Consider the following 144,179-nt stretch of genomic DNA (forward strand, 5'->3'; position numbering starts at 1 on the left):
CCATGCATCTGTCTCATCTTCATTGAGGATTTTTTACCCCCCGGTGTGCGTTAGTGACAAAGACACAACCGGGGGACGTCTGTTTAATATTTGATGCTGTTGCCGCCATTACCGTAAAGAGCTCCTCGTCTACAGCTTGATTTAATCCAGTTTGGTGATACATCAGTCACATCTAGTGATTTTTGATCAACTCCTTGTTGAAAGATGCAGATGCATTTCAGAGTGCCGTGAACTGACTGTCTGTCCAGTGCGCCTGTCACTGCAGGTGCATTCAGGGACCGTAGTAAATGTGCAATACAGCCCTTTCAGGGCATTTTACTGTGAGTCAAGAGAATCAAAATACAGTCATAGAGGCCACATCAAGAATGTTTTCTAAAAACAACTGTAATTTTGCATATTTACTTGCCCTTGAGATGTTATTTGGGGGGGGGCAAAAAAAAATTGCAACTTTCACTGAATTTTTTGCAAAAATCTGTCCCAAAATTAGGCATTTTGGGCCGCAGCAATCAACAATCCGACTCCTCTCCTCATCCATGCTGTCTTTATCAGCCTCTGCAAACTTCCGACCCGATGACTTAAAGCCTGGCTCTGACACGGAGTGTTTTATTCTGAAAATGAACCGCATGTTTTCATTTTGTTTTGGTGCCTGACTTCCTGTCCCGCTCCATCTCCTCTGTTGAGATTGATGCGTCATGCTCTGGCATCCAAAAAAAATAGAAGTCTTGTGCCTCTGATCTCCGACCTGCTGGATCAGAGTGGATCCAGTGGAAGTTAACACATTAATCAAATAGAAACCTATCAGATCTGGTGCCATGATAGATCGCAGATGGATTGGACACAGATCTGGTGGACTTTGGTCATAAGTTTCACCAAACAGTAAAGTCCCGCTCTGGACTTTGTTGCCTGAGATTTTTTTTGCCCCTTTCCTAACTCTCCAGGTCAGATTCAGGGTCCAAAACCTAAGGTCATATTTTATAATGAGTCATTTTAAAATTAAGAAACACCATTTAACTCATTATGATGACTTTTTAGCATGGCAACAGTGGAGGAGGCGTCCCAAGTTCTGGGTTCTTGAGGAGAAGGCCTTATAGAGATAGCAGTTGACATGAAGACTGAATCATGTAAAGCTACTAATAAAGTTATCAGGAAGACAGCATAAAGCCTGAAAATGAGCGGGATTCCTCCTCTTTATGTCACGACTTGGGAAAACAAAAGGACAAGCGCTTCGCTGATGTGGGCCTGTCACAGGTATGAAGTACTCTCAGCATCGTCTGCAGCTCATGTAGCAAAGAATCCCAGCCAAGCGATCGTGGGTTATAGCAAAATTGCTCAACATTGTATTTTAATGAAGTTACCTTTGCATAGTCACATCAGAGGATAGTTTGTGCACAATCCATACAGAGAAGGGAATGCATCCTCTGCAGCCGTGCAGCTCACTTTCAACTGCCTGCATATCTTTTATTAATGCAGTATCAGTCTCCAGGATCTGAAACAGTCAATAGAAGATGTACCTAGCCGTGCATCCTCTTGAAGCAAAATCTCTAATATATAAAATTGATTTCCTCGTTTTTTTCTGAATCAATACTATTTACCCTTGCAATTAACTGGATACATGCTGTGTAATTGAGGGGCTGGTGCTCTGTTTGGTTAAAGGAGTGGCCTCTTTCATGCATCACTTAAGAGATGCATCCTCTTAATTGATTTCATCACCAGTCCCAGAATGACTCACGCTGACTTCAGTTTGTAGCAGCATCATGACGCAAACAGCAACCTGTCCCCTGCTAGCAGCACAGACAGGATGTACCATGTATCTACTACAACAGGCAGCAGAGCCAAACACACCGTTGCCGTGATAATTCAGGATAAATGTGTCCGCTCCTTTTGCAAAATCTCCCAAACCAACCGGATGTCCACAGCGACTTTTGATCCCCCCGACATCAGAGCGATGCCTTCAGCTGTGGTTTACACCGATATGTTTCTGGAGGATTAACTCAAACACAGATGAAAAGCCTCTTTTCCTTTATGTATCTGTGCTGTTTACAGATTGTGCTGACTTTAAGAATTTGAGGGGTCAGTTGCCCAAGCACATCTACGGTGCCAATCTGCAATTCAGCTGCGTCACAAAGCTGCCGGCACTGTCCGCAATCGAAACATCAGATAAGGTGCATTGGAAGCTTCTGTAATCCTAAGTGCTTTTCTGTTGTTATTTCCTCGCCTTGGTATTAGACGCCATGTTGACAATACAAAGCCTTGTCACAGAGTTATTGATGACTCATTCCCCTGTTTGGTTTAATTCTGTTTCCAGGCTTTGACCTTCATATATCTGCCTCAGCTGTTTCCTCGCCTTGATTAAACACACGGAAGGTCGAAGCTTTTAAGCATTTTGACCACGTACATTTCTCCCCCCCCCGTCAAAGACATTAACCCTAAACTGCACCGCTGCTGTCGCTGCTGAAACATGGCTAATGTCATTGGGAGGAATGTGGCGAATGCCCTCTCACAGAGGGGACTAATCAATTTATGAAATGATTGATGAAACACTTCCTATCTGGAGAATCACACGTAGGACACGGCACATGCAGCTTCACACGCATGTGCGAAGTGTGACAAATGATCACAAGACGAGTACATGGAGCAAATAAAGCATTGGTATATACCATGGACTGTGTAAATAATGGACGTAGTATCCTGGATGTCACCCAGATGTTTCTGAATCGCTGTTTTGAAGCAATCGTCGGCGGGGGCCATATTGGAAATGTTGAACTCAACCAAGAATAGTGTGACGTAAAGAGGCGGGGTTTGAGCCTCCTAGCCAACACGTGTTCCCGCCTGTCAGGTAGGGTTGCCACCTTGGGCTCAGCCACTATTACCAGTTCAGACCATAGGCTTTATAAAATATGGACATAGAATCCGTGACGTTACCCATCTGTTTCTGAAGCGCTGTTTTGAAGCAATCGTTGGCTGGAGCCATATTGGAAATGTTGAACTCAACCAAGCATAGTGTGACGTAAAGAGGCGGGGTTTGAGCCTCCTAGGCAACATGTGTTCCCGCTTGTCAGGTAGGGTTGCCACCTTGGGCTCAGCCACTATTACCAGTTCACACCTTAGACTTTATAAAATATAGACGTAGGATCTGTGACGTCGCCCATCTGTTTTAGATGAGCTGTTTTGAGGCCAGGCGGCGGTGGCAGCCATATTGCTTCTGTTGAGCCAGTGTGATGTAAAGAGGCGGAGTTTGAGCCTCCTAGCCAACAGCTGCAGTGTTCCCGCAGTCAGCTGTGGATTCTCAATAAACTGCAGCTTTTAACACTTCCACATTGGACTCATATTTTTAGACCACAGGTTGCCGCTTGAGTGTGACAGATGATCACAAGACGAGTACATGGAGCAAATAAAGCATCGGCATATACCAAAGACTGTATAAATAATGGACGTAGTATCCAGGATGTCACCCAGATGTTTCTGAAGCGCTGTTTTGAAGCAATCGTTGGCTGGAGCCATATTGGAAATGTTGAACTCAACCAAGCATAGTGTGACGTAAAGAGGCGGGGTTTGAGCCTCCTAGGCAACATGTGTTCCCGCTTGTCAGGTAGGGTTGCCACCTTGGGCTCAGCCACTATTACCAGTTCAGACCATAGGCTTTATAAAATATGGACATAGGATCCGTGACGTCACCCATCTGTTTTAGAAGAGCTGTTTGAGGCCAGGCGGCAGTGGCAGCCATATTGCTTCTGTCGAGCCAGTGTGACGTAAAGAGGCGGGCTTTGAGCCTCCTAGCCAACAGCTACAGTGTTCCCACAGGCAGCTGTGGATTCTCAATAAACTGCAGCTTTTAACACTTCCACATTGGACTCATATTTTTAGAAGCGCTGTTTTGAAGCAATCGTCGGCGGGGGCCATATTGGAAATGTTGAACTCAACTAGGCAGAGTGTGACGTAAAGAGGCGGGGTTTGAGCATCCTAGCCACATGTGTTCCCGCCTGACAGGTAAGGTTACCACCTTGGATTTGTGGAAAGAAAAAAGGGACACTCAACCAATTGTTTGGGGCTGGAAGGCTCGGCCAATATTACCAGATCAGACCTTAGACTGTATAAAATATGGACATAGGATCCGTGACCTCACCCATCTGTTTTAGAAGAGCTGTTTGAGGCCAGTCGGCAGTGGCAGCCATATTGCTCCTGTCAAGCCAGTGTGATGTAAAGAGGCAGAGTTTTAGCCTCCTAGCCAACAGCTGCAGTGTTCCCACAAAACTGTTACGTTAGAAAGTATGTGCCGATCAAGAAATTAGCTATCCAGACTAGACTCGTCTTTTGTACCAGGCTGTAAACATGTTTATTTCTGCTGTAAAGATGAGCTTTTTTCCATTCATGTGTATGTGACTTCTGGTTCTTCCAGAGCCAGCCTCAAGTGGATCCTCAATGAACTGCAGTTTTTAACACTTCCACATTGGACTCATATTTTTATACCACAGGTTGCCGCTTGTTTCGGTCTGACCAAATGAACATACAATTCAGTCAAAGGACACTGGTATGCTCTGCCTCTGCGATCTTGTCTTCTTCTGGTGAACCTCTTTTGGTCATAAAAGTTGCAATGGCTGCCTGTTTTTGATTGGTTGACACCACAGCTTGATGCTTTTTTGTTTTTGCGTGGATTGCATTGTCCCTTCATATTTTATGGAGATTTTTGCCGGACACAAAACGCATGTGGCGGAGAAATTGTCTCCCTGGGTCGGCCCTACCCGTTCAAACTCAGACAGGGTCGCCCAGTCAGGATTGTAACAAGTATATGTTTCTTTTGGTGCTGGTGGCTTGCATGTATTTGCTCCATCTCCTTCCTCGTCAGTCGTCTCTCTTCCCATTTCAAATGGAGAAGCTAAAAGTTGGTGAAAAGAAGACCACAGCACGGACCAGGTTGGTCAATACAGCTTGCTGCAGTGTTGCTAACTCCTCAGTGAGGAAAGTAACTATTGGCTGTCCTGAAAGTTGCTAAAAGCTGCTAAATGAAGTCATCGCCTAATTTGCATAATCTGGATTGTAATTGACGCTGTCAGAGAGACGTGTAACGTCGAGGAAGAGACAAGGTTAAAAAACACCCTTAAACACACCACTGACACTGCCAACACCATCACCTTAGAAAAAAAATCCACCCCCCGTGCCGATATAGAAATTAGCGACATAGACCCAAGCAGTTTTTTGAACCAGGCTGTGAACATGTTTATTAATGCTGCAAAGATCGTCTTTTTTGAATGGATGTGTATGTGGTTTCTGGTATCTCTGCAGCCAGCATCAAGTGGACGCCTGATGAATTGCAGTTTGTACAATATCTTCATATTTTAAGATCGGAGGTTGCCGCTTGGTTTATACTCCAAAAAATGGCATTACAATGGCCTCATGTAACTCTGCAGGCATTGTCAGACCATTCCTAATGCAGAGCTCCATGTGGTCTGCGTAAAATGTTGAGTTCCACACAGGAAGCAGAACAGGGAGTGAGCCGCAGCAGCACACAGCCACACTGAGCCCCGTGCAGTATCCAAATCTCTTGATAAGTTTATACACTACAATCAAGCTGTAGGCCATGACGCCTGGCAGGGATTACCAAGGGATTACAATATATTCACCCCACTGGGATTCCATCACATGGTGGATCAGATCTCTGTGACAGGGGACCAGTGTGCAGCTCTCCCTCAGGGCCACTAACATAACTGTGACAGATTTGACAAAGAGCCTAAGTCCGTCTGACAGCTCAACACAAACCAGTCTCTGGCTACACTGCGAATGTTAAAATGACGCTACAGGGTTTGACATCGTGCGAGCTCCACTGCAACTTTTCTCCTCCATTACCTTCTGCGGGGCAGAAAGCAGAGCAATTAGAGGTTTTTGGAAGAAATTAAGAGAGTCTGGCGGAGAGGCGCTGGTTGCTGTCCAGTCCATTAGTGATGCAATGCAGCACAAAGAGCTTTGATTTTCTTCAAAGGCTCACTCTAGGATTTGAATGCCTTTGTAAATACAGACTTTGCTGTTTGCATAATTGAAATGTCAAAAACCAGAGAAGAACAATTTCCCAAACAGCTTACGAATCATAATAATGAGACTATGCATGTCAATTAATCGTAGCCAAAAACCATGCATGCAGAACTTTGGCAGATTATGTCTGAATGCTTTAGGCTGCTGGAAGAAAAAAAATTAAGCAACAGCATCAAAAGTAATGTCACGAGAGGAAAATGATAAATCCTCTTGTTCTCCATTTGTTGCATTAAACACTGGACACCATCTGTTGGTTTGGACTGCATAATACAACAGCAGCAGGGTGGCAGCTGCCACCCTAAGACGCAACAGCCTGGCCACAGCCTCATGTTGCACGCTGACACACTCTAAAAATACGACTCTGGCCTCAGTTAATGGGCTCTTACGCTGTCTTAGTTATGGCAGGCAGACCAGCACACTGAGCAGAGATGAAGCTAAAACGTCATTAATCAAAATAAGCCGTCTCTAAACAAAAGGCGGTCTGGTTGCCCGCCCAGCTGGGAGATCTGAGTGTTTACACAACATGTTATCAAAAGACAGAAACCGCTCCTGTATCTAATGTATCGATACCTTCTTCTGACCCCTCCCTTTGCTATCCCCCCCCACCTCTCCCAGGCAGTAGGTGACTGAGATGGGCGTTCGTCTAGGCCGCTTGAGCGACTCCCCGTGGTGGCCGCCGCCGCTGCTGCTACTGCTACTGCTGCTGCTGTTCAGCACCCTCCCCGGCTGTTCGGGAAGGCCGTTTGGGAATCCGATGCCCTCTGTGAACGTGGCGGTGGTGTTCAGCGGCTCGGCCTACCAGACGGAGATTAAAGGGAGGTTAAGCCGGGAGAACTTCATGGACCTTCCCCTGGAGGTGAACCCCATCACAGTGCTGGTCAACAACACCAACCCGCGCGCACTGCTCACCCGGATCTGCGACACACTCTCCACAAACCGCGTCCATGGCGTGGTGTTTGAGGACAACGTCGGCTCGGAGGCAGTGGCACAGATCTTGGACTTCATCTCCACACAGACAGCTGTGCCCATCGTGGGCATCAGTGGAGGATCTGCTGTCGTCCTGCCGTACAAGGTCAGTGTGGGGACAGGGCCAGGAATGGGGGGCGGGGACAATTAAGAGCCGGTTGGGATTTAGCCCTGTCCACTGATTGTTGAGCTTTCACTTGATATTCAAATTTCATGCTGTTCAAACCAAAACACGCTTTGAAATTGACTTTTGATATTTTAAATTTGGACCTTATATGTTACATATTTTTAGATCTAAAAGCTAGAATTTGCAGAACACTTTGAAAATGCTCCATTACACTGTGTCACACTGAAGCCTCAGAACAGGCTGGAGCAGCTGTGATGTAATCCTTTAGGGCTGATGCACCAGATCAGTGTCCACTATAAATGTGTTGGGTTTTTTTCTCCTGATAGGCTCACATTGTTATTCTGAAAGTCCTACAATATAACAGAAATTAGACCTAACATTGTTGAAACCAGAAACAGCTCTTACATTGCACTTCAAATCCAGCAGATCTGAGATTTGGTACACCAATGAATGGGTCAGATCATATCATGTATGTCAGTACTGGCATCTAGTTAGCATATGTCCTGTAGGTAAGGCTTTTTTTTTTAATATTGGTGCATGTTATCACATGACTAGAGTTTCTAGATTACGTGTATGTACTTTGGAGGGGAAAAATTGGCATCAACCTGAAGGGAAAGAATGCAAGACAGAGTGAGCAGCGGTGTCAATTGACTTAAAGATAAAGTAAAGACAGACAGAAGACAAAGCTGTGAAGCTGAAAAATAAGGAGTTATTTCCTGATTTTTTTTCATGGAGGTTAAGCTCTAAAGAACTCATTAATGCATGCACACCCTTAGCAGGCAAGAAGAAGTGCGACTCCAACAAATCCACACTGTCCTGAACGTTTGTGCAGTGTGTCTCTGCTCTGCCCTCTGTCACAGCTTTCACCACTAAAAGCAGGGGCTGGAGAGAGGAGGAGATGAAATACACGGCCAATGTGTTGGGGGCCCGAAAGTGCTGTAAATGCAGGAAATACAATCCCGCCGAGCGGACCAATCACAGGGCTTGCGGTCTGCGTCGATTCAACTCGTAGTTACATTTTGGAGGAGGTGCATGTCGGCTACGTGTGTAGGCCTCTGCGTAGGTACAGACCCTACCTGGACCTCCGGCATAGGCTAGGCCGTTGATTCGACGCAGAATTATAAATCAGCCTTAAAGGCCCGCCTCTTTACCCCACATTAGCACAACAGCAGTTTGGTTGAGTTCAACATTTCCAATATAATAATAATAATTATTATAATAAATTTTTTTTATATAGCACCTTTTAAAAACATGTTTACAAAGTGCTTTACAGAGTGCAAGACATAGCGAGTGAAAACACTCAAGCACATGACAAAGGTAAGGAGAGCTGAAATGAGTTAAGTAAAAACAATAAGGGGCGCTGGTGGCCTAACGGTCTAAGCGCCCCACATACAGAGGCCATAGTCCTCGTCCCAGAGGTCGCCGGTTCGACTCCCGGCCGCGACCATTTACTGCAAGTGTTCCTCCACTCTGTACTCCCCACATTTCCTGTCTCTCTTCAGCTGTCCTGTCAAATAAAGGCCAAAAGCCCCAAAATATAACTTAAAAAAAATAAATTAAAAAGTCAGTGATGAGTTAAGAAATAAAAGCACATTTTAAAAAAGAGTGTTTTTAAAAGAGATTTAAAAGAGGACAAGGATGTGGCTCGCCTGATCACCTCTGGCAGGTCATTCCAGAGTGACAGGGCCCTGACCGCAAAGACCCGGTCACCTCTGGTTTTTAACTTCGCCCTTTGGAGTTCCATGAGGGACCTGCCAGAGGATCTCAGGCAGCAGTTGAGGACAAACATTTTAAGGCATTCACTTAGGTACTCAGGGGCCAGTCCATTTATTGCTTTAAAAGTGAGTGTTAAAATCTTAAAATCAATTCTAAAGCCCACAGGCAACCAGTGAAGAGAGGCTAAAATTGGTGTGATATGTTCCCTTTTTCTTGGTGTGTGTGAGGAGTCTGGCAGCAGTGTTTGGGACTAACTGGGGTTTTGAGAGTTTGTGTTTGCTAAAGCAGGTGTAGAGTGAGTTACAATAATCTAATCAGGAAGTGATGAATGCATGGATGACAATTTCTAGGTTATGGTGTGAAAGGAAGGGCCCGATCTGAGAGATTTTGCGTAGCTGATGAAAATAAGACTGTTACAATGTTACAATGTTACAATGTCATTTAGCAGACGCTTTTATCCAAAGCGACGTACATACAAGAAGAAGAACACAAGCAAAGATCTAGACAAGAGGAAACAAGATCAGTACGAGTAACAAAGTGCTTCAAGTCCATTTGGGTGCAGGTACTGCCAAGCAGTGTAAAGGCAATGCACAAAAGTAAATTTTTTTATTCCTTTTCTAAAATAAGAAACATCTACAATGAAGCAACCAAACCATTTAAGACTTTCCATTATCATCATCAACAATTAACATCCCCACAATAATGACCAAAGTACCAAGTGCTGGGTCACTCAAGAGCTGAACACAGATTCCCAGAGTAGAGCAGGACAGTGTGAGTCAATCGTGGCTGGAAGACATGATCTGCCACTGGAGACAACAGTGGAGAACAGTCTAGCTAAGTGCATAGTGCTTCCTAAAGAGCTGGGTCTTTAGCTGTCTTTTGAAAGTAGAGAGGGACTCTGCAGATCGAATGGAGTTGACTAATTCATTCCACCATTTAGGGACAACAGAAGAGAAGAGTCCAGCTAGTGATTTTAAGGCCTCATGTGCTGGAAGCACTAGGCGCTTTTCAGAGGCTGAGCTTAGCGGGTGAGAAGGGCAGTAGACCTGGATGAGGGGTTCCAGGTAAACTGGAGCGGTTTTGGTGACTGCTTTGTAAGTCATGATTAGAGTTTTGTATCTGATGCAAGCTGCAACTGGAAGCCAGTGTAACGAAATGAGCAGGGGAGAGACATGAGCTGTCTTAGGCTGGTTGAAGACCAGACGTGCTGCTGCTGCGTTCTGGATCATTTGCAGAGGTTTAACTGTGCATGCAGGGAGGCCTGCCAGTAGAGAGTTGCAGTAGTCAATGCGTGACATTACAAGAGCTTGAACCAGGAGCTGTGTCGCGTGTTCTGTCAGGTAGGGTCTAATCCTCTTGATGTTATAGAGGGAAAAACAGCAGGACCGAGCAATCGAGGCAACATGAACCTTGAAGGTTAGCTGGTCATCGATCATGACACCCAGATTTCGGGCAGACTTGGTGGGCATGAGGTTTTGAGATCCAAACTGGATATTGATCTGTGGGTGCATAGTGGGACTGGCTGGAATGATAATAAGCTCAGTCTTGGACAGGTTGAGCTGTAGGTGACATTCCCTCATCCATTTAGAAATGTCAGCAAGGCAGGATGAGCTCCGAGCTGAGACAGTTGTGTCGTCATGTGGAAACGACTGAACTGAGGTTTTGATATGTTGGTTGAAGTTAAGGTCTTTATCAAAGGTGATGCCAAGATTCTTGCAGTAGGGGGTGACAGGGGAACCAAGCTGAAGTGAGGAGAGAATCTGTGATGAGTGTGGACCTATGAGCGTGATTTTGGATTTGTCTGTGTTGAGTTGGAGGAAATTGTGCGACAGCCACACTTTAACTTCATTCAGACAGGAGTGGAGTGAGGACAGAATATGGCCCCTGCCAATGATTGGCTTCCAAACAGCACTTCAGAAACAGATGAATGACATCACAGACACTACGTCCATTAATTATACACTGTATGGGTTTTACCTTAAAAAAGGTATTATCAGAAAGGGTCTACAGATGTTGTTCGAGACTTAAAAGTACAACCCAAGCCTGACAGAGACAAAGCAAGAATTATTGCACTAACCCATTAACTCCTTTCTTGTGTATAATGAATACTGAGAAAGAACATCTCAAGCATTCAGGTCGCATCGCGCTTCATCATAAAACCGAGCATGGTGAGTCAGAGGCAGAGCTCAGAGAGATGCACTTTGGGTAAATAATGCCTCTTCAAAGCCTGAGGAGCCTGATTAAATCTTCAGATCATTTTATCGATATCATTCACAGTCAGCGTCTCGCAGTAGCTAAACAGAAAGCTGCAAGTAATACACACAATAAATGACAGTATGAATACTGATTATCTGCCTCTAAAGCAGCAGCAGCAGCAGAGATGCCACCAGTACCAGCAGGAGAGAACCTATCAGTTGTAAATCTCATGTAATTCTCCTAATGTCATAGGCTGAATGACAGGCTATGCACCGAGAAGGGCAGGCCAAGAGCTTTTTTATCTTCCCTGCCTGTCATTCTGGTTTCCAAGGCTGTCAATTCAGAGTTTCAGGAGTCACAGGCAGGATCTAAAGCAGGCAAAAAAAAAAGATCAGTCTTGGAGCATTAGCAAAAACTTGCAGAGTATTGTGTCATACAAACAGAGACACTAATAAATCAGACATCAGTGAAAAGAGAAGGTCCCGCAGTTTCTATTCAGATTTCAATCAGGACAGCCCTCGCAGAACAGCTACCATCAGGGAATCCATAAAAGAGCCAGCAGTGTTATCAAAGGCTGAAGTTTTTCACACTTATGCCCTCTGGCAGGAGGTACAGCAGTGTGAAAACAGAGCCATGAGGCGGAGGGACAGCTTGTTTCTTTAGGCCGTCAGACAAATTAAAACATCTAACTCACTTGTTGGGGAAGGTGAAGTTAATGTATCTGTTTTATGTCCAGTTTGGCCTTTTCATCTACAGTACAACACTTAAGAGGGATTTAGAAACTTACCATGCTGGACGTTACATCTTTACTTCAGTTAGCGGCCTCATAAGTGAGGTGGAGCAAAAATGAAACCTGGCATTGAAGGGGAATTCATGCATGGAGTGGAAGTATTTCTGATTTGCAGTTAGGCACTTGAGTTAACAGTTAAGTTCATTTTTATTACTGCTACACATGCTAATGAACAATTAGATCTGAGCTTCATTTTTTTGTTAGTAGTGTACTAATATTGTCTGGGACTGAGTTTACCTTCAAAAGCTTTACATTTGTCTTAATATTGATAGTAATAATAATACATTTTATTTATGAAGTGCTTTTCTGAATACTCAAAGACCCTGCACAGAGGATAAAAACATCATATAAAACAACAGATTAATAAAAACATGAAGGAAAAACATGAAATACATTTAAAAGCACTCATACATTAAAAGCAATTCTAAATATGTGGGTTTTAGTGAGTGTTTTGAAAGCGTTCCAGAGAGTGGGGGCGGCAACAGAGAAAGCTCTATCCCCCCAGGTTTGGTGCTTTGGTGTCAGGTGGTAAGAAGAGGAGGTGGGCATTGGAGGATTGGAGGTTACGGGAGGGGGTGTGGTGGTGGTGGTGGAGCAGGTCGGTGAGGTAGGAGGGGGCCTGGTTATGGAGGAGGATTTTAAAATGTATTCGCTGCTTGATAGGGAGCTAGTGGAGGTTTTGGAAGACAGGGGTGATGTGGTCAAGGGAGCGGGTGTGGGTGAGCAGGCGGGCGGCAGAGTTCTGGACATATTTTAGTTTGTTGAGTTGTTTGGAAGGAAGGCCGTAGAGGATGGTATTGCAGTAAAACTGTTTAAAGTGTGACTCAGAGGTAAACATTGAGACTCATCTAGGTTGATTAAGAGTTTGTATTAATGCTGAGCAGACACAAGGAACCAAAGGTGTAATGTTCATATTAACTATCATCTTTCTCAATTCAATTCAATTCAATTCAATTTGCTTAATTGGCATGAGCACAGACATGTTATTGCCAAAGCACCTAAAATTCATACACATACATTACATATATATTCATCACATATTATATATATTAAATATTATATATATTACATATTTTATACGCATTAATGAACGATGGTGTCACCCATACAGCATATCTCAATGTCCTCACTATGCGCATAAAACCTTCACCCAAAATCAACTATTATGGGATGGTGCGTCCCTCGGGCTTTGACAGGCAGACACATATTCATTCTCTTCATCTCCCTCTATCCCTCTCTCCAACTCGGTCTCAGCAGATGTGTGTCTAACACCAGTCTGGTCCTGCTGGAGGTTTCTGCCTGTTAAAGGAAGTTTGTCCTTGCCACTGTAACTTGCTAAATGCTGCAAAGTGCTCTGCTCATGGTGGATTAAGATGAGATCAGACTGAGTCTTGTCTAATAGAACATAGAGTCTAGACCTGCTCTGTTTGTAAAAGAGTCTTAAAGGTGACATATCATGCTTTTTTCATCAATATATATTGGTCTAAGAGGTCCCCAAAACATGTCTTTAAAGTTTATGCTCAAAAAAACACTTTGAAATCAGATTTTGGTCTGCCTGAAAAGCCCTCTTCTTCAGTCCTCCTCAGAACACTCTGTTTTCCCTCTGACCACGCCCCCTCAGGAAGTGGATGTGCCTCCGCTCTCCAGCACGTTGATCTAATGTTTACATGTTGGCTGAATATACACGGCTGCTCAGAGATCGCGTTACTTCAACCCTCTGAATCTGATCCAGAATCTGATCCTGACGGAGAGGCGCCTGTAGCAGGACCTTTCTGAACCATTGATCACAGATTTAGTGTTTCTTGTTGTTTCATTTATCAGTATGTAGACGTGTGTTTTGGTACACAGCTACGAACATGTAGCTATGTGGCTATGCTAACTAGCGCTAGCACTTTTCCATGATAAACAAAAATCATCCACTAGATCTTCAAATCTGCAGACGTGGGGAGTAAAACCGACCTCTGCCAGAAAGGCAGCGGGACCTTTTCTGAAGGATTGGTCACAGATTCTGTGTTTCTTGTTGTTTTATTTGTCAGTATGTAGACGTGTGTCTTGGTACACTGCTACAGCTACGACATGTAGCTTTGTAGCTATGCTAACTAGCGCTAGCACTTATCCATGAAAAATAAAAATCATCCACTAGATCTTCAAATCTGCAGACGTGGGGAGTAAAACCGACCTTTGTGTTTATTAAGACAGCCTACAACTAGCATGCCTCCCTCCTAAGCTCCTTGTTAGCACACATGTGTGCAGGGAATGAAAAACGGGGGAGGGATTCAGTATTATTTTGTACAGTCTATGGGCTGAACAAGCTCCGAGCTCTGACTCCGTGACAGACCGGATATTGTGGTTACGTAACAAAAACACGGAAGTCTGAAACGGCTCGTTTCACACACATTTACAGAAAGGTGTAGAAATCAGAACAGGGGCAGAATGGATTTTTTTTCATTCTCGGGGGGTTTGTAGACATGCCAGGGACACATATTTCAGGTAGAGAACCATTAAAAAGTCAATTTTGCATGATATGTCACCTTTAAGACAACATTTGTTGTGATTTGGCGCTATACAAATAAAGATTGATTGATGATTTATTGAACATCAACATCCAAAATGACTGAAAACGCCCTTGTTTGGCACAGCCCAGGAGATAAATTGCTCAGTCATTAAAGCACAACCTTTCATAATCGGTGATGTCGACTCAGTATGCAGAACACCTGGAAACAAATGGTGCAAACAAATCTTAGACGGATAGCTTAGTCTGTTTTTTTAGATGTTCAATCAATCAGTTCGAGCAGATTTAGCAGCAAAGTGAGTGATAATCACAAGTCTTAGAGACAAAATGAAATGAATCTAATCAATAATTCTAGCGTTTGCAGATTGATATGTTGGGAGCAGTCGAATAATCACACAGACCCACATGTGCTATAATTTGAGGATCAATTATATCAGCATAATGAGATGGAATAGAAAGATGGACTGACAGGATCAGTGACATAACTCATTTATCTTTGAAAAACAACATGAATAGAAATGAACGAATGTTGCGATGGGTACAAAATTTTAAGAAAGTCTTCAAGTAAGTTTGTAAAGGTCAAACATTAAACGTGGAGGCCTTGTTCTCACTGATGTAGTGAAATCAGGCTTAAAGTGCCAACCACTCAGTGCTGATACATTTTGTTTTGTAAGAGCAATGACACGGTGTTACCTCTCAGGTGAGGTAAACGGCTCAGGGGATATTTGTGACACATAAAAACCATCAAACTGCTTTTAGAGTTGAACCCGCAGGATTTAGGAGCAATGATCCATCTATAAGGGCATCACCATTCACTACAAAAGGCTCAGCCACAGAGGCCCACTGTAATCCTTTTAGGATGGCTTTTTATTGGTGACATTTTAGCGATTACTGCATAAGACGACAGCTCGGCATCAAAAACAACGTCACATGCTGAAAAATACAGACTGCCTTTCAACTGATGATGTTCAAGAATGAAGGGGAAAGGAGACTTTTCACATTGAAATGTATGTATCACACTGTACAGGTGTCTCTTTGATGGACCAGGAATCTGCTTTCTCCAGTCGTGTCATTTACTTTGTTAATATGATAAACTTTGTATTACATTTGGAGATTTTTTTTTTAGTTTACAACCAGTTTGAAATGATATCTAATTCTGGATATGCAAAAGTCAAAGTGAAGAAGCCTTCATTTGAAAGAAACAAGATAGTATCGTCAGCAAAGAGAGGCACGGCTGCAGCAGATAAAAAGAGGCAGAAGGGGTCCAAGAAGAGACCCCTGTGGGACACCAGAAAACACTCAATCAGATGACATAAATGCCTCCCATACACATACATATTTTTGAAAAAGACTTAAAAAACACCATTTGACACCCTCTTGGATCTAAGATCAATGCGTCAGCAAGTCAAAGAGTTTTTAGTCGACTAAAGATCTCACAAAGCTAGATTCAGCAGAAATGTACAGTTAGCTCATAGGCTGACAAACAACAGTGATGTTAGCCCGGGAATAAGCAATTTCTGTCCGAATGGGAGGAAATGCCAGAGAGGAATTATTGCTCTCCACACACCTCTACCAGTTTCTCTTCCTTTAGCATAGACCAAGAGAACAGCATGAACTTATGCCTCCTCGTCATATTTGATTTGCAAGTTTGCAGCAAAGTGAAACAAAAGTTTGAAATTATATCTAATTCTGGACATGCAAAAGTCAAAGTGAAGAACATTTCATTTGAAATAAACAAGATAGTATCATCAGCAAAGAGAAGCATGGCTGTAGCAGATAGGAAGCAGAAGGGGTCCAAGAAGAGACCCCTGTGGGACACCAGAAAACACTCCGATCACATCAGATGTAATCAGAAGACATAAATGCCTTCCATACACATACATATTTAAAAATAAGACTTTATAAACACTTTTAAAAGACCTCTGGACCTCCTCTAGAATCTGAAGACAATGTGTCAGCAAGTCACAAGGTTTTTAGTCGACTAAAGATTTTGCAAAGCTAGATTTACGTGATTTAAGCTAGCTGTCCACAGCAGAAACGTACAGGGATTTTAGCCCAGGAGCACGGCAATTTCGGTCCAAACCAAGCAGCAACTTCCGGCCATGAATTGAAGCCAATGCAGAAGTGTTTAAAAATGCAGTTTCTCAAGTATCCAGTTGAGGCATATACACACCAATACAAAAAAACTGAACTTTACAGCTGAAATAAACATGTTTACAGCCTGGTACAAAAAATAAGTCTGACTAGGTCATTACTTGATTGGCACACACTGGGGTGAAGATATTAAGATTACAAGTTTTCCATTATGAGAGGTACAGATGACTTGATTGATAGACAGGAACACTGTAGCTGTTGGCGTTGAGGCTCAAAACCCGCCTCTTTACCTCACAGTCGCTTGATAGAAGTTAGCTTGAGTACAGCATTTCCAATATGGCTCCCGCTGATGATCGGCTTCAAAATAGCGCTTCAGAAACAGATGGGTGACGTCACCATTGCTGCATCCTTTTATGACACAGTCTATGGTCCAAACGTACGGATACGCCTAAGAGGAATTCTTACTATCTATCCAACTCCACCAGTTTCTCTTCCTTTAGCATAGACCAAGAGAACAGCATGAACTTATGCCTCCCTGTTGTGTTTGATTTGCTAGTTTGCAGGAAAGTGAAACAAAAGTTTGAAATTATATCTAATTCTGGACATGCAAAAGTCAAAGTGAAGAAGATTCCATTTGAAATAAACAAGATAGTATCATCAGCAAAGAGAAGCATGGCTGTAGCAGATAGGAAGCAGAAGGGGTCCAAGAAGAGACCCCTGTGGGACACCAGAAAACACTCCGATCACATCAGATGTAATCAGAAGACATAAATGCCTTCCATACACATACATATTTAAAAATAAGACTTTATAAACACTTTTAAAAGACCTCTGGACCTCCTCTTGAATCTAAAGACAATGTGTCAGCAAGTCACAGAGTTTTTAGTCGACTAAAGATTTTGCAAAGCTAGATTTATGTGATTTAAGCTAGCTGTCAACAGCAGAAACGTACAGGGATTTTAGCCCAGGACCACAGCAATTTCTGTCCAAACCAAGCAGCAACTTCCGGCCATGAATTGAAGCCAATGCAGAAGTGTTTAAAAATGCAGTTTCTCAAGTATCCGCTTGAGGCATATACACACCAATACAAAAAAACTGATCTTTACAGCTGAAATAAACATGTTTACAGCCTGGTACAAAAAATAAGTTAAGTCTGACTAGGTCATTACTTGATTGGCACACAATCCATTCCATTATGAGAAGTACAGATGACTTGATTGATAGACAGGAACACTGTAGCTGTTGCTGTGGAGGCTCAAAGCCTGCCTCTTTACCTCACACTCGCTTGATAGAAGTTAGCTTGAGTTCAGCATTTCCAATATGGCTCCCGCTGATGATCGGTTTCAAAATAGCGCTTCAGAAACAGATGGGTGACGTCACCATTGCTGCATCCTTTTATGACACAGTCTATGGTCCAAACGTACGGATACGCCTAAGAGGAATTCTTACTATCTATACAACTCCACCAGTTTCTCTTCCTTTACCTCTGACCAAGGGAACAGCATGATCTTTGCCTCCCTGTCATGTTTGTTTTGCTAGTTCGCAGCAAGGCGACACAAAATTGCACCTATTGGTTGTTGACACTGTCCATATCATTAAGACAAGACTAAAGACCTGCCATGATTTCAAATATGTTTGAGTTTATTGAAACGCTAAGATGATAAAAAGACGTCCTTAAAACAGTCTGAATGGAGTGTTGTGACTGGGACCACAGGGGCACGCCTCGACTTCAGCAAAACCGTCATGACTTTATTGCAACTTTGAAATGTTGTCTGTGACTTTGCTTTATGCTGACCTTTCACCAAATTTGACATTTCAAGTGATGATCAGGATTCTACAAATGGTTTCTCACAATTCTTAGAATAACTTATCAGAATAATGACCAAAACTCAGAGGGAACGATGAAATAGTTTTAGGTTTAAAACATTTTTAACAACATACGTGTAATTTAATTTATGTATGTTAGATTTTGACTATGTTCAAGGGGAGCTGCTTTATAATTTTAAGCAGTTTAAGCCTTGTATAAGATTCTGGGACACTAGTTAGACTTTGATAATTTCCTAAGTTAATGTGATTTGTAGCCAGCTCGCCTGTCAGCCTCTCCCATTCCAGAAAACATGCTGGGTGACATTACCATCAGCACGGCTTCTCGGAGGTAATAAAAGAGATGTCATTCAGGCGTTAACGCTTCCCGCTGCTCAATTATGCTCCGACTATTCGAACGTGAGGACAGTAACAGCAACTCAATCACCGTAAATTTCCCAATAAACACATGTTATAAGAAATGAGCGTAATTACAAAGGCTGACAGCCTTTAAAATGAATGAGTGCTTTCATCAGTAATTAGCCAGTGAAGGAAGTTAAGAGCGTTTATATATGCTGAGCAGTGAACACATTAAAGGTGTCTTATAGGACGATGAGAGCATGAATAATTCATATGACAGTCACAGCTGGAAACGACTGAGCTTAAACCACACACTGAGGTAAAGGGACACCTCACCCCGCTGCCTCTCTCCATAATTAGACTCTTTTATAAGGCTAATAACAATTTCTGTATGATGGCTCCCATGCAATCAATGCTCACGGTGTGGTTTTGCATGTTTTGGGTCACTGACTTGTGGCTATTTTGGATCTAGATTGATGCTAACAGCCAAATTCCGATCCTTAATCGATGTGTTAACTTCCACTGGATCCACTCCGTTGAGTTCCGGCTCCGTCTCTGATTGAGTAGGTTGGAGCCCTCCAGATCCCATACACAAGACTTCTATTTTTGCCTGATGCCAGAGTACGATGCATCAGAGAGAGCAGATGGAGCGAGACAGGAAGTCAGGCACCAAAACAAAATGAAAACATTGGGTTAATTTTCAGAATAAAACACTCTGTGTTATCACCAGATCGTATTTCACTTAACTACAACAACAAACCGTCATGATGAGCGGAGCCAGGCCTGGAGTCAACAGGTCAGAGGTTTTCAAAGGACAAGAAACACAACATGGATGAGGAGAGGAGGAGGAGGAGAATCCTTGATTCAGTGATTACTGTGGGAAAACTTTGGTCACATGACTCCAGCTGTCCGGCGGTGCTGCTTTGTGATAGGTTCTGAAAACGCAGCTGGTGGGTACACACGGTAGAAGTCTGATGTCAGATTTCCCAGCTGGTCACTAAAAATTGTTATCATGAAGTAGAGTACGGCATAATGTTTACAACCTTAATCCAGAGAACAAAAATCACACTGTTGAGAAGGATGGTCTAAATCTGGCTTTCTTCAGCAGCCCCACTTAAGACAATAGCGTGCATAGAATCAGCTTTAGACTAATCCCAAAGCCAAATCCTTATCTAGACTTTAATGTAATGTGAGTCTTATCTTGTTTGGAAGATCTTTGCTGAAATACATATTGATAAGAATTAACTTTAATAGATACAAATCTGAAGTTTCCGGGCCCCCAATGCTGTTAAAAATATCTGTGAAATGATCAAAGAAAAGAAAATACTTATAGCAGTTATTCATGCAGTATCAATCCAGCATGCTCAACCAAACATGCAAAAATTACATTTTAATTGTGACTGTGAAAACTGATAAGATGTCATTCTGTTAGAATAACAACAGTCACCAACTATGGATGCTCTTCTTTGTTCTTTGTGAATACTCCTGAACTGTTAATGTATTAAACATCAAATGACAGTTCTTCACCTGACACTCAAAGATGATCTTAGTCCAACCCTCTTTAAGTCGTCTCCTTAATAAAAAGGAACACCTCCCATCGGTTGATTTATGGGACGCTGTCAGACATAATCAACAAGGCGGTTGGAGCTCATTCATTTTTCATTCATATCACTGAAAGCCGAGTTTGATCTTTCTGAAAGCGACAGCTCTGAAAAAGGTGATAAACCAACTCCTGTCCCCATGACATTTCAGAGTGTTGATCGAGAGCAGCATCGAGGTACCATTATCCTCTTTATTCTTTAAAACCAGAAGCTAAAGTTCAGACGGTGATGAACTAATGTTAAGATAAAGACAGAGGAGTGTTAAACAAACCTCTCAGAATACTGAACTTTGTGTATTAATGCATGTACGGACTCGTTCGAGCTAGCAGCCATACGTCAACTTCAAGTGGAAAAGAAATCAAAGCTCTGCACATCACCACTGTGAGCAGATCAATCCGTCCTCATGGACGTGTTTAACGTGCAAGCAGTGGGGAAATCAATAGCAGCAATTACAGCTGACACAAATGACTGAGATGTTTGCAAAGCACCAAGAAGGTGAGCCTGTACCTGCTTTAAAAGCTAAAAAATGGTTCCTTCTTTGCAAAGACAGAGAGAGACAAAGTCTGTAATTTACCACAGCTTTCAAGAAAGATCCTTTATACCTGGAACAAAGACTCACAAGTGTTTTACAACCTGCTTTCTTTGCACTTAATGTGGAGTGCCAACTTTGCACACCACTGGCTTACAGATTCCATTTCCAGACAACCAGTTTAAACCTTGCACTTGTCATTTGCTACCTTCTACATTCAATGTCTGTTCAACTGCTCTCCTTATTGGGTCAGTTGGGTAAATGGTAAATGGACTTGTACTTATATAGCGCTTTTCAAGTGTTGTGTCTCAACAGCCCATGATGTGCAGATGCAGAATGAACCTCGTGGCACTGGCCAGCTTGGATAGTAATTAGATGTATTACAATCAAACAGCATCAGCATCAGTAACAAGCATTGCGACCGCTTAGAGGACGACTGGGCCATATGAAGTGGCCTCGCTTCTGTCTCCAAAGTCCGTCTTATAAAGGGTGTAGGTGTCGTCACAACACACACATATATGGACATCTCAATACCAGCACAACAATGTTATTTTGGACTCCAACTCAGAAGACTTTAAAATGACAACAGTCAAGTGGCCATTGGTGAAAGATGCCAACTGTCACAGTCAACCATATTTTTTGTCTAGGTCAAAAGGTGATCTTCTTTTAGGCTCTCCCTAGAGACTCCTGGGCCATTCTACAAATTCTTGAACCCTCCTATGGTTATTTTAAGCCACACAGATACTTAATCTGATGTGGTTAAATATCAGATACTTCACTAGTCTGTCTGACCACTCAAATTGCTTTTACATACTACATGTCACATTCACCCATTCACTCACTGATGGTAGAGGTTGCTATAGTAAGGGGCCATCACTTAGCTAATCTCATTCATACACATTCACACACCGCTGAGCATCAGGGAGCAATTTGGGGTTCAGTGTCTTGCTCAAGGACACTTCAGCATGTGGCTGCCGGAGCTGGGATCGAACCGCCAACCTTCCGATTGATAGACAACCCACTCCACCCACTGAGCCACAGCCACCCCCAGTTGAGGTCTGTTGTACAAGACTTGTCATGTTGCCACGTATCAACAAGTTGGTCCTGACGTTTCTGACATCCATTGAACTTTACTCTTCTTGTTTACAACTATCTCCATGTAATGCTTCCCTCTTCGGTCCGCTAGCCTCCAGACAATGTTTGTGTCTCACATGACCGTCCACAGAGTGCAATCTTGGCTGTCCTCTGGGTTCCTTACCATGTCCAACATTTCCAGTTTCAAATCATTGCTGCCGCGATCTTCTCCCAAGCTGATCAGGGGAAGTAAAACTCACACCTCACACACAACTCACACTACAGGAAAATATGACCTTTGTCAGGAGGAGGGAATTGGACCCAAAATCAGCCTTGTAGTGTGTACCCTGCCTACGACGACTGAACACTGACGACTGACGACTGAACACACTCTGGAAAGGCTGGATAGAGTGTCTTTCCTTTACTACAATCTTGGTGCCCATCAATTTGTGACCATAACCAAGCCCTGAGGAGATCCAGCTTCTTATACTGGGCTTTTACTGTAGCCAAAGGTTAGAGAAAAAGGACTTAAGGACCCGATCACTCTTGAGAAGCATGAGTGATCGGGTGATGGAGACATTTAAGGAGAACACGCATAGAGGAAACTGAAGTACAATTGGAAACCAGACCACCCCCAGATCCAAACTCTGGTCCTGCATACATAAAGCTGATCATTAAAGGCAGGAGATGCTCAAACTTTTAGTCTGCAGTACTTCTCTTGTAACTTAGTTGAAAAAAACGTTTGACTTTGAACAAAAAAAAAAGACATCCAGTGATGTCCTTCAAAAAGTATTTTCACACTCAAGAGGGTTGTTTCAGTTCCTAAATCCCTCAACAGATGTAAAGTATCATAAATGTTCCCTCATTATGCATTGAGCTTAATATCCTGACCTAAAACTGAAGGCATCTCTTGGAGTGTTCATTGTGCAAGCGCGACAGATCACATCCTCTGAGGTAGAGAGCTGTAAGTGAGCTAGAATCTGAGTCTGACACGAGCAGACCCTGATTGTCTGAGCAGGAACATGAGCCCGGGGCTTTCTCTCTGAACTGGAGCGGCTCCTTTTTTTCTCCTGTTTGCTTTCACAAACCTCAACTCACTTGTCTCCACCTGCTGCTCCTGCTGCATTTTAAAAGCACTGGCACAGTAACAGTGTAACCTGTCTAGACTCAAACAAGGGGGGGGGGGGAAGTGCAGACACACATAGCAGCTCAAGGGGAGAAAGACAAGACAGTGAACATGTTTATATGCCGTGTAGCTGAGCAGGTTGAAGGAGCAACCACGGATTTAACAAAACTAGCTGATTTTAACTGTCACAACCTCCGTCTGAGAAACACTTGTCTCTTTTGATATAGTCATAAAAATATCCTACAATGCCTCCAACCACGGAAGTTGTTGAACCAGTGGCAGGCAACACATCTTCCTGCCACACAAGAATGTAACTAACAATGTAAGATTACATTTTTATTAAAGGGTTCATTATAGAAAAAGTCACTTTACTTTACAACAGAATCAGGGTGAAGTCTGTTTGTTGTCTGACCCATCTACCGCCCTTACCACTAGGGGTGCAACGATACCCAAAATCCACGGTTCGGTTCGGTTCGATACAGAAAAAGAGAAATTTCCAACATTTGTTTCAGCTCAAAAGCAGTTTTTGAATTAATTTAAATGTATCAGGGGCAGCTATACCTGACACATGTTCTGCTGTGCATGGGGGGGTTGCGTGTGTGTGTGTGTGTGTGTGTGTGTGTGTGTCTGTCTGTCTGTCTGCGTGCGCATCTGCCGTGCGCGATAGAGAGCAGAGGAGAATTGTGAACGCGCGACCATGTAGAGACAGAAATGACATCCCGTCATGTAAATAAGTTAAATAACATAAGGATATTTAGTCTGTTACATAAAAGAACAAGGTATAGACCTGATCTATGAGAGAGGGAACCTTAAATCACTTCTGCTTTGACTTCCAGGGGGGGGCGGGACCCGGCGGGTGCTGAAGTCTACAGAGCATGCAGTATAAGACCACAAGTAATGCATAAACGCACTTTAAAAACACATCACCCAGTCTAGCACCACTACAGGACCGCGGAACAACTCTGTTCTGCAACCAAAGCGGATCACTGGTGCTTCCCTGTCGTGCGGGCGCGCGCTCACACACACATACGTGAACATATGAACCCAGCAGACCGTCGTGTGGTGAAATATATATTTCCATATGAAGCAGTTAAAACAAACGTGACCAGCTTGGACTGAATGAATGAGGGAGGAGCGCGCAGTTCAGCGGACCTGCGCTCGACAATGCAGCCCGGAGGAGTCGAGCGCAGATCCGCTGAGCTTTCAGCACAAAGCGCCTCGTCAGAAGTTGATCAAATAAATATAAAATTGCGTATCGTTCGGCGTACCGAACCGTGACCACTGTATCGAACGGTTCGATACAGATACACGTATTGTTGCACCTCTACTTACCACCGTTCCATACTGCCTTTCCAGCTCTTTATACTACCTGACCTTGTCACCAAGCGGCAACCTCCAGCCACAAAACTTGAAGCCAATACGGAAGTGTTAAAAGCTGCAGTTCCTCAAGTGTCCACTTGAGGCTGGCATCAGAAGTACCGGAAACCACATACACACCAATTCAAAAAAGACGATCTTTACAGCCGAAATAAACATGTCCCTATCAAGTGCAATTAGCAAACTGCAAGCTGCATTTAACACAGTACAAATGAATCTTTGTAAACTAAAGGCTGATTTATACTTATGCGTCTCCCCTACGCAACAGGGGCTGACGCGGACATGAGCCCCACATACTTGTGCGTCGGTGTGTCCGTGTCGCGCAGCAATTCTCCGCCGAAACGCTTGAGGGCAGTGCGGTCTCTCTGATAGCCGGCCGCCTGCTTCCGGTCCCGCTACGATCTCTGTTTACTTTTCCACAGAGTTTCAGAGCGTGTTATGTTAATCTACAGCTGATGCATGTTGCTGTTTATCATACAGACATGATTACATGAAGAATAGAGAGGAGGAGATGAAATACACGGCCGATGTCCGGGATCCCGGAAGTGTTGTAAATGGGGAAAGACAAAGCCGCCTAGCGGACCAATCACAGAGCTTGCGGTCCGCGTCGTTTCTACGGGGAGTTACATTTTGGAGGAGGTGCACGTCAGCTACGTGCGTAGGCCACGGCGTAGGTACGGGAGCTACGCGGACCCCCGGCGTAGGGTACGCCGTTGATTAAACGCAGAAGTATAAATCAGCTTTAAGGCTGGTTTTAAATGCCGACAAGACTAAGTTGATGTATTTTTCCAAGTCCAAGGGGACGGTGAAAAATGACTAAGATTTTCACCTCCACAAATGAGGAAATCGAATGTGTCCCAACATTTAAATACTTAGGTTTTCTCTTAGATGAAAATCTTTCTTTTAATCGTCATATTGAGAGTCTTACCAAAAAACTGAGGGTGAAGTTGGGTTTCTTTTATAGAAACAGACGCTGTTTTTCTTTTGCTGCTTGTAAAAAGCTTATTCTAGCAACCTTTGTGTCTGTAATAGACTATGGTGATGTTCTTTATATGCATGCTTCCTCAACCTCTCTGAAAATGTTGGACTCGGTGTACCATGCTGCATGGCGGTTTGTTTCTGGTTCAGGTTTACGCACACATGACTGTATCTTGTATGAAAAGGTAAGCTTGTCATCCTTATACAAAACAGAAGAATGGAGCATTAGTATGTCTTTCTTTATAAGGCCGTACTAAAGGAGCTGCCGTCTTATTTATGCTCTTTATTGACTCCTAAAGTTGTCAGTGGCTGTAATCTTCGGTCCCATGGAGAATTTATTTTTATCATTCCTCGGACTCGCTCTGTCTTTGGTAAAAGTGCTTTTAATGTCTTGCTCTCTCTTCTTGGTTTGAGCTTCAGGGTCGCCTGAAACTGGATTGTTTAATTCGATTGGAGGATTTTAAAACTAGGAGAAAGGATCATCTGATCAGCTTGTGCACATGTTTTAGAGCTTAACACTGCTAATTTATAAATCAGTGTAATAGTTACTTGTCACTGTATATTTTGTCCTGTTCTATTTTGTGAAACTTTTTATGCAGCAGTCTTGGCCGGGACTCCCTTGTAATAGAGACTTTGTATCTCAATGGGACTATTCCTGGTAAAGTAGAGGTTAAACAAAAAAAAAAAGTTTATAGCCTGGTTCAAAAAATGAGTTTAGTCTGAGTAGCTAATTTCACTTTTGGCACACACTGCACAGGGGGTGGTTTTTTTTAGAACTGGTTACAATGGAAGATATTAAACTTACAAGTTTTGCCTAAATAAGGGCATGGCTGACTTGATTGACAGGTGGGAACACTGTAGCTGTTGGCGAGGAGGCTCAAAGCCCGCCTATTTACCTCACACTAGCTTGACAGAAGTTAGCTTGAGTTTAGCATTTCCAATAAAGGAGCACTTCAGGAACAGACGGGTGACATCATTGGATACTACATCTATTTATTATACAGTCTATGGATGTCACTTTATAAAAAAAGGGGGCAAGTAAATTATGTTTGGGGAAACCTCCACAGGATGAAAACAGTGACAAACCTGTGGTACAATGTGCCCTGCTTATGAAAAGACATGGAGGCTAACTTAGCTAGCTTAACTAGGGTAATCCCTATGTTCCCACATTTCTAGGATATTTTCAAAATTAGGTATTGTGTTCCTACATTTCCCTTCAATTTAAGCCCTATCCTCCCACAAGATTTTTTGGAAGCACTTTATAGAAAATTAATGAATGAATGAGTCATTCTATTACTATCACAAGAAGAAATAAAATCGGTTGATCGAAAAGGGTTTCGGCTGAAGCAGAGCTTATAGATGCCGAAAAGTGGGAACATAAGCACGCTCCCGCTTAAAGGTGACATATCATGCAAAATGGACTTTTTAATGGTTCTCTACCTGAAATATGTGTCCCTAGCATGTCTACAAACCCCCCGAGAATGAAAAAAATCCATTCTGCCCCTGTTTTGATTTCTTCACCTTTCTGTAAATGTGTGCTGAAACAAGCCGTTTCAGACTTCCGTGTTCAGATATCCGGTCTGTCACGGAGTCAGAGCTCGGAGCTTGTTCAGCCCATAGACTGTATAAAATAATACTGAATCCCCTCCTCCGTTTTTCATTACCTGCACAAATGTGTGCTAACAAGGAGCTTAGGAGAGAGGCATGCTAGTTGTAGACAGTCTTAATAAACACAAAGGTCAGTTTTACTCCCCACGTCTGCAGATTTGAAGATCTAGTGGATGATTTTTATCTGTCATGGAAAAGTGCTAGCGCTAGTTAGCATAGCTACATAGCTACATGTCGTAGCTGTAGCTGTGTACCAAGACACACGTCTACATACTGACAAATAAAACAACAAGAAACACAGAATCTGTGACCAATCCTTCAGAAAAGGTCCAGCTGCCTCTCTCGCAGAGGTCGGTTTTACACCCCACGTCTGCAGATTTGAAGATCTAGTGGATGATTTTTATTTGTCATGGATAAGTGCTAGCGCTAATTAGCATAGCCACATAGCTACATGTTCATAGCTGTAGCTGTAGCTGTGTACCAAGACACACGTCGACATACTGACAAATGAAACAACAAGAAACACTAAATCTGTGACCAATCCTTCATAAAAGGTCCTGCTGCAGGCGCCTCTCCGTCAGGATCAGATTCTGAATCAGATTCAGAGGGTTGAAGTAACGCGATCTCTGAGCAGCCGTGTATATTCAGCCAACATGTAAACATTGGATCAACGTGCTGGAGAGCCGAGGCACATCCACTTCCTGAGGGGGCGTGGTCAGAGAGAAAACAGAGTGTTCTGAGGAGGACTGAAGAAGAGGGTTTTTCAGGCATGCCAAAATCAGATTTCAAAGTGTTTTTTTGAGCATAAACTTTAAAGACATGTTTTGGGGACCTCTTAGACCAATATATATTGATGAAAAAAGTGTGATATGTCACCTTTAACTATGCTAGAGGGACCGAGCAGCAAAGTTTTGTATCCCCCGGCAGTAGCTCAGTCCATAGGGACGTGGCTTGAGAACGTCGCCGGGTCTAGTCCCAGTATGGACGAAGTTTGGCAAGTGGACTGGTGGCTGGAGAGGTGCTGGTTCACTTGCCTGGGCACTGCCGAGGTGCCATTGAGCAAGGCACCAAACCCCAAACTGCTCGGGGTGCGCTGGTTGGTGGCAGTATCCTCACTCTGACATCTCTCCCTAAGCATGTTCACTGCATGTGTGTTTGTGCATGATTGTATGTATACCAAAAAACTGTGCATGTAGCATGACCGAAAAAACAACACGAGTGAAAAAATTTCATTTAAAAAAAAGAAACAAGACTTGTTTCACTTAGTGAAGTTGTCAGTGTGGGGACACTTCACCTGTATGCAAAAAGTTGCAGCTAAAGGGTCAAAGACATCAAACTTGATGCAGCATCTGCAGGATCACTCAGCACTACACGCGAGGCAAGTTATGTAATAAAACCTTCAGTTGTAAAGGGATTATATATATAAACATGTCAGATACAATCAATGATGTAGCGAGGAACATTGGGCTTTTATTGCAAAATAAAGAAATGTAACATAGCAGGAAAGGAGCCTGAAGTCAGGAATACAAGGACACATGTTTGCAATAAGAGGTAGTTTAAATGTGATGCTTTCAACATTTTCTGCAGCACTCAAACCATGAGCCATGTCCTAAAGGTATCTTTTTTTCTTACATACCATGTTATCATGGTTTAGCATGATTCAATCTTTAGCTTTTAATTCATCCTTGTAAAATGTATCTGATTATTTTTCATTTTTATTCATGTTTTTAAGATTTTTCTACATTTTCTTTGGTCAAAAGTACAGTAGAAAACACTCACAACCATGAGTATCTGCATACTGCTCCAGTCTTACTCCACACCATCCATACAGTACAACCTTTTTTATCATGGTGGAAAACATCCAGAGAGCTATGTGTCCATTCCTGGTTGCCGTGCAGGATCTGTGTGACGTCAGCAGCACAGGAAGGTAGTGCCAGGGCAATTCCTGCTGCGTGGTGGAGGCAGACATATGTCGCAGCAAAGAGCCGTGGCCAGAAGTCACTCTCAGGCTGCAGTTCAGTCATGTGACCGAGGGCACCGTACACTACTCTGTGCTCTGTATCTCTACAGCTAATTTCCCCTCCAGTGTCACGACAAACTGACTGCAAAAACATGATGTTACTGTGGCTCCATTCCTGACTTCATCTCTTGTTCCCGTCACAATTTGGATGTTTCCCAAATCTATCAATAGTCCCACGCCTGAGTCATTGAGATAACCTTCAGGTGTGCACTGAGGCTGTTTGGTGAAGATGGCTGTTTGTGTGTTGGTCCTGTGAGTTAAGAACGAGTGTCGGTTTCAGTGTCATAGCCGCGGCGCTGATGTAAACAGCTGTGCTGTGGAGATAATCACTGCTTTACCCTCTCATCTAAATCAGACCAGTTTCAAAGCATCTCCAATCTAATCTTCTGCTTGAAAGTCAGTCAGTCAACTCCAAAAAGCAAAGGTTCGACTGCTGACGACACTCCTGAGAAACATAAAGTGTTAAAAGGGGAAACTTGACTGTCCAGGCCAATGCAGAGTCTGTGTATCTTTGTTTGTAAAGCAGCGTGGGTTCTGTATATTTCACCCTTGTGAATGTAATCTCAGCCTTGAGAAGCTAAGCTTTCACTCAATGGCTGTAATCTTCTTTGGGACTGTAGACTATTTCTATGAGCTTATGTGGACAACACTGTGCAACCACAGCTTACTGCCTGATAGAGTCATGGTCCCATTTTTCAAACGCCGCAGGTTATATTCTAACATGTATTATTCATAGTATTGGGCAATATGATCATATTTTTTATTGTCAGCTGAGGGAGATTTGTCATCCAGGGGAGATTTCTCCAATCTCTTTAATATCCCGGGATGTTTTGCAGCTACATCATTTGAATTTAGAGGATTTCTCTGTTTCTCTTTATCACTGTGGAGGAATACCTTGATTTAGTTATTTCACTGAATGTCCAAAAATAAACCTTTTGAGGGGATTATTTTATTTTTAAAGTTACTTTGGGTGAATTTCTCAACACTTGACTCTTAAATTACTTGGTGACCCAATGGATGAAACCAAGCTGCTTGAATTTTAGCATTAAGGATGGCATAACTTAAAATGGATTGCGTGCAAATCAAGCATAAGAACACTAGCAATGAGCTATGAACTTTGCACATTTTGGATTCTATAATTTATCTGAACCCTCCTGTTATGTTTGTTTCTCAGGAACTGCAATAACGTTCCTGGGTCAACTTGACCCAGAGCATATTTAATGATCTAAAAGTGTCAGAACCCAAAAAATCCCAATAAACATGTTTTTAATCTCATTTTCAACTCCATTACTAACCATTGAAATCAATATTTAGTGCAATGGTGTTCTTTAACTCTCACAGATCATGGTTCAATGAGGATAAATCACTTGATGGGGTGATATATGTCACACAGTTGCAAAGAAACAATTAGTATTTGACACTTCTGACCCCTTTTAGCTTCCACTTTGACTGCCTGGTCAAGTTATAATAATAATATAACAATAATGATAATAACAATAATGATAAGAAGAAGAAGAAGAAGAAGAAGAAGAAGAAGAAGAATTAAAGCTGCAAGCGGCGATGAACGGGCCCTCGCACACCCGCAGCCGCTGCCTACGTGAGCCGCCGCCACATGTAAACCGTTGTCTGATATTTGCCACCACATGATGCGAAAGCAAGATCTGAGAGTATATACTGGCTTAGGTGGTGCAAATGTTCCAAGTTTTTGGCAGATTGCCAAGAAAACCTCCAGACTTGACAGAGTGCCACGGCCACAATTTTAGTCTGAACAGAATTCCTTTAACAATAATTTAATCGTCAATATGTCTGCTATAGAATGTGCCTTGTTTGAACTGAATTGGAGAAAAACCCTAGGAGGAGCTCTCAAAAGTATGCACCCTTATTTTGGCGTCATTCTTTACATTCAAAGCTGTATGTGCGTTTGATGCACCACCTCAACGCCTGCCACGCCCACAATTTTTGTCTGAAAAAAAAAAAGTTCTGATAATTTTTTCTCGTCAAGGTGTCTTCTATAGGTTGCCCTTGGTTTGGACTGAATCGGAGAAAAGCCTTCGGAGAAGATAGCGAAAGTATGCACCCTTATTTGGACGCCATTTTTCATGTTCAAAGCTAGGTGACGCTCTTCCTGTTGAGTTTGGGATATGGGTGCAAGAGGCTTTTTTGTGCGTCCTGATGCCATGAATATGCGTATTGATTTTCAAGCATGTAGCTCAAAATAACTCGTATGGGGAGGGGTTTTTGAAAACTGTAGGGGGCGCTAGTGAGCACATTTTTTTGACTTTTTTTGCGACACCCATAAAATGTCGCAATTTTCCCCAGGACTGATGAATGTGTTGGATGAGGTGAGATAACATGCATTTTAAAGTCACAAAAATCAATTTTCCAACGGTTTTTTTTATGCCCCGCCCCAAAGTCTGACACACCCACAATTTTCGTCTGAACGGAATGCCTTGAAGTTGTTTTAATCGTCAATGGGTTTACTATAGAATGTGCCTAGTTTGGACTGAATCGGAGAAAAGCTCTAGGAGAAATTAGCAAAAGTATGCACCCTTTGCTTGGACCCATTTTGGCCCCATTTTTCATGTTCAAAGCTAGGTGGCGCTCTTCCTGTTGAGTTTCGAAAAAAGGGTGCAAGAGGCTTTTTTGTGCGTCCTGATGCCATGAATATGTGTAGTACTTTTCATGCATGTAGCTCAAAAAAACTCTATGCGTAGGGTGTTATTTTTACCTCTAGGGAGCGCTACTGAGAATTTTTTTGCGAGACCTATAATTACTTGCAATTTTCACCAGGCCCGATGAGTGCGCAAAAATATCCGCGCTTTCATTCACGTTCAGGGGTCCAAAAATGCGTTTTAAGTGGTGGAAGAAAGAACAATCCTTAGGTTTACAATAGGGCCTTCGCCACCAGCGGTGCTCCGGCCCTAATTATACTTTATTTATATAGCACTTTTCAATACAAGTAACAGAGTGCTTTACAGTGGGCAATAAAAACAATAAGTGCAAAGCAAAATGAAGCGATTAAAAATAAAATGAAATAAAAGCTTACAAACTCTACAAACTTATAAAACAGACCCTTAAAATCAGAGCTAAAATTAAATAAAATCACACATTAAAAGCTTTCCAGTAAAAGTGTGTCTTGAGTAATGACATAAAACACAGGACTGACTCTGCAGTCTGATCTCCTCTGGCAGGCAGTTGACCCAACAGTATCTATGTAATATAAAAATGCAGGGGGGGTTGCAAATATGTTAAATGAACCATTTTTATTTTATATGTTCATTACGCTAATTAAGCCAAGCCGAAGAAGTTTCATAATGAAAAATTTCATACTTTTAACAATTTATTACTTTATTTTTGATCTATAATAATAATTTCTTGTGCGCATGCGCCGCTCGAGTGGCTGCTTGTTGCAGCAGCTCTCTCTTTGTTGTTCTTTTTTCAACCGGTTTTCATATCTGTTTAGTTCTCTTTGTATTTGGAGCCTGTCGTGTCTTTTAATGACTCATTTGTTAGCCATGGACACCAAACTGGCTACGTTTGCAGTGGTGTTTTTGCCATTTTTGTTCCTGTCTGTGTCCGGAGATCCAGCGTGTGTACATGGTAACATTGCTTACATACGAGATCAGCTGTTAGCAGTCCGTAGCATGTCGATGCTAAACGATACTGGGCTTGATGTTCCCTGCGAGCTGAGGAGAAGGAGGCAAGGACGACGTGCTGGTATTGAGGTGCAAGCTAAGAAAAGACAACATGGACCTGTCCTTCCACCCACCGTTATGGGGGATGTAAGATCTACCTACGATAAGGTGGACGAGCTAACCCAGCACCAGAGGGAATACTGGCAGAGTAGCATCATGCTAACAGAGCTAACACCCGACACGAACGCCACATTGGAAAGATTGAACCTGCTGTGGGCGGAGAGGATATAGGAGAGCAAGACTGATCACACTGGTGAAGAAGGCTAGCTCGGTCCTGGACCCTGTGGAGGTGGTGGCTGACAGGAGGATTATGGCCAAGCTGTCGTCTTTGATGAACATTTCTTTTTTAGATATATATTCTGATAAATTAGATATATATTGACATAGAGTGGTCTAGACCTCCTATGTTTGTAAAAGCATCTTGAGATAATGTTTGTTGTGATTTGGCGCTATACAAATATAAATTGATTGATTGATTGATTGATCTTTGAAATGGGTCAATCTGACCCGGAACATAACAGGAGGGTTAACAGTTTAGATTTAAGGACAGATTTTATTGTATGAGTGCAGGACGAAGCTGTGATGCCTAGCTTTCTTCTAGGGCTGGGCGATAAAACAATAATTATCGTGATATTATTTTTCTCAATAGAAATATAACTAATGTACGCTAAAACGTTCATTTAGTTATCCCTGTAACTACACCTCCAAACCACTTGAAAGAGACTGTGTCTTGAACGCTAGACACAACATTGGACAGAAAAGGAACTCGGCATTGAACAGCCAATCATGTCGCAGGGTAAGAGATAGGCAGGCTTAAAGATGGTGAAGCAAACACAGCTGAAACAAGCGACAGTGTCACTGAAGAAAACGCAAAACCTCCCAGCACAAAGCAGAGTGCATGACAACAAAGGCCACTAAACTTCATTAGTTAAGATATCTTGGCTATTTATGAGACTTCTAAATCCTAGATACAAGCCAACAAACCGTCTTCAACTTTCACTCAGGAGAAAAAAATCTGCCTTTAAAACTATATGAAAGAATGATTTGATATTTATCATGAAAATTATCGATATCAAATGAAAAATGTTACCATGATAACATCTTTCTCAATATCGCCCAGCTCTACTTTCTGCATCACCTTGAAGAGTCCATTTGGAACGGGGCATTTTGCATTTGGCTCCAACCAGGAGACACCGCTTCTTCTGCAGAACTCATTTCACATTCTGTGCATCCGTCTGTGACTGTTGGTTTGATTTCATTCCCTGCAAACATATGCCTTGGCTCCTACTGTACATGCTCTGCACACCGACTTCAGCCTTTGAGCCGCAGCCGAGCCCGTGGTAATGCCCCGGGCTCATTTGGACTGCGCATCAGTCTGCTCTGCGCTAATTGAGCGGTTGAGATTGGAGTTTGCAGGAGGCTTTACTCTGACTATACCCTCAGGCCGGTTCCCATGTTCAAGGCATACAAATACACACACACACACACACACACACATGCACAAACCTGCACATATACACACTCTGACATCTTGGTAACTGTTGGGGAATAAAGCGATTGAGGGTTGTTGCAGATGCAGGAAGGCAGCAGCACGAGCAGGAATAAGGGCAATAACTCTGACAGATTAGCTGTGGGACAGTGAGGGGAAGGAGAAAATGAGTAGATTTATACGATCTTCACTGGCTTCTCCGTGACTAACCTGCATAAATCCTTGCACACAGTATGGATGTATGCAGGCAGCCGCCTGGACTCCACTGCAGTGTAATCCATCTCAGTCTACAGCCTGTCCCTAATACTGAGCTCACAATGATGTCTAGTAAAGATGCAGATAACTGGATGTGGTTTATGTGAGCATTAGGCAGGAATACTGTGGACAAAGTAAAAAAATTTAAAATTCATATTGGTTACAGGCTATAGATGAAGCACCAATGAAAACAGACTTGTTGCTGATCATTGTAAACAGACTGGAAACAAAGCTGGAGTCTTCATTCTTATTGGCACAGACCACTTATGCTTTGGTTTCTTAAGTTGTATACCTTTAATATACCTATACTATTAAGTATACCTTTAATAATGACGTCATGGCATATGTTGTATAAATTGCAGCTACAGAAGCTAGCTATTCATGAAGCGCCCAATCGTGACCAAAGTTTCCTCAGGACAAATAAAGAGCAGATCAAGACTCTTTGTTATAAATCCTGGCCTAGATCAGCAGCAGCACGTTCCAACACAATTCAACAAAATACAATTCTAAAACATGACAACATATCGTGGATCAAATAACAGAAAGTCATCAGTCAAAGCATCTACAAGCTGATGCATCTTCCTCCAATGTCTTCAATCTGTTTTAAAAACATTTAAAGAGACAAGCTCACTCAAATCCAAGTTATCCTGCAGCAGGTTCCAGGCTGCAGGAGCACTTGCAAGCACTTGGCATGATAGAGTATTCCATGGCTCTGTTGCCTGTTTGTTTTTTTCCTGAAAGATAGCCAAAGTTTGTGTCTTTAATAGAGTGGTTGCATAAGTAACATGTAATATCACTGGGCTGGCGATGCCTAAGGAGCTGTGATCTGGCTGCAAGGGATAGATCACTTCTTTTTTCACTCTCCTCTGTACGGCACTTTCTGTGCAAACACTGTGACCAACAGGGACGTGTGCGTTAAGTTTACTGCACAATGCAAAATAATCACACTTTCTCGTCAGCATCACTTAATATTTTTATTGCTGTAGGCCTTAAATGCTGGTCGACTGCAGCTCTGGTTAATGGGGAATACCATAATGCAAAAATTATCTACTACCCAGATGTAAACAAGCACAGACAACAGTTGGTTTTCTTGTAGAGTGCCGTAGTTTGTCAGGGGTTCACATGACTGGATGCATCACCAGCACAGGCATGTGAACGTAAACCTGCATTGAGGACCAAAGGCTGGTGGTGCTAGCTTTGCTAATGGTAGCCACATCAGCAAACCCATAGATAGATAGATAGATAGATAGATAGATAGATAGATAGATAGATAGATAGATAGATAGATAGATAGATAGATAGATAGATAGATAGATAGATAGATAGATAGATATCCTTATCCTTAATAAGAAGATTTGTTGTTACCGTCTGTGCAAGAATACATGTATAAAACAGAAATAAACAATAAACATCCACCCTGCCTCACAACAATGGTGCACATCATCCCATATATACACACCGGACACATATGAACACACAAGACACATATATGCAAACTGGACACATGTAAACACACCGGACACATTGACATAAGCAAATCACAATTCTAAATAAATGCACATGAGTTCAAAAACCCACTGAAGTTGTGTGGCGTTGGTGGCCTAGCGGTCTAAGCGCCCAACATACAGAGGCTACAGTCCTCGTTGCAGAGATCCCAGCTAAAAACTCCCAGCCACGACCATCTCCTGCATGTCTTCCCCCACTCTCTACTCCTTTCCTGTCTCTTTTCAGCTGTCCTATCTATTAAAGGCAAAAATTCCCCCCAAAATATAACTTTAAAAGCTTCTGAAGTTGTATAAAATATTTGTTTCATGTTTCAGAATCAAAACTTGTCAATTTCTAACACAGTTTAATTACTATAATCATTGTTTTTCTATTTTGAGTTAAATTGAAGCTTAAAAGCTGTACTGCTTCTGGTGATAGAAATAGCATCCAGGTGAGAAATGGTTAATCCAAATCACTGCCTTCATTAGCTGCTTTACTGTGTGGGGATATAACAGGAGAAGTCTGAGAAAACAAGAGCAGTGGCGAGTGAAACAAGGCAACAGAACAAAGCAAATGTTTTCCAGGGGCGTTAGCACGGTTACAGTCAAAGGCACAAAGTCAGAGGATTTAGCCGTGACGTCTGAAACTGTAAGAAGCTCATACATCACAAGAGCGCTGAACTTCTCCCAAGGACAACAGGGAGACAGGCTGAATAAGATCACAGGCATGTTTGCTGTCTCAGGATACCTGACCCCCCCTCAAATCCTCCACTCTGAGGGCCCCACAGATCAGGATGGTGGAGTTTTTTCTCCAGAGAGGGGAGGGCGAGGAGGGGGCCACCTACCTATCAGCCTGATGGTGGGATAGAGAGTCAAAACTCAAATATCAAAGCAGACCAGGAGCAGAGAGAAGTTTTTAAAAAGTCAGTTCAAGATAAATAACTAAACCTTATTTGCACATCACAGTCTAATCTCTTCACACACTGCGTCACATTGATGTGGAGCTCCTCAAATGATTCACCGTTAAACAATGATGTTTGTTTTGCAGAGCGACGTGGCACAGTAAAGACAAAGAGGAGTAATTGGAATGTGCTGAAGGATAAATGATCTCTGATTAAACTAATATGTAGAGGAGCATCCATCCATCACTGTCACCTTAATTATGATGCGCTGGTTTAATAAGAGCAAAGAGAGAAGATGTTGGCCGAGACAACTCATGAGAAGACTTTTAGAGGATGTTTTACTACACTTTAAACTCCTTAGAGGATACACCATCAAAACAGGAGCTGGAATTCAAAAGTTACCCAAGTTTATTACTGATTTATGCTGATATGAGTTATGTGCCTCTTATTAATAAAACTTACTGCAGTAATTACAAATCTATTGCACTGCTATGTTTATTTTTGCCTTTATGGATTGGACAGCTGAAGAGATTGACAATGCTGGGAGTCCAGAATAAAGGTTGTCATGCAGCAAAGAGTTGAGATTGGGAGAAAATAAAATACAATCATTAAAATAAAATCAGATAAATACTAAAAGGATAAAATAAAAAGTACAATCATTAAAACAAAAAAATAAAATGAGATCTGAAAAAAATAATAAAAACAAAATAAAATCTTTCAAAAATATGATTAATGCTAGAAAAATAAAATAGAAATTATATAAAGTCATCATTATAAAATCAATAAAATAAGATCAGATAAATACCAAAAAATGAAAGTCATTAGATAAATACTAAAAAGATAAAATAAAATTTTTAAAATTAAATCAGTAAAATAATGAATATCAGAAAAATAAAATACAAATAATATAAAATCATCAAAAAATCTGATTAATTATAGAAAAATAAAAGATAAATAAAACAAAATCACCACTATAAAATCAATAAAATGAGATCAATTAATTACCAGAAAAATTCAATTAAAAACGATAAAATAAAATCTGATAAATAAAATCAGATAAATACTAAAAAGATAAAATAAAAAGTACAATCATTAAAACAAAAAAAATAAAATGAGATCTGATGAATATCAGAAAAAAAGAATAAAACAAAATAAAATCTTTCAAAAATATGATTAATGCTAGAAAAATAAAATAGAAATTCTATAAAATCATCATTATAAAATCAATAAAATAATATCAGATAAATACCAAAAAATAAAAGTCATTAGATAAAAACTAAAAAGATAAAATAAAATTGTTAAAATTAATCAGTAAAATAATGAATATCAGAAAAATAAAATACAAATAATATAAAATCATTTAAAAAATCTGATTAATTCTAGAAAATAAAAGATAAATAAAACAAAATCACCACTATAAAATCAATAAAATGAGATCAATTAATTACCAGAAAATTTTAATTGAAATCCAAAAAATTAAATCTGATAAATATAAAAAAAAACATAAAATAAATTTAAAATGATGCTAAAACAATGGTAATAATGCAGTCCATGGCTAAAAGTTTAAAATGCCAGATTAAAAAGGTAAAAGGCTTAAAGCTGGGGTTGGTAATCAGATTTAGATACACTTTTTGTTATACTGGTTAAAATGATCTTTATGTCCTGATGGCAATCATTACATGATGTGTTCCTAAAAAAGAGTGAAAAAAAACTGCTATCTACAGCCGGAGTAAACCTGGGAAAACCCTAACCAATCACCGTTTTTTGGTTCCCCAAATTTTAAACCAATCAAATCCCGTCCAGCCGTCCTGCCCTCCTCCTGTGCGTACATTTCCCCGGCGTGCACTCCTCCGAGTCCCCGTCTCCTGCCTCTACTTCCCCTGACTCTATTTACTGCCCCTCTCGCTCGACCTCGGGCCTGTCCCCTCTGACCTGATGAGGTGCTTTGCTCAGGACTGTAGTCCGGATCAGAGTCTAAAAAGCTCTCACCAACAAGCAGAATAATTAATGACGTTCAGTAAGTCCTACAGAAAATATATATTTATTGTAGTGATGACGAGCCGATTGGTGAACACGTTGAGCTTTAATATCCGGTCACTGTCGGCCGTGATCACGCCAACCAACAAAGCAACAATCAAAGTTTGAATGAATGAAGAACTTCTCCTCTTGTCTCTCCTCTCTCCCACTCGCACACTCTACACCTCTCCTGATGCCTTCACTGACCGTCAACACTGTAGGAATTAAGAGCTTCTACACATGAGACACATGAGAAACATTTAAAAGGAAAGCATTCCAGGACCTCAGTGATCGAGGACAAGAGCTCTGTGATGTTTGGAGGAGTGAGGCTAGTTAAGAGATTTAAAAACCAAGCAAAATAACTTTAAAAAGTTTTAAACTCTGTCAGAAATGTTTTGAACGAGTTGCAGTTTTCTAAGAGATTTTTTTGGAAACCAGTAAAAAGGGAGTTACAATAATCAATGTGCATGGTGAGCAGTTTGGGGGTTAGGTGTCATGTCTGAGGACACTTCAGCACACAGGTTAAAAATTAGGGGAAGTTTATCAAGTGAGGTGTCTGAAAATGAACACACTGAAGTTTTAAGCTACCATATAAATTCTCAAACCTACTATTAATTGTTATATTTAAGGCTCAATACTGAATCAAAGGTGGCTTTTATCGCAGGTGTCTCAGATAAATGATTGGAAAGCGTTCATTTTAAACACAACCTTTACTGCACCTTCAAGTGTAAAGACTATACAACACTGATTTAATGAAACTTTCAAAGAATAAGTGCTACATGCATCAAGAAGCTGCAAAGTCTTTTTTCCCTCCTCTCCATCTTTTTCCTTAATAAAACAGTAAAACAGAAAAGCATCCTCATTCCTCTCTCAAGGTCGCCGTATTTGCAGAAAAGACAGATGAAACGCAGAGCGGGCGCCGGCCACCCTGATAGTGCTATCCCTCTGAATTTGCAAGTATGGATGACGGCCAGTGTTTGCGCTGCAAAAGTGAGACATGTGAGTTTAAGTGATGAATGAGTGTGAGGCCCCCCGGAGGAGCAGAAGAAAGCAGGGAGCACTTAGATTGTCGCTTCTCTATGTGGGATTTATCTGTATGTTAATTATGTGTGTATGTATGTTTCCTCATAGGTATAAAGAGGGTCCTCCAGGGTTCAGCTTGCACATTATACTAATTGAATTAAGACCTATCACTGTCGCTTGTTAGTAAAGCAGATTGCATGCAATGGGTTAACAAACCATAAAGGTCTCATGCACATCTTTGTGTTTCCTCCAGGGTGAAGGCTCCAACTTCCTCCAGCTGGGCTCCTCCATCGAGCAGCAGATCAACGGCATGTTCAAGGTGATGGAGGAGTACAACTGGGACAGCTTCGTAGTCATAACCAGCCTCTACCCGGGCTACGAAACCTACGTGGATTACGTCAAGTCTTTCACAGACACCAGCTACTTCATGTGGGATCTGCAGGACGTTCTGACCTTTGACATGTCTGCCGACGGCATGAACGACATCAGAGCGCGGAGGCTGCTGCAGCAGATCGATGCCCAGGTGCTCTTAGTGTACTGCTCCCACGAAGAGGCTCAGTACCTCTTCAGCATGGCGACCGAGGCCGGATTAGTAGGGCCAGGTTACATCTGGATTATCCCCAGCCTGGCAGTGGGGAACCCTGACATCCCACCGCCTGACAGCTTCCCCGTGGGGCTCATCAGCATCATCACAGACCGCTGGAGGATGAGTCTGAGGAAGAGGGTGAGAGACGGGGTGGCTATCGTGGTGAAAGGTGTGCAAAGCTTCAGGAAACAGAGAGGCTTTGTTCCCGAGGGACACAGTGACTGTCACAACCCTGTCAAGCCCGTCACGTCTAATGACACGCTGTTCAGGTAAGCTCATATGTTGGGAACCAGAGAACGATGTTGCACAAGTTTGAGAGGTGGATTGGTTTTACTTTAGGAATCAGTGTACCAACAAGTTTTCTTCTGACACGTAATCATGCATTCGTTTTGTGGACTCTGAGGTGCTTATTCAGAGGCTTTTGGAGATGCTGCTGACTGTTTATTTATTGGAAACCTCAAAGGTTCCAACTCTGATTCCAAAGCTACCACAAAATTTATACTCCCTTTCAGAAATGCATAATCTTGGGGCACCATTGGCCCAGCAGTCTAAGCTCATTCCCCATATACAGAGGCTACAGTCCTAATAGCAGCAGTCGCAGGCTCCACTCCCAGCCTCTACCATTTGCTGCATTTCTTCTCTCACTCGCTACTCCCCACATGTCCTGTCTCTCTCCAGCTTTCCTATCCAAAAAGAGGCAAAAGATTTCCAAAAACACATAACTAAAAAGAAAAATCTTGCCACATATCCTCCTGATGTCACAACAACTGCAGCAACTTTGAGCTCTAGATTAAGGGTTCCCAAACCTTTTGGGCTGTGACCCCCAAAATATAGGTGCCAAAGACTCACAACCCCCATTGTCCCTGGATATAATCAAATGCTGCTTCATACTTCCTTTAATTGGTCTGCAGAAAATTAGCCTAGGTACATGCACATGTGGCCATGTGTCCTGTGCTGTTAGGAATTAGCCGCTGCTACTGATGCTTTTGCTAATTAACTGTAGAGTAACCCTAACTGAAGAGTCTAAAGAAAGGCAGAAAACTAATGAAGAAATGTATTTGTCAGGCTTTATTTCTAAATGAATTACTTTAAAATATATATATTTGCAGTAATGCCAACATATGAATTTTTAGATTACTTAAAAATCTTGCAATACCCAATTAGTGTCTGGCAACCGCAACTCTGGGAACCCCTGCTCTAGATGACACTCTTAAAAACGCTGCTGCCCCTGCTCAGTTTTGAAAATTTGGGGGGTAGTGTCGAAGGGTGTAATGGCAGAAAAAGAAATGGAAATGATGACAGAGACTTACATGTTCCCTGTCACAAAGCATACTTTCATACCCACACGCTTGACAAGCTGAGGAGGGTTAGAGGAGAATAAGCGATAGAGGGAGCGGTGATAGTGATGAGACGAGTAATAGTAGCTGTTGGCGCTGGAGTCCAGCACGTCCAACACGGTTCCTCCAATGAGAGCTCAGATCTTCTTGCTGTACTCTAATGGTTTTGAAGCAGATCTTAACGGTAGAGTTTCACAGAGAGACCAAAAACCAGCAGGTATGGTCATGTGATCTGGTTTTTAATGCATGTCACTGTGGACAGAAATAAGTTCTGACTTCCTGTAAAGGCAGTTATTTGGGTGTGATTTCACCCCCTGGACTTTGTTATTTTAAAGCCTTGTTTATTCAGCTATTTAGTAGCGTTCCTTCTCTGGCATTTACAACATAACAGACTCTGTTGATGATGATTTGGTCGTCTCCCCGTTCCTAATATACATGCAAAAGCATACACAGGAGGTAGTGAGTTATCATCCAAGCAAAGACTGTGCTAACATTTAGAAAAGCAGCCCACAGGGACGTCAGACGGTGCTTACAACAAGAGTGAGTAACACGGTGAAGTCGGTCCCAGTGGAAAAAAACTTTGCAGAGGCTTAATGTTAATGATGTTCATGGTAAAAAGTGGAAATGGACCGCTGTAACTTAAGACAGTCTCACGTATACTCAATGGTGTCTCATTAGTTGTGTTCAAGTACACACAGAGGATAATTTGTTTGAAATAGGACCCCTGAGTGTTATTAAAACTCGCTTGATGGGACTCTGTCTGTGGCTGAGCGAGATGAAGCAAATCAAAAGGACAAAAAGGACTGACAGTCATTTCATTTTCATCCCTTAAATGACCGCGTCCTCATACCCGATCAAGAATATATATCTGCATGTCATCCTGCAGAGTCCAATTAAAGCATGTCAGCTCAAAGTGCAGATTTTTTTACCACTGACATGCTCAGGTTGATTTTCGATGTGTCCAGCGACATTCCCAACAGGGAACCTCGTGGTTAAAGAATCAGATGCTTCTTTAAAAACCACCTCGAAATGGTTTCTTCCATGCCACCAGACTTCACTGACAATGCAGTGTCGACATTGCAGAAGGTTGAAGTTAAATGTCTGCAAGTTGTGGGAAATACAAATATTCAAATAAATTCAAAGCTTGATCTGAAAAGGGCAACTAGACTTGGTAGAAATCTTTGAAGACGTCCCCTCCAAAAGGCTTCTTCAGTTCTGACCAGACTGGGGAAGTGCTAGAATATATAAGACTCTAACACTAGTGGGTGTGTTTAGGTAGGTAGGTAGGTAGGTAGGTAGGTAGGTAGGTAGGTAGGTAGGTAGGTAGGTAGGTAGGTAGGTAGGTAGGTAGGTAGGTAGGTAGGTAGTTAGGTGGTTCTTGAGCCTGGTGGGATAGCTCAGGGGTTTCCATCCCCCCTTTTCTATCCATGGATGGATCTGTGGTGGAAGGAGGTGCGGGGAGGCAAAGGACTCAAGAGTTGACAGGATACTGTGGACCAAGGCACCAAAATAAATACATAAAGAAATATAGAGGGTGTGTTCAGGTAGTCCCAATGGGTCCTAAGTAGAGTTGTCATCCTAGTCCCTGACAGTTGTTAGATGAACACCTGACAGTCGTTCTAGACCAATGGTATGAAAGAGGGGTCAAGGAAGCCATCTATGTTAAACCTGAACATCCTTCTCTTAACAGAGGAGGTGGTATAAGACACCATTTGTCTCCAACATACAACACTGTCTTGAATTGTCTTTCAAAACAAGCAAGGCCACACTCATACCAGAGATCATGTGACCCTAACGGCCCACGACTTGCAGGAACTAAGCTAACAACTGCCAAGAAGGTCCTGAACGACTGTCATGGACTAGGATAACACCCTTACAAAGGACCCATTTTGGCTACTTGAACACATCCATGACTGTTAGAGGCTTAGCTCTTCCCCAGTCTGCTCAGAACCAAGCGGCAACCTCCGGTCTCAAAACATGAAGCCAATGTGGAAGTGTTATAAACTGCAGTTCATTGAGCATCCACTTGAGGTTGGCTGCAGAAACACCGGAAACCACATACACACCAATTCAAAGAAGGCAATCTTTGCAGCAGAAATAAACATGTTTACAGCCTGGTTAAAAAATGGCTTAGGTCTGAAGAGCTAATTTCTCTATCAGGAGGTATTGCATAGCTGTTGGCTAGGAGGCTCAAAGCCCACCTCTTTAACTCACACTAGCTCACCAGCAGTTAAGTTGAGTTCAGCATTTCCAATATGGCTCCTGCCGACGATTGGCTTCAAAACAGCGCGTCAAAAACAGATGGGGGACTTCACGGACACTACATCCATTATTTATACAGTCTATGGTTGGAATTGAGGAAGCCTTTCAGAGGAGAGGTGAAACATCCTCAAGAATTTCTACCAAGTCCAGTTGCCCTTTTCAGATCAGGCTTTGAATTACCATGACCTGATCGAGGCAGGATCCTGTGTTCTGAGGTCTTTTTTCCCCCCCAGTGGAGTATGGTTGCTTTGAAGAGAGCAACTATTGGAGGTTTAAAAACACACTTTCTAAAACTTAAGGTCTATCTTAATGGCAATTTTTTGGTTCTGTCATTTAACCCTTTTTTTTGGCCACTTCAATGATAAGGAACAAGCAAAGTGACACTGCAAAAACCTCAAAACCAATCAAGCGTTTTTATCTAATTTCTAGTTTTAAAAAGTCATATTTAACTTTATACAACTCCAGGTGAACGCATTTTTCAAGATTTTACAAGACAGAATTAAGACCTTAAATTAAATATGAAATAATCCAACCAATCCTTAAATTACTCTTGATTAAAAATAACCATAATCTGTCAAGAAACGTTACCACAGATATTGTCAAGTATCTAAAAAGCCAGTGCAGCCAGTTTTTCTGCAGAGGGGATCTCTTACTTTTCCAGTCGTTACTTTTTTTTGCATGACCTCACCCTGTTTTGAACAAGCAGGTATCAAAGAGGGAATAACTGTTGTCTTTAATGACTGATAAATCACATTGACACAACAGTAATGGCTCTCACTTCCTGGCCAAAAGAGGTTAACAGCCGTTTATTTATTCATGACTTCCCATCTGTTTGGTGTTTTTGAAGAACATTTTATGGCGGCTGTCACTTAGCCAAACTGTGCCCTATGCTCACTGCCATCTACCCCCCTTCCGCTCAGCACTATATCTCCTGCGGACTGTCAGCGAGCGAGTTAGAGGGTTGGACTTTTGATTTAAAGCATGCCCAAAAGAGCAATCAGTGTCACAGAACATGGAGCAAAGCCGAACAGCAAAGGGAAGAGCCAGAACAAAAGTGCTCCAGCTTTGGGTTTTGGCTCACATGAAGCAAGGTCATTCAGGGAGATTAGAGGAGTTGTGTGGAAATGTCTGTGTTGTAGTTCATGGGCTGATTGCAGGACATCAAGCGCTGACTGTGTGTAAAGATGCATGCATGTCCTCATTAAAAAGTGAAGCCAGAGTACCCTGCACGATGGCCGAGACATATTCAATCAATCAGACTTTATTTATAAAGCGCTTTTCATACAATGAAATTGTAACATAAAGTGCTGTACGTAAAAATAACTTAAAATAGAATACATTTTAAAAAAGAGATATATAAAAATAAAAAGAACCCCCCATTCTAATCCCAACTCAGCCCCGACCCCAAACCCACCCACAATCCTAAGGTTAAGAACACAATATATGGGGTGCTGGTGGCCTAGCGGTCTAAGTGCCCCACATACAGAGGCCACAGTCCTCGTCGCGGGGGTCGCCGGCTCGATTCCCGGCTGGTTGACCATTTCCTGCATGTCTTCCCCCGCTCTCTACTCCCAACATTTCCTGTCTCTCTTAAGCTGTCCTATAAAATGAAGGCAAAAAGGCAAAAAATTTTCATTTTAAAGAACACAATATATGCAACAATAATAATTCTAACAATGAAAATCAAATAAATAAATTAAAAATAAAAAGAAGTTGTTTAAAAAACTTAGGAAATGCTCTTATGATATCTTGATGAGAGGTAAAATAAAATAAAGATGTTAAAACTCAACACAGGAAATTAAACTCACCAAAATAAAACACATTTCTGAGATAATAAAACACTAAAATATTAAACCATTAAAAGAAAATAAGATGCTATACTTAAAAAAATACAATTAATCAATACATAAATAAAATAGAATAAAAGTGACTAAAATTTGAACTAGATAATAAATAGATAGATAATAAAATAATTAATAAATAAAACTGTTATGAGAATGAATGAAAGTCAGTTAAAAGCAATACTCAAAGGTAGGTCCACTACCCGAAGACCTGAGGGCTCTCACTGGCTCATATGATAAAATCAAATCTGACAAATAAGAAGGGCCAAGACCATTAAAGCTGAGGTTGGCAGTCTCGGAAAACTAGCATGAATTTGAATGTAGCTTTTCCTCAGGACTCCGTCTAACCCCTCCCCTCCTCCCTCAGAGCTCCTCCAAAACAACGCCCCCCCCCCCTGGTCACATGCACGAGCGCCGCTGACTTGCGACCATATGATGGTGACTGATTCAAAACCGGACCTCACCACCAAAACATGATCATAGTGAAAGTTAAAAACACAAACAAACATGGCTGCTGTTAGCACTCACAACTGTCATTCTAGCATTATCCAGTTGTACTGGTGACACGAGATCAGGAGAAAAGTTATAACACATATATAATACTGTAACAACTCTACTGTTTGTTAAACGTGTTCAGTGTAGATGCTCTTAATTCCTACAGTGTTGACAGTCAGTGAAGGCATCAGGAGAGGTGTAGAGTGTGTGAGCTGGAGAGAGGAGAGACAAGAGGAGAAGTTTTTCATTCATTCAAACATTGATTGTTGTTTTGTTGGTTGTCGTGATCACGGCCGACAGTGACCGGTTATTAAAACTAAACGTGTTCACGAATCGGCTCGTCATCCCTACAGCGTCCGGACAGACGCTACAATACATATACATTTTCTGTAGGATTTAGTAAATGTCATTAATTCTTCTGCTTGTCAGAGCCCCCGTGGTGAGAGCTTTTTAGACTCTGATCCGGACTACAGTCCTGAGCAAAGCACCTCATCAGGTCAGAGGGGACAGGCCCGAGGTCGAGCGAGAGGGGCAGTCAGTAGAGTCAGGGGAAGCAGAGGCAGCAGACGGGGACTCAGAGTGCACGCCGGGGAAATGTACGTGCAGGAGGCGGGCAGAACGGCAGGACGGGATTTGATTGGTTTAAAATTTTGGCACCCAAAAAACGGTGATTGGTTGGTGTTTTCCCAGGTTTACTCCGGCTGTAGATAGCAGCTTTTCTTCACTCTTTTTTAAGAACACATTATGTATTGATGTCATCAGGACATAAAGATCATTTTAACCAGTATAACAAAAAGTGTATCTAAATCTGATTACCAGCTTTAAGAGATTTAAAAACCAATTTAATAATCTTAAAATCTATTCTAAAAGATAAATTGAATATTGTGCTGATGGCGTCATTTAGAGGTAGAGTCTGTGCGTTAGGGATTGGCTGGTGGAGCCACGTTGTTCATGTCCTACCCCTCCTTCTACCCAAAAGAGAAAAGAAGGGAAAAGACTTTGTAATAAGATGTTTCTTTAAAGCCTGGTTTCTGTCATTTTTGTTTGTTCTTTTCATTTTATTTTAATTCCTTAGAGTGACCCATGTTCCATCTGTTAACATGGAAAAAGCAGGCTTTATGAACGACACTGCACTCCAGTCAGCAATAGTAAACGTTGTGGTGTCACTTTTGGGGCTGTCATGTCAGCCATCTGTTCATAAAGCATCATCAGACACTCCTCTTAAATAATGAAACAATGATACGAGTGGTTTTCCTTCGCATTCTCCAAAGCCACATGGAGACAACTTTTCCTTATTGTTAGCCCAAAATGTTCTGTGAAGAAACAGAAGATCTTGGACGTTATCTCAGTCTTTGATACTGTAAAAAAAAACCTCCTTTTAGACTTCCTAAACCCAGCAGGCATGATTTAAGCAGAAGCAGCTCTTTTTCAGAACAATGAAGGTCAGCCTGAAAGAACAGAGCACTTTCTATTAACTTTATAGTTGGCTATCTCTTCTCTTTCTTCACTTCAAACATGAACATCCCCCTCGGTTCTCAGACTCGGCCGCTCTTGATTGGAGATCTTTTCAAACAAGCTTTGATAATGAGTCAGCTCACCTGTTAATGGGATTATTGCAGATTACCAGATTAAATAGGCTTTTCACACAGACGGAGCTGAAGGCCATTCTCCTCCCAGCAGGCTTTCATCACCTCGGCTGGTATGACAGCTGAGGTGAGAGAGCAGCTCCACAGGTTTAATAAAACAGGATGTAAGGGATGAAATGCTGGAATCAAAAGGAGGCCGTTAACGGTTTTCTGTCCCTATTGTGTCATCTTTTCAGAAACTGATGGGATAACGGTTTTCTGTCCCTTTTGTGTGGTATTTTTAGAAACTGATGGAGGAAACTATTTTTCTGTTTGAGGCATTTTTTTTACAATAAAGACTCAGTGACCTGGACAGAAACATGGATGCTTTTCCAACAACCAGGGAATGAAATCTACAGCTAGATTAACAGATCCAATTTGAATGAAAAGAACATTTTTCCACATCTATATTCATATACTGTCATGCTCAAGACAAAGAACTCACATAATGTGTAAATAAAGAGGCCTCTGCATCTTTTCTGTAGCCCAACTCCTGGAAACAGCTTGTACAAGGCGATTTTAACTCAATTGATGACATAACATCAGGAGTAATTTCCATAGGCATGAAAACCATTCCCCCAAATATTAATGCACCACTCAGAGACATGCCTTTGTGACCATGCGGCAACCTCTGGTCTCAAAATATGAAGCCCATGTGGAAGTGTTAGAAACTGTAGTTCATTGAGCGTCCACTCGAGACTGGCTGCAGAAACACTGGAAACCACATAGACACCAATACAAAGAAGACAATCTTTACAGCCTGGTACAAAAGACGAGTGTAGTCTGGGGGAGGGGGGGTGAATTTTTTCATTACACTGTAATTTCAAAGATATTCCAATGAGAGGCACAGCTGACTTGACTGACGGGCGGGAACACTGTAGCTGTTGGCTAGGAGGCTCAAAGCCCGCCTCTTTATGTCACAATCGTCAACAGCAGCAATACGGCTCCTGTCGACGATTGGACTCACAACAGCGCTTCAGAAACAGATGGGTGATGTCACGAATGCCTACGTACATATTTGATACAGGCTTTGGTTACAAAGTCCAGTTCCACACGAAACGCAAGAACTCCAATTTCAACTTACCACACAGAGGCATGCTGTTGTGACTGTCTGCAACCCTTAAAAGTTGCCTCTTCCTGTTCAGGGTCAGAATCAGGATCATTTGTGCAATGTGCTAACATGGATTCTTCTGGAGCACTCGCCATTTATATTTTGGTGTTTTTCCGCCTCTGCATCTATCTGCACATTAATCCAATATGAGCATTGCACCTCGCAGTGTTTAGCTAGTTAATGCGGCGAGGAAAAACTTCCTTTTAACAGGCAGAAACCTCGAGCAGAACCAGACTCATGTTAGACACACATCTGCTGAGACCGAGTTGGGTCTTGAAAGAGGGATTGAGGAGAATAAGAGATAGAGGGAGCGGTGATAGTGATTAGACGAGTAGTAGTAGTTGTTGCTGCTGGAGTCCAGCACGTCTGTATCAGCTGGAGTCAGGAACGTCCACAGCAGGAGGACGTCTACGGCAGCTCAGAGGGACCTACGAGACAAGGGAGCTCAGGGACTCCAGAAAGGTCTATGGTTAGTAACTTTAATGGGACAGGTAGATTTAAAGTAAGTGAAGAAGGGGCTGGGGGGGGAAGGGGGGGGGGTAGGATCCCAGTGTGTCAGTGCGCCAGTTTTCCCGGCAGTCTAAGCCTATAGCAGCATAACAAAGAGCTGGTCCAAGCTTTAGCCAGCTTTAAGCTAACACACGAAAGGTTACACTTAAAAAAATGCAAAATACTCCATCTAATGTCAGTCTTTTTTTGGATTGTTTTGCTGGTTTAATCCACTGACCATCTTCCCCTTTCTTTCCCTGCAGGCACATGTTGAATGTAACCTGGGAACACAACGACTTCTCCTTCAACAGCAACGGTTACCTGGTGAATCCAGCCATGATAGTCATCACTTTGGACAGAGAGAGGCAGTGGGACAAGGTGAGCTTTTTATGTGTTATTGTCACTGAACGCCCCGTATCTTTATTTTATCAGAGTGATGACAGAAAGGTGAAACTGAAGAGCTGTTCTGTCACGTCTCTCAGTGACGTCTCTCTCCGCACGCTTGCAGCAGAGTGATTTCATACATCACTGGTCTCTTTGTAGAGACTGTAGTTAGAGGAGTCGGAGCTCTGTTGATACCAATGAACCTATTAATGAAGGATCATCGTATAATCACACACACTGTACCACATCACACACCGTTACTCCGACCCTTTGTGTCTTTGAAAGATCTCAAAACAAAACCCATGCACACTTTTATCAGGTAACTTTGCTGCAGCGTGACACCCTTAGGGGGGGGGGGGTGAAAAGACTGAAGGGAGTTAATTTCCTCCTCAGGTTCATTGGACAATGTTAGGTTAAACATAACACTCAAACAGCAGCAGGCGCTTTAAAGCTAATTATGTTATATTGGTGTTTTAGGGTTCTCGTTCCTATTGATTTCCAATGTGATGTAACAGCTCTGAGATAATGGAAAGCAGGGATAGGATAGGAAGCAAAATTGGACGTCACTCTGGCCCAATGAAACGAAGAACAAATGGTTCAGCATCACGCCTGTTTAAGGAAAGCTGTCTCTAGAAACATCTCATTAGTGTTGCAGAGTCACCTTTCATTATTGGGAAATCAACACAGACTCCATTAGACTGAAATTACAACGACAGGGTTTTACAAATTTCAGTGTAACAAGGTTTTTGTCATGCACGTTAAAGATCTCTACGGATACATGCTTGGCCTGAGATGTCTCCTCTGAATCCCCCAATGACTCCGGCACTCATTTCCACCACGCTGACCTTTATTTAAACCTTTCCTGAAAGAAAAAAACATCTTCCCCGCCCCTCCGCAGCTCAACTTTGAGCTCATTCCAAAAACATTTCGATACCTATTCACAGCTAAACTCTCTGTTGCCTCTGGCGTCTTTTCTTTCTTGAGAGCTGAAAATCAATTCGAGCTTTTGATTGCATTTCTGCCAGCCTCCTTATTGTGCACAATACAGGGTGGGCTGTGTGTAACGTTCATATATCACCAATATATAACCAGCCTCAGCCTAACACTAGAGACTGATGCTTCGCATTACACTCCTTACCATCTGTGTTTAATATTAAACGTGAATTCCTGTTCCACAGTTTTTAAACACGACTGGGTGTGAATAACTTACAAGTTTTTAAATTGCTTTAGTAGACTGAGGAGCTGGCAGCCTAAAAACAAGCTGGAGTTAAAGCACTGGGGGCCTCATGTCCCTTTTCAAAAAATGTCTGCTTGAAAGGTGTTTGCAGTACAAGCTAGGATTACTACTCCAAGTATCTGAGATTGAATAAAACAAGAGTAATTGGGTTTTTTGGAACCTGACACAGCTGATATGTGGCTCTCTGTAAAGCTACCAGACCCTGTTGAAAGACACAGTAATTGTGTCATCAATTGATTACTTTGTTACATTTTGTGAGTTTGGCATTTGCAAATGGTCAGTCTGAATCCAACTCAGTATTGGTGCTATAAACTAGGGATGCACCAAGCGGTAACCTCTGGTCTCAAACTATGAAGCCCATGCTGAAGTGTTATAAACTGCAATACATCGAGAATCCGCTTGAGGCTGGCTGCAGAAACACCAGAAACCACATAGACATGAATGGGAAAAAGACGCTCTTTGCAGGATTAATAAACATGTTTACAGCCTGGTTCAAAAAACGGCTTGGCCCTACAAAGCGAATCTCTCAGCACACACTGTACAGGGGGAGAATGTTTTTCTAAAGTGACGGTTCAGAAGTTATTAAGATTCTGAGTTTTTGCCCAAATAAGGACATGACTGACGGGAACACATAGCTATTGGCTAGGAGGCTTACACTACGTCACACTCTGCCTGGTTGAATTCCACATTTCCAATATGGCTGCCGCCGTCGATTGGCTTCAAAACAGCTCTCAGGAACTGATGGGTGACCTCACGGATACTACGTCCATATTTTATACGGTCTATGGCAGGGGTGTCAAACATACGGCCCACGGGCCAAAACCGGCCCACTAGAGGTTCCAATCCGGCCCGCGGATGACTTCCAAAAATGAAAAAAATGACAGACAAGACATAAACTGCAATTGTTCAACAAAAGTAACTGCTATATCAGATTTGTTCTCTGGGGGTCGCAGGGGTACAATCATAGTGCTGATGGAGCGCACCTGAACAACGCAGGTGAGTGGGAAACCTGTGTGTGTGGTGTGTTTGCAGCAGGTTTCAGGGCTTAAAGAATATCATATTCTGCCCCCACTATGAGACTCATCATGGAGAAAAATACAACAGCTGTTTTTCTAAAAAGAAAGTTCATGTAATGTGAACATTTTCAGAATGTACTTGTTCTTTGTTGCACTAAAACAAAGGGAAACATTTGGAGTTGTCATTATTTATGGGAGGTTATTTTTGAGTTATGATTTTACTGGTCCGGCCCACTTCAGATCAAATTGGGCTGTATGTGGCCCCTGAACTGAAATGAGTTTGACACCCCTGGTCTATGGGATGCACCGATACCAGTATTGGGTATTGGGCCGATACCAAGTGTCAATACTTGTACTCGTACTCGTCAAACCACATGAAATGCCACTTTAAGTTAGCTTGTCATTCGTTGAGCAGACAGGTAGAGTAGGAGGAGCAATGTCTGCGGTTTGGAAATACTTCGGTATAAATGAGGAGGACTAATGAAAAGCTAGCTGCAAAACATGAACCGCTAAACTATCTAGAGGAGGGGAGAAAAATAGCTCCTTCAACACGAGCAATTAGATAAAGCATCTGAAGTAAGATAAGATAAGATACTCCTTTATTTGTCCCACAACGGGGAAATTCATGGAGTTACAGCAGCAAACAAAAAGGTGTAATGTACAAGAATTTCAACAATATAGAAAAGAAACCAGCACAGCCCGGAATTCTAGGAGTTTGCTAAAGCTAGCAGCCAACAGCCAACTTTGCTGCAAATGCTGGAGAGAAGAGCGAAAATGTCCAGAGACGACCCACGAGTGCTGAAAATAACAGAGGCTCCTACACAGTACACTGCTCTTGATGACCAGCCACTGTCGGTCATGGATAATATGGGATTTCAAAGTGTTCTGGGCATGCTGGAGCCGAAGTGTCATAAAGAAATGACCCATCAAGGGAGCAACTCCTGTGATATGGGAGGTAAAATTAAGGTTTTTGCATAGACTGTATAATAAATGGATGTAGTATCCATGACGTCACCCATCTGTTTCTGAAGCCTATCATCAGCCGGTGCCATATTTGAAATGCTGAACTCAACCTAACTTCTGTCAAGCTAATGTGAGGTAAAGAGGCCGGCTTTGAATTTGAAAATATTCAAATTCCTGCATCTTTAGAAAGAATCCAGAATTGCATCTCCAGTGTGATATTAAACTAAAAAAAAACAACAAGCCACTTTTACAATGGGGGCAATTAAAAGTGGTACTGCTGCAATGTGTGTGCGGCCCATTGCTGGAGGGAGTCAAGCTGGGGCAAGCTAGGACTTCTCATAATTTCTCATCATTGTAATGTTTTGTGTAGATTTATTGAAAGCCTTACATTTACCTGGTAGTGCTAATCCTAACCCAGTGCATTCTTTTTACTGAAGCTAATAAAAACATCGAAACAACTCTTGATTGAAAACAAAAAATATCTGAGTCTTTAAGCATCCGTCTCTGTCATAGTAATGAAGGTAGTTGATGAATATTTAGATTTAATTTTCAAAAGGAACACTGATCTGACCTACAAAGGAAAAGCCTGCGTCAGTAGAGATCCTGTCTGTAATGTTTAAAGACACTTAAAATAACAATCTGAGCCCAGCATTGGCAAAAACTAAACTTTGAATGGATGTATGATCATACCCATTTGTCTCTAAGGATAAAGTTGCAGCTTTTCATCCTGTTAAGCATTTTCCTCCTAAAAGGAATCCCAAAAAGGCTCTGAGCTGATCATTTATTCAGAAAAACAGGTAGAAATATGGCCCAGACTCAAAAACCACATCACTCTAGTGCTCTTATCATACTCTACTGCTGTAATGTGATACTTCCAGAGATACCATTCAGAAGCTTCTACGAGTAGCTTCCAGATCTTAAAGTCAAGGTAACTCAGGAAGATGGAGTAAGAAGATGACAAAAGGGAGTGGTGACAGAGAGAAGGAGCCCCAGAGGATGATGGGAAGTGCTCCTGTCACTTCTCTTATCTGGCACAGTGATATATGGGAGTGAAAAGCTGCCGTTCTCTGGCTGTAGATCCGTGAAGAATGTCTCCACGGCTGGTTTGTAAACAAGGAATACAATCTAATTTCAGTTATTTCCTAATGGAGTTTATAGATTTATACTCTCTGCAACTAGAGTGAAAGTTATTGTGCATTTCGCTTTTCAAGCAGGTGATTGTGGACATCTCATAGCAGCATTTAAATGAGCTCAACAATAACGTTCCCTCGTGATATCTTTTTCATTTAATGCTCCGCAAAGCAAACAAGGACTTTTTCATTTTCCACGCTGAATGAATGATAGAAAACCTCCACAGCCGCGGAAACCAACAGAGACGTGAGGTTTCTCCTCTCAGTATATTCTTCCTGAAATTTGAAAGTCTGATTGACTTGGATAAACACCCATGAGTGGAGAGATGGGTAAACAGCAGGACTGATCAATATGACAGGCAGCAGAGAGGAATAACTGAGAAGTCTGGGAGGGTTGGGATGTTTGCCCTTTTCCCCCCCTCAACTCTGGTTTTTATTTCAGTGTGACGATCCTCACAGAATGTTGTGATCAGACAGGATGGTCGTCTTCATGCACAAAGAGCAGAGGTCATGAAGATGGTAAATTATGTCCAGACTAATTTTATGTTTCAACTCTGTAAAAAGACATCATCCAAAAAAAGTGAGTATGTTTTTGATGAAAAGAACAGCAGTTTTAATTTTATCAGCTCCAAATTAAACATAAGTCAATTATATGTGTTAACAATTAAGCAGATAGATGGATTGATTTATGACAAAGGGGAAAGGGTTCTAAAAGCCAGTCTAAAGGAAAAACCACTGATATCACAAGTAAGTAGGTCTAAGTAGGAAAGCTAGTAAGTTAGTAAGTTAGTAAGTTAGTAGGTAAGTAAGCTAGTAAGCAGGTAAGTAAGTCAGCTGGTATGTAAGCAAGCAAGTAAGCAAGCAGGTAAGCTAGTAAGTAATTAAGCTACTCAGCAAGCCAGCTTGTAAGTAAGTAGTCTAGTGAGCTACTAAGTAATTTAGTTAGTAAGTAAGCTAGCTAGTATCACAAGTAAGTCAGCTAGTAAGTTAGCAATAAAGTATGGAAGTGAGCTCATAGGTAAGTAAGCTAGTAAGTAAGCAAGATAGTAAGTAAGTCAGCTAGTAAGCAACTAGGCAAATAAGCAAGCAAGTGGGCTAGTAAGCAAGCTAGTAAGTAAGTAAGTAAGTAAGTTAGTTAGTAAGTAATTAAGCCACTCAGCAAGCCAGCATGTAAGTAAGTAGTCTAGTGAGCTACTTAGAAAGGTAGTTAGTAAGTAAGCTAGCTAGTATCACAAGGAAGTCAGCTAGTAAGTTAGCAATAAAGTATGTAAGTGAGCTAGTAGGTAAGTAAGCTAGTAAGTAAGCAAGCTAGTAAGTAAGTCAGCTAGTAAGCGACTAGGCAAATAAGCAAGCACGTGGGCTAGTAAGCAAGCTAGTAAGTAAGTAAACAAGTAAGAAAGTATGTAAGCCAGCAAGTAAGTAAGTTAGTAGGTAAGCAAGCTAGTAAGCAAGTAAGTAAGTTAGTAGGTAAGTAAGCTAGTACACAGGTAAGTAAGTCAGCTGGTATGTAAGTAAGCAAGCAGGTAAGCTAGTAAGTAATTAAGCTACTCAGGAAGCCAGCATGTAAGTAAGTTGTCTAGTGAGCTAGTAAGTAAGTCATTTAGTAAGTAAGCTAGCTAGTATCACAAGTAGGTAAGTAAGCAATAAAGTATGTAAGTGAGCTAGTAGGTAAGTAAGCTAGTAAGTAAGCAAGCTAGTAAGAAAGCTAGTAAGCAAGTAAGTAAGCTACTTACTAAGTTAGTACGTAACTAAGCTAGCAAGTAAGCTAGCAAGTAAGTAATCTAGCTAGTAATCCAGTAAGAAAGCTAATAAGCGAGTAATTAAGCTAGTAAGGTAGTAAGCAAGTTAGTAAGTAAGCTAGCAAGTAAGTAATAGGGAATTACAATAGTCTGAACTGGAGAAAATGAAAGTGTGAATCAATGTTTCAAGGTCTGAAAAAGAGAGCAATGGCCCCATTATATGATTATTTTTAAGCTTTAGGAAACAGGATTTGATACATTTGGTGATATGATGGTCAAAAGTCATCAAGTGATTGAAAGGGAGAAAGCAAAAACACTCTTAGGCTCCTTCATCCAAACAAAGCATGGATAAGAAAAACTAAACCACTGCTGCAAACTCTCAGAGAGACCCAGGAACAACTTCTGTACTAGAAAACAGGATATAGCCCAAGAGTCTTGAAGGGGAAAGGTTTGGATGAAAATAGGCCCAACCTACTATGATGTAGTAGAAACTAGAAGCTCCTAACAAACACACAAAAAAAAGGGTATAATATGGGCTCATGCAGACACTCACTGTATCTGAAAGTGAGACGATGAGTCAGCACAGAGCTCTGAAACTCAGTGGTGTATATAAGCTACTCGCACCTGCTCTCAATCAGCCACAACCACACACAGACCTGACTCTGCTCTGGGATGATTACACCACCAAACTCAATGAGTAGCCCCTCCCAGATATTAAATAGACCTTCTAATTCCACTGTCAGTAACACTTCCACCAGAATAAACTGAACATTTCAATTATTGATCAAGTTAATACATTAGTCTGCTTGTTGGTTGTAATTCACATGAAATTAAACATTTCCATTGAAGTAATCGTTCGACGAGGTGGACGGGACTCCTGCAGGAATATTCATGCAGACATTTCTGTCCTCATTCAGCTCTCCTTCTCTGAGCTTTGCAGTCGACAAACCTTTAAACATAAATGAGGCAGATGTCATAACTCTCCACATTGTTGCTCTCATCACTACTGCTTATGGTTTAAGTTACTTTAAAGCAATCAGCAGCTTAGAGATGTCCCCCTGAGAACAAAGTAAATGTAGATGTTTAAAAGATAATGAGGTCAAGCTGTTCAAATTATTTTGTGTGGAGCGAATAAATGTTTAAATCTGTTTGCAGTTCAGTTTTTGTGTTATGGCAGCAGCTAATCGCACCGCTTATCATTAGCATTCACTGTTGGTGTTTTGGTAATTGGTCTAACTGGTCCTCTGTGACCTGCTTTTCTTTTTTCCCCCCTCTGCCTGGTTTTCCCAGCAGGAGTCAGAGAGTCAAATATGTGCATCGCGCTACTTAACAGGTCACGGCTGCTTCGAATAAGCAAGCTTGAAATGTTTAATTCAGATCTTGATTATACATTCGGTTTGCTCGAACGCTCATTTCCCCCACTACGTCCAATTAAAATGAGCTAACTGGTAATAGAGCAAGGGAAGGAATTGCTTTCGCTGCGTTAGATGTATAATTGCACTCTGTACATCCCAAGTGACCTTAAAATCAATTTCCTGTGAACTGTTGATGATGTGAGGAGCTGCTTGCTGCACCGGGTCCAGATGCGACGACCACAAAGACGTGTGATAACAACGTTCAGAGCGGCAGCTGTGTTAAGATTTGAAGTAGTGATAGCTAGTGTTTATAGTAGCTTCAGTGATGAATGAAGGGCAAAGTGGGCGATGTATCTCACCTTTATTTCTCTTCATGTCTGACTTTAACAGCTTCCCAGCGTCCTCAGCTGTTTATAAATGTGACCCTTTTAAAGAATCATTGCTCTCCTGTGTTTCCGCTGAACACATCAATGTCATACATAATGGTGACCATCTGGAGTTTGGTGCAGAGATTTTTCACCGCCTCATGTTGCTCCTCCTCTGCTCTCAAAACGCCCGCAGGTGGGGAACTACGAGTCGGGCATCCTGCAAATGAGATACCCCGTGTGGCCTCGCTACGGCACCTACCTGGAGCCGGTGTCGGATTACAGGCATCTGACGGTGGCCACGCTGGAGGAGAGGCCCTTTGTCATCGTGGAGGCGGTGGACCCTTTGACGGGTACTTGTGTCAGCAACACCGTGCCCTGCAGACGGCAGTCCAACAAGACGGAAGCGTAAGTAATGCTAACACTCAACAAGAGGAGTTCTTAAGAGTTGTTTGATTGCATTTGAACGATTGTGCTCTGTTTCAAATGTGATTGGGTTAAGCTGACATGATTTATGGCTACAAACGGAGGCATGCTTTAAGTTCAAAAACAATTCCATGTTCCCCTCTAAATATGTCCGAAAAAGACAGCTAGCTCATTGATATATAGAAAAACGTGAACCTTTTAAATACACTGTTTTCTTTATGTGCTCCAAATCATCTAATTTCCAAGCTAGTAATCCCCATTTACAGAATCTGCCTCAAAAAGCCATATTTTGGTTTTACAAATGTTCCGATTGCCATTTGTTGTACAAAGAGTATCATCAAGCTGCAGACAGCAAGAACAAAAAGGGTGAAATCCAATACTTAAAGCCACCAGCAGTTACATAACGCAGATTTAGCTTGAATGAATGTCTCCAAACTGACGCCCATGGACATGCCCTCATACCCCAACCCTGTTCCTATGTCTCAAGTTGCCCTTTGGACTGTGAACAATGGTGTCACTGAAAACTGAAACCTTGAAATGTTGGTCTTGGCTCCAACGAAAGACCCATTAAGTTCCATTAATTCATTGTGTGTGTTTTCTTCGTTATTTCTAATGTGCCTGTGATCTCGACGACTTTGAAATGAGGGAAACCTCAATGTCTTTTCAAGAATAAATAAAGGTATTGAACTGAATTGAATTGAAGCACGCTTTAAGTTTAAAAACAATTCCATGTTCCCCCTCTAACTACACCAGAAAAAGATATGTCACTCATTGCTATATAGAAGTACATGATCCTTTTGAAACTTCTTTATGTGCTCCGAATTATTTCTTTCCAAGCAATTAATCCCCATTTGCAGAATCTGCCCCAAAAAGCCAGATTTTGGTTTCAGAAGTGTTCCAAATGCCATTTGTTGTAACAAGAGTGTCCTCAACTAGCATTTCAGTGGGCATTGGCTGCAGACAGCAAGAGCAAAAATGGTGAAATCCAATCCTAAAAGCCACCAGCAGTTACATAATGGAGATTTAGCTTGAATAAATGTCTCTAAATATACGCCCATGGACATGCCCCCATACCCCAACCCTGTTCCTATGTCTCAAGTTGCCCTTTGGACTGTGAACAATGGTGTCAAGAGGAGAGGGCACGTTATTGCTAACTGTGGCTGCAGCAGAAGCCTTGAAATGTTGGTCTTGGCTCCCACTCAAGACCCAATAAGTTCCATTAAGGAGCACAAAGAGAGAATCCTTTCCTTCAAAGCGGTTCAGATACACAATATTCAGTTAAGTGCCTGCCTTGGTGGGTAAGCGCTGTGACTCTTAATTGCCTGTTTATGTTTACTACCCCTGAGCACCGGACACAAATTGTAGAGCAGGTGTTTTAATTTTAAAGGTCTGGCAGTGCACCAGTTGTCAATTAGCTTTAGCATGTTTCCAGCTTGGCTGTTTAAGCCAACCTCAGCGGGAATCAGTAGGTATCAAACTGAAGGCTAATAAAGCAAATGAAGTCAGGTTTGTGGAAAGACATGAGACAGGTTGCTTATCGCAGCATCAAATGAGTTTATTGATAAGAACGGAGCAAAAACAGACTGATGGGCAGGCCTTCTGATGCCAGAGGTTTAAAATCTTAGTACTTGCAGACATTAAGCCCAACTCAGACATCTATCCCCTCTACATTTGCCTTCTTGCTCTCACCCCATCAGTTATGCTTTACTGTTAAGATAAGCTTCCACATGGCCCCTAATGTTCCCCAACGCCCAAGCATGAAGATGTATGAGGAGAGTGAGTTGTGATATCACTAGGGTTGTGAAGTGGGCACCTTGTTTCAACAGTGTTTCATTAAGTCAGGACCACGACACCTCGAGGACTTGACAGTTAGCTCCGGCATCCAAGAACCGCCTTGCTTTACGCTAGCTTTAATTTCCCACCGTACCAACATGCCAAAAGAGGTAAAAAATAGAGACAAGTAGAGATGCTTGTAAGAGGGCAGAGCCAGGGCGAGAAGCCTGTACGCTCTACCTCCCCCTCTCCCCCTTTTTCTCAGGGCGAGAGAGATAAGTAGAGTCTGTAACAAGATGTAAGAAAGAGGACAGGGAAGGCAGAAGCAGGGCGAGAAGCCTGTATGCTCTACCTACCCCTCTCATCCCTTTGTAAAGGGAAAGAGAGATGAGAAGAGTCTGTAATAAGATGTAAGAAAGAGGACAGGGAAGGCAGAGCCAGGGCGAGAAGGCTGTATGCTCTACCTTCCTCTCTCATTCTTTTGTAGAGGGAAAAACAGATGAGAAGAGTCTGTAAAAAAGATGTTAGAAAGAGGGCAGGCAAGGCAGAGCCAGGACGAGAAGCCAGTACGCTCTACCTCCCCCACCTCCCACTTTGCACAGGAGACGAGACAGGAGAAGAGTCTGTAACAAGATGTTAGAAAAAGGACAGGGAAAGCAGAGCCAGGGCGAGAAGGCTGTATGCTCTACCTTCCTCTCTCATCCCTTTGTAGAGGGAAAGAGAGATGAGAAGAGTCTGTAACAAGTTGTCAGAAAGAGGACAGGGAAGGCAGAGCCAGGGCAAGAAGCCTGTATGCTCTACCTCACCCAATTCCCCCCTTTGCAGACAGAAAGAGGGATGAGAAGAGTCTGTAACAAGATGTAAGAAAGAGGACAGGGAAGGCAGAAGCAGGGCGAGAAGCCTGTATGCTCTACCTACCCCTCTCATCCCTTTGTAAAGGGAAAGAGAGATGAGAAGAGTCTGTAATAAGATGTAAGAAAGAGGACAGGGAAGGCAGAGCCAGGGCGAGAAGGCTGTATGCTCTACCTTCCTCTCTCATTCTTTTGTAGAGGGAAAAACAGATGAGAAAAGTCTGTAAAAAAGATGTTAGAAAGAGGGCAGGCAAGGCAGAGCCAGGACGAGAAGCCAGTACGCTCTACCTCCCCCACCTCCCACTTTGCACAGGAGACGAGACAGGAGAAGAGTCTGTAACAAGATGTTAGAAAAAGGACAGGGAAAGCAGAGCCAGGGCGAGAAGGCTGTATGCTCTACCTTCCTCTCTCATCCCTTTGTAGAGGGAAAGAGAGATGAGAAGAGTCTGTAACAAGTTGTCAGAAAGAGGACAGGGAAGGCAGAGCCAGGGCAAGAAGCCTGTATGCTCTACCTCACCCAATTCCCCCCTTTGCAGACAGAAAGAGGGATGAGAAGAGTCTGTAACAAGATGTTGGAAAAAGGACAGGGAAAGCAGAGCCAGGGCGAGAAGGCTGTATGCTCTACCTTCCTCTCTCATCCCTTTGTAGAGGGAAAGAGAGATGAGAAGAGTCTGTAACAAGTTGTCAGAAAGAGGACAGGGAAGGCAGAGCCAGGGCAAGAAGCCTGTATGCTCTACCTCACCCAATTCCCCCCTTTGCAGACAGAAAGAGGGATGAGAAGAGTCTGTAACAAGATGTTAGAAAAAGGACAGGGAAAGCAGAGCCAGGGCAAGAAGCCTGTATGCTCTACCTCCCCCTCTCATCCCTTTGTAGAGGGGAAGAGAGATGAGAAGAGTCTGTAATAAGATGTAAGAAAGAGGACAGGGAAGGCAGAGCCAGGGCAAGAAGCATGTATGCTCTACCTCACCCAAGTCCCCCCTTTGCAGACAGAAAGAGGGATGAGAAGAGTCTGTAACAAGATGATAGAAAAAGGACAGGGAAAGCAGAGCCAGGGCGAGAAGGCTGTATGCTCTACCTTCCTCTCTCATCCCTTTGTAGAGGGAAAGAGAGATGAGAAGAGTCTGTAACAAGATGTTAGAAAGAGGGCAAGGAAGCCAGACCCGGGGTGAGAAGCTGGAGCTCAGGCTTTACGCTCTACCTCCCTACTTTGCAGGGGGATAGAGGGAGGAGAATAGAGAGAAAAGAGAGAGAATAATCTGTAACAAGATGTTGGAAGGTGGGCAAGGAAGGCAGAGCCAGGGCGAGAACAAGGTTTGGTCCAGAAACCAATCTTTGCACGCTCTACCTTCCCCTACGTAGTGTTAAGTATGGTGTAAAGGCTGGAGAAGCGGCCACGTTTCAGCCTTGGATCAAATCACAAACAAACAGATTAGACTCCTAACGGATGTTGTTTGTGAGTACGTCTTTACATAATTGTCTCAAGAATTATGTATCATTCACTGTTTGTTGGGAACCAAAGCGTCTTGGTATTGCATCTCTAAGTAAATATGCAAAGCGGATGCATAATCCCCACACTTCTGTCCGTTGTGTGCAGCTATCGTCAGGTATCAAGCACTACTTTTAGGTCTTAAAGAACAAAAACTGGGCCCTGAAAAGGGAAAATTGATGTTATCAAAAGGAAGAAGTAGTTTAGTAAGCTCAGCTGGTGGAGCATGAGCTTCTTAATCTCAGGGTTGTAAACTCCAGATGAAATCTAAGATATCTAGCGGTGCTCAGCGCAGCGTCTAAAGGCTTGAGAAGTGGGTTCCATATGTCATTGGAGTCTTTCATCACAAAATGGACCATTTAAACCCAGAATTGCTCAAACCATGACCCCATAACACCAAAACCAGAGCACAAACTTGACGGTAAATGTTGTGCAGCGATACTGCACAGCTGCAAGTTATTAAACATTGAAAATATGGCTGATTTCTCCTGATACAACTGTGTGCATCTGTGATGTTTTGAAGATGGTTTAAAGGTAAAAAAAAAAGTCCATCATCTTTCACTTTATAACAGTACACCTCAAGTTAAAGATTTCTGCTTATGCAAACCTTTTTACTGTCACGGTACAGTCCCACATGTACTCTCACATGTTAACGCGCCCAGTTTAATTGATTTTGTATCCAACTTGAGAGTGCCATTAGGTGTGAGATTAAGAGGCTCTTCCCCTGCCATTAGCCCTGGCATGGCTTCTTATCACTCAATGAGGTGAGCTACTCATTAGACCGCTCGGCCAGAGTGCAATATCCCAGGGATCACCTGTGACCCAATCAGGAAAATATATGTGCTGCATGCTGGGGTATCAATTAGATGGGACGATTAGGCTGTGTCATCCATCCTCAACACCTACGGACTGATGCTGCTGTTCATTAGTGGGGGGAGAGAAGCACTGGCCATTACCCATTACTGACAATAGTGTTAACAAGATGAAGGGGACAGAAGATGAAGATCATGTCCCTTCAGTGCCGTGGAGCTCTGTAGTGCTTCATCGCTCATGCTAACCAAATCATCCTGCCAGTGAACGAAGTTCGAAATCCCCATTGATGGAAAATGGTGGAAAAAATCCAAAGCAGGAGCAGATCAAGTCAATAAGGAGTTCAATGAGGCAATCTGCATGCTGGTCAGCTGAGCAGTGACCAATGAGAGCGCAATTAAGGTTAAGAGGTGCTTGTCTGCACTTCCAGCTGTTGAAGTGAAGACAGATGTTTGCACAAAGTGAGACTTGAAGCCATTTTCCACCAGATCTGTGTCCGGTCCGTCTCCGATCCGCCAGGTTTCTATTCTAGTCAATGTGTTAACTTCCACTGGATCTGCTCCGTTTGCATTAAGTCTGGAGGAGGAGAATCCTGGATTCAGATAACTCTAGCTGCCCAGTGGTCCTGCTCTGTAAAATTTAATATTTTTGTATCACTTCTTTTGGTAAGAACAATAACATTGATTTTTATTTTCGACAGCAATGCATAATAATTTTTGTGGTAGGGTCCTGGTGGAGTCAGCTTTTCTAAAATCAAATAGGACACCAAAGAAACAAGATTAGGAACCACTGAAGGAGCAAAAACCCTGCAGTCCCTTTTGGAGTTAGGCCCCTAACCCTAACCCTGAGCAGTGACCAATGAGAGCGCAATTAAGGTTGGAGAGGTGCTTCTCTGCACTTCCAGCTGTCGAAGTGAAGACACATTCCCCCAGATCCGTGTCCAGTCCGACTCCAATCCGTCAGGTTTCTATTCTAGTCAATGTGTTAACTTCCACTGGATCTGCTCAATTTGCATTAAGTCTGGCGTATCTGATCCGGCAGGATCGGAGCCCTCTGGATCAGATACGCAAGACTTCTACTTTGCTAGATGCCGGAGCACGACGCATCAATCTCAACAGAGCAGATGGAGCAGGACAGGAAGTCAGGCACCAAATCAAAATGAAAACATCCGGTTAATTTTCAGAATAAAACACTCTGTAATCACCAGATTGTATTTCACTTCACTACAACAACAAACAGTCATGATGAGCGGAGTCGGGTCTGGAGTCAACAGGTCAGAGGTTTTCAGAGGACCAGAAAGACAACATGGACAAGGAGAGGAGGAGGAAAATCCTTGATTCAGTGATTATCAAGGGAAAACCTCGGTCACGTGACTCTAGCTGTCTGGCGGTCCTGTTCCGTGACGGACGAGAGAGCGTGGAGCCTGACCGCAGCAAATTCAAGATGGACTCGACATGGATCTGGTGGAATTCGGATGTTAAAGGTGACATATCATGCTTTTTTCATCAATATATATTGGTCTAAGAGGTCCCCAAAACATGTCTCCTTCAGTCCTCCTCAGAACACTCTGTTTTCTCTCTGACCACGCCCCCTCAGGAAGTGGATGTGCCTCGGCTGTCCAGCACGTTGATCTAATGTTTACATGTTGGCTGAATATACACAGCTGCTCAGAGATCACGTTACTTCAACCCTCTGAATCTGATCCAGAATCTGATCCTGACGGAGCGGCGCCTGTAGCAGGACCTTTCTGAAGTATTGGTCACAGATTTAGTGTTTCTTGTTGTTTTATTTGTCAGTATGTCGACGTGTGTCTTGGTACACAGCTACAGCTACAGCTATGAACATGTAGCTATGTGGCTATGCTAATTAGCGCTAGCACTTATCCATGACAAATGAAAATCATCCACTAGATCTTCAAATCTGCAGACGTGGGGAGTAAAACCGACCTCTGCCAGAAAGGCAGCGGGACCTTTTCTGAAGGATTGGTCACAGATTTAGTGTTTCATGTTGTTTTATTTGTCAGTATGTCGACGTGTGTCTTGGTACACAGCTACAGCTACGACATGTAGCTATGTAACTATGCTAACTAGCGCTAGCACTTATCCATGAAAACTAAAAATCATCCACTAGATCTTAAAATCTGCAGACGTGGGGAGTAAAACCGACCTTTGTGTTTATTAAGACAGCCTACAACTAGCATGCCTCCCTCCTAAGCTCCTTGTTACCACACATTTGTGCAGGTAATGAAAAACGGAGGGGGGATTCAGTATTATTTTATACAGTCTATGGTCTGAACAAGCTCCGAGCTCTGACCTCCGTGACAGACCGGATATTGTTGTTACGTAACAAAAACACGGAAGTCTGAAACGGCTCGTTTCAGCACACATTTACAGAAAGGTGTAGAAATCAAAACAGGGGCAGAATGGATTTTTTTCATTTTCAGGGGGTTTGTAGACATGCCAGGGAAACATATTTCAGGTAGAGAACCATTAAAAATGTCCATTTTGCATGATATGTCACCTTTAAGCCCTAAGGAGTGCGACTGAGTTCTTGTGGGGCGCAAAGCATTGTCCGCTCTGAGGTTGTCAATATTAGATCTGCACATAATAGCTATGCCTGTAGATGCAAATGTGTAAAATTTAACTTTTTTGTATCACTTCCTTTTAGTAAGAACAATCAAACTGATGTTTATTTTCGACAGCAATGCATCATTTTTGTGACGGGTCCTGGTGGGAACAGCTTTTCTGAAATCAAGTAGGAAACCAAAGAAACAAGGTTAGGAACCAGTGAAGGAACAAAAAACCTGCAGTCCTTTTAAGAATCAGGCCTTCAATCATTTCTGCTGATATGATACTGATAAATGGAGGTAACCAGGTCTGTAAAATTTGGTTGTAAATGAAAAAAGCAAGATATTTCAGTGGGTAAATTTGCCAGTCATCTTTGTGAGGAGCAGCTATTAAATCACAAAGCTGTTTCCTAATTAAGTCAAAGTCCTAGCGCATGGTATTTCTGAGCTGCAAATTCTTGTAAATTATGAGTTAAAGTGTGCCAACACTTTATCAGCCACTCTTTTTGAGAACAAGCTGAGAAAGCTGTTCCATCTGTTCAACACAGACTCGCCTTTCTGTCCCTGCATCTCATCCACAACCTAAACTTCCCCCTGCAGCTCAAAAATTCAAACAAATCTGGCCCGCATCAGTGCTTTCTAAACGGGGAGTCATTGGTGATGCAGGTTTGTCTATTTCAATCCCTCAACCCCCTTCGATACCATACATCCAGCCTGCCAGGCGGACCATCTGTGTGGCTCCCTCATTGGTCCACAGAGAGGCCTGACATAAAGCCACCAGAGCAGGGCTCAGACTGAAGCAGCCCAAAGCAGTTAACACAAGATATTCCCTTTGAGTCTTGCATGGTCCTCCAGTGGAATCAGAAATATCCAAAGCTTCCTTATTTATTTTGTGTCCGGGGAATACTCTCTCCTGCTTCAGAGCACAGTGGCGTAGATTCATTTAGAGGCGATGCCCTGGTGAATGCTTGTATTGACCTGGGAAGATAATGTCATCATAGATTAGCTGCTATCAAGGGGGTTAGATCATAAGTAGATTTAATTAAAGCTGAGGCTGAGTGTGGCGGAGGCGGAGAATGAGCTCCCATGAGCCTTGGAGCAACAGGATCAAGAACGCAACACCAAAAAGCTGCACTTAGGAACTTCTAACTTCAAGGATTCTCAAGATGTAATGTCTGTAAGCTTCGACAGCTTTGCATTGTGTCATTTTGATGCCAACCAAAGTCTCAATCACACTGATTTAGAGCCTGTATCGGTAACACTTTGTATTAACTACACACTTTTAAGCATTAATTATGCATTAATTAAGCATTAATTAATACTTACCTCATCATCTGTAAAGCATTGTTCATACATTAATACTCATTTATATATCATGTACAAACACAGTTATAAATGTTTTATTATTCATGAATATGACTCTCTATAATGTGTTAACTAACTATTTGTTCATACTTTATAAATGATGGATTCACCAATTACAAATGAGCTATTATGGTCATTATAAACCAGTTATAAACACATTTACAGGTTAGGATTCTAACATTTAGTAAGGGTTAGTGAACACCTTATTACATAGCAAATTATGATTAATCAAGGTAGTCACAAAGGACTTATAAGCTGCTTGTTCATGGTGTTGTGAGCTGATCTAAAGTGAGGACTTTTTATGCTTTACGAATAATTCATTAATGAGATTTAAGACCAGCAGCACCTTAAAACACAGAAGTCACAGATATTGATTCAACCGAATAAGGAAAGAGACACAACACATGGACTTAAACTTGTGTTTATTAAAAGGAAACAACCTCTGTATAAAACCGCGTTTATCAAAATAACTCTTCATATGAACTTAAAATACTCTGCAACTGAAAAAGAAAATCTCACAGTGGAAAACTCAAATAAAAGTTCAAATGCAGCTGCAAAGCTGAACAATAACTTGGATTCTGTTTTTTAAGGTGCTGCTGGTCTTAAATCTCATTAATGAATTATTTGTAAAGCGTATAAAGTCCTCACTTTAGATCAGCTCACAAAACCTGGAACAAGCAGCTTATAAGTCCTTTGTGACTACCTTGATTAATCATAATTTGCTATGTAATAAGGTGTTCACTAACCCTTACTAAATGTTAGAATCATAACCTGTAAATGTGTTTATAACTGGTTTATAATGACCATAATAGCCTATTTGTAATTGGTGAATCCATCATTTATAAAGTATGAACAAAGAGTTAGTTAACACATTATAGAGAGTCATATTCATGAATAATAAAACATTTATAACTGTGTTTGTACATGATATATAAATGAGTATTAATGTATGAACAATGCTTTACAGATGATGAGTTAAGTAGTTAAAGGTACTGTGAGGAACTTTTGTTTTGTATCGATTCTGGCGCCCCCCTTGTGGACAAAGTGATACCTCTTATCTCTTGTCCTTTACATGCAAAAGTAGTGTTTTCAACTAAAGCCTCATCCTGTTGTGTTCAACAGTCAACTTTATCAGGCAATGTGATTATTTTCCATGAAAACAGTCAAATAAAGGCTGTTTCTGAAGTGAGATGTCCATCATCTGGTCTGACACCTACCCCCCCAGGGCAGTTTCAGGCATTAAAAATTACAACAGAGAAGGTGCCAGTGTTGCTGCTGATGGACTTGTTTGCTATTGAAGGTTATAAAGCGGCATCAGTATCATTTTCAGTCTGTTTCTCAGCCATTTCAAAACTCCTCACAGGGCCTTTACTATAAAGTTTTACCCCTATATCAACTAGCATGTGCTACAAGTTTCTCCACATCTTTTAGGTAGCTTGCACGTAGACGTTGCATGTGGTTGGGGTAGTGCAGAGGGTTCAAACGAGAGCAGTGTCGAGTGTGAAGTGTGATGGAAGAGTGTTTTTTTCAGAGAGCAGCTCTTCCCAACTCAAGCGTTTAACCTGCTTCAAACAGGGACAGGTTCAGAAGAGGTGCTGCACAAGCCATTAATCCAAACGCCAACAAGGCTTCCTTGCACAGACCTCAGGTTGTAAACGTACTAATGGAAATGCAAAGCCTAATAATCTCTTTTGAACACAGACAGAAAATTCTGATGTTTCACTTTGGTCCTGTCAGAAAAGGTGCAGGTTTGGGGGTCTTCAACAGAGTTGTGCTCTTTTAGGGATTTACATTTGGAATGAAATGTTGAGCACATACAATGAAGCCAAGTTACTACAACAGCTATAATTTTTATGGTGAGACATTGAGTCTGATGCTAGATTTTTCACACTGTCACGGACATACCCTTAGACAGAAAGACACAGTTTTCACAGGACAGGGAGACTAAGGCCTTGTGTATTTTGGCACCAAATTTGATGAGGATATAATAAAGTGTTTATGAGATACAACTCATGGAGTAAATTCTTGACATTTCATTTTGGAAAGAAATTTAAATATCTCACTCATTGCTGTTAGAAAAGATGCCGGTTAGTGACCTTAAACATAGTGGTGCTCTTTTAGAGATTTAGGTTGCAGTAGGTTTACACTTTACAGAGATTTACTGGCTGCCATTTGGTATGAAATGTTAAGCACAAACCATGAAGCCAAGAGACTACAGCTTTAATTTTTATGGTGAGACATTGAGTCGGATGCTAGTTTTGTAGCTCTGTCACAGACACACCCTTTGACAGAAATACACAGTTTTCACAGCACAGAGAGACTAAGGCCTTGTGTGTTTTGGCACCAAATTTGATGAGGATATAATAAAGTGTTTATGAGATACACCTCATGTAGTAAATTCATGGCATTTCCATTTGAAAAAATGATCAAATATTTCCCTTTGCTGCAGTTAGAAAAGATGCAGGTTTGGGGACCTTTAACAGAGTGGTGCTCTTGTAGGGATTTGGGTTGCCATAGGTGTAATATTTACAGATTTACTGGCTGCCCTTTGGTATGAAATGTTGAGCACATACGATAAAGCCAAATTACTACAACTTTAATTTCTATGGTGAGACATTGAGTCGGATGCTAGTTTTGTAGCTCTGTCACAGACGTACCCTTTGACAGAAATACACAGTTTTCACAACACAGAGAGACTAAGGCCTTGTGTGTTTTGGCACCAAATTTGATGAGGATATAATAAAGTGTTTATGAGATACAACTCATGGAGTAAATTCTTGACATTTCCTTTTGGAAAGAAATTTAAATATCTCACTCATTGCTGTTAGAAAAGATGCCGGTTAGTGACCTTAAACATAGTGGTGCTCTTTTAGAGATTTAGGTTGCAGTAGGTTTACACTTTACAGAGATTTACTGGCTGCCATTTGGTATGAAATGTTAAGCACAAACCATGAAGCCAAGTGACTACAACTTTAATTTCTATGGTGAGACATTGAGTCTGATGCTAGGTTTGTACATATGTCACGGACACACCCTTAGACAGAAAGACGCAGTTTTCACAGCACAGAGAGACTAAGGCCTTGTGTGTTTTGGCACCAAATTTGATGAGGATATAATAAAGTGTTTATGAGATACACCTCATGTAGTAAATTCATGGCATTTCCATTTGAAAAAATGATCAAATATTTCCCTTTGCTGCAGTTAGAAAAGATGCAGGTTTGGGGACCTTTAACAGAGTGGTGCTCTTGTAGGGATTTGGGTTGCAGTAGGTGTAATATTTACAGATTTACTGGCTGCCCTTTGGTATGAAATGTTAAGCACAAACCATGAAGCCAAGTGACTACAACTTTAATTTTTATGGTGAGACATTGAGTCGGATGCTAGTTTTGTAGCTCTGTCACAGACATATCCTTTGACAGAAATACACAGTTTTCACAGCACAGAGAGACTAAGGCCTTGTGTGTTTTGGCACCAAATTTGATGAGGATATAATAAAGTGTTTATGAGATACACCTCATGGAGTAAATTCTTGACATTTCCTTTTGGAAAGAAATTTAAATATCTCACTCATTGCTGTTAGAAAAGATGTCGGTTAGTGACCTTAAACATAGTGGTGCTCTTTTAGAGATTTAGGTTGCAGTTGGTTTACACTTTACAGAGATTTACTGGCTGCCATTTGATATGAAATGTTAAGCACAAACCATGAAGCCAAGTGACTACAACTTTAATTTCTATGGTGAGACATTGATTCGGATGCTAGATTTGTAGCTCTGTCACAGACATACCCTTTGACAGAAATACACAGTTTTCACAGCACAGGGAGACTAAGGCCTTGTGTATTTTGGCACCAAATTTGATGAGGATATAATAAAGTGTTTATGAGATACACCTCATGTAGTAAATTCATGGCATTTCCATTTGAAAAAATGATCAAATATTTCCCTTTGCTGCAGTTAGAAAAGATGCAGGTTTGGGGACCTTTAACAGAGTGGTGCTCTTGTAGGGATTTGGGTTGCAGTAGGTGTAATATTTACAGATTTACTGGCTGCCCTTTGGTATGAAATGTTGAGCACATACGATAAAGCCAAGTTACAACAACTTTAATTTTTATGGTAAGAAATTTTGTCTGATGCCAGATTTGTAGCTCTGTCACGGACACACCCTTTGACAGAAATACACAGTTTTCACAGCACAGAGAGACTACAGCTTTGTGTGTTTTGGCACCAAATTTGATGAGGATATAATAAAGTGTTTATGAGATACACCTCATGTAGTAAATTAATGACATTTCCTTTTGCAACTAGGGGGACATCTTCAAGCCTGAGTTCAGATTGAGCACAGTTCCTGTTTTGTGGTGAATCACCAAATTGAAGGGGCTAGCCACACAAGGAAAAATCATTACAGTTTACCTCTGTGTTTTTTTTTTCAGCTTCAATGCAAGGCAATGCAACGCCTCAATGCAAATTAAGAGAAAGTAAACTAAAAGGCGTCTTTGGGGCTGAGCAGTTCAGACAAATAACTTTGGTACAACTCCAGATGGAGTTCTTTGTTCCAGGTCTGAAGTATTGTGGTGAGCTGGTGAGTTGAATAATGCTCAGAGTCAGATCTTTATTTATTGTGCAGCCTCTTTGCATTTTGAAGCAAGAGCACAATGTTATTGCCACCCAATGGCAGAACACTGAGCTGAAGTATCTCAGTGAAACAGCACCAAGACATAAGGAGTCATATTCTTCAACTGACTTCATGCTGATGACACTCAAATGTTACTTAACATGCACAACTACTCAGGATTAAAAACTGGATCAAAGGCGCTAATTGTAATGGCGCTAACACATTTATAACCCCAACATTAACAGCCTCATGATTCGTTACTCTGCTGTATTTGTCCAAAATCAAAATCGGGTCACTTCAGTATGTCTCAGTGATGATCTTGAATTTAAATTTCTCTGCCTGAAGCTTCCACCATTTAGTTTGTAGTCATAATAAACCAACTATATAATATTTAGAGGCATAAATGTTGTTGCCTCTTCCTAATTTTCATCAAACGAACCTCTAAAGTTTATTCTGTCATCCCTTCTGCTGTGAGCAGATGGGACCGTTTCTTTTTCACTCACTTTGAGTCTGCAGGATGCAGATGTGAAGAAAAATCACCTGGTGCAGCTTTACAGCTTATAAAAGAGGTGAATATATCTAGAGAGTAGCATATAGTGAAACATATTACATGCATACTGCCAGTCACTATTCCAAAGCATTACTCTAAGTATATCCACACTCACCCAGAGTTGTGACTATTCCCAAAGACTCCCTTTAAGCAATCGGCGGGCGCCTTGAAGCCAAAAGCTTGAACCCTGGCAGCTGGTGAGACAGGGGATGTTGGGACCGCTGTGTTTACTCTCGGTCTGCCGTGGCAGCCTCGCCTTCCTCTAAAGCGTTCATTTGTTTTGGTTTGTTGTGGTCGAGCTCAGTCTGTTCGTCTCATTGCCTCCCGGTCCTGATGTGTGGGTGCAGAGTCCATTAGACTGAAGGTCTGAGGGGGGGGGTTAGGGGTGACGTGTCATTAGAGCTCTCTGCATCCAGCCTGTGGCTCACCAGTTCACTGCCACATCTCCTCACACGGATGACTTTGTGTGCTCGGGAGGTGTTTGTTTGCTTTCAGAGGAACAAAACCTAATAGTCATTGGCAGAATGAAGAACACGCAACCTTTTGAAAGTGGACTGATGAGTTTCTTTTATCCTGAAAATAAGATTCAAAAAATCTTGTTATAGACGGACCTGCTTTCTAAACAATCGTTGCAGGCTCTAGTCTCCAGTGGCTGTATTCATGACGCTTCTCAGTACAAAGAGTTGCTCCTGGTGAAAAATACTGAATTATTTCTTCAAACTTTTTTTCTCATAGTTAGGATTATATCATGGTGAAGATGAAAGTTATTCACCAAGCATCTGGGCCCTTAAAAGAGCTCCTGAGGTGAAAAACTGCTGGGAGTCATGAGGAGGACTTTTAAGAGGCTGAAGAGTTTCTCAAGGAGACGAGAAAATATCAGAAAGACGGTGAAAACTTGGTGATTTATGGCAACATACTTGTGAAATCTGTCATAATATGTCGTCAACATCTCATAAGATTTCAAGCATGAAGAGAATTTCTTCTCTACTTGTTGTATCAACCAATCACAGCTTCAGGAGCATGTGTCATACCTAACAATGAGGTCAACCACACCTCCACCAAAAGACAAAAGTTTCAGTCTTTGTTCAGAGTCGCCCTGAAGGTGCATTTCGACCGAGAGTTCCAGGGTCTTTTAGCCCCCAGAACTACTTTCCCTGGAACTTAAAGGTTCCTGTGCCCCCATTGTTGTCTGCATTTCGACCGTAGGCTGAAGTCCCGGGTAGCTTGTGTAAATCAGGCCAGTGACGTATGGAGAAACAAAAAGTAAAGGCACTACACCACCAGACCAGTATAGGGCAGTAAAACAAAGACGTTGCCAGTCATCACAGATGACACCATAGAAGCAGACAGACAGGCTGGTATCATTATTTGCAACACAACAGTTAGCCTGTTAGCATGAAGAGACTCAGCTGGTGCTGTTTTAGATGGTGCTATATTTCATCACAGATGGATTCACTGAATCAACACGTGAGAGGAGATAAGCGCGAATAGCAAAGACGTTTCAACACGGCTTTAAAATCCTTTTGAACTCAAAAAGCCGTGGCAGAGATTGACCGGTGTTTTGGTTTAAACAGCGACCCTGTTAACTGGAGACCCCCAGCCGGACGCATCCCTCATAAACGTCTTTAGACAATCATTAAATATCTGATGAGGATATTTTGAAATCTTAATAAAAACTAAACTAGTTTGCATTCCCAGGAACTCCCTCTGTGTTTCAACAGCTGTGTAAACCCCACAAACACTGACACGTTCAGCTGAAGGTCTCCAGTTTACAGGGTCACTTTTAAAACCATAACACAGAGAGAGACGCATTCACGGTGGGCTGAGAGAAGACTACTGTTACAAGCTGCTAAATCAAGAGAATCACAGATGTGTGTGATGTTATTGTGGACGGCGGGCGGAATGAAAACACTGAAGTTAATCTACCAATCAGACATGCTCAGCATTGCAGGCCCTGCCCCTTGAAAGTCCCGGGACCTTTGAAAAGTACTACTCCACTAGCAGGGGCTTTTCAGGGGGGAGATTATCTACCCCTGAACTAAATTTAGACCCTGGGTCCACTGGTCAAAACGCACATAGTTCCAGGTTAAAGTTACTCCGGTTGAAAAATGAAGAGCTCTCTGAGAGGATTAGATGGGGGCAGAATGAAACTACACAATTGAAGCTGTGAGATGGCCTGACAAGAAAGAAGGAGTCAACCAAAAAGGACCTGAGGCACGACAACTGCTCGTTTTCTCTCTGCTAGTTTGATTAAGTGGAAAGCAGCCAATTTGACAACTTCTCCGATGTGTTTGGTGACGTTGGCAGATGGAAGCAGAGAGCGCACACTGCTCCTCACAGCTCTAATCACACACTCACAGAACCATCCAGCCTCTTTTGTGACCCCTCTCCCTTTAAATCAGATCAGAGTAAAAGGTGTTTTACAAAGCACTCGTCTCTGTTCTCTCCTTCCTCCTGACTGACATCACCGGGCGTCATCCTGTTAACGTGAAACTGAAGGACATTTTCATCCCTGTGTTCTTGGAAATCCTGCTGATAAGTAAGGGGAATTGATTTCAACCCTTACGTCAGCTTCTTTGACTTGGTATGCTGAGCCTCAGATTGTCAGCTAAGCTTGGTGCTGCGTGCTCTGTCTGAAGATCAGAGCTGTGTGTAAGCATGCACGCCGTGTCTTTTAGCCAGGGTCAGTGGGGCAGTTTGGCATGTGGTAGGTATTACTCAGGCCAGTGTCCTAATTAACACAGTTTAGTATGCTGTAGTACACAGCATATCAAAGTCGGGTATTTGAAAGATAAGCTGCCTTTGGAGGAGAGAGAGGGAGGGATGTGAGGACACAGCGAGGGCAGGACAGTCTCATATAATACTTTGAGTATGCAATATGCAGAATTTTAACCAGCCAGTTTTAACAGCAATGCAGCATTAATAGATTTGTAGCGGCAGATCAATTTCAGTAATAGATGAGACTATTGCCGAGGAGCTGGCAGCGTTCCAGCCTGCTCAGTGTGTTCTCCATGCAGGGCTCAGGTTTAAAAATGTGGTTTATTTCTGCACGAGTCACATCAGGAGGAGCTGTGTTAAAGTAATTACACACCATAACTCTGCTGAATATTCTAGGGATGTTCCAACTCAGGACTATGAGCACCATTTGTTAAACATGGCTTAACAGGAGGTCACAGAAAACCAATTTGACATCATTATCCTGCAGGCCCCTCTGACCCCCAGCCTTCAGTCCTCTTTGCAGGTTAACGTCCACATGCCTGTGCTGGTTACATGCAGTTTAATCAGACACTGCATACATACAACTTCATCTCCATACACTAGATTAACATACTGACAAACTACACCTGCTTATTTACATCCAGGTAGTACAGCGTTGTGGCGGTAGCACTGGCTAGTGTTGGGTAGCTGTTACAACTTAGACACAAAATATGACAATAACTTAAGGCTCATGATATTATTCATAATTATGTTATAGAAACTGTTATACTGCAAAAATAATCATAATAATAGTACTAATAATAATGTTACTGCAATAAGTATATTACAATAATAATTATAATAATACAATTCTTATATTGCAATAATAATAATAATAATAATAATAATAATGCAACTCTTAAATTACAATAATAAAAACTAATTATAATCTTAATGCAATTATTACATTGCAACAATAATAATAAAAATAGTAATAGTTATAATTATTATAGTAAAAATAATATTAATAATGCAATTCTTTTATTGCTATAATAATAATAATAATAATAATAATAATAATAATAATAATAATAATAGTAATAATGTTACCGCAAATTAATATTGCAATATAAGATTTGCATTTTTTTTTTTTCATTTTTTAAATTAATTATTATCTGTATTTTTTTAATCAGTAGTAGTACATTTGTATATGTATTATTATAGTGCAGATACAAATATTAATACATTTGAAGAGTTCATTTGCAAAAACAGATAACTCTGTTTTTTTTTTTCAAAAAACTTTTTTTTTTTTATATATAGATTCTTAATAAAGTTTCATTTCATTTCTCATTTTCAAGATATCTCTGATTAGTAAAGTCATTCTGACTTAGTCAAAGCCACCCAACCTCAGTTGAATAATCAAACCAAAAGCTAGTATTAGAAAAAATGTTTTTTTGATACATTTTTTTTTATTCTTCAAAAGTGAGTTAACTGTTTTGAACTCTTCATTCGACCAATGAAACAATGAATTACAGTGATCCTTCCATCTTGAGAAAACATGTTTATCCTGTTAAGTTTTTTTAGTAAATCAAGACAGATTTGTGCATGTCTAAGTGTATGAAATTGATTAATACGTAATGCACTGTGAAGCAATTTTGTATCTTCAAGGTATCTATAAATTCTCTGTTGACAAAATTACAATAACCAGGGTAAAAACTGTCATGTGACCAGACCATACTTTCCATAAAATAAGGTGCAACTAAAGAAAATAGGACAGAAATGGACTGAAGTGTAAAAAGAGAACTATTAGCATCATTTTTCTCTTTAAACTGACGGTTAATTTACCTTTGCAGTTGTAAACTGATATAGGAATAAAGTCAAATGCTCATGTAGTACCCTTCAGATAACATTTTAGACTAACAAGTTTGTTTAAGTTGCCATTATCATCTCCAAATAATCCACCGATGAGTTTCACTCTTGTCTGCCGTTGTTTGCTTGTGATTAATTTGTGTCGGATTTGTTTTGGTCCGCCCAGCTGTCCGTCCATCTGCCGGGGCCGTGACACAATGTGCAGGCGTGTGGAGAAGCTCTTATTCTACCTCCTGCAAACCCCCCACCACCACCACCCATCCACCGCCACTACCATCTCCCTAATTTCCTGACGTCAGAGTCCCGGCTTCTATGTCAAGGAGATAGCTGCTCTGCTCCTGATCTCAGGCAGCTCATCACTTCTTTTTCAGTCGTTGTGTCTTTGGAATGATCACTTTTGTTTGAGGTCAGTCAGCTGCAAGGTCTCTGTAGTTATTTGTGTTTCAACATCATTAACCTTCTGAAACACTTGAGGGAAACTGTAGAGTGTACAATGCTAAAATTGATGATATGATATAAATATGGAAAAAAAACGAAAGCCATGATGATCATTTAAATCAGTATAATCCTTTGAATATCCTCATTGCTTGGCTGCTTTACTGCTTCACTCAACATGCGTTTTCCATCTTTTTTTGCAGTCCTGCTGTGAACTCGTGGTGCCCTTTTATTTTTGGAAGATGCATGGCTTTGTAAAGTAGCATTGTCTTGTAATCCCTTGTTGAACTGTTCAACTTTGTTCAACTTCCCACTAATCCCTGCTGACCCCAGCAGAGAAACAGCATTCAGAAAAAGCCAGTCTTTCATCATAGATCTTCACCTGCTTTGTAAAGTTGAATTTAATTCGCTAATTAACCCTGATGCATTTTAATGTTTTAAAAGATATATACTTTAGGCATGTGTATTGATACGATACTGCTCAAAATACCTTGATACTATGGTGTACTGATTTTGTCACCATCACTATCACTTATGACCTGCCTTATTCAATCATGATTCCTCATGACATCAAATCTTTTCAAAATAAAAGCCATCTAACGCTTCATATTTGATTGGCACCAATTTATGCTACCTTGTTTTGAAAAATGACCAAGCTCCAGACCTCATAGCTAGCTACTCGTTACGAGCAAGGAGGTCACTATCTCCTTCCTCACTACCTCACACTTTCCAGTCCCTCCAGGATTTCGCGGGATTTTTTGTGATTGTTGCGGCCCAAAAAGCCTGAATTTGCGACAGCTTTTTGAAAAAAATTGCGGTGAAAGTTGCGATTATTTTTTTTTTGCTTTTGTCCCCCAATAACATCTCAGGGGCAAGTAAATATGCTAAATTACAGTTGTTTTAAGAAAACATTCTTGATGTGGCCACTGACTGTATTTTGATTCTCTTGATTCACAGAAAAATGCCATGAAAGGACTGTATTGCACATTTACAACGGTCCCTGAATGCACCTCGCAGCGACTGATGCACAGTCAGTTCACGGCACTCTGAAATTAATCTGCATCTTTGATGACGAGGAGTTGATCAAAACTTACTGAATGTGTCTGATGTTTCACCAAACTGGATTAAATCAAGCTGTAGACGCAGAGCTTTTTACGGTAACCACGGCAACAACGTCAAACATCAAATAGTAAACAGACGTCCCCCCGGTTGTGTCTTTGTCACTAACACACACCGGGGGGTAAAAATCATCAATGAAGATGAGACAGATGCATCGAGGTGAGGAGAGCTGGTTCATAAAGCACACCTGCTGCAGGTAGAGACCAAGCGAACACTGAGCCCCTCAATCTATAAATAATAACGTTGTCATGGTCACTTGTCCTGCCTGCTGTCCCCTCTTTTCACCCGTTCTCTGTGCGTGATTTGTTGTTGAAAAGTGCCGATCAAGGGAGGACTTGTGTTTATGTTCCAAGGAAGTCAAATTGATGACAAAACCGATGACGTGCAGGGGCTGAGATTAAGGTGATTGGTCAAATTTGCGGGAAAGTTGCGGTGATTGTAAAAAATTGCAGGGCCGTGAAAAAATCGCGCTGATTGGTTGAATTTGCGTTGATAGTTGCGATCGCGAAATCGCAACTTTCTGGAGGGACTGACTTTCACTCTCTGCTAACAGAGGGCGAGCTTCCACTTCCTGTTTCGTCCTGTTTGTCCTGAGCCCAGTTGTTCAAAAGTTAACCGACCAGATTAAAGATCAAATCTTAAAATCGGGTTGTTCAAAAGAAAAAAAAACAAACATAAGAGTTGACAAAATCAGATAGCCAGGTAACTTTTTTTTCAGTTTGTTCAGTTTATGGAGTTCAAACTTTATAGTGGGATTGGTAAACTATAAAACAATCAGGATAACTCTAATCCCATCAGAGGGCTGGATTTCGACCAGATTAGAGAAACTACAAGTACAAAAACTTTGAAATAAGTCAAAATATCTTGCTTTAGATTTGCTGAATCAGTACAGTGGCACTGTTTGATTTGAAAAACATATGGTTAGTGTTGGACTAATATATGAGGTGCAACAGAGCAGTAAGTTAACAGTAGTGTCATTGATTTTCTCTCTATGTTGCTTTTATCTGTTTTGTTAGTGTCTTGTAAATCCATGTGGGCCAGCATCTTTCAGGTTCATAATAATAATAATAACTGATATTTCAAGAAACCCAAGGTCGCTTCACAGGGTCAGGTAGGGGGTCTGGGGGGTAGGTGGGGGAATCTAATGGGGAAAGGCCTTGAGAAAAAGGTGCATTTTGACTGCTTTCTTAAAAGTGTCCAGGGTTGGGGCACTGTGGATGTCGAGAGGGAGAGAGTTCCACAGAGTAGGAGCTGCCACACTGAATGCTCTGCCCCTGAAGGTCCGCAGCTACTCCGGGGGATGGAGAGGAGACCCAGGTCCAAAGACCTTAGGTTCCGGGTTGGAATGTGTTGGTGGAGGAGGTCGGCCAGGTATTGGGGGCGAGGGCATGCAGGGATTTGTAGATGAGGAGGAGGAGCTTATAGATGATGTGGTCCTTTACAGTGAGCAAGTGGAGGTGAATGAGAGTGGGGGTGATGTGCTGCCAGGGCTTGGTGTGCGTGAGAACCCTAGCAGCAGAGTTCTGCACGTATTGGAGCCTGTCCAGGGCATTGCTGGGTACCCCGAACAGGACTCTATTGCAGTAATCCAGCCGGAAGGCAATGAAAGCATGGATGAGGGTCTGGGCAACTGAATAAGAGAGAGATGGACGCAGCAGGGAGATGTTTTTCATGACATGTTGAAAAACTACTTCCAGTGTTAACACAAAAAAAATGAAGTATTTTAAGTTCATTTTATATTCCTTTTCAGTAGAGCCCCCTATATCACTGACATTTACTGAACTACCTGAGTTGCTGTATTCTACTATAGAATCATAGAGAGGTATTAAGTGTAAAAGCCAAGGAAACCTGCTACTATGAAAACTTAGAAACACACATCTAACTCTACAACCTGTCAGCTGAATATATGACTAAAGGATTCGACTTAAATGCCCAGATACATAGGGGAACATCCCCTAAAATAGAAGATGTGAGGGAAAAGAAACACTGAAGTGAACTATTCCTCTTTCTCTAAAAGCTACACCTCTCTAAAACTGTACCAGCTTGTTTGGATCTGTCTTGATTCATTCATCAAACTCCTTCAAATGTTCACAGCAGCTGCTTCACAGGTACCGCTTACTACATCTGGATTACTAGACACACAAGCCAATAAATGCGTTCATGTTAGAGTGATCAAACACAATACAGACTACTTCTTTTACTAACTACTACTGTTACTGCTTCAAAAGTGGCATTGTAAATCAGAAAGACTTCAAAGTTGGATTGAATATTTCACCACATAGGATCTTTGAGTATGTGTGTGTATGTTGGTGTGCACAGATATAAACCCCATACACTGGTCAATATTTTACATGCTGCTATTTTTCTCTATTTCCAAAACGAGCCTCAGTTTAATTGCTATTTCAACATATCCAATTTAAATGATTGGAAAATATAATAGGTGGTTTTCCATGAATTGATATCATTTAATGTGTTTTTAATAGCATCATCTATAACAATAAGGTCTCTGTAATCCACTTTAACAAAACCTATTGGGTAAAGAATCCTGTTTATAAAGAGACCGAAAAATAAAGACGATACAGCTGGAGGTTTAAATGTTGCTCTGTTCTGGTCTTCTCTTCCAGTATCGTGGGTCACACTGAGCCGTACACTAAGCTGTGCTGTAAAGGCTTCTGCATAGACATCCTGAAGAAGTTGTCCCGCACCATCAAGTTCTCCTACGACCTCTACCTGGTCACCAACGGCAAGCACGGGAAGCTGGTTCGAGGGATCTGGAACGGGATGATCGGGGAGGTAAGAACCATCAGCGTTCGCGCTCAAAGTCTTAGCTTCTCTCACCATGTCGATGTTATTTCAACTACATCAAGAAAAAGCTGTTTCACTGCAAACCTCTCGTTGACTTTGAGCTATGACGTTCATTTGTGATTCAAGTATGGGCGACATATGTTATTGACACAACAAAACAATCAAGTAATGTAGCTGAATCAACCTCTTGTGCGCGCTGATGATAAATTGAAGTGAAAACCTCTTTTTACTGGATTGAAAAAAAGATGAAAAGCAATCTAAAGTCCTGATTAATGAGAGCATGAACAGGTACCAAGGTCACCACGGTGGGCGAGGGAGGGACTGTTGTACAGAAAGGAGGAGTAGGTGTCCTTGTGAATAATCTCCACAGCCTCTCTCCTCCAGCCGGCCCTCCTCTTGAGGAATTGGAGGATACAACATTAGTTGGCCTTTCATATTTTCCTGTTTTGTTTTTTTTTCTTCCCAAACCAGGAAGGCTGTTGTGCTCAATGAGGCATCAACCCTCTATAGGAGAGCTAATGGCGTGCATGAGGCAGTGTGTCTGGACTGTAAAATCTACCAGCTCTCCATCAGTATGATGAACAGTGGTGTGGCGGGGGCACACAGGGCTGGAGAACAGGACAGCGAGTGCAATGTTTGAACTGTTCAGTTTGAGTCTGAGACGTTCTAACTGGAGTCCTTGCAATATGAGATTTTTTACATCAGTCCTATTTAACCCTCCTGTTATATTACGGGTCAAATTGACCCATTTTAAAGTTGAAAAATCTAAAACAAAATGTTTCAAGAATGTCTTTGCTATGAAACTTCTTCTGCTTGGCTTTATTAGCGTGAACAACATGTAAAATGAAAATGGTTAATTTCACACATTTGCTACCCCACTGCATGTTTATATTACAAAGATACTGTTCATGGGTCAGTTTGACCCTGCAGTCAATGTGGAGGCTAAAATGAGTCAGTTTCTTTGCAACTGTGTGACATATTTCACCCCAATCACTTTCCAATGCACATTAAAACAAGTTTTAACATTAATTTTAATGAAAAACAAGTGATTTATCCCAATTGAACCATGATCTGTGAGACTTAAAGAACACCAATGCACTAAATATTGATTTAAATGGTTAGTAATGGAGTTAAAAATGAGATTTCAAAAATGTTTATTGGGATTTTTTTGGGTTATGACACTTTTGAATCACTAAACATGCCCCGGGTCAAGTTGACCCTGGAACATTATTGCTGTCCCTAAGAAACGTACATAACAGGAGGGTTAATGTGAGCAGCAAACTCCAGTGTTGAAAAATGAAGCAGGAATCTGCAGTTCCTCAAGTGACTGCTTCAGGCTGTCTCCAAAAGCAAAGGAGACCTGAAGGAGGCTGTAGCAAAATGTCAAATTTCCAGAAGTTTATAACCTGTTACATAAACAGTTCTGGTCTTGATTTCTTATGTGTTTGTGAAAACAAATGGACAGGGAATTAATTTATTTCAATAACTTCTTGGTAAGTGGTTTGCTCAACCAGGCATAATTAGGGGCGTGGCTGATTTGACTGACAGCTGGCCATGTTCCTGTTAGTAAGGCTCCAAAAGCTTTGGCCTCAACTTTTGCCAAGAGTCTGGAAGTTAGTTGGAGTCAGTAACTCTTAATATTTGGGCTTCATGACACCTCTGAGACCACGTCCATGTTTCATACAATCTTTGATTTTTGAGGAATCATTTTCTTAATCCAATCAGCAACCTCCAGTCTTAAAATGTGAAGCCCATTAGAAAGTGCTAAAAACTGCAGTTCCTCAAGCGTCCACTTGAGGCTGGCTGCAGAAACACCGGAAACCACATACACACCCATTCAAAACAGACGATCTTTACAGCAGAAATAAACATGTTTACAGCCGGGTTCAAAAACTGTTAAGGTCTCAATAGCTTTTTTCTCTATCAGCACACACTGTACGGGGGATTAAACCACAGAGTGTATAAATAATGGAAGTAGTATTCATGACGTCATCCATCTGTTCCTGAAGCGCTGCTTTGAAGCCAATCGTCAGCGGCAGCCATATTGGAAATGTTGAACTCAACAAAACTTCTGTCAAGCTAGTGTGACGTAAAGAGGCGGGCTTTCAGCCTCCTCGCCAACAGCTACAGTGTTCCCGCCTGTCAATCAAGTCAGCTGTGCCTCTCATTGGAAAACTTGTAATCTTAATATCTTTGAAATTACCGCATCACGAAAATATTCACCTGTACAGTTTGTGCTGATAGAGAAATGAGCTGTTCAGACTACATTTGGTTTTTGAACCAGGCTGTAAACATGTTTATTTCTGCTGTAAAGATCGTCTCTTTTGAATTGATGTGTATGTGGTTTCCGGTACTTTCCAGAGGCAGCCTCAAGCGGACTCAAGAAAGTGCATTTTTTTTTCTTTCTTTAAAGTTATATTTTTTGGGCATTTTTGCCTTTATGGATAGGACAGCTGAAGAGAGACAGGAAATGAGGGGAGCAGAGAGTGGGGGAGGACATGCAGGAAATGGTTGAGGCTGGAATCGAACCTACGACCTCTGCGACGAGGACTATAGCCTCTGTATGTGGGGCGCTTAAACCGCGAGGACACCAGCGCCGCAAGAAATTGCAGTTTTTAACACTTTCACATTGGCTTCAATTCTCGCGGCCAAAGATTGCCACTTGGATTAAACTTACAAGTTTTGCCCTTATAAGGGCATGACTGACTTGATTGACATTTGGGCACCCTGTAGCTGTTAGCAAAAAGGCTAAAGGCCTGCCTCTTTACCTCACATTAGTTCAAAAGAAGTTAGGTTGCATAGAGCATTTCCAATATGACACCCGCCAAGGATTGGCTTCAAAACAGCGCTTCAGAAACAGATGGGTGAGGTCACGGATACTACATCCATTTATCATAGAGTCTATGTCTTAATCCTGATTAATCAAATTTGAAGCATGTTTAAATTTGATCATTTTGCAATTTCAAAACAGTTTTTAAGTTCTATTTTCTTACCAGTGTCTTAATTTGGGAATCATTTCAAGCACACCCTCGTCCTCCACAATGTTAACCAGCCTGCAGGCTGTAGCCACTCATTTAGCTATCACTGCTGACACTGTGTTGCTAATAGAGTTGTCCAGGTGCCTCTGTTCCAAACTCTCCAGCATGGCCAGCCTTTGGCAGAGGGAGGAGGACTCTCTGCATCAGCTGTGTGCTTGGCCAGCATATTTGAGACTCAACGTACTCCGGTGATAACTGAGTTCACATCGACAGTAAATGCAGATAGCTCTGGTCTTTGTTGAGAGAACCATCTGGCAGGGCTTTAACCCTGGATAACATTACCTTCTGATCTCAAAGACTACAGGATCGTAATAACAGAACATGAGTACGTGTAAAAGATATTTCTGTCTCCAGTTCAAGTGTGTGCAAAAATAAGATTACACCTCAGCTTGAGTCCCTGTGACCTCTACTCCTCAGCAACTAGTTCGACTTCCTGCTTGTTTCATTCGTCAGCAGACACCTTACATAACAGGCATTATGCTATATTGTCCGATGCTTTGCTAAGGATTATGGATGGATTAGTTGGCTTTACAATGCATTGGTGAAAGCAAGATAACATTGGGATAGGCTTTTGTGTTGCGTCCATCTGGAGAAACCAGACAGTAGATCAGTTCAGGGACAGAGGCCGAGTTTGTTGACATCACTGAGAGATGAGATTTATCTCTGAGGTCAGCGGTGGACGTCACACGCTGCCACAGAAGGTCCGATTTATTGCGGCATGAGATAAACACCCACTTCAATCTCACCAGAACATCTCTCTCCTCTCGTTACAGGTGTTCTACAAACGCGCCGACATGGCCATCGGGTCGCTGACCATCAACGAAGAGCGCTCTGAGATCATTGACTTCTCGGTGCCGTTTGTGGAGACGGGGATCAGCGTGATGGTGGCTAGGAGCAACGGGACGGTGTCGCCATCGGCCTTTTTAGGTGAGGAACACGAGGAATACAGTACACCTTCATCCAGCCCTCACTATTAAGCACTGGACTAAATAAGTCTGTGGTCAAACTTATGCCACTGACAACATTGTGGATCAGACTGTGAATGTGTTTAGAGATCACATCATGCAGGACAGGTAGGGACTCAGGAGAATGACTCCCAAAAACAGCATTATGAGGTAAAATCCTTATTCTTCCATACCTCAAAAAAGGAGGGTCATCAAGTGCCATTTATTCTCTCATATTAGGTGTATTTCAACCAAGAGTTCCAGGGTCTTTTAGGCCCCAGAACCACTTTCCCCAGAACATAAAGGTTCCTGTGCCCCCATTGTTGTCTGTGTTTCAACAGCAGGCTGAAATCCCAGGTAGATTGTGCAAATCAGGCCAGTGACGTATGGAGAAATAGAAAAACGATGGGTGATGTCACGGATAGGGTAGAACGGGGTTGGTTGTCACACTTTCAATAGTCATTCCTTCATTAAATTGAAGCTTAAGGTGTTGGCTTGAAATGTGTATCCCTCTCATTTTCCAACTCATTGTAACAAAGAGGCAATTAACCATCAAAGACACTCTGACACATTGTGACAACCAACCCCATCAAGGGGATGGTTGTCACACATTATGGGGTTGGTTGTCACACACTATGGGGTTGGTTGTCACACACTATGGGGTTGGTTGTCACATACTATGAGGTTGGTTGTCACACACCATGGGGTTGGTTGTCAGACACTATGGGGTTGGTTGTCACACACTATGGGGTTGGTTGTCACACACTATGGGGTTGGTTGTCACACACTATGGGGATGGTTGTCAGACACTATGGGGTTGGTTGTCACACACTATGGGGATGGTTGTCACACACTATAGGGTTGGTTGTCACACACTATGGGGTTGGTTGTCACACACTATGGGGTTGGTTGTCACACACTATGGGGTTGGTTGTCACACACTATGGGGTTGGTTGTCACACACTATGGGGTTGGTTGTCACACACTGTAGGGTTGGTTGTCACACACTATGGGGTTGGTTGTCACACACTGTGGGGTTGGTTGTCACACACTGTGGGGTTGGTTGTCACACAATGTGGGGTTGGTTGTCACACACTATGGGGTTGGTTGTTACACACTATGGGGTTGGTTGTCACACACTATGGGGATGGTTGTCACACACTATGGGGTTGGTTGTCAGACACTATGAGGTTGGTTGTCACACACTATGGGGTTGGTTGTCACTCAATGGGGTTGGTTGTCACACACTATGGGGTTGGTTGTCAGACACTATGAGGTTGGTTGTCACACACTATGGGGTTGGTTGTCACTCAATGGGGTTGGTTGTCACACTATGGGGTTGGTTGTCAGACACTATGGGGTTGGTTGTCACACACTATGGGGTTGGTTGTCATACACTATGGGGTTGGTTGTCACACACTATGGGGTTGGTTGTCACACACTATGGGGTTGGTTATCAGACACTATGAGGTTGGTTGTCAGACACTATGGGGATGGTTGTCACACACTATGGGGTTGGTTGTCAGACACTATGGGGTTGGTTGTCACACACTATGGGGTTGGTTGTCACACACTGTGGGGTTGGTTGTCACACACTATGGGGTTGGTTGTCACACACTATGGGGTTGGTTGTAAAATGAGCAAGGAACATGAACAGGAAACACATCTTTAGGCCAGCCTATATAACAACATAAAGAACAAAACAAATAGGCCGAGCAATAATGGCTGACTCAACTAGTTGTTACATGTGACAACCAACCCCAAAGAGAATGTGACGACCAACCCCAACTGGAATTTTTTGCTAGCATCAAGACTAACAACCAACTAACAATCAGTTAGCTAGCCAATAAAAATCTAAACTTTAGCTTTCCCCTCACACTTTGTAAGGGTAACACTTGTTTTGTTATAAACCCATCATTTAAAAGCCTAGAAGAAAAATACTGAGGAGCTGAATATTTACAATTTGACATGAAAAACACAAAAAGTCCTCTCACCTCAAGTTCAGCTGTCTTACTCCAGACAAGACTGTAGGTGAGCTCTGATCCTAATTCTGGAAATGTCCTTACCCCAATTTGAGAGACAGCGCCCTCTGGTGGCGAGATATAACGAGTGTGCCAACCAACCCGTGTGACAACCAACCCCGTTCTCCCCTACTACGTCCATTATTTATACAGTCTATGGTGCAAACCTGATTAAAACCCCAGATACAGGAGGACCCAGTGAGTGTGCTACCTTGAGGGATAGATAAAATAGATTAATACTGTCAGCAAAAGTACACTTAGCACAAGAATATGCCGATCAATACATATGCTGCAGGTAATAAGTCAATATGCTATGAAATATTGTGGTATGGTAATGTGTTGATATTACTGTAACCTTATTTCCTTGTCTTTGTTTTGGATTAAACTCTCCTTCCTGACTCTCCTGCGTGTCCTCTGTCTCTGTAGAACCGTACAGCCCGGCTGTCTGGGTGATGATGTTCGTCATGTGTCTGACCGTTGTGGCCATCACCGTCTTCGTCTTTGAGTACTGCAGTCCGGTCGGGTACAACCGCAGCCTGGTCACCGCCAAAGGTGAGTTTGATGGTCCTCCATTTAGAGCCACAAAAAAAGAAGAGATGGCTGCCTGATGGATGATAGCTTTGAATGCAAGTCTTTCACTTTACACTAGATTTGAGGTTAAAAGACTTAAAGAGACCACAAAAGAGAACTCTCTCTAAAGAGGTAGAGTCACTAAGTTGACTGTTCTCTGGTGAGAAGTCAGCATAGATGTCAAAGATGAGTCATTTTGATACAGAAATGTCTCCATGTGAGGTCAACCGTCTATAAATGAGATGCAAAAACTATATATGAAAGATAGAGGGGCATTTTGAAGTAGTAAAATCATATTACAACAACATTTGCATGCTCAAACTGTGAATGAATTCTGTGTTTCAGGTTTTAAACAAGCTTGTTCATTTTATTTAGTGATATATTTAAGTGAATAACAACATATACAGACCCAAAGACAAACTAAAGAAGTCTGTTTTGTTGTCTAGGTGCCCAAAAAATATCTATATATGGCATCAATCCAAGCCCGTTTGGCATCCAATTGTGCTGTCTTTATGGCAGGATGCACTGAATCACTCGTCTTTGGGGTTTGGAGGTTTAAAAAATCCTCAAAGATAGAGATTAAAATGATTGTTTATATGTATACCAGTGTCATGATGCAGAAAAAGCTGCTCGTAACAAATATATATTTGCTTGTATTTACAAGTTTTATCACCGGCATTCCTTTACTTCTCCACAGAGGAGGGAAAACCTGAAGTTTAAGTCTCTCTGGGGTTTTCAGAGAACACATGAAATCGGAGCCGATTTACAGTGGCCACATATTGGATCAATGCCTGAAAAATTGAGATAGTGCAGTTTCATCTCAGAGCCGTGTGCTCTATAAAATATCTCATAATGGATGAAGAGAGACCAAAGAGGCCACGCTCGTGGCTCTGCTCCATATCTTTGTTTTTTTATGCTCTTCAGAATAAATCACCTACATGATGTCAGAATTAAAAGCAAGGTCACATTGGACATGTTCTAGTTGCATAATTATGACATCAAATCTTGTGTTTGTTTATTCATTTATCTATTGACTTATCTGTAAGTTTTAACTAGACTAAGCTATGGTTTGGACCTCTGCACAAGCCTGAAGCTTCATTAACTCAAAATAGGTTTGAATTGGTATTTTGTCTTCCCTGTCACTTGCCCCCCCCTTCTTGTAAAGCATATTCCAGACACAAAAAAACCCCTACATAAAATAAAAATTAATTAATTAATTATTTGAATTAAATGTAAATAAAATAATAATTTAAATGTCATTAAATCACTTTAATTAAATATACATACAATAATACATTATAAAAAATTGAATTAAGTTACATTTATATTAATTATTTTTTTAAGTATATAAAATCTGATTGATGCTGTTATATTAAAAAATGTCTTGTGCAATACAAAATAAACATAAAATGAAATAAATAAAATATAAATGAAATAATAAAAAATTAATTAAATCAAATACATGAGTATACAATCTGATTGACCTTGTTTCATTCAAACATTTCTTGCATAATAAAAAATATACATAAAATAAAATATAAATAAAAATAATAATAATAACTCAAATAAAATAAATACAAATTTGCTATAAGATCTGATTGACCCTGTTACATTCAAATGTGCATTAAAAACTGCTACACAAAAATCACAGGTCTGCAGACACATCTTAATCTATATTTGTGCAAAACTAAAAGCTTATTTCTTTCTCGTGTCATGGTTTCTATCCATCTCACTTGACCCTCAAGATGTTCCCCAATCTCAAGATCCTATAAAGTCTCCAACAAATAAAAATGTCTTGGCTACAGACCACATTCTTTATCTCCTAAAATTTTTATATCCATTTTAGAAAACAAAAGTTGGGCACCGTTTGCCTCGTGAAACACACCCTACATACGGAGGCTATAGTCCTTGTGATAGCGGTCGCAGGTCCAACTCCTGTCCTAGACCGTTAGCTGCAAGTCTTCCCTCACTCCCTGCTCCCCACATTTCCTGTCTATCTCAAGCTTTCCTATCCAATAAGGCAAAAATGACAGAACTTAAAAAATGCAGAGAAAGATTAATTTTACTTCAACCATCAAGTGTTCACATGGATAAAGATCCAAAAAACAAAGGACACGAAGCATTTATATTTTTATTACTAATGGCCTATTTAGACATCTGTGAATTTGCAAATGACAAAAATAAACGTATCTGCATGATTTGCAACACAGATCATTTTTAAAGTCAACTGAAAGTTGTGATGTTTGAATCTTTGCATTGATTTTGGACGTAATTGCATGACATTTTTACATATTTCTGGCCATGGCTCAACTTCACTGCACCCAAAAAATTTGACTGGTAGCTCCAGACCTCTTCTCATTTTCCATGTACTGCATATTTGTATTAGTTTGACCTTATCCCTGGAGGTGTTTCATCAAAAATAGACTACATTAAGTTACTTTTTGATGACTGGATAGAAAAGTGTAGTCCTGGGAAGCGATTACAACTTATTTTTTGATATACTGTTGTGCTCATAAGTTTACATACCCTGGCAGAATTTATGATTTCTTTGCCATTTTTCAGAGAATATGAATGATAACACAAAATGTTTTCTTTCACTCATGGTTAGTGGTCGGGTGACGCAATTTATTACAACAAACAAACTGTGTTGTCATTTGTGTAATAATGGCTTTCTTGTGGCGACTCGAGCATGCAGCCTATTTTTCTTCAAGTGCCTCCTTATAGAGCATCTTGAAACAGCCGCACCATCTTTTTTCAGAGAGTCCTGTATTTCAGCCGAAGTTAATTGTGGGCTTTCCTTTGCATCCCGAACAATTTTCCTGGCAGTTGTGGCTGAAATTTCTGTTGGTCTACCTGACCGTGGTTTGGTTTCAACAGAATCCCTCATTTTCCACTTCTTAATTAGAGTTTGAACACTTCTGATTGGCATTCTCAAGTCCTTGGATATCTTTTTATATCCCTTTCCTGTTTTATACAGTTCAATTACCTTTTCCTGCAGATCCTTTGACAATTCTTTTGCTTTCCCCATGACTCAGAATCCAGAAACATCAGTGCAGCACTGGATGAAACATGCAAGGGTCTGCCAGGAGCCCAGAAACTCACTGACCTTTTATACACACACACTGATTACATGCAAACAGATCACAGTTGAGGATGGTTACCTTTAATAGCCATTCAAACCTGTTTGTGTCAACTTGTGTGCATGTTATCAGGCCAAAATCACCAGGGTATGTAAACTTTTGATCAGGGTCATTTGGGTAGTTTCTGTTGTCATTATGATATAAAACGGTAAACAAAGTTGTTTGACAATACATGGCTTCACCCAACCACTAACCATGAGGGGAAAAAAAGTTTTTCTCTCATCATTCATATTCTCTGAAAAATGGCCAAAAATTCACAAATTCTGCCAGGGTATGTGAACTTATGAGCACAACTGTATAAGGATGAAAGTCTTTGTAACTTGATGAGTGTATTTCCTCTTTAAGTTTCCATAATGATCTACAGCTGATTTCGAGTCTTCTCCTCTCTTTGCGTAGATCCTGGAGGCCCCACTTTCACCATCGGGAAGTCAGTGTGGCTGCTGTGGGGTATCGTCTTCAACAACTCTGTCCCCATCGAGAATCCAAAAGGCACCACCAGTAAGATCATGGTCCTGGTGTGGGCTTTCTTCGCCGTCATCTTCCTCGCCTCCTACACGGCCAACCTGGCAGCCTTCATGATCCAGGAGCAGTACATCGACACGGTCTCTGGCCTGAGTGACAAAAAGGTACGGCGCTCTGTGGCTGTCATTGACCGTCCTGTGTGTGTGTGTGTGTGTGTGTTGCTGGAGCGTGTTGTTGTGTTTGATGTACAGCTTAGGAAAAACACAAAGTGGTCTATTTTCGGGAGTGTAAACAGCGTGTGGCCGAGCTATGAAGGCAAATATCCAGAAGAGACAATGTCATGGCTGTGACTTTTCACTCTCTCTACAAAAAGGGTTCACAGCCTAAGTGGGGAAATTGAATTACATCCCCTGACTCTTCAGATTGGGATGTCTGTGAAAAGCTTGTGAAATGTAATACATCAGTGGATTTTCTGGGCATACAGTGATTATAATTTCTGGTATCATCTTATGCATATTTGTCTGGCCTCAGGATCTGTTTTATGGAGTATTGACAAGGAAATCCATGTTAAACCGTCAGCACAAGAAATGGTTTGTAGACTTTTTAGCTCGCAGGCATCTGAAGGGATTAAAGAGGCATTTGAGGAAAAGACCAAGCTGTCCAATGCTCATTACCATTCTGGCAAAGTCATTTACAACTCCGCTCTCATTATACATCAAGTCTGCGAGGCAGGGAAAGAAACAGAGCCGTTTTGACAGCAAGTCCATAGATTATTGAGGAGCGCTCTGCGAAGGCAGCGTGGAGGGTTGAGCTGCTGTTTGTCCAGCTGTGCAGGAGCCCGCAGGTTAAGTAAATGTAAATGAGGAACAAGATGAAGGCAAAGAAAGTGACCTTGTATCAGAGGAGGGGGTGATGAGAGGAGCAGAGCGGCTGGAAGGACACTGCAGGATGTTAAGGTAGATGATTACCTCCGTCCTGCCGAATGGACACTACAAGAAAAGTCCTTGTGATGGGGGTAACACATCATGTTAACTCCGACATGGACCAACCCCATTTCATTCAATTTGTCCCACACAGTATACGTAGCACCAGTAAGGTGTGGGTGGACCATGTTTCAGCAGCATGCCATCAGGAGATTGGAAAATGGAGAGGAATAAGGACTGTCCTCCCCACAAAAACAATCACATGATGTGTAAGGAGACACTTTTCCTTCTTACATGCCAAGATTAAAGTTGGCTAATGTTGTTTAAGAGCTGTGAAACCCTACTGGAGAGAGGTTGCAGGTTGTCTCGGTTGTTATCTGACAACACTCCAGCCTCTGGGAGTGCCCGTCAACTTGTTAAGGCCTCAGGTGTAGCCAGTGGTGAGCAACATAGGACCTGCCTTTGTTTACAGCTGCACCATGAAATAAAGAACGTGGGGATGGAGATGGAGATGGAGATGAGAGGCAACGTCTAAGAGTAGATAGTAAGCTGCACTTGCATACAGATATCCATTAATAGACATTAACTGGAGCCAAATCATCATCAGATGGCTGCCAGTGGGTACAGGACTGCATTAGTGGATTGTGTCTCACATGGATTAGTGGATTGCGTCCACATGGACTGTTTTACTGTACACAGCCAATGCTTGCAGAACGGCTCGTGGAGAGTTGTACTTGGACGGTCCTCAGCTCCAGCTTCTACATTTCTGTGCAGAATCTCTAACTTCAAAACAGTTGAGTCTGTTTCAAATTAATGAAGTTAACATTAATGTTAAGATTAAACAACAAGGGTCGCCACAATCCAAGCCCAGTCAATGATTTAATCCAAACACATCATATCCATCAAGATCCACAGATAACCTTAGGTGCCTATTTTCTATTCAAACCCAATGTGATTCAGTGTTTCCAGCGTCGCCAGCATCAGTCGTTTATTGTCTCAGGGCTCTCAGTTAAAAACAGTTCAACACTGCCACGCTCATCAATGTCACTTCCTGATCACCGACCAATCAGAGTCAAGAAGGGGCAGGACTTCTGATATCAGCTTTGTCAACAACAACTCCGAAGAAAAAGTTGTCACACTTACAATTTCCAAGTTTAGAGCTGCTGCTGATGCTATGACACAATTTCCATCTATGTTATTACAGTTTCTTGTTTAAGATGCAGTGGAATGAAAGCAAGTAGATGTATGGATTCACTAAATCAACACGTGAGAGGAGATAAGCGTGAGTAGCAAAGCTGTTTCAACACAGCGTTAAAATTGCTTTAACTCAGAAAGCCGTGGCAGAGATCGGCCGGTGTTTTGGTTTAAACAGCGACCTTGTTAACTGGAGACCCCCAGCCGGACGCATCCCTCATGAACGTCTTTAGACGATCATTAAACATCTGATGAGGATATTTTGAAATCTTAATAAAAAACTAAACTAGTTTGCATTCCCAGGAATTCCCTCTGTGTTTCAACAGCTGTGTAAACTCCACAAACACTGACACGTTCAACTGAAGGTCTCCAGTTTACAGGGTCACTTTTAAAACCGTAACACCAGGAGAGACGCATTCGTGGTGGGCTGAGAGAAGACTACTGTTACAAGCTGCTAAATCAAGAGAATCACAGCTTCTTCTTTTGAAAAGTACACACACATACAAAAAAGATAGAACAAATAAAAACTAATGAAAGAAAGAGAAATCAAGAAATCAGTGCTACCCCCTAGCAGGGGCTTTTTAGGGGGGAGATATCTGCCCCTGAACTAAATTTACTAAATCACTGAGGAGGGGGTGAAACCTGCTTCTACATGTTGTTTGGGTTAGGGTTAGATGTTTCTCTGTAATCTGGATATCCTTTGGAGGTTCATTAGTTTCTATATCACATCAATGAATGAAGTTTCCAGCTCTAAGTCCACTCAGAACTGTGGGTCTAAAAACAGAGGCTGTGCTGTTCAGAATGAAAAGCCCTCAGGGACAGATTTCTGATTTGGGGCTCTACATATACTCTTGACCTTGTTAGATGGCTCAAGGTTTCATATCAGACTGCAGCAGAGCTATGCTCCATTTCAAAACGTCCATGACGTGATATTACCTATTTTCTCATGCACAAAACTTAAACATAGATTGTCTCTCAGCTAATGTACTGAGAGCATATTTGAACAAGGTTAATGAGAAAGTGCAATATTGTCGATTGCATTTCTGCCCCATTCCACTTCCTGTCTTCACAGCTAATTAAAAGGCATATAGAGCTGCCAACAGCGGCAAAAGATAACACGAGGGGTTCATCTCCTAAAGCAGACAAGGAGAGGATTAAGGAAGTTTGGATATCTGCACACAGTGTCTGATTGTTGGGTCTTTTGAATTGTTGGGTGTGTGAATTAAGAGATAGAGAGCCTGCAGGATAAGTGGCACAAAAGCACTGCAGACATTGATGCAGAAGTCACAGACAAGAAGTGCCACACAATGGAGGAAAAGGTCACCTTCTTGGCTTTTAATGACAGACATTCAGGCGGCAATAAAGTGAGGAGACGACGTGTAGGGCAACGGGAAAAACTGAATCTGATAGAAAGCCCACACATAAATCAAGATCTGTATTTGGGATGCAGAATATATTTATCAGCGGTCGAGGAGTTATCTGTGGTGCAGACAGAAACATAGTCCCAAAGGAAAAGTCTTTGTTAAGGTGAAGTGGTGAACTCGGTGTTCCTCTAAGCTGAAATGTGTCTTACATGTTGGACTTTTTTATGCCCCCATCTGCAGATTAGCTTCCATCCAAAAGCTCTGACTGGCTTCTCCATACAGGGACCATGCTGCCTCCTGTTATCTAATGCACCCTTATTATTCTTAGTATCTCATAAAACCCCACTTTTGAGCTATCAAACTATCCCCTACACATCGTGAGGTGTGCATGAGTAAAGCCAGAAACACTCAAACACATCATGACACTGCATTTTTTAATATGTAACCAGAGGAACTTTACCCCTGAACTATGTGTGTTTCGACCAGTGGACCCAGGGTCTAATTTTGGTTCAGGGGTAGATAATCTACCCTCTAAAGTCCCAGGACTTTCGGGGGGCAGGGCCTGCAATGCCGAATGTGTCTGATTGGTAGATTAACCGCAGTGTTTTCATTCCGCCCGCCGTCCACAATAACATCACACACATCTGTGATTCACTTGATTTCACTTTCTTTCATTGGTTTTTATTTGTTCTATCTTTTTTGTGTATGTGTGTGTACTTTTCAAAAGAAGAAGCTGTGATTCTCTTGATTTAGCAGCTTGTAACAGTAGTCTTCTCTCAGCCCACCGTGAATGCGTCTCTCCCGGTGTTTCGGTTTTAAAAGTGACCCTGTAAACTGGAGACCTTCAGCTGAACATGTCAGTGTTTGTGGAGTTTACACAGCTGTTGAAACACAGAGGGAGTTCCTGGGAATGCAAACTAGTTTAGTTTTTATTAAGATTTCAAAATATCCTCATCAGATATTTAATGATCGTCTAAAGACGTTTATGAGGGATGCTTCCAGCTAAGAGTCTCCAGTTAACAGGGTCGCTGTTTAAACCAAAACACCGGCCGATCTCTGCCACAGCTTTTTGAGTTTAAAAGGATTTTATAGCCGTGTTGAAACATCTTTGCTACTCGTGCTTATCTCCTCTCACGTGTTGATTCAGTGAATCCATCTGTGATGAAATATAGCACCATCTAAAACAGCGCCAGCGGAGTCTCTTCATGCTAACAGGCTATGGTGTCATCTGTTATGAATGGCATTCATCTCTTTCTTACTGCCCTCTACTGGTCTGGCATTTACTTTTGTTTCTGCATACATCACTGGGCTGATTTTCACAATCTACCCAGGACTTCAGCTTGTGGTCGAAACGCAGACAACAATGGGGGCACAGGAACCTTTGAGATCCGGGTAAAGTAGTTCTGGGGGCTAAAAGACCCCAGAACTCTTGGTCGAGATGCACCTCAAAGCAGAACATCCAAATATTACAGTGTTAGTTTGTTGTTTTTTCAAATATCCTGCAGCCCATAACCATTTGGGATGACTGTTTTTGGGGAAACAAACACATTTCTAATCAGCACATGTCAAGTCATCCCAACATCCCTCATCATTTTTGTCTCCATCTCTTCTTCTACCTCCCATGACAGTTTCAAAAGCCACAGGAGCAGTACCCTCCGTTCCGCTTTGGTACGGTCCCAAATGGCAGCACAGAGCGTAACATAAGGAGCAACTACCCCGAGATGCACTCCCACATGGTCAAATACAACCAGAAGGGAGTGGAGGATGCCCTGAACAGCCTCAAAACAGGGTAGGTGTCTGCCAAGTGTGGTGAAATAAATATTTACTGCAGCGGTTGGAGCCAAAAAGAAGCCAGATAGTGTTCTCTAACAGACATTTGAGTGAAAATCTCTCTGTTTTTTTGGGGAACCCTGCTAGGAAACTGGATGCCTTTATCTACGATGCTGCTGTGTTGAATTACATGGCTGGCAAAGACGAGGGCTGCAAGCTGGTGACCATTGGCAGTGGGAAAGTGTTTGCTACCACTGGTTATGGCATCGCCCTGCAGAAGGATTCACGCTGGAAACGACCCATTGACCTGGCTCTGCTTCAGTTCCTGGCTGATGGTAAATACGTCATATATATACACACTAGGAGCTGAAAGTCACTGAATATTTAGCAGTTGTGCTTTGAAAAACTGTATTTGCAAGTTTTCCATAAACTTGAAAGGGAATAAATGGAAGAGATGAGACCTTTATGGCATCTTAAGAGCCCATAATGTTCTGTAATGATGCACTAAAAGCTGCAAGAGCAACACAGGGGCGTATCGGGTACAAAATCTTACATTATAATTTATAAGAATGGCAAGCACATTATATACTGTATGCATGTCAATAAAACTAAGATTCAAGAGGTGATTTTAAGTGTGTCACTTATTTTGCACAGCTAAGCTCCTCTGGGAAGCCTTGGGCAAAAGCCTGATCATCTTTGGCAGATGTATCGAATGCAACAGATGGAAAGAGGAAAAAAGCAATACTCAGCATGCTCTGATGATCTGTGAGATGTACAGAAAGTGCTATGATTCGCTTTAATTGAGACCTTTAGGCAGTTTACTTGTGATAAAGAGTGGAAAAAATAGCAGAAATGTATGACAGGGAAATCATGTATTACTCATGGTGCTGGACATCCAGAGGTTAAATAACCGAGCAGTCAATTAGTCGTCTTTATGTGTGTGTGAGAATGCTGTGATTGTTTCTGGGGGTAAAAATAAACAGTGTATGTGAAGACTCCAGTAGCACTTATTTCCCACTGGGATCAGGTCTGCCAAGAGCTGCTGCAGAAGTTATCTGAAGGGTTGCAGGAAGTTAAACGGGATTAGAAAACAGAAAGAAATCAATAACACAGACTTCCAGGATTAACCTTTATATATTACCTAATTATTTCTGACTAACCCTTTAGTGGAACGAGTAACCACAGCCTTCATTACGTTCACAGTCAACATTTTGAGTGCTATCTTTATGTACCAGGATCCAAAGAGGTGGTGTGGGTGAATTGGAGTTTAACTAAAACATTCAGAATTATCTTTTTTTTGCAAGTTGCATGAACAGAATTTTCTCTAGAATGCCTTTTTAACTTAATTAATTGAAAATAAGCTCAAGAAACGGCAAATTGTATAAGACAGGGCTGCAAAAACATTTGTTTCCAATTCTTCCAAGTCATCTCTTGTTGATAATTTCTCTTAAACCTTTTTTAGATCAATTTTTAAAATTAAATGATCGCAATCATTGCAGTGAAAGTTACTGGAATCAGAATCAGAATCAGAAATACTTTATTCACCATGGGGAGGGAAATTCGGTCATTACAGATCTCTTATAAACAGTATGTCAGAAAGTCAAAATATTAATAAAAGAAGGAATAAAATAAGATAAGATAAGATATACTTTATTTGTTTATTTTAATTTCTTTTGTTACAGCAGCTTACAACATGGGACAGGGGAATACAACAATGTACTAACATAGTTAAAAAATATAATAACAGTAATAATAGCAATGACAAGGGTAAAATATAATAAAATAAAATAAAATAAAATAAAAAATAAAATAAAATAAAATATAATAAAATAAAATATAATAAAATATAATAAAATAAAATAAAATAAAATATAATAAAATAAAATATAACAAAATAAAATAAAATAAAAAATAAAATAAAGTCAAAATAAAATAAAATATGGCAACTATTACAGATATATACACACTATGTACACTTCTATCTGATAAATAGTTAAGGTAAGTTATTGCATGATAAAATTGCATCAGGTTATTTAAAAACAAACATACACAGTATGAAGAACAGTGCGATTCAGATGGATACAGTAGTTATTTGTGAATGTGCCAAGTCACATAATAACTTCCATGTAGTGGAATGAAAGATGAGAACAGCTGATTAACGGGACACAGCAGTGCTGGTGTTAAACAGTCTGATTGCAGATGGGATGAAGGACCTGCGGTAGCGCTCCGTCCTGCAGGGTGGGAGTCTCAGTCTGCTGCTGAAGGAGCTGCTCAGGGACCCCACAGTCTCATGCAGGGGGTGAGAGGGATTGTCCATGATGGATGTCAGCTTGGCTAACATCCTCCTCTCAAACCACCTCCTCTATGGAGTCCAGAGGACAGCCTAGGACAGAACTGGCCCTCCTGACCAGTCTGTTAAGTCTTTTCCTGTCCCTGTCTGTGCTCCCTATAAATAAGATAGAAATACTAATTAAATTAATTTAAATAAAGATAAAATAAATATAATAGAATTAAACAAAATACAATAAAATAAAGATAAAATAATAGAATACAATTAAATTAAATAAGATAAAAGAATAAAAATAAAGTATAATCAGAAGCACAGAATAGTTAGAATTACCTATATACAAAAGTGCTGGGAATGAAGGAGATGTATATGCAGGGATGTTAATCTGGTAAGCATACTGCAAAGTGTATTGCACAGTGTATTGTACGGTTATTGCACAGAACACAGGTTTTTTTTATTTAGTGATCAGAGTCAAGTCTTTAATTACAATAACTAGTTACCGCTATCGAACAGTAACTAAATTACTGAGTTATTGCATTTAAAGGTAGCTGTCAGTATGACAATAACAGATCATATAAGACAGAGCTCCACATCTGCATAGGAACTGCACGTTGCTGAACACAACGGAAGTCTTCTTGCAGGAGGACAGTTTTTATACCAGTGCGACTTATATTCCAGATTTTACTGTAGTTCCATGGAAAATTAACTTTAGGTGGTCCTGCGTCTCAGCAGATGTGTGTCTAACATGAGTCTGGTTCTGCTGGAGGTGTCTGCCTGTTAAAGGAAGTTTGTCCTTGCCACTGTAACTTGCTAAATGCTGCAAAGTGCTCTGCTCATGGTGGATTAAGATGAGATCAGACTGAGTCCTGTCTGTAAGATGGGACTGGATCTTATCCTGTCTTGATGTTGGGTCTTTGTTAATAATGGAAGAGTACGTTCTAGACCTGCTCTGTTTGGAAAGAGTCTTCAGAGAACATTTGTTGTAATTTGGCGCTTTATAAATAAAGATTGATGAGAATCAGGTCTTTATCCGTGTATGGATGGAGTGGATCCTCCTAGGTCTGTGATGCTAACATGAGCTGCACCTGGGTCACCTGTGTTTGCAGAGCCAGGTTCTCTAGCAGCTAGCTTAGTAGAGGCATGTTGCTTGGTTTGGTGCTTCCCAAGTGGCAACCTCCGGTCTAAAAATATGAGTCAATGCGGAAGTGTTAAAAGCTGCAGTTCATGGAGGATCCGCTTGAGGCTGGCTCCGGAAGTACTGGAAGTCACATACACATGAATGGGAAAAAGACCATCTTTGCAGCATTAATAAACATGTTTACAGCCGGGTACAAAAGATGAGTGTAGTCTGAATAGCTCATTTCTCGATGTCCTCTCACTGTGAGGGGGGTGAATTTTTTTCTAATTCGGCAATTTCGAAGATATTGAGATTACTAGTCTTCCAATGAGAGGCACAGCTGCCTGCAGGAACACTGCAGCTGCTGGCTAGGAGGCTCAAAGCCCGCCTCTTTACGCCACACTGGCTCGACAGAAACAATATGGCTGCAGCTGCCGATTGGCTTCAAAACAGCGTTCAGAAACAGATGGGTGACGTCACGTATACTACGTCCATATTTTTTACAGTCTATGGTGCTTCCTGAGATTAGAATTACTCATCTTGGTGGTGGGCAAATTTTTCTTTCCTGCACATGGAATACAACTCTGGTACATTCTTATACTTTCTCTCAAGGAGGGAAAATAAAGCTCATGTCTGAATATTAGCCATCATGTGTTTCACTGTGCAAGATATTCTTTCCCTCAAGGTCCTTGCTCGCTGAGTCAGTTATTAAAAGCATGACGTTTTCAGAAGTTTGATGTAAAGTGACAAATAATTAGTCAGTTAAAATTTCTGTAATTGTAACTGCGTTAGTGATTGTTAAAAGTAACTACATACACTACTGGTTACTTTAAATAATAGTGGTGTTACAGTAAGACAGTGAGAGCACAAAATAAGTGGTAGCAAGGAGCTGCAGTTGCTGTTATCTTTATCAGCTTGCTTTAAAAAGGTCACAATCTATTATGTTAAACCCAAAGTGCACATTTGGAGCAGCCATTCTTATTTGTCTTCTGCTAGAATAAATAATCCCCAATTAAAACTTGAATAAGTGACAAGAAAATAATTGTATTAGCAAACACAATAACTGTAAAGCCGGGTATTTGCCAGATTTCATGATTCCATGCATGAAAGGTGTGATGGTGTTTCATTTCTCACTTCAAGTCCCCCCAGAGAAAAATCTAATGTCATGCAAATCAGTCTGAAATGCGCTGTGCTCTGCTCACACACACACAGGCGACACACAGAAGCTGCAGACCGTCTGGCTCACAGGAATCTGCCGTAACGAGAAGAAGGAGGTGATGAGCAGTAAGCTGGACATCGACAACATGGCGGGAGTCTTCTACATGCTGCTGGTGGCCATGGGCCTGAGCCTGCTGGTTTTCGCCTGGGAGCATCTGCTCTACTGGAAGCTGCGACATTCAGTCCGCAAATCAGAGCGCCTGGATTTCCTCCTGGGTATCAGCAGAGTAAGTTTGAAACACTGCAAATAGCAGTGACACCATTGGTTTATATTTTCAAAAACAGCTGCAACTCTTACCAAGTGTGTTGTTGTCAATGCAGAATCTCTGGATAAAATCTCTGTCAGAGTTATTGAAGTGCCAAACATGTAAAAAGCACTTTTTCCAGACAGAAGCTGCAGATTAAGTAATTTGTGACGGCCTTGCTGCAGCTGTAACCACTGCTGTATCCTTCTGAGGCGTCCTTAAAGTCAAACGAGTACACTGCTGCTTCAGTTGAAGGGCATCAACGATATAAAAAGATATACAGTAAAATAAAATGAGATTAAAGCAATAAAAGAACTTCAGGGATACTTGCTGAAATATTCTGATCCTTGAGAAATTGAATTTAAATTGTCCCATTAAAAAAAATCCTTCATCCGTCTGTCAACACCAGTCGGAGGTGAGATTTAGTATTCCAAACAGATACACAATTTGAAAGTAAAATAAAGCTGAGGGGGAAGAAATGGAGAAGCTAATACGGTAAGTGCATGATCAGCAACTCGCTCATTTATATGCCTGAGCTGTTTTTAAGATGAAGCTGTGTGCAAACAACTTTTCAAATACGGCAACATGAATACAAAACCACCCGAGACAACAATGAATCTCTTTCCGCCACGGCAGCTTCTCAAAGTGTTGTTTTTGCCTCATTTGCTCCGCAAGACGTCACAAATTTCGTAGAAGCTGGCAAAAAATAATCTGTAGAGAAACATGACTGGAAACTTTATTTCGTTCTGGTGTCCTAATGTTACCTTTCTGTCTCTGCAGGGCATCTACAGCTGCTTCAATGGAGTGGAGCAAAGTGACCGCAACGGGAGCATGCCGAGTCCAGACGTCACGACGAACTACACGCAAGCCAACATGCTGAAGATGCTGCAGACCGCCAAGGACATGGTTTCCTCTGCCAGAGTGGAGAACTCTCTGGACAACGCCACCAAAACCATTGAGAACTGGAGCAGGCGAGGGGCCGACAATGTGAGGGTGGGCTTGCCCAGAGTAACCACCACGGACATGGCTCACGGCCGTCTGCCCTACATCTCCAGCATCACAGACAACCACTCCCCGTACCCTCAGAGTGCCCTCACACCCACTTTCCCCATTCATTACGCTGACAGTGTCACCCAGCCTCTCTTAGAAAAGCCCCGCGTTGTGACAAGGCCAACCCCCCTCCGCTACACGCTGCCCTCCCGCAGCAACCAACATGTCTTGGAGAGGACTCTGCCCATCTCAAGCCTCAGCAGCCCTCACATTGCCATGCGGGACCCGTCCCCCTCCGGTACTCCCAACCCCCACCACAGCAGCAGGCTGTATGTGGAGAACCAGCCCCGACACCCGTCGTCCCCTTTCATTCCTTATCGGGAGTATCAGGTTCCTGATATCTACGTGGAGCACAAAGGACCTCTGAGGAGGAAGTTCAGCTATCCCCCTGACTGTGTGAGCCGCAGAAGGAGGTCCCATAGTTATGTGTATGATGCTGCAGACCCCAGAATGAGAGCAGACTATGATGAACCTCGATCCTGCCTTGCTGAGTTGAGAGCCAACCACCTCCTGAACAACCATGCCCCTGTTGCTGCTGCCATGGCCTCCCCTTCAGGACACTACCCGGGCGCCAGCACCAGCTGCAACTCCTGTATGAAGTCCTACCTGGAGCCTGAAATGGATGACATACCGCTCCTAGGGAAGGACAAACTCAACCGCCGAGCCTCATTCCTCAAAGCCACATGGGGCAACGATCGCATCCATCAGGTAGATGAAACAAAGCCCAGCACGTCTTCAAGTCAACCCAACCGCTCAGACATGCCGGATCTTTTTCCACGGGTGGTGGTGGCCAACCCAAAGCCTCACAAGCTCTACGGCAGTCTGGGTCACAATCTGTCGTGCTATCCCCTGGCTGCTGAGCCCGCCTACTTGGACCCAGCCCACATGGGCTCCTACCCATACAAACAAAAGATCAAGTACTCTGAATCCACCAGGCTGCCCTCTTACAGGGAAGCCATCCTGCAGAACGCCGCCGCCCTGCGTCGCTCCTCCTCCACCGTGGTGCACAGACACTACTCCACCTACCTGAACTCGTACACAGACTTGCCTGTGTACGTGGGGCCACTGGCCCAGGGACCGGCCCAGTACTATGACAGCTCCAAGGACATGTGCCACTTGTTTCCCTGTACAAGCCACTGCCCAGATAACGCGGTGATGCTGCCTCGTACGAGCGACAGGCAGGTGGTTTACCACAACAATATGTTTGGCCCTTACGATGGCACAGGGAAGAGGGAGGAGCCGGGCTCTGGGGGAAGGGAGCGGAGGCAGGTGTTGGTGGCGCGCAGAGTCAACAGTCCCTATGTGCCAAAGCCCTGGGGCAGAGTATCCAGCCTGGAGTCTGAGGTCTGAGCCCCCATCCTTACTGGACCTCCACTCGGCTCTGGATCAGAGCTCCTTTGAGAAGAGGCATGCCTGGGGGATCTCCCCCCAGCCTCTGGTTAAAGCAAAAATTAAACTCTACACCGATAGTGTATTTGAGAGTGTCGACTCTCAATTATCAGTGCAATAATATCTTGGGCAGCGAGATGTATCTGAGAAGACACAGGAGGAGCAATTACTGCTGGGACTTTGTAAGCCAAACTTCAAATAGTAATTAAAGAAAAGGATATGTTGAAAGTATTTAATATAAGAATTTAACCTGTTGATTGTTATTTAGAGGATTTTTAAATGCTGTGTTGCTATATGAAAGAATTCTGGGAGACAATATACTGTAGCCTCTCAATCTGATTCAACTTGAGACTTTTTTTTTTCTCATCTTTCTTTGGACCACTTCAGTACCCAACATGTCAAACGAGAGATAAATTATTATTTTCACAAGCACACATTGACATAGCTTCAGTATATTTTCTAAGTCTATAACCTCGGGGGTGCAGAGGCCTCTAGGCGTACTGCTCCATTGGTCTTAAATGTAATTTGAGTGGGATCTTATAAAGGGAAAACTATAGAAAGTATCATGTGTATTTCCATTGTTACAGTACCCTTTAATAAAGAACAAGGTCATCTTAAGGGCCTTTTGAAACAACCTGTCATCTCGCTTTGTCTGTTTAAACATACTCTCATACTGTAAAGGGAATGTGACACATGTTTGAAGTTGACTCAGAGGGGATCTGGGCATCAGAGAAAGCCTCTAACCTTTAAGATTAACAATCTTTAATTAACCGAGATAGATAGAATCAAACTCCAAGGGCGAGGCCATAAATTCAACTTTGATGCTTTAAATGATGTTAAATATGAGAATATAATTCAACTTGGGTAATTACAGCTAACTCGACCTACTGTTCTTCATAGAAACATATCAGCTCTGTATTAAAGCTGGGGTTGGCAGTCTCGGAAAACTAGCATGAATTTGAATGTAGCATTTCCTCATGACTCTGTCTAACCCCTCCCCTCCTCCCTCAGAGCTCCTCCAAAACGACGCCCCCCCCCCCCGCTCACATGCACGAGCGCCGCTGACTTGCGACCATATGATGGTGACTGATTCAAAACCGGACCTCACCAAAACATTATCATAGTGAAAGTTAAAAACACAGATAAACATGGCTGCTGTTAGTACTCACAACTGTCATGCTAGCATTATCCAGTTGTACTGGTGACACGATATCAGGAGAAAAGTTATAACACATATATAATACTGTAACAGCTCTACTGTTTGTTAAACATGTTCAGTGTAGATGTTCTTAATTCCTACAGTGTTGACGGTCAGTGAAGGCATCAGGAGAGGTGTAGAGTGTGCGAGCGGGAGAGAGGAGAGACAAGAGGAGAAGTTCTTCATTCATTCAAACATTGATTGTTGTTTTGTTGGTTGGCGTTTTTCTGTAGGACTTACTAAATGTCATTCATTCTTCTGCTTGTCAGAGCCCCCGTGGTGAGAGCTTTTTAGACTCTGATCCGGACTACAGTCCTGAGCAAAGCACCTCATCAGGTCAGAGGGGACAGGCCCGAGGTGGAGCGAGAGGGGCAGTCAGTAGAGGCAGGGGAAGCAGAGGCAGGAGACGGAGACTCGGAGTGCACGCCGGGAAAATGTACGCGCAGTAGGCGGGCAGAACGGCAGGACGGGATTTGAATGGTTTAAAATTTTGGGTCCCAAAAAACGGTGATTGGTTGTTGTTTTCCCAGGTTTACTCCGGCTGTAGATAGCAGCTTTTCTTCGCTCTTTTTTAAGAACACATTATTTATTGATGTCATCAGGAGATAAAGATCATTTTAACCAGTATAACAAAAAGTGTATCTAAATCTGATTAACCAACCCCAGCTTTAATGTAGACTGGAGCCTGACCATTGAGCGCTCTGTACACAACAAGAATTTTAAACTGGATCCTACATTTAACTGGAAGCCAGTGCAAAGACATGATGATTTGGTCAACAGCTTAGCAGCATCATTTCGGACCACTTGTAGACGGTTTCAGGGGATTGCTAAGACGTGAAGAGAGAGTTACAGTAATCCACCCGAGATGACACAAAAGAGTGAACAATCATTCCTAGTTCAGCTGTGGACACAAAAGGTCTGAGTTTGGCGGTATTTCCTAAGTGATAGAAAGATGAACGAACCAAACTATTCACATGCAGGTCCAGGCTCAGACTCTGGCCCATTTGGACCCCTAGATTGTGTCGGGCAGGTTTAACAGCCGAGGACAAAACCCCAAAGGCTTCTCCTCACCTCTGGAACAACACGGGTCAGGAGCTGAGATAAGATTTGCAGATTTATATCATCTGTGCCTGCAAATACAACAAAAACAATCTTTGTCTTTCTCTATAGAGAAACAATTAGAGATTGAATTTGGTTTAGCTTTCAGCATAAACACCTTACACTGAACAAATATGTACTATGGAGCCGGGACACAGCTCAAAGTTCTCCTTTAGCATATTTACAGCCAAATAAGAGTATGCTGCTTTTGTTGTAACTGTCAAGTTGTCAGCTGAGCAGCAATTCTGCTTCCAATCTGCATGAAAACACATTATATTGAAGGCTATGAGTAGTTAGAAAACTAACATTACAATGTGTGCACCATACGACTATAAGTTTCAGTGACAGGACTCAGTGAGCGAAGAGGTAATAAATACCAACAACTGAGGAAGTAATGCAAAGCCAATCTGGTCTGCAAGATTTAAAACTCACACATCAGCTTTTGTTTTCCCTTACTGCACAAATTAACATCATGAAAGCGTCCTCGAAACAACAATTCACATGCATATAGATCAGCCCAAAGCGTGCAATCACAACTCATGTCTGAGGAAGTGCTGCATGTGGATCCACAGCGGAGCCGCTACAGCAACTGTTCGCTGCTTAAAAGCATCAAACACAAACAGCTGGACGGCCCGAGGTGCAGCAGGTATATTCAAGCACATAAACAGATGCTAAACAAAGCCAAGTGTTAGTGTACACATTAGCAGAAGCAGCAGACACTTACTTTGCTGAAGGGAAGCAGTCTCTGGGAGTTCATCTGGGGTAGGACTGCACACTAACCAGGAAACTTGATGTACTTTTAATCCAACAGGAGACTGAGTGAGAAGTGAGCAGAGACAAACACACAGAAAAGCTGCACTGTAGCAACATACTAGGGCTTCTAATAGGCATGCTACATGAGCAACATGCTCATCAAACACAACAGGTGAGCAGAGCCAGGGAGACTTGGGGGAAAAAAACACCATGTGCCACCGGGGTGTGCTTGATTTGAGTGCCAATCTGGGATATGGAGTCATGTGACAGGGGAGCAGCCATTATGTGAGGACCAGGCTTCCTTAGTTGTTAATTTTACTGCTAAAATGTTACATATTAAAGCTAGTAAAACCAAATAAGCGCACCCTGCAAAAACTCAAAATCTTACCAAGTGAAATTGTCTCATTTTTAGTCAAAATGTCTTATCCCACTTGATTTGAGATACATTTACTTAACAAGTAACATTTGAGCAAGATAGAGGGATGCATCTTAAATATCTTGTTAAGTCAAACAATCTTGAAGTGATCTTGTTTTGAGTTGTAATTTAGAAGAAACAAGGTTTATTTTACATTTCAGACATTTTTCAAGCTGAGATCTTGATTATCTTGATTTAAGACAAACCCTTTACTTGATTTAAGTAAATGCATTTTACTGGAGAATCTATCAGAAAACAGCTCCATTGATAAAAGAAAGAAAGAAAGAAAAGTTGTTGTTGTTAAGAGTGGGTTTCAGTTTTCAGGCACTGTTTCTTCTAAATCAGATCAAAATATCCATCCTCAAAATACATGCACACAATGAAACACCTACTTTTGAGCATAGCTGGCTTATCCTAAAGAACATCATGACTGAATATTAGTATATCCAGCTCACTATGAGAAGACATTTTATCTCAAAATGCTCAAATTAAACTTTGTCATCTTACTTAAAGTACAAGATGGTCTTAAACCTAGAGAAGTGTCACTATAATACAACTCAAATTAAGGTGAATATATCTCAAATGAAGAAGTTGACAAAAAAATACTAATTGTTAGCATTTCTGTCTTATTCTGAGACACTAAGCTTTAAAATACTGGTAACATATTGCTTATAATAAGTTTTCCCTGCTAATTTTAAGATCACAGTTTTCCAAATATTACGTCTTATTTTAAGAAATCTTACCAAGCAAATTTTCATTTGTTCTACTGGCAGATTTTTTTGCTTATTTCAAGGTTAAAGTACCTTGAAATTAGTTTTTTTTTTTGTTTTTGGAGGGACATTTTTTCCAGTGTAGCCTACAAATCAGCACTGATATATTATATAACAAACTTTGTGGTGGTGCAATGAAGTTAGAAGTACATATACTCAAGTACTTTTCTGCTCCACTACATCTCCACTGGTGCATTATGAGGTCCTTCATGGTCATCCTGTCTGTCATTGAGGTTAAAGCAAGGCAAGGCAAGGCAGCTTTATTTGTATAGCACATTTCACACACAAGGGCAACTCAATGTGCTTTACATTAAAACATTCAAAGCATTGGAAATATTAAGACAAGCATAAATTAACACAATTAAAATGACAAATGAAGAGTTAATTTGCAAATAACAGATAACTCACTTTTAAAAAGTGTTTCAAAAAACATATTTTTTCTATTAGTAGCTTTAGGTATTATCAATCAATTGAATTTGGGTGGCTTTGACTAAGTCAAAGTGGCATTACTAATCTGGGGTATCTCAAAAATGTAACTTTATGGGGTGCTGGTGGACTAGCGGTCTAAGCGCCCCATGTACAGAGGCCACAGTCCTCGTCGCAGGGGTCACCGGTTCAATTCCTGGCCGGTCGACCATTTCCTGCATGTCTTCCCCCGTTCTCTACTCCCCACATTTCCTGTCTTTCTTCAGCTGTCCTATCAAATAAAGGCAAAAAGGCCAAAAAAATTACTATATTACCAAAAGTATTCGCTCACCTGCCTTGACTCACATATGAACTTAAGTGCCATCCCATTCCTAACAATATGATGTCGGTCCACCTTTTGCAGCTATTACAGCTTCAACTCTTCTGGGAAGGCTGTCCACAAGGTTGAGGAGCGTGTTTATAGGAATTTTTGACCGTTCTTCCAAAAGCGCATTGGTGAGGTCACACACTGATGTTGGTCGAGAAGACCCGGCTCTCAGTCTCCGCTCTAATTCATCCCAAAGGTGTTCTATCGGGTTCAGGTCAGGACTCTGTGCAGGCCAGTCAAGTTCATCCACACCAGACTCTGTCATCCATGTCTTTATGGACCTTGCTGTGTGCACTGGTGCACAGTCATGTTGGAGGAGGAAGGGGCCCGCTCCAAACTGTTCCCACAAGGTTGGGAACATGGAATTGTCCAAAATGGTTTGGTACCCTGAGGCATTCAAAGTTCCTTTCACTGGAACTAAGGGGCCAAGCCCAGCTCCTGAAAACCAACCCCACACCATAATTCCTCCTCCACCAAATTTCACACTTGGCACAATGCAGTCCGAAATGTACCGTTCTCCTGGCAACCTCCAAACCCAGACTCGTCCATCAGATTGCCAGATGGAAAAGCGTGATTCATCACTCCAGAGAACGCGTCTCCACTGCTCTATGGTCCAGTGGCGGCGTGCTTTACACCACTGCATCCGATGCTTTGCATTGCACTCCGTGATGTATGGCTTGGATGCAGCTGCTCGGCCATGGAAACCCATTCCATGAAGCTCTCTGCGTACTGTACTTGGGCTAATCTGAAGGCCACATGAAGTTTGGAGCTCTGTAGCAGTTGACTGTGCAGAAAGTCGGCGACCTCTTTGCACTATGCGCCACAGTATCCGCTGACCCCTCTCCGTCAGTTTACATGGCCTACCACTCTGTGGCTGAGTTGCTGTTGTTCCCAAACTCTTCCATTTTCTTATAATAAAGCTGACAGTTGACTGTGGAATATTTAGGAGCGAGGAAATTTCACGACTGGATTTGTTGCACAGGTGGCATCCTATGACAGTTCCACGCTGGAATTCACTGAGCTCCTGAGAGCGGCCCATTCTTTCACACATGTTTGTAAAAACAGTCTGCATGCCTAGGTGCTTGATTTTATACACCTGTGGCCAGGCCAAGTGATTAGGACACCTGATTCTGATCATTTGGATGGGTGAGCGAATACTTTTGGTAATATAGTGTATATCTGTTTTTGCAACTGGACTCTTCAAATATAATAAAACAGAAAAGGAAAATTATAAAAAATAAATAAAAAATAGAATTAAAAAAAGTTAAAATAGGAAGGCAGTGGCAAATAAAAAAATTCTTAGTTAATGACATTAAAAGTAAATATGAAGGTTAAGAGAATACAGAAATGGTGATGACATCATCAGGAAAATTCTCTTAATTTCTTTAATGAGGTCTCAACTGCTCGTGAACTCTTTAAAGCCCTGACAACAAATAAAAGATTATCCTCCCTCTGACATTGTATCCTTGAAACTAATAACGCCAGTGTTTGAACAGGGCTGAGAGCCAAACTCCTGCTCTTAATCCTCGGTCTGTGGAGAAGAAGAAACTCACATTTAACCCACACGGAGCATCCTTGTCTGGGGAATTGATTCAAAGCAAACAATCTAAATTACATAAAATGAATTTAAAAGGTCATAAAATGCAAAACCACACATGTATAATAATGTTTTTAAGTGATCCATGCAGCTCTTTAACTCCTGCTTCACACCTCTCCCGCCTCAGGTTCTTGTTTCGTGTGTTTTCAGGTTGGCCGGGAGACAAACGGAGGAATAATGATGCAGCGATGAGGCATTTATGTATTCTGCACTCCTCTCTGAGACCTGCAGAATTGATGGCAGGGCTGGCTGATTGCAGCGCAGATGATAAATGATGCCACACATGCAGATAAAATATCATCAGCCATTTGGGATGTCCACAATATTCACGGACGCACACACATGCTGTTGTAGTGCCGGACTGCATACCGCTGGAATTATTAAGGCCATTTAAAAAGCATAGCTCGCTGACACTCTCGGCAACACACCGGAGAGTAAAGCTATTAACCTTGATCATTATTTCACATTAGCAGCTGAGTTAAATCTTCCATCAGGGGCAAAATCTAACTGTGAAAAAAACTCATGAGTGGTTCAGTTTTGTTAATATTCAGAAATAAATCAACCAGGGGATGCAGCTGACGTGTCAAAGGAGGAAATTATGAGCAGTTATGCAGCAAAAAGGAGAAGCTAAATACAGAAACGATGACTTTGAAGAGGAAGTCTGGTCATTTAAAATCTTTGACCTCAGCTTAGTATATTTTCAGAACATGTGACGACTCAGATTGTTATTTGACAAGTTTAGCAACATGTCAAAAAGGACATTTAAGTGTTTAGTTTCCCAATAAAAAGGATGTTATTTCTCACTTCATGGTCATTTTTAATCCAAACAATCAATCAACCAGACTTTAATTATAAAGCACTTTTCATGCAATGATATTGGAAGAAAAAGTGCTGTACATAAAATAAAAATTGAAGTAAAAAAAATAGAATAAATTAAAATTACAAATAAAAGAAGACCCAATCCCCATCCCCATCCCAGCCCACAATCCATATGCAAGGTTAAGAACATGATAGCAATAGCTATTGTATTTATAAAGCACATTTCATTACATGTAGGCTCAATGTGATTTACATGGAGAATAAAAATCAATAGAAACATAGAAAAACAATCGATGCACCCAACATACATCAAACACAGCATACAGCAATCAAACAAACAACAAGTGTTGCTGCACATGCAGCCAGTCACAACAGTCATTATGTCATTCATACGCTTTAGAAAATAAATATGTTTTGAGTTATTTTTTAAAAGTAGAGACAGAAGTGATGGACCTGAGATCAGCAGGCAGTTTGTTCCAAAGAGAAGGACCACAGTAGCTGAAGGTCCCTTCACCAGACTTTGAGAGTACTCTGGGTATGGTTAAAAGTCTTCCAACTACTGACCTAAGGATCCAGGTCGGGTTATACACTGTGAGCAAGTCAGAAGTGTACTGGGGAGCTAAACCATAGAATAATAATAAGAAGAAGAAGAAGAAGAAGAAGAAGAAGAAGAAACTCAATACATAAATACAAATAAAAAGTTGCTGTCTCAATGAGGACACACTGTCATGACATATCAATAGGGAAACACTGGAGGTAACAACAATATTTAAAATTTTAAGATGGAAAATTAAGCCCACATAAATAAATGAAATTCAAAAGATAATCCAACACTAAAAGATTAAACAAGTAAAAGAAACTAAGATTCTACATTCAAGTAAATACGACAGATAAAACAGAATAAAATTTGTGAGAGTTCATCTGTAAAAACACTGGAATAATATGATACAATCAAATAAATAATATCTAAATAAATCATAAAATAATCCACAATAAATAAATAAATACACATTAATATATTTACTGAATAAATAATATGTATGTGTCAATAATAATTTAAAATAAGGCAGTGTATGACTTTAAAATTGAACAAGTAAATAAGGTAAGATAGAATAAAACTTGGTTAAAAGCAAGATTAAAAAGGTCGGTCTTGAGTTTGCTTTTAACCCTCCTGTTATGTTCGTTCCTCTGGAACAGCAATAATGTCCCTGGGTCAAATTGACCCAGGGACATAATTGTCCCAATCCCAATACACATTTTTTTAAATCTAATTTTAACTCCATTACTAACCATTTAAATCAAGATTTAGTCCATTGGTGTTCTTTAATTCTCACAGATCATGGTTCAATGAGAATAACTCACTTGTTTTACATTAACATTAATTTTAAAACTTTTTTTAGTGTACATTGGAAAGACCTAAATATAAATGCAATAGTTTAACATGACATAGAATTTTGTTTATTTTATTTTAAATTTAGATTTTTTTTTATTTTTATGAAGTGATGTAGATAAATTAACACGACTCCTCTTCTGTCACATGCAGCCCAGATTTTTATGCTGCATTTAGCTGGTTTGAAAGGCATATATTGACTAAAATAGACTTTTAAAATAGTCAATTTGACCCACAACATAACAGGAGGGTTAAGAATGTTGATACTCTGTGCAGCCCTTAGATCAGGGGTGTCAAACATGCGGCCTGTGGGCCAAAACCGGCCCGCCAGAGGTTCCAATCCGGCCCGCTGAACGACTTTGTAAAGTGAATAAATTACAGAGAAGACAGTGGCTACGTTTACATGAGACTTTTAATTCCTCTTTAATTCCGAATTAAGATTAAATCCTCTTTAAAAAGATTTAAAATGACCATGTAAACACCTAATTCCGAATGAAAATGATAATTCCGAATTAAACTTAAATCCGATGTAAGTAGCTGGTTTATTCTGATTTTAAATCCGAATTGAATAATTCCTCGATCATGTATACGTTCATTCCGCTTTAAATTAATTCCGGTCGTTCTGCGCATGCTCGTTCTCTTTTCCTGTCGCGATGACGCACATACTCCGCGCTGGCGGGCTCATATTTCAGGCTGAGGTAGAGCAGCCGTTGCACTAACCGGCTTTGAATCGCCACAGTCCGGTCTTCCGCCTCCCTTCTCCGGTCGTCTATCTCTCTTCTCCTCCTCAGCTGACGAAAGTGAAGCAGTACGTTTGTGTCGAGCTTCTTTTTTAACAACTATAGTCAAAATGAAAGCGAAATTTGAACTTATTGTGTGGTCTTCCATGTTGTAACCGAAAATGAAAGAAGCAGGAACTGGAGTCTGTTTTCTTCCGGTAAACGTAAATATGTCACGCCCGCCCCTGTCCAATCAGAACCCTTCCCAACCCCCAGACCTTAAGAGGAATTAAATAAAAACAATTAAACATGTTTTCCATGTAAACCTCAATTCGGAATTACTATTTCCATGTAAACACGAAGGAGAAAAGTTTAATTCCGAATTATTTAATTTTAAATTTGCCCTTAAGGCGTCACATACAATCAAAGTGCTGACGGAGCGCACCTGAACAATGCTTTTTTTCCAGGACTTTTTTTCTCAAAGTGAAAAATGACTTGCTGTTCACATAATCCGGTTGAGATTCATAAAGACTGTTTAGAGCACTATAAGATGATTCACTAACGACTAACACTAGCTCTACACCCCTGCATACAACACTGTCCAGCAAACTGTTCATGCTGGACCTGAGGGGTCCAGAATAATCAACTTTACCTTCTTCATTATTATAATCTATCTGTTCTTTTGCTGTAAACATTACACACTGTGTTAGGTGAATGGGTAACCTGTGTGTTTGGTGTGTTTGCAGCAGGTTTCAGTGTTTAAAGAGTAAAATATTGAGCCCACTATGAGACTCATCATGGTGAAAAATACAACAGCTGTTTCTGTAGAAAGATTGTTCATTAAATGTGAACATTTTCAGAATGTACTTGTACTTTTTTGCACTAAAACAAAAGGGAAACATTTGGAGTTTTCATTATTTTTAGGTTATTAAGTTATGATTTTACTGGTCCGGCCCACTTCAGATCAACTTGGGCTGTATGTGGCCCCTGAACTGAAAGGAGTTTGACGCCCCTGCCTTAGATCTTCAGGTTAGCGTGTTCCACAGATGTGGGCTGTGTTGATAAAAGCTGCCTCCCTGTGAGTCTTTGTTCTAACTTTTCCTACAATTAAAAGTCCAGACAAAACAAGAGCAGCCATGTTTTAGTTCAATTTTTCTACCTGTTCTGTGGTACTCAAAAGAAAACCCAGCATCCTTTATTTCAACAATACAAACCCTTACTGGCTCATGGGAACCAACATGAGCTGCACACTTCAGCTGCAATATATTCCATGTTTAACAACCCATCCTTTCTTTTTCCCAGCAGATGCTCAGCATAGCTGCGTCTCAGCATGCAGCACTTATACACTGGAGTTTCTCACTGATGGTACTGAGCGATGAGCACTTTGCACAGAAGCTTAAAACCATATAGAAACATGGCCGTTAATTTGACATGAGAGATTAGTGCTTAATAAGTGTGAGAATTAGCTCACGGCTGAATAAACCCATCTCTGGAATCTTACAGTAAATCTCTTTGGACGAATGTCTTAACTCTTTTTACTTTGCTCAATAACCAGACCAATATTCATCCGTTTAACTCAGTAATTAATGACTTATTCTGAGATCTGTGTGCTTTGTAATGTGACTGATTCATTCCCTCTCACTCGTCTTGGAGATGTATGAATTCACAGAAAAACGAGCCGTGCAAGACAAATCGTTCTGAGAGTTAGCAGGTGAATAATGGATGGGGTTATATCATGCATCAGGGGGAAAGTTTATGACAAGATCTCACTCTTGGTTCGCTCTGATGGTTGAAAATATAGAAATAAGATAAAGTCAGAGGTACATCAGAGCTGCTGATGTGCATCTGCAGTGAGAAAGTTATCGTTACGAGCCTCAGGCGTCCACTTTGGGAGTTGTTTTATGAAGATGGCGTCCAATAAAATGGAAATCCATTTCTACAGCTGCCACCCTGAAACTGGTTCAATTACTCTCATCTTTGTCTGCAGCTCAAATGAACTACTAAAACATAATGTTTGTTTGAGATGACAAAACACTGGAGATTACCCCAGAAAACAGTGCCCCGTCGTATTATACCAGCTGGGGTTATTATGGACGATAGAGTTTAAACGCTGTGCCCACACAGAGCAGGGATCCTCTGCTGCGAGGATGCAGCAGGCATGAAAAGGGTGAAGAATTGAAGGAAAGAAAAATACTTGAATCAATAGAAAGATGTTCACCTTTATCCTATAATGCATCATCTTCATCCAGGTAGGAGTGGCCTCTCCCAAAATGAGATGAAAATGATTCAACAGGACACAAAGGGTCACTTTATGGATTGATTGGAAAGTAACAAAGGACAAAAACTTCCTCACAGCACTTGGGTAAAGTTTGCAATCCACGTCAGACAAATGTTTATACTTGTGTCTGTTTACATGTTACAGAACAGGCTTCTGACTTCAGCTTTTGATGCATTTCAGGGGAATTATCCACCATTTCCATTCTGCATTAAGACTATTTTCATAATCAGATTGCACACATGCAAAAACGGATGAGGGAACGTCACCTACAGCTCAACCTGTCCAAGACTGAGCTTATTATCATTCCAGCCAGTCCCACTATGGACCCACAGATCAATATCCAGTTTGGATCACAAAACCTCATGCCCACTAAGTCTGCCCGAAATCTGGGTGTCATGATCGATGACCAGCTAACCTTCAAGGTTCATGTTGCCTCGATTGCTCGGTCCTGCTGTTTTTCCCTCTATAACATCAAGAGGATCAGACCCTACCTGACAGAACACGCAACACAGCTCCTGGTTCAAGCTCTTGTAATGTCACGCATTGACTACTGCAACTCTCTACTGGCAGGCCTCCCTGCATTCACAGTTAAACCTCTGCAGATGATCCAGAACGCAGCAGCACGTCTGGTCTTCAACCAGCCTAAGACAGCTCATGTCACTCCCCTGCTCATCTCACTACACTGGCTTCCAGTTGCAGCTCGCATCAGATACAAAACTCTAATCATGACTTACAAAGCAGTCACCAAAACTGCTCCAGTTTACCTGGAACCCCTCATCCAGGTCTACTGCCCTTCTCGCCCGCTAAGCTCAGCCTCTGAAAAGCGCCTAGTGCTTCCAGCACACAAGGCTTCAAAATCACTAGCTCGACTCTTCTCTTCTGTTGTTCCTAAATGGTGGAATGAATTGGCCAACTCCATTCGATCTGCAGAGTCCCTCTCTACTTTCAAAAGACAGCTAAAGACCCAGCTCTTTAGGAAGCACTATGCACTTAGCTAGACTGTTCTCCACTGTTGTCCCCAGTGGCAGATCATGTCTTCCAGCTACAATTGACTCTCACTGTCCTGCTCTACTCTGGGAATCTGTGTTCAGCTCTTGAGTGACCCAGCACTTGGTACTTTGGTCATTATTGTGGTGATGTTAATTGTTGATGATGATAATGGAAGGTCTTAAATGGTTTGGTTGCTTCATTGTAGATGTTCCTTATTTACTTTTGAGCATTGCCTTCACATTGCTTGGCAGTACCTGCACCCAAATTGACTTGAAGCACTTTGTTACTCTTACTGATCTTGTTTCCTCTTGTCTAGATCTTTGCTTGTGTTGTTCTTGTTCTCGTATGTACGTCGCTTTGCATAAAAGCGTCTGCTAAATGACTTTGTAACATTCATTCATTGCCATATCCATCGGTAGATATCATTTAGTGATCCTGCAGTGCCGTACAAACGTAGCAAAACAAAAACTGTAGAAGACCAGAAACGTTTCCTCGTACCTAAAGTCTCTAAAAGTAGTATGGGAGGTTGAGCCTTCAGTTATCAGGCACCTCTCCTTTGGAATCATCTACCAGTCAGGGTCCAGGAGGCAGACACCCTCTCTACTTTTTAAGAGTAGGCTTCAAACTAGTTAGTTATGCTGCTATAGGCTCTGGTGATTTGTCAGTCGCGAACTATCCAGCTCTAAGAGACGGCTCTTTGAAGTGAACGATGAAAGCCGGCTCCTGATTTTTCTGTTAAAGCCGAGCCAAAAGAACCGGCTCTCTAAAAAGAGCTATCACTGATAGGCTCAGACTGACACACTGGGATCCTGTCTTTCCCTCTCTCTCTCTCCTCTCTCTTACTTTAACTCTTCCTGTCCCATTAAAGTTACTCACCATAGACCCTTCTGGAGTCCCTGAGCTCCCTTGTCCCGTAGGTTCCTCTGGATCCTCCTGGCTTAGACTGCCTGAGGAAACTGACACACACACTGTTTTAGTTTTTGATGCTTTAAAAAAGGGTAAAACGCATTTTGATTGACAGCTCTGTTGACAAATGCATCATGCATGATGTCATCACATGCTGTCTTGGCTTTACTTTTGTACAGATAGAGCAGTTGGAGGTGTGTCGTCCATATTTAAGTACTGACAGAACTTAAAGGGGTAGGATTAGATAAGTGTGAACTTCTTCCTTCTCTCTTGAACGTGTAAAGTAAAATGTTTTACTGCTTGCTAATTGTAACGAAGAGCCCTTCGTTACTCATGACGGACGGCTGTTGTGTTGTAAATATTGCACCAGGGTTTGGGCTCATTGCACTTTAATAAACAACACAGTATTGATGGCACTTTGCACATTATTAGTGATCTTTGCACAGTACATTTGCACATTGCGTATTTGCACATTTGTTGTTGTTATTGTTATTTATTGACTTAGGAATTAAGCCGGAGTAAGGCAAACCATAGTGCGTGGTTGAGGTGTGGTTGTCCAGGGGTTGCCGGCGTGGGGGCGCTGCTCCACCTGGAGAAGAGAGGAGAGTTAGAAGGCTCCAATACGATGTTTAACGTCAGCAATAAGTAATCAGGTGTGCAGTGAATATGAATGTGTGTGGTTGTATTAACGTTAAAGTGTGCCAGGGCAGTAGTGCAAATATGTCGAAATTGTCTCTTTGACTTACCTGTGGTTGCTGTTCTGTGTCCGCTCCAGGGTGTGCCGGTTAAAAGATTCCCCGAGGAACGGACACCCAGATAAAGGTTCCAGGGTGGGACCAGAGTACAAATTGGTCAGGGGGGAGTCTGAATTTAGCGGTGCAAGGGAATCAATTAAATGGCATGTTTTAGATGTATTTTAGGAAATGTGGGAATTATAAAATGTTGTTAATATTGGTGACATAAAGTCAGGAACAGGGGAAGGGGTCTAAGTTAATTGGAGAGCAGAATAAATAATTTGTGAACACCTCCAGATGGTTTGGTCCAGGAGGCCAATTAGTGCCACAGTATAAAAAGGTGCCAGTTATAATCTGTCTGTGTTCGTTGATGGTTGGTGTCTGATGTCGCTGTGGCTGTTTGTGTAATAAACCAGTTTGTGGTACACCTGAACCACCGCCTGTGATTTTGTTTATCATGCCTGCTGTATCATCCAGCCGCTAAAGGGTCATTCTAACACTAATGGAACTGATTGATTTTGTTTGTGTAGAACTGTTTCTTCTTTACTTGTACGTTTTATCTATTTTACTTTTACATGATTGAAATAAAGACATCAAATCAAATCAACTTGTAGCAACATGACTTAAGCAGCCAACATGGTTGACATCAAGATTAAGAGCAGAGACATTCCCCATGCATCTAATTTACACAGTGGAGCACAGTTAATGTTCATTATTGTCATTTATTTTATTGAGCATGATGGTTTGAGAGTAAATAAAAAGTGATGTGAAGTTATCTTTGTAAAGAAACAGCCAGTGTGTCTGCTCAGGAGCTACTTTTCCCGCTCTCCTCCATGTCTTCCTCCTTTACTTTACCCTTCACATTTCCTCCCAGACCCTCTGCTTAACTCACAGACAATGTGTTAGTGATGTGTTTAATCAAACCACCTGGATGGGTTTGAGTTGGCAGAGAGCCACACTTCATTTTCACACACACAAAACACACACACTGACCCGTCGAGGCCCTTCTCATTAGCTCCATCACGATGTGTTGGACCTGATCCGGCCAGCTGAGCAGGTTTCTGCAGAGACCGAGGCCTGCTGTTTATTTGATGAATCCTTGAACTCCCCTTCCACTGCAGAGACGACAGCTCTGTGGAGAGAAACACAAAGCTGCAGGCAGGACGGGGGGAGAGGAAAAAAAAGGATCAGACACAGAAACGGCAAACGGGTAGATTTGTAACTTTGGATTCTACCTGCACCACAGACACAAAGGCAGCATGTCACGGAGAGGCTGCATGTGTAAACTTTAAGATATATCCAAACATCAGCATCTTCATTGTTCAAGCTTTCAAAGCAGCACGATGTACGCTTGATCCAAAGAACGCACAGTTGGTGCTGCACTGCAGGCGGAGCACTCACACACAGACTAACTTTAACAGCCTAAACAAAGACTCTGAGTCACATAAAAACAGGGCAAATAGCAACTTAAATCACTTGAAGATGTGGTGAGAACTAATGACTGCAGGTAGCACCAACTCTCAGGTAACAATTCTAACAGTCTAACAGCTGTTAGCATTGGTGTTTGTGAATTTAGGTGTATTTCTACCAAGAGTTCTGGGGTCTTTTAGCCCCCAGAACTACTTTCCCCAGAACTAAAAGGTTCCTGTGCCCCCATTGTTGTCTGTGTTTGGACCATGGGCTGAAGTCCCGGGTAGATTGTGCAAATCAGGCCAGTGATGTATGGAGAAAAAAAAGTAAATGCAGTAAGTAAGAGACAAATGCCATTTCATCACAGACGACACCGTAGAAGCAGGACTGGCAGGTATCATTATGAGCAACACAACAGTTAGCCTGTTAGCATGAAGAGACTCAGCTGGTGCTGTTTTAGATGGTGCTATATTTCATCACAGATGGATTCACTGAATCAACACGTGAGAGGAGATAAGTGCGAGTAGCAAACACGTTTCAACACGGCTTTAAAATCCTTTTGAACTCAAAAAGCCGTGGCAGAGATCGGACGGTGTTTTGGTTTAATCAGCGACCCTGTTAACTGGAGACTCTCAGCCAGATGCATCCCTCATAAACGTCTTTAAACGATCATTAAATATCTGATGAGGATATTTTGAGATCTTAATAAAAACTAAACTAGTTTGCATTCCCAGGAACTCCCTCTGTGTTTCAACAGCTGTGTAAACTCCACAAACACTGACACGTTCAGCTGAAGGTCTCCAGTTTACAGGGTCACTTTTAAAACCGGAACACCGGGAGAGATGCATTCGCAGTGGGCTGAGAGAAGACTACTGTTACAAGCTGCTAAATCAAGAGAATCACAGCTTCTTCTTTTGAAAAGTACACACACATACAAAAAAGATACAAGAAATAAAAACTAATGAAAGAAAGAGAAATCAAGTGAATCACAGATGTGTGTGATGTTATTGTGGACGGCGGGCGGAATAAAAACACTGCGGTTAATCTACCAATCAGACATGTTCAGCATTGCAGGCCCTGCCCCCCGAAAGTCCTGGGACCTTTGAAAAGTACTACCCCCCTAGCAGGGGCTATCTACCCCTGAACTAAATTTAGACCCTGGGTCCACCGGTCGAAACGCACATATTTCAGGGGTAAAGTTCCTCCGGTCAGAAAACACCTTTAGATGGTACTCGATTGTCTCATTTGCACCAGTTTAGTACAAAAGCCATGTATTAATTTGGGGACCAGGCCTACAGTGTACTTACTAGCAACCAGGTCCTTAACTAGTCTTCCTCAGCAGCTACCCACGTAAGAGGCGACCCTAATGGAGGACAGTAGATGCAAACATGACTCTCTTTAACTTTATTTCTTTTCACGCCTGCACACACATCCATCTGCTTATTTTCTGTCTTAGTTTTGGGAAAGTTTGTCTTCACAAGCATGCAGCCTCTGTGGTCAGTAATGTTGGACTTCAAGTGGACTTTTGAGACCAAGATACGAGCAACACCTTGTTGAGGTGGTGGGATTAGTGTGTCCTCTTTAAAATGATAAAAGGAAGCACAGTTTAGTTACCTTTCAGCACAGTATCATCACTGTCTAAACCCCAGAAATACCTTCAATTACCTAAAACTGATAATTAGATACACAAGCTAGTTTGAAATCTGAGCTGCAGCGCAAAACGATCAAAAATAATCTGTTAAAATCAGTTAAAAATGTCATAATAAAAGTGAGCCTAGTGTAATCTAAAATCAACCTAAATACCCATGTATGTCATTTGTAACTGTTCCACATGTCCTGATTGTGTTGCTGCATTTTCAGGTCTTTAGAGAACAGATTTATAATCTGCAGAGACAGACTGAGGACTGGCCTTTGGTGGTTCCAGTCTGCTGGAATCCATCCAGTCCCCCGGGGGCTCCAGCATTACATTGTATTTGCAGGCAGATGCCGAGGCATCTGGACCCCAGGGTTAGTAAGCAACCATCAGTATGTGCTGGCACTGAGAGAATTGCTCAGGGTCGGCCAGTGTACTGGGCCAGGAGCTCTCAGTGGAGCAGATTGTTGGCCATGATGGAGCCTGATTTCCATTATCCATTATCCAGGGCCTGCAGATAAGTCCAGGTCCCATAGGGGCCGTCCTCTGAACTGCAGTCTCAGGGAAAAGATGGAGGGGTCACATGTGAGGGTCTGTTGTGCCAGGGTGGCAGGGGGAATGGGGAAATTGCTGGTAATGCAAGCAGATATGGTGGGCTCAGTTTATGTAATCATTTTGTGAAAACAGACGTCTGGTTGGAATGGGTTGTTTAGAGTCTGCTTGAGCATTAAAAGCTGTGATTCAAACCAGGAGGTTGCATTCAGGGGGTCATGACCCCCCGGTCAAGAGAGTTATGTGCTTCAGAGCAGTAAAGAATACGAGTTTGTGAGGTTTGTAATTCTAGGACTCAAAAACAGACAGAATCCAAAGTTTGTAGAAAGTAGTTTGGCTGTAGCCTGGTTCAGCATGTGGCAATGCGCACTCTGGCAAAGACTAGTTGTGGAGCAGGGTTTAAATACTGCAGGAGCTTGATTAGTGGATAAGTCTTAGGTGTGCAGGTTGATTGGTAGCAGGAGTGTGATTGAGAGCCATGCCCAAAGAGACAGAGAATGAAGAAAGGGGAATAAAAAACAAACACAGAACAGGAAAGGAAAACAAATGAAACACTAGGAATAAGAGAGAGGCAGAGCCAACATGCTGTAAAGTTCCATCCTTGAGTCCTCCACTTGAGTCTTAGTCCCTCCAACCAGAGATGCAAGGAGAGATGCAAGGAGATGAGAAGGAGAGAGGAAACAAGGAGATTCATATTAAGAGACATGAGACATCCTCTGGAGCGCCACATGATGAGACGTCACATCTCGTAAATGATCAGCCTTATATCAATCAATCAATCAATCAATCAAGCTTTATTTATACAGCACCTTTCATACAAATCAAATGCAACCCAAAGTGCTTTACAGCGATTGAAAACAAGAAAGAAGCAGAAATGAAACAATGGCAAGACATATTAGGGGAAGATAATAATAAAAATAATAAGAATACAAATTAAAAAATAAGAAAAACATAAAATAAAATGGAGACTAAAATAGAGACTAATGCACACCAAAATAAAATATGTGTTATTAAAATAAGTTAAAGCATCAAAATTAAGAATAAAAATAGTTAAAATAAATAGATTTAAAAGGTAAGGATAAGAGTTGAAAAATAAAACTAAGACTAAAAATATCAATAAAACTGAGTAGATAAATAAAATTAAATAAATGAATGAATAAATACATAAAAGTAGAACAAGATAACAGTTAAAATTACTAAAATAATAAAGCAGGTTCCTGTGCCCCCATTGTTGTCTGCGTTTGGACCATGGGCTGAAGTCCCGGGCAGATTGATTAAAAATCAGGCACCCTCGTATCTTAAAGAGCTCATAGTGCCCTATTACCCCTCTAGAACTCTACGCTCCCAACATGCAGGCTTGCTAGTTGTACCTAAAATCTCTAAAAGTAGTATGGGAGATAGAACCTTCAGTTATCAGGCCCCTCTCCTTTGGAATCATCTACCAGTCAGGGTCCGGGAGGCAGACACCCTCTCCACTTTTAAGAGTAGGCTTAAAACTTTCCTTTTTGACAAAGCTTATAGTTGGAGCTGGATCAGGCTTGGACCAGCTTTTGTTATGCTGCTATAGGCCTAGACTGCCGGGGGAACTGGCACACTGACACACTGGGATCCTAGCTCACCCCCCAACTCCCCCAACCCCCTCATCACTTACTTTAACTCTGCCTGTCCCATTAAAGTTACTAACCATAGACCTTTCTGGAGTCCCTGAGCTCCATTGTCTTGTAGATTCCTCTGAGCTGCCGTAGACGTCCTCCTGCTGCGGACGATCTGGACTCCAGCTGATACAGACGTACTGGACTCTAGTGGCAACAGCTTCTACGACTGGTCTCATCACTATCACTTCTCTCTCTTACTCCCCTCTATCTGTCTTTCCAGACCCAACTCGGTCGAGGCATGATGGCTGTCTAACATGAGTCTGGTTCTGCCTGAGGTTTCTGCCTGTTAAAAGGAAGTTTTTCCTCGCCACTGTAACTAGCTAAATACTGCGATGTGCAATGCTCATGATGGATTAAGGTGGGGTCAGACTGAGTCTTACCCTGTCTTGAAGTTGGGTCTCTGTTCATAATTTGACATAATGTGGTCTAGACCTCCTATGTTTGTAAAAGCGTCTTGAGATAACGTTTGTTGTGATTTGGCGCTATACAAATAAAGATTGATTGATTGATTGATTGATTGATTGATTGATTGATTGATTGATTGATTGATTGTGCAAATCAGGCCAGTGACGTATGGAGAGAAAAAAGTAAATGCAGTAAGAAAGAGACAAATGCCATTCATCACAGATGACACTGTAGAAGCAGACGGACAGGCAGGTATCATTATGAGCAACACAACAGTTAGCCTGTTAGCATGAAGAGACTCAGCTGGCGCTGTTTTAGATGGTGCTATATTTCATCACAGATGGATTCACTGATCCATCAAATAATAAAGCAACATTTAAATCAATATTATAGTAAAAGGTAGGTAATAAAATTGTTAAACCCTACATAAAAGCCAGACTGAATAAATACGTTTTTAGTTTACGTTTAAAAGTCTCAATATCTCTATCAGTGCCTCTCAGATCCTCCGGCAGGCTGTTCCATAGTTTGGGAGCGTAGTGGCTGAAAGCAGCGTCACCAAATGTTTTAGTTCTGCTCTTAGGAACAGCTAAAAGAGGATCTGAGAGACCTACCTAGTTTATATGCTAAAAGCATCTCTGAGATGTAGTCTGGTGCAAGGCCATGCAGTGCCTTAAAAACTACAGCCAGCCAATGTTTAGATTTTAAAATAGGCGTAATGTGTGCTCTCCTTCTGGTCCTATGAAATTGAATCAATGAGACAGGAAATATAACAGGTGGTTTTTAACCAACAGACAAACTTTTCTCTTATATTTTAATTATCTAAATGAAGAAGACAAGTACAACCGATAAATTCACAGGAGAAATAACTGACCATGAATACATCTATTCTATCTATGATCGTAGATTTCAGCAAAGTCTGCTCTCGTGTTTCCTCTCTCATCACTCCTCTGATTAGTCTCCTCCGGGCAGAGCTTTGAAACACCATCTAATATGGCGGGTCAGTAACTACTGTACTTCTGGTCTGGAGGAGGAGAGAGGAAAGAGGAGACTGCAGCTAAGAGCTTTGGGATTCACCCCATGAGACTGTTCTGGGGGGCTCGCCAGTCTCCAGCACTAATTTGGGGGTCACAGCCGAAAAGTTTGTGCACTGAATGACCCACAGAAATGCTTTCTGGGGTTTACAGATTGTGTGTCAAGTATTCTGTAACTTGAAATTTCCATATTAGTGCAACTCATAACTTTAAACCAAGTGTGATTTGTTAATCAAAGCTTTTACGGCGTAATGAAGTCTGTCCTTGTTTCCTCCACTCTGTCCTTGTTTTCAAATGAGTTGCTTTAGAAAACACTTTGAAATGAAAGGACCAATTTAATGTGTAAATGGATTGTATTGTAAAATGGCAGGGTACATACAAATATCTTTATCCTTGAAATTACAGCATGTATTTAACATGTTTTGCTCCTTGTGTGATGTTTGCCCTGATGAGGACTTTACATGTAACGTCCAAATTCCATCAGGTCCGTCTCTGCTCCTTTAGGGCATCGGATCTGATAGGTTTCTATTCTAGTCAATGTGTTAACTTCCACTGGATCCGCTCTGCTGTGTTCTGGCTGCGTCTCTGATCTGACATCCCGTCTAGTAGATCAGTCACACCTGAGATCCACCTGGTGACAGTTTGGTACAATTCTTCATTTTAGCAGTAGGTGGGGGGAGGACTTCAGAGGCACTTGAGCACATCTGACTGGAAGGGTGGTTGGGATACCCGGAGGAACATCTAACGCAGCTCTGATAAATTAGGGCCGACTACAGGGCAGTGGGTACAGTTTGGACAAGCTAAAAGATGAGTACTTGGACTAACCAGAAATCTACTTTGGAAGATTGCGTTGCCGTGGGGCGAACTGGACTGGCTTGAGAGAAACTTTGGTTAACTAGAATTTAATCTGGACCAACTCAAAGGGAACATTTGCTTTTGGACCAACATAAAAGGCACTTAAACTGACAGGAAGTGTGCTTGTGCAAGATGCGAATCTGAGACTTCTGGACTGACCAGGGTAGACATTTGGATCTTAGAGCATTAAGACAATCTGACGGCCAAATTCCATGTCCCGTCCCTCTCTTATCCGTCATGGCACTGGATCTGATAGGTTCCTATTGTAGTCAGTGTGTTAACTTCCACTGGATCTGCTCTGTTGCATTCCAGCTGCGTCTCTGATCAGGCAGGTCAGAGCCCTCCGGATCAGATACGTAAGACTTCTATTTCTGCTGGATGCTGGAGCACAACGCATCAATTAGCACAGAGCAGATGGAGCAGGACAGGAAATCAGGCACCAAGACAAAATGAAAACATCTGGTTAATTTTCAGAATAAAACACTCTGTTATCACCAGATCGTGTTTCACTTAACTACAACAACAGACCGTCATGACGAGAGGAGCCAGGCCTGGAGTCAACAGGTCAGAGGTTTTCAGAGGACCATAAAGACAACATGGATGAGGAGAGGAGGAGGAGAATCCTTGACTCAGTGTTTGCCGCAGGAAAACCCCCGGTCACATGACTCCAGCTCCAGCAGGTCCTGCTACATGCTACATTCCAAAAATGCAACCAGTGTGCATCTCTGATTGCAGCACATCAGAGATGGACCGAACAGGATACAGATCTGGTGGAAGTCCTGTGGAATACTCCTTCATTGAGTGCACCCACCTGGCTCATCTCAGAAAATGCTGTGTTAAAATATCAGGAGGTAATTTCCCCACACGGTCCTCCTTCTGCTTCTGTCAGGGAGTTGACTTACAGGCGTGACCTTGTGACATTGATGAGTATTTATCCTCCATTAAAGTGGCATGTCATTAATTAGGCAGCAGTTTGATCAATTAGCACAAAAAGGTAGCAACTGGAGGCCGTTTGGAAACACAATTGATTTTATGACCTCCTCCCTCCTCCTTTAAGCCATATTCATGTCACTAATGACATGCCACTTATCTGCTCCACAGCACACTCGCTCGCATTCAAATGATGCGCTCGTGTTAGTGGCGTCCTACGAAAACCTTGTACTTTCCCCGTCATTACACCCAATGCACAGGGGAGATGGGAGAAAGGGGTTTAGGGCTTAGGGAACTAGGTGAGGTAAATTGATCAACCTGCTGTTTCGAGGCAAGTGAAGGAAGCACACGTCATTTTTAAACTTCTATGACAGCAAGACAATACATGGACGAAGTCATTAGTTTTGTAATTTATCACCCAGCTGTGTAGAATACTTGATTCTGATTGGTCAAAACCCAACAATGATTTATTCTGAATAGTAAGAGCAATAACAGGGACAACCAGATCACACACATCATATCAAATCAACCCATGGCAAGGAAAACTGCACATTTCACTTCTGCCTGTTGACACTGTGGCAAAAAGATTAGTGTCTGATTCAAGACAGAGGATATTTCCTGGATTTATTTGGTAGAAATTGAATGTGTCTAATCCATCTCCTTGGGACTGGAATGACTTCCCCTCCCCCTTTCATTTTTCAAGTATTTTTTCAAGTATTGTATTCTTTATTCTAATGTCTTTAGCATTTATAATGTGTTACTTAAGTGATGCATGTGTTACACTTTACAATAAGGGTCCAGAAAGCATTCACTAATGGTTAACTAATTAAGTTTTGTAACTTTTATTAATGCTTAATAATGTATTAATTAACTCTGAGCAGTGGACATTAATTAACTGCTTATTAATGCACTAACTAATGTGTTAGTTAATGTTAGGTAATACATTATAACGATTATTAAACTATTATTAAACTGTTAATTAATGCTTAATAATGCATTAACTAATGCTAATTAAGGGACCCTTATTGTAAAGTGTTACCTATTTATTTTTACTGTAGAGTGTTGCTTTTATTATTGCTATGTTGTAAGGTGACCATGGGTGTCCAGAAAGGCGCCTATAAATATTATGATTATTATTATTATTATTATTATTATGGAACAAGCAGCATCAGCACAGAGGCTCTAGAACAGAGTTTTATTTTGTCAGTGGTTGATAAAAGGCCTTGATGGCTATTTTAAAGATTTAAGTTCTCTATCACCCTGAATTCATTTATTTCTGATAGACTCCTATTGATATTTGAGTTTTCAAACGCATCAATTCTGAATAAACATGAACGTATACATTTTTGAATTTTCTATATTTTTTGCTTATCAATAGAGCTAATATTGTTTTTTTTTCTCAACATGAGCTTATCAGTGACACCAACCTCTAAGCCATCTGGTCTCAACCTTCAAAAACCAATATCAGCTTTATCCCTCCTCTCATCATGTGCTTAATTCTCCAGTGTTGCATGTCTTTGGTTATGGCTGGTGCAAGGGCAATGTGAGTGCTTTAATGGGGTCCTCCTTTTCCTCCCTCATTTCATTTCCTATGTCAATGAGAGACCCGTGAAAGGAGGACAAGCCGGATCATTTTGGAGAGCTATTCCCTTTCCTTGTAATGAGACGGAGAGAGAGACAGAGTCAAGGTTAAGTAAAACAAATGAAAATATTCTACTTCCCATTGGCTCATTCACCTTGTCTTCAGGGATCATTTATGAGGAAACGATGGAGGCTGTCTTTGTATGCACAATGGGAAGCCTGCGTGTAATCAAGGTAAAATCAATAAAAGCTTAATGTTCCAAGAAGAAACTCCAATGTCAACATGCTTGTCCATTTAACCCCGTTTAACGTTTTAAAGAATGGCTTTCCTGAATGCTTCTGCTCCATCTAGCAGGCTGTGAAATTCCTGGACTGAACAATAAGAGACATTTCCTCTATCTCCAAAATGAAGAGGAGGGCAGCTTGGACGTCAAAGGTTGCATTACCCAAGTTTGTTTGATAATCTTAGAAAGGATTCTTTAACAAACAATGGTTGCCCTTCAACGAGACTCTTAACCTCTAGCTGCTGGAGTTACACTCCTGTGGTGGCAAGGCCTTCATTTAATGCCCCATGGTCATCCTGAAAGTCCTGCTTGTCAGCCCCAAAAAGCCTCCTTAGTGTGTAAAAGACTTCTGGCTGGTTTCTGCAGTTTGCTTCCTGAATTAGTTCAAATGCCTCCTGAGAAATTAAGTAACCTTCCTGCCTGTCCATACGACCAAGTGCTTGGGAATCTGGTCCATTAGACCTTCTGGATTGCCCTTTTTGTTGGTTTACATCATGTTCTGGTCAGCTTGAATGCCCTTTGACTGGATCCAAGTCCACCAGTGATTGGCCTATGTGCCCTTTTCACCATCTTTCCCTGTGGGATTCACAAGTTCACCCACTTGTTGTTATCTTTAGCTTTCCGGATGATCAGGCCAAGTGCCCTTCTACTTCATCTGGAGGTTTCTATGATTGGCCTTGGTTCCTATTCGTCCAACTGGTCCTCAGAGGTTCCCTTTTGCCTCCATTGTTGATAAAAGGGCCTTGGTACTTTTCAGTTCTCCAAGTACTTCTTGATGCTTCTTTGGTCAGATCAAGTGCCTGTCTACTTCATCCAAAAACACCCTTGGTTGGTCAAAGTGCCCTTTTGTCTTTCAAAGGGTGGACTCTAACATGGGACTTCCACCGGATCCAGCTCCGTGTTCTCTCGTCCGTCATCACCCATTGGTTGCGTTATCGGAACACAGCACAGAGCAGGACCGCCAGACAGCTGGAGTCATGTGACCAAGGTCTTCCCACGGTAATTAATGAATCAAGGATTCTCCTCTTCCTCTCCTCATCCATGTTGTCTTTCTGGTCCTTTGAAAACCTCTAACCTGTTGACTCCAGGCCTGGCTCCGCTCATCATGGCGGTTTGTTGTTGTAGTTAAGTGAAACACGATCTGGTGATAACACAGTGTTTTATTCTGAAAATTAACCAGGTTTTTTGTTTTGGTCTTGGTGCCTGGCTTCCTGTCCCGCTCCATCTGCTCTGTTGAGATCGATGCGTCGTGCTCCGGCATCCGGCAACAATAGAAGTCTTGTGTATCTGATCCAGAGGGCTCCGACCTGCCTGATCAGAGACGCAGCTGGAACGCAACGGAGCAGATCCAGTGGAAGTTAAAACATTGACTAGAATATAAGCCTATCAGATCCAGTGCCGTGACGGATAAGAGAGGGACGGGACATGGAATTTGGCTGTCAGATTGTCTTAATGCTCTAAGATCCAAATGTCTACCCTGGTCAGTCCAAAAGTCTCAGATTCGTATCTGGCACAAGCACACTTCCTGTCGGTTTAAGTGCCTTTTATGTTGGTCCAAAAGCAAATGTTCCCTCTGAGTTGGTCCAGATTAAATTCTACTTAACCAAAGTTTCTCTCAAGCCAGTCCAGTTCGCCCCACGGCAACACAATCTTCCAAAGTAGATTTCTGGTTAGTCCAAGTACTCATCTTTTAGCTTGTCCAAACTGTACCCACTGGCCTGTAGTCGGCCCTAATTTGTCAGAGCTGCGTTAGATGTTCCTCCGGGTATCCCAACCACCCTTCCAGTCAGATGTGCTCAAGTGCCTCTGAAGTCCTCCCCCCACCTACTGCTAAAATGAAGAATTGTACCAAACTGTCACCGGTTGGATCTCAGGTGTGACTAATCTACTAGATGGGATGTTTTTAGAGAAAGAGCCTTCATGCTCAGCAAACCCTCCCTGGATAAATACAGTATAAAGAAAATCAACACCAGCTGTTTCAATGGCTATCAATCAGCTGATGTATATCAACATCATAAACTACATTCAACGTCTTCGAGCTGTTCTCAAGGCCAGGAAATGTAGTCACAGCGCTGGTGTCATAAACCATATCCTGCCTCCTCTCCCGTCGGACAACACCATCCATCAGTTTGGTTTGATCCATGAATTGTTTTTTACTTCAAAGTTAATGAGCCTCGGTCTGGCAACAAGGAATCGACTCATCCTCATCCTCTCCTATGGATTTCACCATCACAGACATTACAGATGGTTGACTCCTGATCATTTTCCTTATTGATTTTCGTCACAAGGCCAAATGTGACACGGCAACAACACAAGAGAAATGACCACATAAATCTGCTCGGGTACATGCGGCGCACAGGAGGTTCTGCTCTTCAAATTTATAAGCAATTAGGAGAATGAGGGTCATCCCGACAGCAAAACAAACAAAAGACGACTTGTGAAGTTTCAATTTGAAGTTGGGGAGAACTTTTTGATTGTTTTAGTTGAACTGCTTTGACACCTGTGTTGTTTTTCCAGCACTTTCATCATCATTAGTTTGTTGTATGTCTTTCATCTTGGTTGTTTTTCAGCTTTAGAGAGCTTTAGAAAGGTTTTAAGATGAGTCACCACCAGTTTGGGCCCAAACTATAAAACTCTGGTACTCAAATCAACAGAAAAAATGACACACCAGCGTGATAAATATGTAACATCTTGGATTAAATTCTGTAGTTTTAAAAGCTCATAGTTTCCTTCTACCACTCTACAACACGACGCTTCCAGCATGCAGGCCTGCTCGTTGTACTCACAGTCTTTTACAGTAGTATGGGAGGTAGAGCCTTCAGTTATAAGGCCCTTCCCTTAGGAATCATCTACTAGTCAGGGTCTAGGTGGCAAACACCCTCTTTTATTTTTCAGTATAGGGTAAAAAGTTCCTGTTTCATCAAGCTTATAGTTAGAGCTGGCTCAGACTTGGACCAGCTATAAGTTGCTGCTATAGGCTTAGACCCTCTACATCCTTAAGTCAGACTTAAGTTATGTTTATGTTTATTTGCACAATTAAAAAATACACAATAAAAAAAGATGAAGAGGCAGAAGGATATGTCTGTTTGTTGTTCTTATTTTTAACCTTTCATATTTATTCATTTAGAATATTAACCTATTTTTCTGTAGTTCTCATTACTATAATTTATTATTTCTCTTCTTTAGTTATTTTTGTATTTTTTTTTTTTTCCATTTTAATTTAGTATAATTTTTATTGTTAATATTGATGTTGTTTTTTTCTCATTAACAGATTTATTCACCTGTCTGCTTATTTTTCTTTTCTTTTATTAGAAAAAAAACACTTGTCTTAAAAATTGATCCTCTGTATATAATGTGAAAAAAAATTCAAATAAACAAATATTTGAAAAATAATTCATAATAATAAAATAAACAGAAATATATGCTAAAGTAACAATCAATATGAATAAATACCAGTATATGAGTATGTGATTGAGAAATTAACTAAGCAGAGATCCTATATGAATACAAAATGATTGACAAAGAATGCAAATTATCAAATGTACACTTCAGTGTATTCTAACATTTTCTTTAAATTCACATCGGGGCAGGAGTCAGGTCTCAAACCTGACAAAAAATCCATTTATCAACCATGCCATGAAAGTAAAGTGTTTAAATGTTTATAAAGAGTGGCTTGCAGTTGTTCTTATGTGAATGCATGTATCCCATTCCAAAGTGCACCTTAAACCTTAAACCTTTTTGGGTCCAGGAGGCTCGCCCTCTTGGTTTTGTTTTTCCTCTAGCTCAGTTTATTTATCAATCAATCTTTATTTGTATAGCGCCAAATCACAACAAACGTTATCTCAAGACGCTTTTACAAACATTGGAGGTCTAGACCACTCTATGTCAAATTATGAACAGAGACCCAACTTCAAGACAGGGTAAGATTCAGTCTGACCCCACCTTAATCCATCATGAGCATTGCACATCGCAGTATTTAGCTAGTTACAGTGGTGAGGAAAAACTTCCTTTTAACAGGCAGAAACCTCCAGCAGGACCAGACTCATGTTAGACACACATCTGCTGAGACTGAGTTGGGTCTGGAAAGACAGATAGAGGGGAGTAAGAGAGAGAGGTGATAGTGATGAGACGAGTCGTAGAAGCTGTTGCCGCTGGAGTCCAGCACGTCCGTATCAGCTGGAGTCCAGATCGTCCACAGCAGGAGGACGTCTACGGCAGCTCAGAGGAATCTACGAGACAATGGAGCTCAGGGACTCCAGAAAGGTCTATGGTTAGTAACTTTAATGGGACAGGCAGAGTTAAAGTAAGTGATGAGGGGATTGGGGGGAAGGGGGTGAGCTAGGATCCCAGTGTGTCAGTGTGCCAGTTCCCCCGGCAGTCTAGGCCTATAGCAGCATGACAAAAGCTGGTCCAAGCCTGATCCAGCTTAACTATAAGCTTTGTCAAAAAGGAAAGTTTTAAGCCTACTCTTAAAAGTGGAGAGGGTGTCTGCCTCCCGGACCCTGACTGGTAGATGATTCCAAAGGAGAGGGGCCTGATAACTGAAGGTTCTACCTCCCATACGACTTTTAGAGATTTTAGGTACACCTAGCAAGCCTTCATGTTGGGAGAGTAGAGTTCTAGAGGGGTAATAGGGCACTATGAGCTTATTTAGGACTAATAAGAACAGTAATATGGCAGGGATAAATGCCCATCAGTTTGACAACAAATTGTTGCAGCACCATGACCCTCGAGTAATGTACCCAGGTACCATTTCAGATCTTGAGTACCAATTCCATTCACACAGCTCTACAGGGTGATAATTGAAATATCAGACAAAACCAAATGTCCAACAAAACAGGTGAAAACAAATTTAAGGGCCAGATGGAACATCCACACAGGGAGCAAGAGAGTTTGATGAAACAACACAGGCACAGACGGGAAGCAACACCGGGTCTGAGTCACACACCAATCACAACGGCAGGAAGTAAAAGCAACATGTGACTGACAGAGTGAAACAAGAAATGATTAATACTCCATAAATAAATAAAGATAATATATGACAGAATTAAAAAGATGTTGGCGAGAGAAGGATTCCCCAAAGGATGTCTTTTGTGAAAGATGTATTTTCACTGCTTACATAAAAGCTATCTAAACGTTTAGTGCACCCTCATGAAACAAGTATTTACTGTAGTTTAAACAACAACATCACGGAGAGAAAGTCACGTCATACTTTCTTGCCGATGTAGATCTTTCCTGCACAAACTGACCTCTGAGAAAAGAGCAGACACACCTGCAAGGACAAACATTAATCTCCTGTCACACGAGGGAGGGACTGAACTACAGTGCTTTTATTTGCACTGTGTTGCCCATTTCATCACAAGTTAAGTGTTTTACATTAAAGTATTGCAACAAACAGCAGTATTGAGAGCACACATAAAGTCAAATGTTAGAGATAAACTGAGGAAAAAGGTTCACAGTAAGAGACTCCCATGCAGCAGATCAGAGATAAAGACACAAATAGTATGTGTGACAGAGAAAAGGTAAGGAGCACAGGCGCTCTCCTCAGAAGTGGACATTTCCCCGGGGTAAATCAGCGAGAAAGTAGAAACCGTTTATGTGTTCGGTCCTCCCCACTGGAAAGAAATTATCCGTACGAACCCCCCGCGTCTCCGGGAGCCGAGCTACCTTGACCTTCGCCGCGCTCTACCTGTTGTAAAGCCTCTCAATTTGCAGCCCACTTTGTGCTGGATAATAAAAGTGGGGCGAGTTCTTGCATCAGAGAGTAACATGCGTTGACATCTCCATGAATTCCAATGAAAAACAAACGGACATGAAGCCACAGACCAGCAGCCGGCTGACCTGTTTAGGCACCGTTAGAAGTTACAGAATATTTATAGGAAAAGTAGGTCCGACTGGATGAGCTGCACGGCTCACACAAAGTCAGTGAAAGAAGTGAATGCCCTGGATGTCATTGTACCAGAAAGTTAGAGTTAGTTTCTTATCCACTCACCTGAGGAAAGTTTCTCCACTGACAGATTGTTAATTGAAGTCCTAGAAATGAAATGCAGATGCCGGCATTTCCCTTTGGCGAGTCCTACTCTGTCAAACGAAAGAGATCGAAATGTCAGCTAATGCGACACAAAGCAACAGTTTGATTTACAGAGTATATTAAAGATCTTTAATGTATCTTTAGGAACAGAGCTTTCCTTTCCATATTTTTTAATCATGACTAACCCCCAAATTATACAGGATGTGCTGGTTGCATTATGGCTGCTTCACGCACTGCACAGCCGATACACTCCATTCTAGTCAATAATCATGCTCACACAGGGAGCGCTGCGGCTCCCTGTGGCAGCATGCGTTAATCTGCGCCGCTCGGGTGGCTGCTTGTTGCAGCGGCTCTCTCTTCGTTGTTCTTTTTTCATATCTGTTTAGTTCTCTTTGTATTTGGAGCCTGTCATGTCTTTTAATGACTCATTTGTTAGCCATGGACACCAAACTGGCTACGTTTGCAGTGGTGTTTTTGCTATTTTTGTTCCCGTCTGTGTCCGGAGATCCTGCGTGTACCCATGGTAACATTGTTTACATACGAAATCAGCTGTTAGCTGCCCGTAGCATGTTGATGCTAAACAATGCTGGGCCCGGTGTTCCCTGCAAGCTGAAGAGAAGGAGACTAGGACTGTCATGGACACTGCTGGAGCAGCCTGCTCCTCCTAGCCCCACCCCCTCTGCTCTCTCCTGCTCACACACACCTGCAACCTGTTGGTAATCACTCCCTGGTATATAAGCCCGCCAGTTCCTTTGCTGGTTGCCAGATTGTTATGTGTGCTCCTGCCTGTTTGTGTTTTGGCCTGCTGTGTGTTCTTTTGTCTCCTTGGAAATTCGACCACTGCCTGTTGGCCTGTTTTTGGATTTGCCTGCCGTGAATGAATCCACTTTCTTCCTTAAATCTGCTCTTGGGTCCTTCCTGAACTGTGACAAGGACGACGTGCTGGTATTGAGGTGCAAGCTAGGAAGGGACGACATTGACCTGTCCTTCCACCCACCGTTATGGGGAATGTAAGATCTATCTGCGATAAGGTGGACGAGCTACCCCAGTACCAGAGGGAATACTGGCAGAGTAGCATCATGCTAACAGAGCTAACACCGGACACGAACGCCACATTGGAAGGATTAAACCTACTGTGGGCGGACAGGATACAGGAGAGCAAGACTGGGCACACTGGTGAGGAGGGCCGGCTCAGTCCTGGACCCTGTGGAGGATTATGGCCAATCTGTCGTCTTTGATGAACATTTCTTTTTTAGATATATATTCTGATAGATTAGATATATATTGACATAGTGTGGTCTAGACCTCCTATGTTTGTAAAAGCGTATTGAGATAATGTTTGTTGTGATTTGGCGCTATACAAATAAAGATTGATTGATTGATTGATCTGCACAGAAAAGACCGACCTTGACAGGAAGTCAGGCACGAGGATCGCATGCAACATCCAATCAATATCAAAATAAAACACCATACACAGACTCCCGTTTAAAAGATCATATAGATCAGAAATACTCATCGATTAAAGCTGGGGTTGGTAGTCAGATTTAGATACACTTTTTGTCATACTGGTTAAAATGATCTTTATCTCCTGATGGTAATCAATACATAATGTGTTCTGAAAAAAGAGATTAAAAAAAGCTGCTATCTACAGCCGGAGTATACCTGGGAAAACACCAACCAATCAATGTTTTTGGGGTCCAAAATTTTAAACCAATCAAATCCTGTCCTGCCGTTCTGCCCGCCTCCTGCACGTACATTTCCCCAGCATGCACTCCCCGTCCCCTGCCTCTATTTATTGCTCGACCCCGGGCCTGTCCCCTCTGACCCGATGAGGTGCTTTGCTCAGGACTGTAGTCTGGATCAGAGTCTAAAAAGCTCTCACCACGGGGGCTCTGACAAGCAAAGGAATTAATGACAGTTAGTAAGTCCTACAGAAAATGTAGCCTATATGTGTTGTAGCGTCCGTCTGTCCGGATGCTGTAGGGATGACGAGCCGATTCATGAACACGTTGATCTTTAATAACCGGTCACTGTCGGCCGTGATCACGCCAACCAACAAAGCAACAATCAATGTTTGAATGAATGAAGAACTTCTCCTCTTGTCTCTCCTCTCCTGATGCCTTCACTGACTGTCAACACTGTAGGAATTAAGAACATCTACACTGAACACGTTTAACAAACAGTAGAGTTGTTACAGTTTTATATGTGTTTTAACTTTTCTCCTGATATCGTGTCACCGGTACAACTGGATAATGCTAGCATGACAGTTGTGAGTGCTAACAGCAGCCATGTTTGTTTGTGTTTTTAACTTTCACTATGATAATGTTTTGGTGAGGACCGGTTTTGAATCAGTCACGATCATATGGTCATGAATCAGCGGCGCTCGTGCATGTGAGCGGGGGCGTCGTTTTGGAGGAGCTCCGAGGGGAGGGGGGGGAGGGGTTAGATGGAGTCCTGAAGACATGCTACATTCAAATTCATGCTAGTTTTCTGAGACTACCAACCCCAGCTTTAAGGAGGTAAGCTACAAACAGCCACATATCTGTGATCCGGGTTGACTACAACAGGACTTTAAGATCATAACAGAATTATTAATATAAAACTAAACTTTATAGTTTCGCAGCATACTGAGTGCTGATTAAAGCACAAAAGTCCTTAATCAAGAAAAGTGAGAAATGACTTTTAATCTCCATCTTGTGAGGCTGACGCTTTAATAGAGCTCTCATAGGAAACAGCTGCAAGAGAGGGTGTGAGTGTGTGTGTGTGTGTGAGAGTTTGTGTGTGTCTGAAAGCCACAGCAGCAGCTGAGCCGAGTGTGTACTGACACTTTGCCCTCTGCTGTACCTGCCGTCCCACAGGTCTCTCGTTCTACACAAATTCGCTCCCTCCTCGCTCGCCCTCTCGACTCCTCTCCTCTAACTCAGTTTTTATCTATTATTCATTATTTTTATTTTTCTGCAGAGTATGTGGAAACATTTCAAAGGCGCTGGAGCCCAAGGTCAAAAGTTTATTCTGTGCAAGATCACAGCCCGGGAGAAATCTGAGCGGCTTCAAATGAAACCTTACATGTAGATATTAACAGACGGTACATGAGTCTCATTTTTCTAGAGAAAATAAACATTTGATGAATTGATCAACAGAGATTACACCCAGACATGACATTTACAGCTTAATAACATCACTACTCTCATTAAGACTCCATCTCTGCATGCTGACAGTGCACTGATCTCATGATAAACCCATGTAAGAAGAGGAGCTGACCTTGTTTTTCCTTTTGATTGGAAGTTTAATATCTTGTTATCTCTAGATAACAGACTCATTTCAAATTAGCACTTATCAAAATGTAGCATTTTTTAAAGCAGGACTTGTGGGGCGGCACTCTGGGACCATTAGACAGTCCCTCCAGGATTTCACAGGATTTTTTTGTGATTGTTGTGACCCAAAAAGCTTGATTTTGCGACAGCTTTTTGAAAAAATTGCGGTGAAAGTTGCGATTTTTTTTTTGTTATTTTTTTCCCCCAATAACATCTCAGGGTTAAGTAAATATGCTAAATTACAGTTGTTTTTAGAAAACATTATTGATATGTCCACTGTGACTGTATTTTAATTCTCTTGAATCACAGAAAAATGCCATGAAAGGTCTGTATTGCACATTTACGACGGTCCCTGAATGCCCCTCGCAGTGACAGAGGCACTGGACAGACAGTCAGTTCACGGCACTCTGAAATGAATCTGCATATTTGATGACTAGGAGTTGATCAAAACTTACTAAATGTGTCTTATGTATCACCAAACTGGATTAAATCAAGCTGTAGACGGGAGCTTTTTACGGTAATGGCGGCAAAAACATCAAACATCAAATATTAAACAGACGTCCCCCGGTTGTGTCTTTGTCACTAACGAACACCGGGGGTTAAAATCCTCAATGAAGATGAGACAGATGCATGGAGTGGGGAGAGCTGGTTCATAAAGCACACCTGCTGCAGGTAGAGACCAAGCTAACACTGAGCCCCTCAAATAATAACTCTAGTATCTATAAATAATAACGTTGTCATCCTCACTTGTCCTTCCTGCTGTCCTCGCTCTTCACCCGTTCTCTGTGCGTGTTTTGTTGTTGAAAAGTGACGATCAAGTGAGGAATTACGTTTATGTTCCAAGGAAGTGAAATTGATCATGAAACCAATGACGTGCAGGGGCTGAGGTTAAGGTGATTGGTCAAATTTGCAGGAAAGTTGTGGTGATTGTATAAAATTGCAAGGCTGCGAAAAAATCGCGCTGTTTGTTTGAATTTGCGTTGATAGTTGCGATCGCCAAATCGCAACTTCCTGGAGGGACTGATTAGAGTCGTGAGTGGTTGTGTTCAGCTGTCAATCATTAATCGGTTAGCCTGTTATGCTTCCAAAGGTCATAAATAGCTGATGCTAAATGTGAAATCGTTTTCTTTTCACCCTGAGTGGGAGGAGGATTATTTTTTTGTATGCTCAAATTCAGAGTCCATCAGTTTTAACTTCAATGAAAGCGTGGCCATGCCGAAGAAGGGCAGTTTGGTACGACTTATTGGGGACAGTGAACACTACGAGACTTATACCCTGCTAAAACAGCTTCAAGAACCCAGAAAGTGTGAGAGTTTAAGGTAGAGCTTGGCAGACAGGTGACTTTGAAAGTAGGTCTAGGTTCAAAAAAGTTGAAATTTTTAGTTTGATGTAATTAAGAACAATAGAGCAGGATCATATTTAAACATTACCTAAAAAATTTAAATTTTAAACATTGTGGTAGGGTGACCCAGCCGTGAGGCGATCGTCCAGCGGAGCAGTGACCAGAAATGAGGCTTCGAACTCAGTATCAAAGTTTACACACAAAGTTTATTCATGCAGCATGAGAGAGAAGTTACAGCATACTCAAGAGCATCTGAAGTTCTCCAAGGAATGACAGAGATGTTCAATACTTTATAGTTCTTCAAACATAGGGGAGGAAAAAGGGAGGGGGAAACGTGTACATGTCATCTTAATACAGTTGTTCATAAAGAAAAACAAAGGGAGGGGGAGAAAGGAGGGGGCGTAACAGGTGTGGGTGAGTTGCAATCAAGGGTGAGCAAAGGGTCATGTCAGGTGAACATTGTACCCTGGAAACAACAGAGACATTACCTCAGTCTAGTGGTTTACAAAAAGCACACGTCTGCACATATCCTATTCATCTTACGACATTTGTGGTTATCAAAAGCACATATCAACAATTCTTAAGAAAGCGTACATCGGTATCACTGAATATTTATGTAATCATAAGGCACTCATTCATCTTAATACAAACCGTTTGTCATCACGTTACCAAAAAATCCCCTCAGCTCACATTCAACCGCAACCTGAGACTAGGGTGGGCTTCTCGGCCTGCGCATCCGGGCTGAACCTGCCTTGAGCTGCAGAAGCGGCGGTTCTGTCCTCGATTTCACCTTTGTGCAGATATTTGCACAGATCTCTGGCCTTATGTCTTACTATTTGCTGGTTACTTCAATAAATCATGTATAATGAAAAACATATTGATACAATTGTTAAAAAGAAGAATACATGAGCAAGGAATACATGAACATGATAAGAAAGACAGGATTATCTGTAAGAAAAATGCATGATTATAATGGAGGGTATTAATCAAGATTCCACAACATTATTAGACGTATAACAGTTTCTATAAAAGTAAAAGTCCCATTAAACCTGAGGAAACTTTCATCACTTTTTTTTTTTTAAATGAGACACTTCATGTTGGGGTCTTGTCTCACCCTGTCTGGCTTCTAATCCACATAACCACCCACTCACCATACATTATCCTATATGTATTTAACACAGCCAGGTAATATGCTACAAATAACAAACGGAGGGAGCAGGAGAACAGCAACTCCAGTGTTTTGCTTTAGTAAAGTATTGTTTTCTTCCATAAGAGTCTGGCTGCTATAAAAACGTACAGACTCATCATCTGTTAGGGTTTATTAATACAAAGATCTTGCTTGTAAATGGAAATAACCCATACTCACCTGTTATTTTCCAAAAGGAACACAGTGTAGAGTTTACAGCCTGGATTCCATCGGATCCGTGTCCGGTCCTTCTTCAATCCGTCACAGCACTAGATCTGAGAGGTTTCTATTCTAGTCAATGTGTTAACTTCCACTGGATCCGCTCCGTTGCGTTTCGTCTGCGTCTCTGATCTGGCAGGTCGGAGTCCTCCGGATCAGATACACAAGACTTCTATTTTTGCCGGATGCCGGATGGAGTGGGACAGGAAGTCAGGCACCAAAACAAATGAAAACATTCGGTTAATTTTCAGAATAAAACACTCTGTGTTATCACCAGATCGTTTTTACCTTAACTACAACAACAAACCGTCATGATGAGCGGAGCCAGGCCTGGAATCAACAGGTCAGAGGTTTTCAGAGGACCAGAAAGACAACATGGATGAGGAGAGGAGGAGGAGAATCCTTGAATCAGTGATTACCACAGGAAAACCTTGATCACATGACTCCAGCTGTACGGGGGTCCTGCTCCGTTCTGAAACGCAACTGATGGGTGTTGATGGGCGAGAGAGGATCGGAGATGGACTGGACACAGCTCTGGTGGAAGTCTGATGTGACATCCAACCCCGTCTGAAGCTATGAGTCCTAATCACACTGAAACACACAAACATGGGGTCCGGGTTTAAAATTAATTTGATAATCCTTTAATCTGTTAAAGGTGACATATCACGCTTTTTTCATCAATATATATTGGTCTAAGAGGTCCCCAAAACATGTCTTTAAAGTTTATGCTCAAAAAAACACTTTGAAATCATGTTTTTGCAAGCCTGTAAACCCCTCTTCTTCAGCCCTGCTCAGAACGGTCTGTTTTCTCTCTGACCACGCCCCCTCAGGAAGTGGATGTGCCCTCGGCTGTCCAGCACGTTGATCTAATGTTTACATGTTGGCTGAATATACACGGCTGCTCACAGACCCGCGTTACTTCAACCCTTTGAATCTGATCCAGAATCTGATCCTGATGGAGAGGCGCCTGCAGCAGGACCTTTCTGAAGGATTGGTCACAGATTTAGTGTTTCTTGTCGTTTTATTAGTCAGTATGTCGACGTGTGTCTTGGTACACAGCTACGAACATGTAGCTATGTGGCTATGCTAACTAGCGCTAGCACTTAACCATGATAAATAAAAATCATCCACTAGATCTTCAAATCTGCAGACGTGGGGAGTAAAACCGACCTTTGTGTTTATTAAGACAGCCTACAACTAGCATGCCTCCCTCCTAAGCTCCTTGTTAGCACACATGTGTGCAGGGAATGAAAACCGGAGGAGGGGTTGAGTTGTATTTTATACAGTCTATGGGCTGAACAAGCTCCGAGCTCTGACTTCCTGTTACAGACCGGATGGCGTTGTGACGTATGAAAAACACTGAAAACCGAAACGGCTCGTTTCAGCACACATTTACAGAAAGGTGGAGAAATCAGAACAGGGGCAGAATGGATTCTTTTCATTTTCAGGGGTTTGTAGACAGGGACACATATTTCAGGTAGAGAACCATTAAAAAGTCCATTTTGCATGATATGTCACCTTTAAGTGATTGTAAATGATCCCAGAGGTTTCTCTAGATTACACTTGCAGGGACTCGAGACATTTGAGGTAGAAATGGGTGTCTCTCTGCTTGTTGATAAATGTTTAGTCACTTTAAATCTGGACGTGTTCTCTAATGGCTGGACTTCTTGTCCCTTCATGTTCTCTCTCTGACTCTCTGATGAAGCCACAGATTCTTCAGTTCACCTGCAGACACTTTGTTTGGTATTCATCAGTGTCCAAGATTCAGGAAACTTTTCTGAGTAGCCGCCAACATCGCACCATCTGTCTCCACCTGTCCGACCCTGGAGGTGCTGCATGAGGAATTGATATCTGGTGTTCCAGCTCCACCTGCAAGAAAGAAGTTGCAGAGTAAGAACTGCAAATTATAAGAGGGCGTCGGCACCCTCCGAGCTAATCAGTCCTAATTGTGTCACCTTGATCCCTGCTGGTGTCATCTCCTTCACATCATTTGAATCATCTTTCAAATTAGCCACAAAATATTCCCCCAAATCTGCTCAGCGATGCCTGACGTGTGGATAAAAACTAATACAAATGATTCCAGGAGAAGAAAGAGTGTTCCTTGATATGTATTAGAGAACAGCTGTTGTAAGCCACTGAAGTTTGTGCCCCACCGAGCATCTGCCTCTGCAAATTGATTACCCTGGGGAGGAGGCCAGACTCTGCCCCCCTGCCACACACTAACCACAGCTGCTGCTTTGATTAAAAGTTGAATGCAGGTTCGCTGGTTTCCCAAAAAGCAGGGGTCCAACTCTGAACTGGGACCAGTGTTATCAGAGGGAGACAGAGACCGAGGGAGGAGAGGCGAGGATAACTAAACACATCATCATCACTGAGCAGGAGACGAGCGTTGTTTTGGCTCCACAGCTGACCAGACAGAATCAGACTGAGCGTGTTGAAGCCCGGGTCTGTTGTTGTGTTTTACAGCAGGAAGGTGAAATGTTCAGGAGGAATGTGTGCCGGCGCAGCATGAAGACAAATCAAATCAAATTTTAGTTTTCCATTTCATAAAAACAACTAATTTATAGGAGTTATACCACCTACCATTAAACATTTTAAAAGCTCTTTCAGATTGTATTTATTGGATACACTGAGCTGATATTCAACCTGCCTCTTCTTTGTTTAAGGCTCATAAAGCCAGCAGATTAATGAGACTGATTGAGAGTTAAGACTTTGAGACCTGAGCAAAGAAAGTCCAGCTTGTGATTCAGAGGAATGTTGTATTAAAGTCTTATTTTCAAGATCTTTCACATGCCTTCCTGGAAATTTAATACTACACTGAAAGGATTTTCTTTGAGAGTTGGTACAGCTGATAATCATGCCTCTGATGTATGCTTGAAGCGCTTTATCTGGAGATGTGTAATGTGCATTGGTATTAAGAAGAAGAAGAAGAAGAAGAAGAAGAAGAAGAAGAAAGTCCTTTACTCGTCCCACAATGGGGAAATTTAAGTGTCACAGTAGCAAGTAGACAGTGCAAAAAATATATATAAAGCAAACAAGAGCCTATCAAGTAACAATTATTAAAAAAGTTATTAGCAAAAAGTTTGGACTATTGCAACTCCCTTCTGTTTGATCTCTCCCACAAAACCCTCCATAAACTTCAACTGGTTCAAAATTCAGCCGCCCGTATCATCACACGCACCGCCTCCATCCACCACATCACACCCATCCTGCAACAGCTCCACTGGCTCCCCATCACACAGACCGGATCAACTACAAAATACTTCTCCTCACCTTCAAATCCATACACAACCTCGCCCCTCCATATCTCTCTGACCTCCTCCATACTGCCACACCCGTCCCTACCCTCAGATCCTCCTCCTCCTCCATCCACCTCACTGTCCCCCCTGCTCCAGAGCCTTCAGCCGCTCTGCTCCCCAGCTCTGGAACTCTCTCCCACCTGACCTCCGCAACACTGACTGACTCCCACATTTTAAATCCAAACTCGAAACTCATC

General features: G+C 41.8%; 1 protein-coding gene across 1 annotated transcript; it reads left to right on the top strand.

Moving 5' to 3' along the window:
* Positions 1-6,655: 6,655 nt before the first annotated feature.
* On the top strand, positions 6,656-104,413 carry grin2ca (glutamate receptor, ionotropic, N-methyl D-aspartate 2Ca). The gene is made up of 12 exons (XM_034710605.1): positions 6,656-7,096; positions 40,019-40,620; positions 49,775-49,889; positions 57,897-58,108; positions 80,883-81,051; positions 84,875-85,028; positions 87,493-87,618; positions 91,173-91,402; positions 96,348-96,508; positions 96,637-96,824; positions 101,106-101,338; positions 102,137-104,413. The coding sequence occupies exons 1-12, from the start codon at positions 6,656-6,658 to the stop codon at positions 103,754-103,756; spliced, it is 4,251 nt and encodes a 1,416-aa protein (XP_034566496.1). The 3' UTR covers positions 103,757-104,413.
* The last annotated feature ends 39,766 nt before the right edge of the window (positions 104,414-144,179 follow it).

The sequence above is a fragment of the Notolabrus celidotus genome, chromosome 20 (assembly GCF_009762535.1).
Source record: "Notolabrus celidotus isolate fNotCel1 chromosome 20, fNotCel1.pri, whole genome shotgun sequence".
In the NCBI taxonomy this organism is placed as follows: Eukaryota; Metazoa; Chordata; class Actinopteri; order Labriformes; family Labridae; genus Notolabrus; species Notolabrus celidotus.

Coding starts and splice junctions, on each gene's coding strand:
- grin2ca (XM_034710605.1), top strand. CDS start 6,656: ATGGGCGTTCGTCTAGGCCGCTTGAGCGACTCCCCGTGGTGGCCGCCG. Junction 96,509..96,636: donor CTGAACAGCCTCAAAACAGG/GTAGGTGTCTGC, acceptor GAACCCTGCTAG/GAAACTGGATGCCTTTATCT. Junction 96,825..101,105: donor GCTTCAGTTCCTGGCTGATG/GTAAATACGTCA, acceptor ACACACACACAG/GCGACACACAGAAGCTGCAG.